Here is a 144179-nt window from a genome sequence, read left to right on the forward strand (position 1 = left end):
CATTAGATTGCTGCTAAAAATTTGTAAACAAAGCCATTAGGAAAATTATATATTCAAGCCTACATAAAAAATAAAAAACCACAAATAAGCATGTGTACATACAGAAATATACTTCTATATTATTTATCACTGAAGATATCAAGTTCAATTGGTATACAAATAATGAAAATATCAAAATTTATAAAAATGGCGGCAATCAAAATTAGTGTAAAAAATGTGAAAAAGAAATTTCATACGCCTATAAACTGAAGCACATTTGATTATTTAATGCATAAATATGTACAAATGTTTTAAGATAGTGTTAAGCTAACGGAAACTCATTTGTAAAACAGATACTTGAATTTCCTTTAAGGTTTCTAGTTTTGTGTGTATTCGTATGTGTGTATGAAAATAAGAAAAGGAGAGTATTAAGTATCAATGTACATTAAAATTAATATTAAGCATTTTTTCTTTCTTTTTTTAAAGAATATACAAATGCATATCGAAGTAAAAATTCAAATCACGGCAAAAGCAACTTCGAACTTAAAAATATATATTAAAATTAACAAATTTGTAAATACATACATATACAAGTACATACATACATATGTTGAAGTTAAGAAAGGTAAAGAAAATATGTAATAAATAATGATGCCTTTAAAAAGTTGCCTTATATATAAGAGACAAACAAAAAATCGGTTTGGTAAATCGTAAACCGCAAAACCCACAAGTAGATAAGTTTATTTGGATACAATTATCAGAAATGCAATAATTAAGCATTCATGTAGTATTGCAAGAGTTTGTGTAAAAAAGAATTAAATAAATAATTGATAATTTACATGCATACATACGTACATACATGCTCACATTTTCATTCTATGTTGCTCACAGTTATTTGTCGGTTTGCATCTAGGCTAAGAATACAATAGTTATTTATTGGTATATTTTATTTTTGCGGGGCTCACAAATATCGAGATAAGTGAATGAAACTGAACGAACGAAATAACTCTAGCTGAACCTTAAGGGGTTACGTGGGTTTCGTCGGGTAAAAAAAGGCATATTTTCAATATATTTTTTTTTTCTATGTAAAAAATTATTTATTTAATTCAAACTACATACATATTTAAAGAATAATTTCTGATATTTTCTAAAAAAAAAGTTAAAACTCCTCCATTGTGAAGTCATTTACGGTGACAGGATCATCTAAAATGAAAAAACAAAAATAAGTGCTTTAGTTAAGACCATAAACTCGTGCTTGAACGAAGGAAAGAAAAAAAAGTGAAAAATTGGAATTTTGGCAGACATTTTTCCAAAAAAATGAAAATTTCGGTCAAATTTGCTTAAATTTTGTTTTTTTAAGTAGTTGTAATTGCAAAAAAAAAAAAATCCTTCGTTCAAGCACGAGTAAATTGTATCTCGATCACCTGTGTAAAATTTGTAAAATTTCATCAAGATCGGTTGAGTAGTTTTCGAGAACATTTGACAACCGACTTTGAAAACACGGTTCCGAGAAAACGGCGCTTAAAGTTTTGAGTAACAATAAAAGTGGCTTGGAGCGCACACCTTCCAAAGGTTGTATCTCCGAAACTATTATTCGGATCGACTTAAAAATTTAGGATAATATTCTTGAGATATTGTAGAAATTAATAAGGCGAAAAAAATCGATTTTTTGAACCCACGAAACCCAATGCAAATAATAAACTGAACCATTGCTGATTTTTTCAATGCATCTAATACCTTTGTGGGCGCCGGTTAACACGAGAGAGAAAAGACTGGCGCGCTTTGTTGAATTCGGCCACAATTGCCAAAGTGGTCACCGCGCCAATTAAGAAGAGAAGAATAATATCTTTGTGAGAAATTGTTTTCCTTTGAAACTCACTACGCATGCGAGTATGTGTATGTACTCAAAATTTAATATCGCAGTAGCACTAGAACCACTCGGTTCAAGCTTTTAAGCCAGTGTTTAAGGGGCTAGGGGTAGTCAGAGGCCCGAAAAAATTACGATTTTCAATAATTTTTTTTTTTTACTAGTGAATTGCCTTATTTTACAAAAATAAAAACTTAGCATTAATACATCATGTTTCGACTTGACTGCAACAAACTAAAAAAAAAATTAATAATTGCAGAAGTTATCGCTGTTTATGTGGAGCCCGTTACTCCAGAAGTCCCTTGTGGTGATCATCACAAGTCTTTGCAGATTCAACTAAACTCAATCGGACAAGAGAAATTAGTTTTATTAATAGATAATATTGTGCCTGATCGCAGTTTTTTTTTTCAAAATTAACAATATGAAGACCTAAGAAAATATTTTCAGGATTTTCGAAAAAAAACCTATAATTAATTGTTTAAAAAAATTTTAAATTTAAAAAAAAAAACCTTCCATCAGGCGCGAGTTTTTTATGTTTTTCAAAAGCAGTATAAATTTTATTGAAATCTACCAAGCGATTTTTGAGTTACAGTGTTCACCAGTTCAAAAAACATAGTTTTGAGAAAAATGCATTTAAAATTTTGCTATCGAGTTATGTAGAGTTATACGAATTATTTAATTACTTACACTGTGTCATCTATTCCTGGGCCATATAATAGTTATTCAGCCGTCATAGCAGCTTTCAAAATATCGATTTGCTGTTGCCTACGTAGCATTCTATCTTCTCGAGTGTTATCGTTAGCGCGCTTATCTGCCACTTTCATACGCGCAGCCTCCATTTTTTCAGCATACGAACGCTCCGGAGCGCCCATTGTTAATTGCTGAATAACTGGAAAAGTATATTAAATATTTGTCGGATTCACTTCAAAGTTCCATACAATATTTTTAAGATATTATAACTACTTTAAGAAAATGCAAAAAAAATCCAGGTTTTTGAAAATCCGACTACCTTTAACCCCTTACAAACTAGCAATGTTTTTAACCGTTTGTGCTGCAGCTGCAATTTATGCTTCTAAAAATGTATCAGTTCGCAGTGCGAAGTACTTCAGCAGTGGGCAGCTTCGGCAGCTTTTCGTTTAACTGGCTGCATTTTTGGCGAATGCCGAAGATAAAGCAGCAGCATCATTTTTCTTCTGACCAATAAAGTAACTGCAGTTGCTGTTGATAGTTTTGTGATTATTCATTTTCCTTTCTGTTCAGCATTTCCCTTGCCTGTTCTAATTGGTTTCACTGCCTACAACAACAAAAGCATGAACAAAACTGTCGAGGCTGCCTGCTGACTGCCGAAGTACTTCGCAGTCTTTCAGCGATTGTTTTTTGTTTTTGTTTTTTGCTTTTACCTAGATCGTGACTGATAAATTCTACGAAACAAAAATTTACGCAGCAGTTCTTATTCGACTTATGAAAATTGCCCGCTGCGCAGTTAAGTCGTATTTTTATGACTTGTGCTAGTTTAACTGCAGCTGTTCAATCACTGTTTTAAAGGAGTAATGAGGGAGTGAATAAAAAAGTAAATAAATACATCACCTCCTTAACGAACAATGCGGGAGTAAACAACTATCGACTAACTCTCTCGATTTCTTCTTTTAAATGCATCATCTGCAATACATTTATGCTAATTTTTAAAAGAAAATTTACATTATTTTTATAAATAATTTTCAAAAGTTTTTATTCTCTCTTGATTAAGTGCAAAACACACAAAGCAAAATGAACTTGAAATGAAATTTTCTAAAGCGCACGTATACTCTATCGTTCGTCTCCTCTCCTTTTGTTTCACAACGGGTGCAAAAGAGCCCAAAACCAAAGAAATCTCTCCGAAACTGCTCCGAAATAATGTCACAGAGAGTGCTCTTTTATTTATCACTTCACAAGATCTTCAGAAAACTCGAAAAATCATAGATCTTACTTCTGGTTCTGCTGGTTTATTGCTAATTATAACATTTTTACCCAAAAAACTAAAAGAAATCCGTATACCATAAATTGAATAAGTACATATGTATAAAAAACAAAAAATCCAATGTGTAAAATATACTGTTAGGAGCTAATAAATATTACTACAATATAATAATAGGAGAGATTAGAAGGGGTAAATGAAATATATATCCAAATATATTGAGCTTGAACACTCAAACTGCTGTATTTGTATGTATGTATGTACATCTGCGTATAATCCGAATTGAATTACTATATACATCAATAAAATACTTAAATTATCGTGATTATTTTTCATATAAATCAATTAAGAACATATAAAAATATTGTAAATTATTTAGTATTAATTATAAAAGTAGTGCAAAGTAATAATAAAACTTTTCTAGCAAAGAATTAAGCTGAATATAACATATGGAAATTAGTTAAGAGTACGGAAGGTTAAGCATAAATTACAATACATATATACAATGGATGAAGATTGCAATTGTTAAGAAAAATATGTAAGTAAGACAATGCGTGTAGAAGAAAAATATTACTATATACTCGTATGATCAACAATTACAGAGAAGAAAAAATAACTAAAAAATGCATTTTCTATACAACTTTGTCGAGGTTTAGTTGGTGTGCCTTGATATTCCAGGAAACATAAACGGAATATGTTGAGATGCTTATTAAGTAGGTTAAGGTTAGGTTATGTTAGGTTGACCTGGCTGGCTGAAAGCCATCACATAGACCTATTGGTTCTTACTGGTACCAGATGGAGCTTGACCTTTACGTTTCTTTGTGGTATATATATATATATATATATATAATTGGCGCGTACACCCTTTTAGGGTGTTTGGCCGAGCTCCTCCTTTTATTCGTGGTGTGCGTCTTGATTTTGTTCCACAAATGGAGGGACCTACAGTTTTAAGCCGATTCCGAACGGCAGATATTTTTATGAGGAGCTTTTTCATGGCAGAAATACACTCGGAGGTTTGCCATTGCCTGCCGAGGGGCGACCACTATTAGAAAATTGTTTTCTTAATTTTGGTGTTTCCCCGAGATTCGAACCTACGTTCTCTCTGTGAATTCCGAATGGTAATCACGCACCAACCCATTCGGCTACGGCGGCTTTGTGGAAGACTTCTTCTACTTCGTTCAATAATGTGTGTGACTGACACATAGATGGCGGCACTAGTACTAAATCAATATTTTTTTCGAAAGTTGGCAACCCTTTTAGGCTTACTGTCAAAATCATATGTTAATCCGACCATTTGTTTACAAGTTACAGTGCTTTAAGTGACGCTACTTTTGAGTTTTTAAAAAAAATGAATTCAAAGCAATTCCGTGTGCTGATTTATCATTGTTTTTTAATGAAAAAAAATACTGTTCAATGCCAGGAATGGCTTGAAAAACATTATTCGGACTCTGCTCCATCAAAAAGAAGCATTTGTTATTGGTATGCCGAATTCAAACGTGGTCGTACAGACACCGATGACATTCCATCTACTGGAAGGCCAAATGACGCTGTTATTCCGGAAAACGTTGAAAAAACACTGAAAATCATTATGTCCGACCGTAAAGTGAAAGTGAGGGAGATTGCTGACATTCTAAAGATATCAGCAGACAGTGTACACACCATAATACACGAACATTTGGGTATGAAAAAGGTGTTTTCCAAATGGGTGCCGCGTTTGCTCACACCGGAGCAAAAACAACAAACAACGAATCGATGATTCAAAGAGCTGTTTGGACATGTTTACGCTCAATAAGTCGGAGTTTTTGCGTCGGTACATCACAATGGAAGAAACATGGATCCACCATTTCACTCCAGAGTCAAATCGGCAGTCGGCTGAGTGGCATGCAGCCGGTGAAAGCCGCCCAAAGCGACTAAAGACGCAGCAGTCGGCTGGCAAGATTATGGCGTCTGTATTTTGGGATGCGCATGGAATAATATTCATCGACTATCTCCAGAAGGGGCAGACCATCAACAGCGACTATTATATAGCGTTATTGGAGCGTTTGAAAGACGAAATCGCAAAGAAACGGCCTCATATGGCGAAGAAAAAAGTGTTGTTCCACCAAAACAATGCACCGTGTCACAAATCAATGAAAACGATGGCAAAATTGACCTAATTGAACTTCGAATTGCTCCCTCATCAACCGTATTCAGCAGATTTGGCCCCCAGCGACTACTGGCTCTTCGCAGACCTCAAAAAGATGCTCCGTGGTAAGAGATTTGGCTCAAATGATGAAGTAATCGCCGAAACTGAGGCCTATTTTGAAGGCAAAGAAAAATCGTTTTACAAAGGCGGTATCGAAAGATGGGAAAAGCATTGGAATGATTGTATCTCCCTAAAAGGGGACTATGTTGATGAATAAAAACGAATTTTGGCAAAAAAATGTGTTTTAATTAATTAGTCACACACATTATTGAACGAAGTTAAGGGAGGGGTCTAGGGTTTGACTTTCAAAAAATCAATTTTTTGGAAATAGCTTTTTCTTATAGTAAATCATCTCAAAATTGTCCCAAAATTTCAGCTCAATCGGAGCAAAACTTTTGGAGTTATAGACGTTTTTGTCCCCACTCCTCTGCGACAGCTGCGAGCGTTTGGAGCGGAGCGTTACGCGTTTTTCTCGAAACCACTTTTTCAAAGTCCGTGACTATTAGAACTTCAACAATATTTAACCGATCCTTTTCAAATTTGGTATACAACTTCTATATATAAAATACCTCCCCCCCACTGAGAGATTTTTCACTTTTTTGTTTTACATTAAGGGCGGTTTCCACTTATAGAGCGAAAAAATCAGTGAAAATCGCACTTTTTGCTTCAAAAACGCGCTGGCAACGTAAAAATGAAAAAAAAAATCGGAGCCAGTGGGGGGGAGGTTTTGGTGATAATTTAACCAAATAATTCTGTTTTTTTATTTCAGGTGATTCTACAACTAGATACGATAGTCACCGCAAATCACCTTTTGGAAAAGGCGTTTTCGGAAAAGTTACCTCACCGGCTTATTTCCCGATATTTTCTTACAAAAATTTAGTACAATATTGTTGAAATGATGCTTTATAATATACAAAAAGTTTAAATACATTTTCACTATTCATATCTCTAAAGCAAAGTCTCAAAAATTCATTAAAAAAAATGCTCAAACCCTAGACCCCTCCCTTAATAAGCCTGCGTCTTTTGCGAATCTAAATAAGCTCTGAAGCTCTAACCCCGAGAAACATTCTAACCTCTCATATTGTAGAGCTCCTAAACATTTCATTCGGGTTCTAGCTAATGCAGGGCAAGAACATAGAAGATGTTCAAGAGTTTCACTCTCTCTCCTATGAGGTAGGCAATTCAATATCCACAATATCGCTAGGAGTTTTAAAATCATTTCAGATTTTTCACTTTGTAATGATTTCTTAATGTTGCCAAGGCTTTTTAATGGGGCAACAAATTTTATAACTATTACTTCTTATTTTCGTTCGTAATTTTTACAACTTAATTTTGACTTTTTGACTCACGCTTTATAACGCTCCCATCATTCCCGTCCTATTGTATGGCGCAGATGCTTGGACGATGACAGCATCCGATGAAGCGATGCTTGGAGTGTTTGAGAGTAAAACTCTGCGGAAGATTTTTGAACCTTTGCACGTTGGTGGTGGCGAGTATCGCAGACGGTGGTAATGAATAATAACAGTAAATATTGATTTCATCATGTTCAAATGCAAACCTGGAGTTCAAAAAGGCAAGAAACGCTCTAAAAGTGAAAAAATAGTATGTAAAGTGTGAAAAGGCAGACACATTTTTCGGCTTTAATTTTAGTGCAATAACACCAAATACTGGAGAAAATTCATATGCTGCAGAAAGATGAGCATTAGAAAAGGTATAAATAGATGGAATCAGAATTAGGTAACATTTACTGATATTAAGCGGCAATTTGTTTCTGTTACTCCATTCGGATAAATTATTTAAATTAATTTGTAATAAAAAATATTCGAGAGGCAGGTAATTCCGCCGAAGATTGTCAAATCAACTGCCTAGTGCAGAAATTTGGCGTGGTTAAAAAGACACGAAAGCCATTAATAAAAAGCCCAAATAATGCACACCACAGGTGGCAACGAAAGCCAGTGTTTTCATTGTTAATTTGTTAAAATTGGTTGCACCCATAGGTACCGTTGGTCTCACCCAAGCACTAAATAAGAAGAAATGTCAACACTTTTTTCAAATTGAAATGCCACTTCTAAAACTGTTTTTCTTTATTTTATTTCAGCAAAGTACTATTTTAATTCATTTCATAGTATTGCAAAACTTGCAACTTTTGAAGTGAGAACTTCTTTAGAATTGTTGGGAGTGATTTGAGACTCGATGAAACGAAAAAGCGACACTAAAACGACACTATGTTGATATACGTATATGTGTGTGGCTGCGTACTGCTGAGCCACGCTAGTATAGTGAGTATTGTAGTATGCATACTACACTGCCTATAAGGGGGCGTCCATAAATTACGTGAGATGGGGTCGAGTCAAATCTCATCTAATCTTACGTTGGAGAGAGGGGGGGTGTCGGCAAATATCACGCAATTTTTTTTCTGATTGAAACAAAAAAAATTATACTATTTTGGTCCAAATTTTTATGCGTGCCTTTTTTTTCTAGTTTTTTAACGAGCACGAATGTCAACAAATTTTTATTAAGAGTTACAAAGGGAAATTGTTTTTAAATTTTTTTTAGGTTGTGAAATGCGATGACCAGAAGTGCTGCAGCCCACGCCGAAGTGATCTGCATATGATTCTTCACGACCGTTTTCTGCCACCTCCATACCCTATCACTCAGGTTGATGGACGTTTGACAATTGACGGAAAGTCATTTACTCCATTTCTAATACGCCTACCGATTCAACCGCTGAATGCTTTTATCAGCACGCCTTATGATCTCTATTGCCCAAGTATACGTGATGATTTAGAGAAAATATGCTACAGTACATGCGGTATTTACTTCGCATCTATCACAAGAGCTGCAGAGCACAGGCGAGCAGCTCACATTGCACCAGCTAAGCAAGCGCGTATGTACCGCAAAGTGCGACCCTCACGGATTGTCACAAGACGAGCTAATGAGTTACTGTGCGCAAGCGTCAACGGCTTAGTGTGGATAGATCAGAACGAAGTTGAAGGAGCAGATGATTTTACTGAAAATCATATGGACATGTTGGTCACAATAGTCTCTCTTGAAACCGCGCATGATTCTCCATGGACTAAATTAGAGTAGATATTTTTTTTTTTAATCGCAGTAGTTACGATTTAAGTCTTCTATTGTTAAATTTTTATTACACTTATAACTCTCAGCAATATTGATTACTAATCTTAACTAATTGTAAATAAAAGCACGAAGCAAATTTTTTTTTCTTTTTACAATAACAATCCAACGCATTTACATAAGAAACCCACATTTTGAAAAATCTCACGTGAGATTGGGGGATGGGGGAGGGGGTTGAATAAAATCTCACGACATCTCACTAGGGGGGGAGGGGGGTACAGAAAATTAAAAAAAACACCTCACGTAATTTATGGACGCCCCCTAACTTGCTTTGGTGTTTAGTTCAAGCGTCATACGTATGTATGCTAGTACGTATGTGTGCGCGCCTGCGTATTACAGAGCCACGGTGAGCGAGAAGGCATTATGTATACCTATACTACACTACCTAATACTTGCTTAGACCAAGCGTCCTACGAATGTTTGTGTGTATGTTAGTACGTCTGTGTAATATACGCGTTACGACGCTCATAATAGCAACCGCGTGTGCTGTATTGCGTCCGTATTTTTATATTCGTAAATATTTTAATTTTTATTTTTAATTTAATTTTTAATTGCAATATACCACAATCAAAATGACGGTGCTCGTATTGTAACTCCACAGATAGATCTGAATGCACAGCAACTAGAATCACTGTCTGTTCAGCTCTCTAAAGTGGGAGAAATATGTGCATGCGAAACCAGATTGAGCAATGGAAAAACAGTTTTAATTGTGGCAATTTATATTTCACCGAATCAATCAATAAATAGCATCACGGAATTCATTCACGAAAATTTAATAAAGTATACACCAGAAGTATCGCGGATACTTAGAAAAGATTACAATAAAGTTCCAATGATTTTAAATGGCGATTTTAACGTAAATTTTGCATTGGACACAGCGGTTCCTTCAATTGACGTTCTCAATACAACATTCAATTTAAAAATGTGTAACAATCGCACTGAATCGACAACACGATCAAAAACAACCATTGACGCGGTATTTCAAAGATATGTTGGCAACATCGAAACCAAAGCATTTGTATCATATTTTAGCTATCATAAGCCACTCGTATCATTTGTTGAAATTGAAAACATTGAGGATGAATAATAATAAAATGAAGAAAATTAAATATGAACTTTATAGCAATATTATAATGAACCTATAATTATCCCGCCCCTAATGCTGCTTTCGTCTCATTCTCTCTCAGTTTGTTTTACGGAAGGTTTCACTTCTATCGCGTCTAAAAGTTAGACTGGTATTTTTTTTCTAGAAAGTTTTCCACAAATTTAGATTCCTGGCTAATTAAATAAACGCATATTAATATATTCCGTGGTATCTTGAAAAAAAAGGTTTTGTTTTTGTCATTACAGTAGTGGCAGGCTCCAAAATAATTTCATTTGCAATATGGTTTCATTGGAATTTTTTCAAAGCTACAAAATTCACATATTCTTCGGACATCAACAAAAATTGGTCAATGAACGCCAAGATTTCACAATCTATGCTTTAGGAATGCATTCAAATTTGAATGAAATCCGATTCGGTGCAGCACTACTGTGACTAGACTACCGGGCGGACTTTCGCCTCAGATATTCGAGTGAGCTTGGGCGGCCGCCGTAGCCGAATGGGTTGGTGCGTGATTACCATTCGGAATTCACAGAGAGAACGTTGGTTCGAATCTCGGTGAAAGCAAAATTAATAAAAACATTTTTCTAATAGCGGTCGCCCCTCGGCAGGCAACGGCAAACCTCCGAGTGTATTTCTGACATGAGCTCCTCATAAAAATATCTGCCGTTCGGAGTCGGCTTGAAACTGTAGGTCCCTCCATTTGTGAAACAACGTCAAGACGCACACCACAAATAGGAGGAGGAGCTCGGCCAAACACCTAACAGAAGTGTACGCGCCAATTATTTATTTTTTTTATTCGAGTGAGCTTCTTCTAAATATTTGTGGTTAATTCAAAACGACTGTCTTCCTAGCTACTTGTGCTGTACATGTTCGTCTTCTAATAACCTTTGTTCTAGCCGAGTCCTTCTCCACCTGATCTTTCCAATGCACAGCAGACCTTGCTCCTCTTCTACTACCATCAGCTGGTACCGCATCGAATCCTTTCAGAACCAGAGCGTTTGTATTCATTCGGATGGTATGACCTAGCGAACGAAGCCGCTGGATCTTTATTCGCCGCGCTGTATCTATTTCGCCATGGAGCTCATTGTTCCATGGCCTCAATCATTGTCACACACTGAAAAAACAAAACTTGCATTCGCTAAGGCAAATTCAAAACGGAATTGGGCAAATATAATATTCACGCAAAAATCTTCCTTTTTGCGCGAATAGTTGCATATATCGGTCCTGGTGCAAAGCTGAAAATCGATGCTTAACAGTCCTCGATGCTTAACCCTTTCGCTACATCTTTTTATTGCGCCATCCAAAAAATCCAAATTTTTGTCTGAGTATTTATTTTAGGACCAATAACAATACAGTTAAATTTTTTTTTTATTTTTTTTGTTAAGTGCTTTTTTTTTAATGTTGCCATATGGCAACAAATGTTTTGTATTGGTTTCAATCGCAAATCGCCATATGGCAACAAGCTTAGTTTTAAAAATTAGCACAGCTTTTAAAGCTGCGAGAGAAAAAATATTTATATGCCAAATGACAGATTGAACATTTTTCATATACTTTATTTAAAAATTGTTGAAAACATTTGCCCAAAATGCCTCAAAAATCCAAAAATGCAAAATACAAATTTCAGAGTGAAGTGCTATATGCCAGAAGGCTTTCTTTAAAAATGTTGTATTACCGATATATAATGGGCGGTTATTATTTATTTTATTTCTGTTTAACCATTAAACTTCAATTTTTGAAAATATGTAACAAAAAAGTTGATATTTTTTACAAGAGAGCGTTGACGGCCTTTTAAAGTTTACTGTTGCCATATGGCAACAATATCGCGAAAGGGTTAACAGTTCAGGTTCATGTTTGGGACTGCTTCTCCGAAAGAGGATTGGCCGTTTACTTGTGTTGCGAAGATGTTTGAATAGATCGAACCTTGGGTTTTACATGGAGACAACGATCCCAAACATCGAAGCCGGAGGTAGGTAGAGTGGAATTGAAATGTTGAATTGACCTTCACAGTCACCTGTGGCCTACCCTGTTCACAATGCTTGAGCAATAGTTAAGCAAAAACTGAAAGGAACAAATATGGATGGCCAAACGTTTATCAAGACAAATTCGACTGATTTGGAGCCGATTAACTCCACATCTTGCGCAGAAATTAACACAGAGTATGACTCGACGATGTGATTCATACAGACTGTATTTATAATTAACAGTTCTATAAAAATAACGACATAAATCATTGAAGAAAGAAGAATTCTTCCACATTTTCGCAAAAACTGCTGTTTCTTTATAAGTTTCTATGACAAACATACAATGATTCTATACGTTAAAGAAGCCCCACATGCGAGACTTTTATTTTATTCCGAATTTGTTTATAAGGGTACATGATTCGCTCGTCGCGGTCCGAATTTTCTATCGACGGCCCTGATAGTACTCTCACGTTGAGACAACCTTCAGTTATTGTATGAAAATTATAACTATATTGTTTTATTGAATTCTTATAAAATTAACAACGTTAAATTATGCTTTATTTTATTTTCGCTTTTTGTTAATATTTTTGTGTCCAAGATTGCCTTTTTTCGAACGCTTTGTGTAAGATTTTGCATTTGAGTGCCTTTTCTCTTCCCATTTCATTTGCTTTGCAGATGATTTGTCCTTGTTGAATAGTGCATGTGTAGTGCCCTGACCCTTCGTTTTACCTGTTTCTTCTAGCAATTCAGCGAAATCGTCCGCAGCCGCAAATAGCGAACTCATATCTACAAATGATATTAAATCGGTTTAATCGGCCATATAATAAAATCATTTTATCATTTATCATTTTCTCTACTCACCATCGCTATGCTTAAGTTTCTTTGCAAAGCTTTTCTCATTCAAAGAAGAAACAGCTCGTTTTCGCGATACTTTAGAGCTCGAAGCTTCCAAGTCACTATCACCATCATCATCGTCATCGCTCATATCTTCAGAAAAGCTGTCTTGACTTGCATCCTTCAAACCAGCTGGAGCATCATCTGCATCTAGTGAACCAACATCATCCTCATCGTCATCGAAATTCTCATCAATCGAACCATCTTCATCGATCGAGCCATCTTCATCATCCGATGCATCACTATCAGCAGCGAAATCGCCTTCTTCTGCATCATCATCACCCCAGTCCGCATCAATGTCTGCTACACCCTCTTCGTCATCATCGTTCGATGTTTTCTTCTTTTTTATCTTGGTGTCTGGTTTTAATTCACCTCCCAATTCTTTGAGGAAGTCCATCTCTTCTTCGTCTTCAGCGTCAGCTGCCGCTTTAGCTTTCTTACCAAAGTAGCTGCCAAGATATTCTTCAAATTCATCGTCATCAACTTCGCCTTCTTTCAGCTGTTCATCCTCTTCATTGCTAATTTCTTCCTTCTTTTTAGTTTTGTTCGCCACTTGTTTTTGCCGTTTTTGCTCCAGGAAAGTAAAAATATACATTTCATCCTCAGTACAATTCGCTTTCGTTAAAGACTTAATCGGTTTTCCACGTGTACCAAAGGCCATATACCGTTTGTGCGCAATTACTGGTGTCTCCTCCTTTTGGTTATCCAACTTTTTAGGATTTTTGAAAGCGAACCGTTCAAGAAAGTGGGGTAAACCGAAATCGCGTAAGGGATCACCGAAGTAGTCGATTCTCTTTTCTGTATGCAAGTAAGCAAATTAATTAAAACATCATCAATAAAATTATATACTTACGTTGCAAAATATTATCAGCGAATACTTGAATTGTAGGATGATAATGCTCGCGTAAAAGCACCAATTCGTCACGCAATGCGAACTCAGCGCCAGCGAACGAGGGCACTCGGTGATAAGGATCATATTTGTTTGGTGCCATATCGCGTACTTTCGCTTCGGATGCATCGGACTTAACCTTTACGTGGTGCCACGAAGATATCGTTGAAGTGTTTAACTTAGATTCTTCCGACTCATTCGGATTCTCTTCAATATTCCCATCTTCGGTTCCCTTTTCATTTAATTTAGATTCGTCCGAGTCATTTGGATTCTCTTCAATATCCCCATTTCCGGTTCCATCTTCATCCCGTATATCTTCATACTTCTCCTCTCCGTCGCTATCAAATTTAGCCAACTCTATATCAGTTGGTTGTACCTTAAGAGCTATTGAGGTTTCGTTGGTTGCTCTTTCATCATTGCCATAAGGGCATATACCACCTGCCAGCTCTTTGCGGCTGCGCAACAATTTGTTTATCACTATTAGACAACCGGCGGCCATATTTGGAGACAAATACAGCGCACATTGCAGCAATCGCTTGATAAATGCCTGACCACGTTGCACATTCGTGTCTATATGAATGGCCCGATGGATGATATGAAGTAGTTGAGCTGCTGTTTTCACACCTATATTTACGATTTCCAAGTCGTGCATTTTCTTATATAGAGCATTGTAGAAACGATCCGATTTCTCAGTTTTCACAGTCATCAATTGCAAGAGTAAGCCAAGCGTTTGCACTGAAACGCGTATATCAGCCAAATGCACCAGACGGTATATTGTATCTTGCATATCCTTACTAAGAATTTCTGAAGAGCCTTCCTCTGGCTTAGCCTCAATAATGGCCTTTTGCAAACAACGTAAAATAGCTTGCATAGTGCGATTATTGACAGCACCTTTTTGCACAAGCACTTTAAATAAGGCAAAACAAATATTTACTAATTTCGTGCAAACTTCTGGCCGACCTGATGGTGCTATACTGGCTAGAAAACAAAGTGCAAAATGTTGCGCTCGCTCAGAGATGTTATTACGAAAAAGTAGCTTTTCCGATTCTGCCACAATGACTCCGCACATATTTGGATGGCGATGGGCAACTTCAGTAAGATGATGTAATGCCTTTGAAGCGACTTTTGCGGTCGGATCACCAAGTTTATTGACCAGCAACGTTAGAATCATTTGTTCTTTTTCGGGGGCAAAGGATAATAGTTGTGATGCCGCAACAATTGCTGTGTTTTTATTATGTTCCTGGCCCGTTTGAATGGCCTGCTGAAGATTCCTTAAAAATTCTGCAAATATGTATACATACAATAAAATTACTTTGAATTGTAAGATGAGGATATTTCGCTTTACCAAAATACTGGTCTTTCAACTCATTCTCAAAAAACCAGTACGCGTAAATACGTCGCTGTTTATCTTTGTTTAAAGCTGTATTTTTGCGGACCAACTTCCAGTCAGCACCACGCAATTGCAAAGAGAAGAGTTTTCGATGGGGAGGTAACAAAACTTTTTTCCACAAATCCACTAATATTGTAATGACATCGTTTGACGATTTATTCGATATCTTAGTAAAACCAATTAACGTGCTCAATGCATCCAAATTTCCCAGTGGATTGCTGGTAACAAGAAGCGCACCAGCATTAGCTCGATCCTTCGCAGTACCTTTACGCAGAGCTGTTTGCAACCAGCGCGCATCCGAAGAATCACCTGTTGAATATCACATTTTTAGATATAGTTATTAGTAACACATTAGGGAAAATTATTCGAGTGAAGAGAACTTACGTTTGGAGAAATTTGGTAGTTCGGCTTCAAATGAATTTTTGCAAATATTGTATAACTCCATTTGCTCCGACTCTTTCATGTCCAACACATCTTCTGATGATGGATACTCAGGATACTGTTTTGGAATTGAATTGAATATTAATTCGTTACCGTTATAAGCAGCTTACACAGAAAAATATTTAATCAAAAAACGTGACTATGTTCTTGACATTTCATAAGTACTTACCACATTGAACCACTTTTTATGTGAATTCGCATCATCGTTTTCCTCCATTTGTTGCTGGCGTTTTTTCTCTCGTTTGGCAAAGTAGTCATCCTCATCATCCTTTGTGTTACCTTCAAATTTAAAGTCTTCCTCTGATTGATCAGATTTATTTTTTTTCTTCTTTCCTTTTTTTGTGACTTCCAAAGCCTTTACATCTGTCTCAGCCAAAACCTCTCCGTCGTCTCCGAAAACAATCTTCTTATTTTTGGAATTCGTTGCGAAACTAATACCTGTTGTTGCCAAAAGTGACATTTTCAAATGAATATTGTAATTAATTTAAATTAAAACTATTCGAAAAACAGCGTTCAACTCAATAATCCAAAACAGAACATAATACACGTGCGATGGAGTGAAATGTCAAATGTCGGCGGTTCTATTACTTTCACAGGCGAATTCATACAAGGTGAGAGCAGTAGAATACAAGAATGATAGAAACAAGATTGTGTCTTCCGAAATCGCTGTGTTGTAGGAGCTCAGGAATAAAGAAATAAGGGATGAAAATTACTGGTTTGTGAAAAGAAAGAGTAGGTGAAAACAATAGAAACAACCAAACACATGAAATTATATGCACACACACATACTTTCAAGCCTTGGCGTCTTCTGCATTAAAACCCAAAGAACTATATTTAGCGGCTTTATATTAATTTGTGCTTTAACGAGTTAAAACGCGGCATTTCGTTTGCTTTAGTTTTAAACTCACAAATCACAATATTACCAAGCCATTCACTGAATTTTCACAAACATGCAATTTCTCCTACTTTTGTTTGTTTTGTATTGGTAAGAGCCTGACGTCGCGAAAAATAAAGTAAATGTGTTTTAATGGCGCCACCTAAGGCACACAACTCGGCTTGTAGCGAAGTTATTTTAAATGAATTCGCCTTTGATACGCTTGAATATTTCCTCCAAGAATAATTCGCTTTGATTTCCTCAATAATAAAGGTAGTATTTTTAGTCCATAAAAGTGTACCCCTGCAAAACCGCAAAAATGTTAGTATAACAACACAAAAGCGGAAAAATTTAGCTGCGTTTATATTTTCGTCGTTTTGAGGTGTTTGTTAATTAAAATTTGGATAGGAAGAATCCATTAAAGGTACTATAAAAAATCTTTGTTTGGTGATTGAAGTCAATAGGTGAAGATCTCTGAACTGTTTTCGAGTATTTAAAATCCCGGGGGTGGATTTAATTTTTAATAAAATGAATGAAGCAGCATTGGCTAGTATGATTTATAACGACCCTATAGGCATCTATGAACAGCCCAGGTACATAAATCTGTAGTAGCTGAAAAATTTGTATATAAATTATTAATTTTTATTTACAGGCCACGTTTTATTTTCAAAATGCCGCGCGTGGTGCCCGATCAAAAGGCAAAATTTGAGAGTGACGAATTATTTCGTAGATTAAGCCGCGAAAGCGAGATACGCTATACTGGCTACCGTGAGCGTGCTTTAGAGGAACGCCAAATGCGATTCCACAATGGTTGCCGGGAGGGTCATACCGAGATCTCGTTCGTGGCATCGGGAACCAATCTGCAGCTAGTTTTTAATGCAACCCAGAATCCGTACTTACACGATAAAGAATGCGACTTTGATAAGGAGCATGGTAAAGTGTACATAAAGTCATACTTCATAATGAATGGTGTATGTGTGCGCTTTCGAGGTTGGCTAGATTTGGAGCGCTTAGATGGTTCGGGCTGCCTAGAGTTCGATGAACGGCGAGCCATGCATGAAGATCAAATATTACGTGAACAGATCGAACGATACAATTTGCGTTTACGCGAGTTCGAAGATTCAAAACGTGCATATCGCGATAGCCGACCAGAGGTTGATATGGAAGCTGTACGGCGTGGTGTGCCATCAGGTGGCATTGGTGTAGGTGCTAGTATGTGGCGACGCTAAAAAGTGCTTTATCACGTTTAAGAAAACAGCAGTAGAATTATTGTGCAGCCATATATTGGACAATAGTTAAGACTTATGAAAAATAACCTAAATATAAAACAAACAAAATACTAAAATATCTATGCTAATGCTTTGATCAATTTTTTAAGGATAATAATGCATTAAGAAGTTCAGTTTTATCCTTATTTTTTACGATATTATATTATGATAATAATATAAATTCTTACTGCTTACATTTAAAATCTAGTATTATGAAGTGTAAAATATGCATCCATTATGTCGTATGTTTTATGGGAATTAAATGTCTTTTGTGAGTAAAAATGTTCATACTTATGTTGTATTTCTATGTTGTTTAAGTATAGATACGTTGCTTGCATGCAACTTTTTCTTTGTATTTCAACGTTATACATTCGAGATTCGATCTTCTTTTACACACATTGCTTCTTGTTTGGTCAGCTCCCCTCCCATTTTTCATATATATAAATTCGCCTTATCGCTTGTTACAGTAACAAATTTAAAACTGCATGTTAATTGCTGCTGAAGACTGGATGAGTTAGTAATAAGTTTGTTCGATTTCGTTGGCTGTCATAAGCAAAAATATCGGCTGATGTAGTTTAGAAACGTTTTTCCACAATTTTGTTTCCAAAGTTCAATAAGGCCAAATATTATTCTCAGAAGTTGAGCTGCGGCCATTATTGAATACCTAATATTAAAATATTATGAAGTATTAAACTTCCTTAATTGCAGTTAAATATACCTGCATTTGTATGTACTAGTTTGGTGGCATAATTGCCCTAGCGGTTAACTTGAAGGTATACTATGAAAAAATTGGGAGATTTTATTATATCCGAAAGCATATACTACATAGTTACAGTTATATCATGAATCTCTCACCAAAACATTTAAGTTCATGCATAAGTTTTTATAATAAAACTTGGTTTAGTGAGCAAAGGCACATACGCTCAATTCAACTCAACTCTATACTGAGTTCGATAAGGGAACTGGGCTTGGATGAAGTACTGTGATAAGTAGAGGGCGCAAAAGACCATGAGATCGAGGTGCAAACCTTACTCCTATATCTATCTATCTGCTCTAGTGAGCATATAATCTATTTCATATTTTTCATATTGCAAATTCAACTAAAAATGAGTAGCTAATGGAAAGAAAACAAGTGTTTTATTGTATTATTTATTTGTTTGATTATACCAATTTTAAGGGAATATCAAGAATAACATAAGATTCACGTAATTATATAATCGGCAAATACATATTCGCCTCTAGCTTGTAGTATATTTTTAAAATAATGAACTAAAATAATACAGTTCGTCTACAATTTTATTCCATTTAAAGCCACTTTTGGCAAGCTAACGATAAACACTATGTGACCATTGGTAACTTTTAGCGAAATTGCAAACTCGATATACGCAGACCAATACTATCCTTTCCGATTTGGCTCACTTCACAGACGGTGCAAATGTTGCCCTTAAATTGTGGATCAAAAGAGGCACCACAGAACGGACAAGTTATCTCTGGCTTCCCGCGGTATATGGGTTTATAGCTTATGCCACAAATATTAAATGGATTGAATTCTTCGTACTGCAATTGGTGCTCGTCAATGGGGTTAACTTCACACGCCTGCAGAATCTTGCGTACTTGTTGCGCCACTTCCGGACGTGGTCCCAACTCAAGCAGGCGTCGCGCAAATGATGCAGCTGTCTTATAGTTCTTTAGTTTAAAAAACATATTCAAGGCTGTGCGTAGGGTTAGGATTTGGTGAACAGGCTGTAGTTTGCAATGTGTGAAATAAGCAGCCATCTCACAAAGTCGCTTTTGCTCTTCTAATGTCGACTTTGGCATGCCCTTGCGTTCTGTTTCCATCTTCAAACCAAGTATATATTCAGAACAAATCTTCAATAATTGTTGGGTTTCTGCTATATCCTGCTTCGTTTCCACCACCAACAGTGGTATGTGTAGTAATATGGAATGGAATTTTTCGATAGCTTCAGTAAATTTACCAGCTGTGGTAAGTTGGTAACCAGCTTGCAGGCGTTGCACTAAATCATTTAGTTTTACGCCCAAAGCTGGTCGTTGATTCTTCGGATTCGTCTCGCCACTATTACGTAGGGGATATGCAGATAGTGATTGCAAATTGGGCATGGCTGTAAAACTCGTCCGCGCACATGTATAGTTCTGCAAAAATAGTGTTTTGAAAGGCTTAAAATTAACCACACCCAATTGGCTATTGAGAAGCCGGAATGCTGATTCAAATGATCCTGATTTAACGTGATCCAATACAAGTGGTGAATGGTTGGCCCAGTGTTGAGGAGCAGAGGTTCCTTTACTAGGGGCAGCATAAAAACCATTATCCAAAGCTGATGCTTTAATTTTCGAGGCGAGTTCTTCTGGAACTACCAAATCATCATCACCTACGTCCCAACCAGCTCCATCCTCTCCTACTCCCTCTGCACCAGGTTCGCTATCTAAAGCATCATGCATTTCGTCGTCACCATCTTCCTCAATACCTAAATCAGCATCTGCACCCCAGCCATCACCTGCACCGACATCATCCAAGACAGCCGCATCGGCATTGGCGTTCAATGCTTGCCTGGCCGTAGCGCTAGTGCCAGCACGTGTAATCATTGCCCCCTCAAAGAAGCCCTTCGATACTGTTAACAAAGGCCAATTGCTTTCTACTTGTTGAATAGGAACAGGAGGCTGAAGCAATGTTGCATTGGTATTGACCACAGGCAAGTCATTGCCTTCCTGTGTGATTAAAGTTTCCAACTGTTCTGCTTGTTCTTCGAAACCATGAGTTGCAGCAGTGAGATAAGCTAGCGAAAGCTGTCCGCAGTTTTTAAGGATGTTCACGCGTTCCTTGACATCACCCAAGAGAAGTGCACCCTGATACTGAGCTGACACATCCTTGCGAATTTCAGCAATCTTGTTCATTTTCTTAAGCTTTTCCAGATTTCCAGTTATTAAATAGAGGAAACTGAGCTTGTCAAAGTTCTTTGTGCGTTGGTAGCACATTTCGACAACTTGATGATTACCCTATCAAAACGACGAATTTATATTAAACATCATATTAAAAAGGTAATATAAGAAAAGAATATAGTTCCGGTGCTTACCTGCAGCAATGCAGCTTGCCCTAATCGATCCCAGCAGTCCTTATCATCGAGCGCCTTAGCAGCTTCCAAGGCGATTTCGATATTGCCACATTCTAGAGCCAATCCAAAACGTGTTTTCTCATCCTTGACAAAATGAAGAGCCACTTCAGGATATCCTTTCTGTTGTAGATATGCAATGATGCTCTGACCCACAAGGCGTGCATTGCGCACCATATGCAACACTTCATCGTATTTGCGATTAATTAGAGCCAATTTGAATTTATATTCTGTCGAATCAATATGAAGTACGCGAGTACGACACTCGCGATCCAGACAAAACACTTGATTTCCTTTAACTCGTGTCAAGTAAATGGGCAAATCAAGAGTGCGTATAATGCCGTGATCACCATTGGTAATAGCGTATTTAATGTGATTGCTAGTAGTGTAAATAAATACACCTGAATCATCCCATGCGCCAGACTTGACACGACAGTTCTCCTGGATTGTGCACAAATATTGCAAACGGCGGTCGCAAATAGTCACCGAGTGCTTGCAGAGTAAAGCTACCAAAGACATATCGGCAGACCAAACTACATAACGGCATTTAGCCAATTTGATACAGCCAACAGATACTAATCGCTGCACTTCATAAAGTGTAACATACTCGGGGTCTCGTATCAACAGCATTCCTGTGCCAGCATAAAAGATCTCTTCACAGAAAGTTGGAATTTTTTTGGTGACCTCATTTTTGAAGTTTTTAATGACCAACTGCTGATTTCGATCAAGAACAGCAAAGCGATTGCGAGCCACCCAGATGGCGGTAATACCCGATGACCGTTTTGATTCCGATTCACTTTGAGATTCAGAATCCTTTGGAATTTGGTATAAGTCATAGGTACTATTCTCAAGATTATTTGTGCGTGTACAAATGAGCACTGCATTCAACGCCGGATTATAAGACATGCTGTGTACTGGGGATTTACCACCTCCACGCAATTGCATTACTACTGTATCTTTAGTGGTTGTGAAGTCAAGTTTACGTAGAAATCGATCCTTTACATAATACAGCAAATTGCCATGTACAGCGTAAGCTGGACGTTCGCGTTCTAATTTAAATACAACCATACCTGATAACGAAAAATAGTTGAATTAGGATAAGTAAAATCAAATTGTGTGTACAATTTCTTACCGCCGTCATGTCCAGCGGCAAATAAGTTCAATGTCGGATGCGCAGCAAGTATCCAAAAACGCTCACCGTCACGCCGGAAAGTGTACAAACATTGACGCTTAGTCATATCCCAAACGCGTATACTACGATCTTCGCCATTGGAAAGAATTAAGTCTTGCCTAGGATGGAAAAGTACACAGGAGACATTGTTGTAGTGACCTCGGCATGTGTCCACTTCCCAAGCTTTGTACTCGTTCATACGCCACAATTTAACAAGGCGATCATCAGCACCTGATACGATAAGTGGTAAAGTAGGGTGAAAACTGGCCCAGTTAACACCACGATCGTGACCCTCTAACACATGCTTAACCACAGCATCAGCTTGACCGAAAAGATCTGTAGTGCCGGGATGTCCCTTCAAATGATCTTCTAATCCACCAGGTCCAGGTGCCACATTCTTTTTACGTAGCCCTGAAATGTCCCACACTCTCACAGTTTGGTCCAATGAAGCCGACACTATTTGATCTTCTGTTGGATGGAACTGAGCACTCATCACATAATGATTGTGGCCGGTAAGCACACAAATGCAATTTCGTGACTGCCAGTTCCAAATTCGAATAGTTTGATCATCTGAGGAACTCAAAATCCATGGATATTCATGATGAAATGCAACTGTGCGTACGTAATCCAAATGAGCTAAAAGAGTAAAGATGCAACGACGTAGTTTGTAATTCCATACTTTAATCTTGTAATCATCGCCTCCTGATACGAAGAGCGGCATTTGTTGATGGAAAGCGACACTACGAACTGGGCCATCATGCTCGTCGAATTTTTCAAGCAATGTATGCATACGGTAGTCCCATAACTGAATTACCCCAGTGTGTAAACTGGCGAGAATCCATGGTCGTTTCGGATGAAAAGATAAACCCTTGACACGCGCCGACTTCGATTCAAAATTGGTCAACATTTTAGAATATATTCGGTGCCTTTACTTGAACTCACTGCTAAAAAACTTTTTGTACCGCACCCACATCCAAAGTCGCGAGGATTGCTAATTTCAGATTTTCCTTTTTGTTTTGTCAATAGGCCCCTAGCTTTGAATGTTTTTGTTCCATATAATAATTCGGGAGCTTATTACTCAATTTCAACTGCTAAATTATAATAAAATAAATTAGAAAATTGTAAAATGAATCCGATAAGAAAATATACCTCCAGTATTCTGCAAAAGTGACACGTCAAGTTAAGTGGGAAATACACTAGTCAAGCCAAGGCGAATTTATATATCATATCATTTTGACGTACGCCATACCTACGGCGAAAAATTCAGCTGGGTGAATGCTGTCACACTAATAAATCCACCTTGAGTCAAGCTATTTGTCAAATCAGGCGAAAATTTCGGTTTGTCAAACAAATTTCAGTAGTGTATGGCGGTGTTTTCGGGTTGGACAAACTATTGACACTCGTTTGAAGAAAAATTAAAAATTTTGGATTTTCCGACCGCTATGTTAAAGTTGATCAATATGAGTATTTTTTTTATTGTTTTAAGTGCACCTTTAACAATTTGACAAATATGGTCGTGCTCATACGAACATATTTTTTAAAATCGTTTTTTGTATTGTCCCTTGCTTATATCACTCTTTGCTACAAATTGTATTTCTTTATTTTCACTCTTTTCTACGCTTTATTAATATAACGTGCGAAATTTATATATTTAACTTAAGAAATTACTACGACAACTACGACACTAAGCGCAAAGTAACTTACAACTACAAAATGTAATAATTTTAAAAACTAAGGAGCGGAAGTTAAAAGATTCAAAACAACTGCCCTGAAATAGAAAACTAAAGAAAGACGGTCTGTCTATAGCCAAATATTTCTTAAATTTTTTTTTTTTTGCAAAAACTGTTTTTTACAACTTTTAGTTTTTGTATAATAGCATTTTTTAAAACTGCTCCTTCATTGAGCGTGGCTAGTGAGTATTTGTTCACACTGTAAGTCAATTTCATACCAATTGATTGAGCCACTATCAAGGTAAAGCTTTTATTTTAATATTACAACAAAAAATTATTCAACTATGTGTATTAAATAAATATTACATGTACCTAAGTTTTGTAATTTTTGCAAACGTATATGTTATGAGTTTAAATGTATGAACCTTTTTTGATTTTTCATTAACAAAAAATACTGGATTTTTAAAAAGTCGTTGCTGGTTTCTTGTTTTGATCTCTGAAAGTAAAAATATTGTGTTTGAAGATGTCAGACTTGTGTAGTGTAAGGATAAATGAAATCAGAAGGTTTGATATGCTCCTTTAGTAGTCTTTTCGGCGCTTTATTTCTTTAATTCCTCTACGGTCATCTGCTAAAATTCCAAAGTGTCATATTCGAGCCGCAATGGGGTACTATCATCAATTTCGTTACTTTTGTGGTTTGTTAGTTTGTAGATTATTTCTTTTAGTTTGCTCGCACATATGGAATTATAGTAATTTCTTATCATATATAACTACAGTTTAAAACGAGAAACCAAAAATTCACATTCTGCGCCAAAAAATTGAAAATAAGACTCCACTTCTCATATGTTTAATTTTGTCGGGCTTCTGGTGTTTGCGAAATGGTTTATTTACTTTTTTCCTTCACTTTTTGATACATTAAACTAAAACTTCACACCGGATATATTAATTTTTTCCTTCTCTTTTTGATATATTAAACTTAAACTTCACGCCTGACTATAACAAGCCGTTTATAAAACAGCTGATTGTTATTTTACCAAATACCGATCAAGTGAAAACAAGTCAATAAAGAAATTTCAGAGAATTTGCCAGTGCGAAACTTATAAGTACATATGCAAGTTTTCAAGTCACGCAATTCAAAAAAGTAGAAAGTATAGTTGCACCTACTACAGATTTTTCAAATATATGCTTGTGAACAACTATTTTTCATGCTGTCAAATTCTTACATGAACAAATGTATCCAGTAAAATCTTGCAACTTCCCATCTGAATGTAATGTTGCGCTCTTAATTCACCTTATTTGCAAGTTTTTTCGGTAACTGACGGTATACAAAACTTAATTGTTAGTAGCAATTGATTGAAACTATCGCGTATGAGAACACTACTAATTTTGCCACCGGCAACTTATAAGCTAGGCAACTTTCTTGTTGGATTATTGAAGTCACCTTGTATGTATTCGCCTTGGTCCGGCCGATTTCGCCCAATTGCCGCTAATTGTCACAAGCATTTGTTTAAGTCAATAAACAAATTATTTGCATAGAAAAAATAAAATAAACAATAATGTTTGTAGGTTGTTTGTAATATTTTTACGCTATGACGTTAGCACACCGTGCACTTTTCACCTGGTTCATCGTGCTGGTCTTCCTAATTTTATTATGCCTACGCTTGGATCCACGAACCCACTGGAGTTGGTTTGTCACATTCATACCGCTTTGGGTGTTCGATGGTATATTAATTATTTATGTAGTAATTAAAATTATACGCAAATGGCGCAATTTAAAACGTCTAAAGGAGCTGCTGATCTATTACCAATGGTATATTTGTGGTGTACTACTAAAGATAGCATCACAGTTAATGATCTGTTTGCGCTTGGAATACCCGCAGTGGGAGATCTCAATATTTGTCACTATGGTACCGATATGGATTCTGCTTTCAGCGTCCATTATATACGTATTTGGTAGATTGAACAAAATTGAGTCTTGGTGATGTGTGTACAAATATAATAATATATAAAGCACTCATTTATGTTTTTCGTAGTTTATATTTAAATAAAAATATGCACTATGGTGAATATAAACAATTCAATGAAATCTTAAAAACCATATTTGCTCTGTGTTGCCCGCCGGGTTTGACGATTTGCGGACCACATTGCTTGCAGTTCAGCTTCGTTGGCTTTCGCTTTATGAGCCAGGTAAGTTATTTGATGTTTTCGCCGAGTGCCAGCTACCGGTTCTTCATCCACCAGAACACCAGTCGGTTGATAAGCAGTTGAGGAAGCCAGAGCTGTACGCATCCATTCCTCTCTACTTGGGAGTACTTCTGCACTAGAAATGTCCACCACTTCAATGTTTTCCTCTTTTCTTCTTCGTTTTGCTTTACTTCCAGCCAGCGCTTGCAACGCCGTTTGGTCTAATACAACTTGTTGATTTTCTGCCAAGAGTCGTTCGTTCTGTATTTCGACATCAGTTGGTTTATGTTCAACAACTTTGCTTAGGAACGGAGTAGCTGCATTAGCCATTTTAGCAGCGCGTTCCGCTACCATAGTATTGATTTCATTCATGCTAACCTCAGGCAGCTTATCCTCGGAATTAAGAGAAAAGAAGTCATCAGCTTCGTCACCACTTTCGTCACTATCGCTACAATCGACCAATGATGGTTTGGATTTACCCATTGTCTTGTTCGTTTTCTTAATTACTTTTTTCATACCATCCACGCCCTCTGTATTATGAGCAGGACGTTGGTTTTTCACTGTGTCTGGAATAAAACGATTAACTGTTGTAGGTTTCGGTCTCTCTGTAGCAGTAGTAGCTTTACTAAAGTTTTGCTCTGATTTTGCACGCGGCAACATGACCAGCAAACCAGATTTTTTTTGCTCATCAAGTAGAGGCTTCTTAACTTTGGCTGCTATATCCTTATCTACGTCACTAAATTCTTTTAATGAGGGTATAGTTATCTTAACAGGTCCTTTACTGGGCGGTACAAACAAAGGCTTCGTTGGCTTCACCTCTTCGACGGGTAAGATGGCTTTTTTATGGAGAAATTCGTCGTCCTCTTCAATAACTACACTTTTTTCTACTTTGTGTTTAGGTAATGGCAGTTTGGAGAATTTAGGCGTCACTTCAAATTTTTCGTCTGGGGTTTTTAAATCAATCGTATTTTTCGGTTTAGGTAGAGAAAGACTATGCGCTAGCAATTTAATAATCCCTGAATCTTTAATTGGATTAGGTATTTGCGTAAATTCTGTGGGCGCATAGTCGTCCTCATCGTCACTTATTGTGTCGTTGGTTATTTTAGAGCTGAGTGTAGTAGTCACCGGAGCAGCTTTTTCCTTGATTTTTGTACTTGAATCGAAATCTTCTTCATTGGTGTTGTCGGAGTCGTCATCACTACTGGCAGCATATGAAACTAAAGACATTTTTTAGACAATATTAAGCAAAAGTAAGTTGTTGAAGAATTTGTAAAGTTATAAAGATAAATAAGCTGTTTACAACGCTACAAATAGCCACAGCTGATTCTATTTCATTTAGGCAGACTTGCATTTGATGAATGCGTTTGCTAAATTTGGGTAAGGAAAATGTTGGTAGAATAAAATTAAGAAAGGCTTTCACCATACGTTTACTACTTTTCTGGAGTAAAAAATATGATTTAAAAACACAATGGCACATTGATCAAAAATGTTTAATATTTTAAAGGCTAAGTAATTGATTTGGGAAAGGTGAAGAAATACGCATTTTAGAAATAATATACATTTTTTTTTCATATATAAAAAAAAACAGATTAAAGAAACTAACGCAAGACTGAATCTTTTCGAGGCCCTATGCTCCCGAGAAGAGAGAACAAGGAAAAAAATGCTAAAAATGTGTAGAACCAACATTGAAAATAAGGCAGCGAATCTTGTCAAAACTTTTGATGACGTAATTTAAAAATTTTGCTTCCATCCGCCGAATCTTTTAATCTATCATTCTTGCCCATCTAATATTCTTTAATTTATGCATTAGAAAAAAAGTTTTCCATAAAATTTAAGAACTTTGTACATTTGCGAAGGCGCATACCGAAGCTGATGGGATATTAAATTTCTTGAGTTACATACATATTTACTACATAAACATCGAATGCCTCCGCTGGCTGGTTGTACAAAAGAATGATAGAATACAAGTTTACGTAGATAAAAGAGTGACTAATCTCGAATGGGTTGCTGCGTTACCCGGATTCGAAACCACGTGCATGAAATAGCAAATGATAGACCAATTTTTTTCTTATAGCGATCGCCCCACGCAGGTAATGGCAAACCTCTGAGCGTATTTCTGCCATGCAAAACTGCCCATCAAAAAGCATCTGCTTAAAACTGTAGGTGCTTCCATAAATATGAGAAGGAGCCTGGCCAAACATCCAACAAAGATTTTAAGCTCCAACTTCCTATATAAAGTCTACAAAAAAAGCTCCCTTTATATATATATATATGTATATGTTTTGCTGCTTGGCCGAGCTCCTCCTCCTATTTGTGATGTGCCTCCTAATGTTGCTCCACAAATGGAGGGACCTACAGTTTTTTTTATGAGGAGCTTTTTTATGGCAGAAATACACTCGGAGGTTTGCCATTGCCTGCCGAGGAGCAACCGCTATAAGAAAAAACTGTTTCTCTCATTTTAGTGTTTCATGCACGGAGATTCGAACCTACTCACTTCCGGATGGTAGTCATGCCGCGACCCATACGGTTACGGCTGCCGCTATCTGCATAATCTCGGGTTATATTTAAACGACTCCTGTGATTTTGCGACCGATCTCCAAAAAAAACTATTATACCTTCTTCTTGAATGCGATGTCACAGCGAGAAAAAGTAGTAAACAGCTTCATCCTACGTTTATTGGGGGTACTGGGCTTGGATGGGGCATTGTGAAGTGTAGTAGGCGCAAAAGACCTTGAGGTCGAAACCTCCATTTTTAATAATTCATTCATTCAATTTTGTGGTTAACTTTAAGTTTAGTTAGTTTAGTTAGCTTGGCTCGTGATTCTCTATTCTTTAATTTTTTTTTTCATTATTCTTCTTAATTGGCGCGATAACCGCTTACGCGATTTTGGCCGAGTTTTAAAAAGCGCGCCAGTCGTTTCGTTCGCATGCTAATCGGCACCAGTTGGGCACACCAAGTGAAGCCAAGTCCTTTTTCGCCTTCTTCCTTTGCTACCAGCGGCTGGTACCGCTGGTACCTTTCAGAGCCGGAGCCTTTGTATCCATTCGGACGACATGACTCAGTCAGCGAAGCCGCTGGATATTTATTCGCTGTGCTATGTCTATGACGTTGTAAAGCTCATACAGCTCATCTTTCCATTGCCTGCGATACTCGCTGTCGCCAACGCGCGAAGGTCCAAAAATCTTCCGCAGAATCTTTCTCTCAAACCCTCCAAGCGACGCTTCATGGGATATTAGTTTTTTTGACGTGATAACGTCTTATAACTCGATTTAGCCGGCTGCACGCACGAAAAAATGTGTCGTTACCTTGCTAATTTGTCGTTACCTTGCTAATTTGTCGTTACCTTGCTCATTTGTCGTTACCTTGCTCATTGCCGTTACCTTGAATGAACTCCAAGCGAAAGCGCGGAACGAACGACAAAGCAAACAAAGCAAACGAACGGCAACGTTCGACATCTTGCTCTCTCCTACTTAAGTGAGCGTATATATGTATGTATATGCGCATATGTACATATATAAATTCACGTATTTGTATTTGCATATGCCTTCTTATTGATTATTATTAATTTGATTTACTTGAAGAATTTAAAATAAAACCAAGTTTGTTAATAATACCTGTTGTTTTAATGTTATTATTATTAATTTTTTTATTATATATAATATATATGAAGGAAAAAATGTATGGTAATATATATTTACCACATACCCTATAAGATATGTTGTATACTAATATATGTATATAAACATGCATGTACATATACAATTTCGCGCAATTTTCAAAAAGAACAAATCTATATGTAAAGATGCATACAAGTCATATGGACATATCAAATATACGAATCTATTCCGTACGCAAGCAAATGTAAGCTAATGTGCTTGAACTGCAAGCGAGAGCGCGGAACGAACGACAAAGAGCACAATCGGCCCCCGCGTTCGGCAACGTTCGACATCTGGCTCTGTCCTACTTGAGTGAGCATATATATGTATGTATATGCGCATTTGTATATAAATTCACATACTTGTATTTGCATATGCCTTCTTCCCGTGTGCATGGTAATGAACCATTTCTCTGTTGAGAATAGGACGATGATAGAAAAAGTAGGAAATGAAAGGGAGTGTTTCTAGTGTAAAGTGTCTTGAAAAAGGCAAATCGATGATGATCCCTCTTATGAGGCCTCTGGTGACGATACAGCATGCTTGACTGCGCTTTGTATGTGTTAGTGCAGTCGGGTGGCGTCGTGTCACGCATACTTGTTGTCGGTAAAAATCAAAAATTTTAGATATTAGCGTCAAGCACCCGACACGCACACATATAAAGTTCTTGTCAAACAATGCTTGACCGTCACCAGAGGCCATTAGTGTTGTTGACTTATTAACGTCTGATGCAAAATCGAAATTGAACATATCTTTCATGAATTTGATAAATGTTTCGTCATTTTTCACGTTTATGTAAATGTAACTTGACCTATTCCATTGCAATTCCATTTACCTCCTCCTCTATATACATACAAAATATCTATCAAACATATAAAATTAAAATTTTGTTTTGAAAATTGCAACCATTCCATCAATATTTTCTTATGACGTTGTCACGTTAAACTATCGTCAGTAAACCGACTTTACAGACAACCTCTTTTTCATTACCTTCACTATTTATTTGCATTTCCTTACTAATTTAAAAGCTTTCCTGTGTTCACTAATAAAAGTCGGTTACTCATTTTTGACATCGATTTTCAGGATGCTGAACTTCGAAAATCTATATGACTTCGTTAAATCAGAAAAAACAAAAACAAAAAAAAAAATTAAACCACCACCACTGCGACTATCAACATCGCTAGCATTACTATCCACAGCCCTTCATCAGTGCCAAAAATTCACTTTGTTTCGTTACCAGCAATTTGCCACTTTGACGAGCTACCGACCGACCGACCGTTTCAGTCATTTTCGAACATGAGCGCCGTTGGTTTCATTAAAAATAAACGCACCGGTCCGGTTGTTGTCTGAATAATCAGAAAAAATTAATGAAATATGTACTTAAAATACAAAATAAAAAGAGCATATGAATTTTTTTGAACAAAATTTGTTCAACGATCAACACTAAAAATAGACCAAACGGCTGTATATTTATTACGTGTCTAAGGGATTTGCAGTGCGGCGTTTGTGTGGATAGCAACAACATTCAAACATATGTACATATAAGCATTAAGTGCTCATATCATTATACAAAAAATATATACTCGTATGTATATATATATGTATGTATATGAATGAATATATACACAGAATAATAAATGCTATGACACTCGTATTAAATAGTGAAATTGTGTTAAACTTGAAATATTAAAGTGGCTAAACAAACACGTTACTACAGAATCTATGTGAAGTTTCCTAAAAACAATTACAAAAACTAACTTCTCAAAATGCCTGCATCGAATACAATAGTTTTAAAAAGCCTTTCCATACTGCTTGGATTATTCTTCATTTTTGTCGGTTTACTTAAGTTGACGCCAGCCATCAGCAAGGATCTATTTAAGGATTTGGTAAGCAATAATTAAAAAGGATTGCATTAACTAGTATTTGCATACATACATACATACGTACATTTGTGCCTACACATACACATATAAGTATATATGCGCTTCGAGCCACCCCCTTTTCCTTAAGGAAAATCAATAATTCTGGATATATTCGCCTGTTAACATAAATATCTAAATCTGTATGTACATATGTAAGTATATACATAAGTATATGACCGAAGCATATGCATGTATGCATATTGGGCTTATTAACTCCAAAAAAGGATATGTATGCATGTATGTGTGCACTTAAGACATTTCAGAAAATACGGATATACTGGGCGACCCAATTTTTTCGTCGCTTAAAAGTTAATGTGCTACTTCTGTTGCAGCACACAGTGGCTGTCAAATAATATATGTATGTATATATACTTATGTATATGCACTTAGGTATACGGCACGGTTTTATGCGATAATAGAAACATTTCGCTGGTGAAAGCAATTATTAATCCTTTAAGGAGCAAAGAGCCGAAAATATTATATTAAAAATATAAATATTTAAGTTTTCCTTATGGACGGAGTGTAATTTTGCCATGAAACGTTTTTTTTGTTTTTAAACACCTTCGGTTAATGTCTCACACTGAGCTGAATTATAGTTGCTGTTGTTGTAGCAGCATTAACATTCACCGTAAATATACGTGGAATGCTACTGAAGTGACAGCTTATGTTAAGACTAAATTCGTGTCAGTTCGCCTGCTTTGATACCAAAAATTAATGCCAGCTTAAACCAAATTATACTAAAATGTGCGAGTGTATATAAAGACCAGTTCAGATCGAATTTAAGACTTCCTTACTTGGTACGAAAGGTAACGTCTTTAATTTTTAACCCTGGACGTGATTCGCTCATTTGATCCTGTCTGCTGGCGCTAACGACTAACACCAACTTTGAATTTGAATAAGAAACAAACAGCAGCTAAGGAGGAAAATTCGTTTGATAATGTTGAGTTTTTTATTTAATTTTTTAAACCCACTAACAAGCTATTAAAGATTCCATTTTACATAATATACTAGGTTGCTCAATAAGTTTTGCGGTTCGATGAGAAAACACCGTTTTATGGTTTGAACTACACTCTATTATTCAGTATGGTCTCCCTGAACATCAATACACTTATTCCAAGGCGATTCCAATTTGTGAACTTCATCCCTGAAGAAAGAATCTGTAAGGGCTGTAAAGTATACTTCCATAGCTATTAATCCTCATCATTTGTTGAAAAACGCTTTCCAGACATACATTTTCTTAGGTCTGGAAACAGATGGAAATCGTTAGGGGCCAAATCTGGGCAATACGGTGGATGCTTTAGCAATTCGAACTTTAATTCATGGATTTTAGCCATTGTCGAAATGCTCTTGTGATACGGTGCATTGTCCTGATGGAAACGAGTTTTTCTTTAGCAAACTGGGTCGTTTTTCATGAATTTTTTTCTGCAGCTGGTCTAAAAGGCTACAATAATATGCAGAATTTATTGTTTTACCAGTTCGCAAGTAATCCACAAACGAAATTTCTTCTGCATGTCAAAAAACTATTACTAACTCCTGCTTGGCAGGTTTCGGGACACGAACTCGCTTCGGAGCCGCAGAACCAGGTTCACACTCTAAATGTTGCTGAGAAAGTCGCATTCGAATGAGTTTTTATTCCATTGTTAGCGAATGCCATTGTGCACTCAGCTTTCTGAAACCCAATACTTTAGTGAAAATATTGCTTACACTGCCTAACAAGATGCCTAGGGCTTCTATTCAATCTCTTTCAGTCACTCGACGATTTCCAATACGATTTCTTGTATTTTTTTGTCCGATGTTTGCGGACGTACCTGACGTGGACCATCTTCAAGGCTTGTACGACCACGTTTAAATTCAGCAACCCATGTTTCTACTGCGCTAATTGATGGCGAAAAGTCCTTATACACTTTCAGCATTTATTCATAAATTTCCTTTGCTTTTAAACCTTCCAAAAATAAAAAATCAATCTCTGCAGGATACTGGATTTTTTCCATTGTAGAAAATACTATGACACGTCGATACTAAATGGCTTGTAAATAAAGAATGAATTGACAGTTTGAAATGAAACTTATTATACGTTCAGATGAAGAATGTAGTAGCAACAAAAAGAAAACGACTTACACTACTGAGAATTTAATTGTGACTCTTGTCAAGATGGAACCCTTTAAGTCATCAAAGGCCATTGCAGCTGACATCATCAACGTAGTAGGGCGTCGATAGTACAACATAAACCTACTAAGCAGAATAGCTCGTAAAGTTCCTCTTTTGAGACAAGCAAATTTAAGTGAGAGGAAAATCAGTCAAGGAAATGAGTCATACTTTGGGGCGATGAAACTAAAATAAATTTATTTGAAAATGATGCTGTGGGAAATGTCAGGTATCCTGAAGGGCAAGATTTCTCACCGCAGTTCCAAAAAAAAAAAAAGAAAGTCTAGCACGGTAGCGCCAACATAATGATTTGAGCAGGCTTCTCTTGGTAAGGAGTAGGAACTATTCACCGCATAACCGATAAAATGGATAAATGTAGCGCAGGGTTATCAATCGAATACAAAATTTGAAATCGAATACAAAAAATCATTGACAATCATGCAGGACGCAGTATCTTTGATTAAACTTCGATAATTTAAATATCCCTTTTAATAAAATAAAAAATTCTTTTTGTATCCTATCCATTTCTATTTTGTACCTATTTTAATGACCGCATGAATTTTTCCCGTTTGTTCCTATTGCCACTAGTTTAAGTTTTAAAAGATCGTTGAATTAATATTTATATTTGTTCCATTAATCTAAGAAATAAAAACCAAATATATTGTAATTAAATATCTGCTATTATTAATTTAAAAAACTTGCATATTCCATATGAACGTGTAGTGTACATATTTTAATGACCACATGTGTATATAGTATGCACGTACGTAAATGATACTAAATTTTATCAATTTCCAGCTGAGAATATATCTACTATATGTTTTATTATTTATTTATTTGGCAGAAGACACTTCAACACTTCTAAACACATTTTAGTAATCCTTTTACTTGTATATTGAAAGTAATTTATGTTATTAAGCTCATGAAGTGCTCATCATTGTTGTACTATTAATTGTATGTAAACAAATTTTTATTGAAACACTTCGACGTAGCGGCATGAAGCTTCACAAACAAACATTTCGCATTGAGAAATTTTCAAAAAATAGAAAACAAAAAAATATTGGGAGGGCAAATACGTGTGCGCGAAAGATAATTTGCAGTGAAGGTGAAAATCGAAATGAGTACTGCTGCCTTAGTTACATATGTACATACGAGTATGCATGTACGTATGATACATTCATGCAAATATATACATACATACACTTATTTATAATTTTTTTCTATTCGCATATACAGCTTTTTGTTTCCTAATGTGAATATAAATTTCATAAAATATATTTATTTATTTACATATTTTTTTGTTTGCTAATTATATATATATATAATTGACGCATACATCCTTTTTGTGTGTTTGGCCGAGCTCCTCCTCCTATTTGTGGTGGCGTCTTGATGTTGTTCCACAAATGGAGGGACCTACAGTTTCAAGTCGACTTCGAACGATAGATTTTTTTTTTTGCCATGGCCTGCCGAGGTGCGACCGCTATTAGAAAAAACATTTTCATCATTTACGTTCTCTCTGAAACTACGGCGACCGCCATTTAAGTTAGAGTTACATGGTATACATCCCCTATAAATAATAATAATAATTTGTCGAAAATATGTATGCTCACCCTATATGAATAAGAATATTAGAAGTACAACTTTGCTTCCGCCGTTTTTTGATGGATGGCTTTTAATACTGTGCTAGTCGATAGACACACAGTATGGCGTCTCTATACGTAACTAATAGAAATTCGGGCAGTTGCAATAACTGATTTAGCGCTGGGCATTTTGCACTACCTCTAAATTCCACTATCACTCGTTTTTTTAGTGATAGTTAAAGTAGGGGTTTTATCATCACTAAGTCCTCAATTTTTCAATGCTTTACCTATCCGCGTATTGCATTAATTACACAGGCCTGCGAAATTTAACTTTTTTCATTTTCTAGAATGGCTGTACTTGTTTCTTGTAGTTTTTTATGCGCTGAAAACGAATCTGACCTTCAAAATGCTCCATCACGTCAGGATTTTCGGTAAATGAAGCCTAAAAGGTCAAAAAATGACCATTTTAGCCATTTTTGATAATTTTTTTTGGGATAGAAATTTTTTTTTTCAATTTTCGACGAAAAGGTCGCATAGTACAACTCTTTAGCTTTAAAACCCATTTTGTAAAATTATTGTACGATTTTTTAAAAAAAAGTTATGACATTTTGAAATTAACAGTTTCAGTTACGCCAATAGACGTTATACCCAACGTATACGTAACTGAAACTGTTAATTTCAAAATATCATAACTTTTTTTTAAAAAATCGTACAATCGTACAAGGACTGTGTTATTTACTGCACTATGCCCAACCCTGAACTGGGTTTGTTGCTAAAAACAAGTTAAGGCATTAGTTGTTTGTTTTTGAACGAAAATGCTATACATTTATTAAAATATTCAATTAAAAAATCCATTTAGTTGTAGTTGTAAGTAGATAAAAGCAAACAAATTTTGAAAAAGGTTATTTTATTTTGAAATCATCGCTTATATTTTGTACTACTGTATACATTTTTTTCTTCAAAGAAATCAGAAAGTTTTTTCTGCTTTTTGTTATGCTCCATCAAATTCTGCATTGCTGCTTTACTAAGATCTTGAAGAAGGAGACCAGTTATATTTATTTAACTATGGAATACAATTAATTATATTCTTTCTACCTATGCACTTATAAGTAGGATCTATGAGTTTGTATATATGTAATTCACGACTAAGTTTCTCAATGTTGCTCCAGGAAATGATCGATGGGTATCTTTGAGTTCACGTAAGGTTCGCGCAATGGGTGCATTCGTAGTATAATTGAATTTGTTCAACTGCACATGAAACATGTCAAAATAACCCAAGCTCCCAATAGCTTACACTTCATAGCACATTTAATACAAAGGATCACGACAAAAGTGTTCTTCTTCTATGTGGTAATATTAAATTCAAAAGCTGACATTGGGAATCATATGAAGGCAATGGCTCTGAAAAGTTTAGCGGCCGTAACGCATATTTTATAAAAACCTTTTGTGAACGCTTAATTATTTCTATTTGAGTCATTTAGGATACCTGCATTTGTTTTCTTTCACCTAACTAAGTTGCTTAAACCACTTAGATCTTTTTATGAAGGTAACTAGTCCCTCCAGTGAGACATTTTGCAAATTTCCCAGTTCCTCAAAGAAATAATCGCCAAGATATTTGGCATGGCTTCTTTGAAGTGCACGACATTCACAGAGGAGGTGTTTATCGACTCAATGTCTCCTGCAGCTCCACAGCTTTTGCAGAAGTCATTATGAAGCCATTCTACTATCTAGGGTGCCAATAGTGCAGTGATCTGTTATAATACCTGTGAGGTCGCTGGTAGTTGATCTGTTGAATCCAATCAGACATTTTGTCTTTTTAGATTCAGTTTTGGCCAGAGCGCTTTGGAGACCCTGCAGTTAGTAGTCAAAGACCAGCTTCTATTGGTTTCCGTGATTATGTTCAGATCAATCGCAGTGTATAACTCGTTTAGAGTAATGCTTATGTCTTCTAACACTCGCTGAAGGTCCAGCTCAGAGTCTATCCTTGCACACTCATCCGCTCTTTCTTTTCCCTCCACTCCAGAGTGGCCAGGAACCCAACAAATTGTCTTGTTGGGTTTTTGGATGTGCGATCTCCTGCAATCTTTAACACATTTCGAGTTGATTCTCAACATGCATCACTGCCTCGATCACTGCCTGACTACCTACAAAAATGGTAAGTTTAGGTTTCAGAAATTTTAGGATAGTTGTTCCCGATTCAGTGACATTGTCCACATTGATAATATCGTCTGATATGACTCTGGTCTGCCAATTCTTTTTGTCGGGTATTCATATTCTATAATCTTTTTTCAGATCTCTCTTGGAAACTAGATAGTCTGCTTGCTGCTTTAATCCTAGAAGCAGATTTGGCCGTTATCTCTTTAACCTATATATTAATGGGTGCAATATGTAGGATCACTTCCAGCGCCGCCTGACGCGTTGATCGGAGCGCACCTGTTATTCCTACACAAGCTAATTGTTGGAATTTTATGAGATTCTTTAAGTAGGTGTTTGCACCGCCTCCGCTTATACGAAAGCTCCATAAGTCAAAATCGGTCCGATGATCTTATTGTATTCACAGTGGTTGATATACGGTTTCAGGCCCCATTTTTTGCCAAATGTCCTCTTACAAGCTTTCTTCATCTTTTCCTCGGTATTCCTTTTCCAAGTAAGCTTTGAGTTTAGAATTATGCCAAAGCATTTGCCTTCGTTCGATAGGGTTAGTGTTACTCCATCTATAGATGGTAACTGAAAACACGGCATCTTATATCTTCAAGTGGACAAACTGGATTAACCCACTTGGAGAGTTCCTTTAACGCTAATTGCATGAGCAAGCTGATAGTCGTGAGAAACTTCCCTGTCATCAGCATGACTGCGAGTTGACGAATACCCCTAGGTCTTTAATTTGGTCCATAGTTCTCAGTTTAGATCCCGGATTATGATCTATACCTATAATAATATAATATGGTATTTACTTTTCTTTAAAAAAAGCTACTTGAAAGTATTTGTCTGTATTCACATATATGTATGTCAAGAATTTTTTCGCACTAAAAATAAGTTCTGTCTAGGTCAGCTCGTAATGGAACTCAATCTTCAATATGCAATATGGCCGGAGAAATTATAAGATTATCAGCGTAGAGGAGAAATTTCGAAAACATAAATGTATGTACTTATATTAATTTGGGGGAAAACAAATCCATTATTTTCTCGGTAAATGGCTGCAATGATCGATATCGATCAAACCATTTAAAGTTTATGCGCGTTGTCAAGGTGACATTTCACACTAAAAAAAATATTTTGCTGGTTTTTGTTTATTCCATTCAGTTGTTGTATGGTGTTAACAATGGAAGTGAACAAAGATAAAATTCCTCCACTTTTACAGTTTTTCTTTGATAAAAGCGAAAATGCAAGCCAAGTCGCTGAAATTTTGATTGGTTTTTATGGTGCCGATACTGTAGCAGCTAATTACGTGCAATTTTGGTTTCGTCGATTCCGTTCAGGCATTTAATAATATTAATAAACTAATATTATTAATAAAAATTATAAAGAGCCGAACTGGACCGTGAATATTACCTTTAGGAACACTTAACGATGCCTGGAAAGGTCGAGAAGTTGTGATTTCTAGTGCAACTTTTCTATCTACTTAACTGCAATTTTCTTACCAGTTAAATTATCTTAAGCCCATTGACTGCAAGTGCCGAATGTTCCAAGAACAGCATAAGCCAAAATTTTCGACACACCCGGAGTGTTTCCAACAGTTGTTCCGTCTGCACTCTCAATTTCTACCGCTTGATCTTTTTTGAAATCATGCGAAATAAATATCCAATTTAAAAAAATACAGGTCAAGAGTATTTACTTTCTTACGTGGCGTTTACTGAGACAACAATGGATCATATTGGTGTGTTGTAAAGCAATAATCAAAGAGTTGCGTTCATCGAGGGTTGCGTTGAGCGAGGTCATACTGTATTTTACAGTAAGCTTAGACATCTAAGGATACATCCACCAAACGGCAAAACTACTTTAGTGAATTTGCGTTTCTTAATAAATTTATTGTTGCGAAATAATGTGTCGTTTTTAATGAAATAAGATGTCGTATGTGGTATACGTTTCGTTACATTATTAACTGTTCAATATATTATAAACCGAGTGGAACCATCACGGGTACAGCACAGGTATCGAAAGCAATTAATGTGTTTGGGATGAGCACTGAAGAAAGAACGACTACAGAATCACCACAAAGTTATCCTATTGCATGAAAAAAAAACGTCGTCATGGTGCTAAAGGGGTGGAATGGGAGGTCTTGCCTCATCTGCTGTACTCTCCAAACGTTGCTCTTTTTGACAATCATTTGTTTAATTTGCCTAATAAAAAGTAAAACTAGTAAAAACTAGCAAACTAACCAAGTTCAACATTTTATAGACAAACTAGATCAATTCCACAAACTTTTCATTCCAACTCCACGGTTTAATTAGAATTACACTTTTTTACAACAACACCTAAAATCTTGTGGCAAAAATGACGTAACGAAAGTTGTACACCTTCTAATAAAACACTGTATGTTTGGTCACTCACATATACATACACATATTTAAGTACATATGCATGTATGGTTCTAATGGTTCTAAAAACTATATGGAAGCAAAAAATATCAACATTTTCGGATTTTGGCAGCTGCCTCAGCTACGGACGCACAGATTTTGTGACGCTTTTTCATTCCGCATTTAAGTGAAATACTTGGTTGTTGAATAAGTTTTGCGGTTTGATGAAAAAAACACAAATTTATGGTTTGAAAGGCACTTTACACGAGATATATAGTATAGTAATTGGCGCGTACACCCTTTTTGGGCTTTTGGCCGAGTTCCTCCTCCTATTTGTGGTGTGCGTCTTGATGTTGTTCCACAAATGGAGAGACCTACAGTTTCAAGCCGACTCCGAATGGCAGATGTTTTCTATGAGGAGGTTTTTCATGGCAGAAATACACTCGGAGGTTTGCCATTGCCTGCCGAGGGGCGACCGCTATTAGAAAAAACATTTTCTTTATTTTGGTGTTTCACCGAGATTTTAACCTACGTTCTCTCTGAATCTACGGCGGCCACCAGTATAGTCAGTATAGTCTCACAAAATATCAATACAGTTTTTTCAACGAGATGCCAAGTTATTAATTCGCTGCCTGAAGTGAGAATCTGGAAGAGCTGCAAAATACGCATTTGATGAAAAACGCATTTTTTAAGTCTGGAAACAGATAGAAGTTACTAGGTAGTAAATCTGGTGAATACCATAGATGTTCCAACCATTCGAATTTTAATTCATGGATTTTCTTCTTCTTCTTAATTGGCGCGATAACCGCTTACGCGATTTTGGCCGAGTTTAACAAATCGCGCCAGTCGTTTCTTTCTCGTGCTAACCGGCGCCAGTTGGACACACCAAGTGAAGCCAAGCCCTTCTCCACCTGATCTTTCCAACGCAGAGGAGGCCTTCCTCTTCCTCTGCTACTACCAGCTGGTACCGCATCGAATACTTTTAAAGCCGGAGCGTTTGTATCCATTCGGACGACATGACCCAGCCAACGAAGCCGCTGGATCTTTATTCGCTGCGCTATGTCTATGTCGTCGTAAAGCTCATACAGCTTATCGTTCCATCGCCTGCGATATTCGCCATTGCCAACGTGCAAAGGTCCAAAAATCTTACGCAGAATCTTTCTTTCGAACACTCCAAGCGTCGCTTCATCGGATGTTGTCATCGTCCAAGCTTCTGCGCCATACGTTAGGACGGGCATGATGAGAGTCTTGTAGAGTGTTAGTTTTGTTCGTCGAGAGAGGACTTAACTGCTCAGTTGCCTACTTAGTCCAAAGTAGCACTTGTTGGCAAGAGAGATTCTACGTTAGATTTCAAGGCTGACATTGTTATCGGTGTTAATGCTGGTTCCTAAATAAACGAAGTCTTTTACAACCTCGAAATTATAACTGTCTACAGTGACGTGGGTGCCGATACGCGAGTGCGCCGACTGTTTGTTTGAAGACAGGAGGTACTTCGTTTTGTCCTCGTTCACCACCAATTCATGGATTTTAGCCATTGTCAAATTGCCTGATGAAAAATATTTTTTTCTTTTGCAAACTGGGTCCTTTTTTACGAATTTTTTGCTGCAGCTGGTCTAAAGGTTACAATAGTATTCAGAATTTATTGTTTTACCAGTTTGCAAGTAATCCACAAACAAACTTCCTTTCGTATCCCAAAATTCTGACGCTTACACCTTCTTGGCCGATTTCTTGTCACGAACTCGTTTCGGAGCCGAAGAACCAGGTTCACACCACTCTTTAGCCTCCCGCTTTGATTGAGGATCATGGTGATAGACCAAACTCTTATCCATAGTGATGAATTAAGGCACAAAATCCACTTTATCCTTTCGAAAATGCTCTAAATGTTGCTGAGAAAGTAGCATTTGAAAGTGTTTTTGTGCCATTGTTAGCGAACGCCATTGTGCACACAGCTTTTTGAAACTCAACACTTCAGTCAAAATATTGCTTACCCTGCCCATTGAGATGACTTGGGCTTCTGCTCAATCTCTTTCAGTCACTCGACGATTTTCCAACCCCGTATTTTTTGTACGATTTCTGGTGTTGTTTCTGTTTGTGGACGTCCTGGACTTGGATCGTCTTCAAGGCTTGTACCTATGTTCACGTTTAAATTTTTCTACTGTAGTAATTGATGGCGAGTCCTAATACACTTTCAGCATTCATTCATAAATTTCCTTTGCTTCTAAACCTTCCAAAAATAAAAATTGAATCACTGCACGACACTCGATTTTTCCATTGTAGAAAACACAGTGACACGTCGATACTAAATGACTTGTAAACAAAGAATAATTGAAAGATTGAAAAGAAAAATTACATACTTTCATATGAAGAGGGTAAGAACATAACAAACAGATTTAGGATAGTAGCAAAGCTCTCTCCTATCCAGCCACAAAACTTCTTGAACAACCTAGGATATACATATATACACATATGGAATGAAGTGCATGTACAGGGTTGGCCATATTAAACTGACCCATTGAGTAACCCTATAACTTTTTACTGTAATTTGAAATCTAAGGTTTACGTCAACAAGCCAAAGACACTAGGCGCACTTAAGGCCAATATCCGACGGGAAATAGCCGCCATATCGGCCGAGACGCTGGCCAAAACTATGGAAAACGCCGAAAAACGGGCACATTACGCTATACGAGCTAAGGGCGACCACTTGCGCGATATCATATTCAAAAAGTGATGTAAACGAATCTCCTTGAACTAAATTAAATGTTTTTCACAATGAAACACAAAAAAATGTTTCTTTTTCCATATTTTTTTAATAATCACATGGGTCAGTTTAATATGGCCAACCCTGTACATATGTATGTACATACATATATATTGTATATGTATGAATATAAGAAAATTTTGTCATTAAACAGTAGAAAAATGCGATTTTTTCTTAAAACATTTCATAGTATGTGTCTACGCGCAATTCGTATTAAAAGTGTTTTGTGTTTTCACATTGAGATCTAAAAGTTTTTGATTCCTAAGTGTGATGAATTTTCATTTTTTCAATTTGCTTTTCACTTTTGCATGTTATTTAAAAATCGCCGCGTTATTGCAAAAGCGGGGTCATTGGCGAGACTTTGTCTTCCCTGCTTCGCAAGATACCACACGTCCATATATTATAATTAAAAAAATCTTCCGAAAATTCTGTAACAAACAAAAGCTTTTATTGACTAGAAAACATACTCTCAAATTGATCTTAAAATATGTGAAAAATGATAGATATTCGTATAATTACTCATACATACATACATACATGCGTACATATGCACTAGCATACATGCATAAATATATGTACATATCTAAGTGTTTACATCGTATTTTCACATTCCAAATATATTTACATACATATGTATGTATGTACATAAAGCACATGTATTTATTTATAATATCAAAAATGCAATCATTTGTAAAATTGTTTGTGTGTGTTTAATAGAAATAGAATTTTGTTTTGAACTTGAATTTTGGTGGTCTTTCGCAATGCCGTCAGTTCTCTCGAACCAAACATTAATAAATTTTAGTATGAAATAAATATACTCGTGGTCATCAAAATACATTCATAAGTACAATCATACATACATAAATGTGTGTTCAGATATACCCTGCAGCAACTGAAACTAGTTTAGAACTAGTGCGAAACTATCCACCCAAGAGATGATATTGGTTGTCTCTCTATCCCTGCGAAATGCTTTCTATTTTTATGCCATGATGTCCTGCGAAGTTGCCTTCATTTTCAGCAGAACTTTGAAAGGCGTTTCGAACTGATTCAATTTTGCGCGTTTCATTGAACCGATTTTACTTTCAATATAAAATATACGAAAGTGAAAATAGATAGGCCATACAATGCGTAAAACTGCGTCTGAGATCAGCTGAATGTCTCTAGGCTGGAACTCGAAGGTTCTCGTCGAAGAGGACGGCCGAAAGAAACCTGAAGATGAAGCCTGTATGACGAATTCGCGACATCTGACGACTCGCTCATTTGGCCGCAGATAAAGTTAAAAGCTGCAAATCGACCCCATGGAATTTAATTGTGTCGACACTTTGCGCCCCTAGCCAGCGTGATAGCAAATAATATTGGTATGGGAATAAGTTTCCGTCCTTTCTTAGCCAAAGTTATGAATTATTTAAACAATTAATGAAGTACGTGCCATCGGGCGAATGCGTAAAGTATGGGGGAGTTTGCAAATCTCCAGGCGCACTAAACTACGAATATTCGGCTCATGCATGAATTCTGTATTGTTGTACGGAAACGAAACATGGCTGGTTTCTAACACCATCACACAGAGGCTGCAATACTTCATCAACAAATGCCTCCGCATCATCCGCAGAATATTCTGACCACACACCATCAGTATCGACGCACTGTCGAGATTAACGAACGAGGAACCCATCCTTAGGAAAATCCAACGCAGAAAGTGGCGATGGATAGCTTACACATTGAGAAAATCACCAGATAGCATCACGAGAATGACACTGGACTAGAAGCCGCAAGGGAGCAGAGGTCGCGGTCGACCAAAAATCACTTGGAGAAGGTCGACGCTGCGTAAACTAGCAGACGCTGACATCTCACAGGTCGGTGCAAAAACAACAGCTCAGAACCGTGCAGGATAGAAGAGTCTTGTCGAGGCCCTATGCTCCCGAGAGGTATGAAGAAGACAAAAAAAAATCTGCCATTGGAAGCTGCATCTTTACCCCATCTTTCGGATTCCTCTAACGAAAAATTCGAGTTCTTCTGACTTGATCCATTCATTGAGCCAGTTTGCGATGCTCTCGCAAGAGTGAACCGCTGTCCAATAAAGGCTGCCTACATTTATCGGAACAAATGGTAATGCGGAAGTGCAATGTCTGGGGAATACGGCAGATGGGGCAAGATTTCCCAATTAAGTATCTCTAAATATTTTCGGACCGATTTAGCAACGTGTGGCCTGGCGTTTTCATGCAGCAAAATCAGTTTGTCATGTCTACCGTCCCGTTCCGGCCACTTTTCCTTGAGAGCTCGGTTCAAACGCAATAGCTGCAGTCGGTAACGATCGCCAGTGATCGTTTGTGTTAGTTTAAGGAGTCCAAAATAGATGACACCCTTCTGATTCCACCATATGCACATGAACCACCAGATGATAATCTTTGAAGCATGAATATTTTTTTTCGCTGTGTTCGTCGACGGTTAGGGTTATCATAATAGATCCATTTTTCATCGGCAGTGACGATGCCATGCAGAAAATCTTTTCTTTTCTGCCGTTCAAGAAGTATCTCCCACGTCACCAAACGTCTCTCGATATCCCTCTTCGTCAATTGAAGTGGGACCCAGTTACCTGCTGTCTAGACCATTCCCATCGCGTGTAAACGGTTACCAACGGTTGATTTGTCAACATCCAACTCTCCAAACATATCATCAAGGGTTCAACATGCGTCTTCATCCAATAATTATTGTAGTTGAGTATCTTCCAATTTTTTAGGTGCCCCTTCGCGATCTTTATCACTCACGTCGAAATTGCCACTTTGGAAGCGTCGAAACCACTAATTACAAGTTGTATTTGATGGTGCGTGATTATCGGAGACCTTGATCTATATACGACACGTTTCAGCTGCACTTTTCTTTAAAAGGCAATAATGAAGTATGGCTTCCCGCAAATGCTGTTTTTTCAGGGCGAACGTAGACATTTTTGACGTCAGATAAAAAAAGGATCTTTACGCTTCAATCGAACGCTTGAGACCTCACATATACACCTTCAAATCACCAGTATACATATTATATAATTATTAATATTATATAATATTACTAGAGCAAAAACAAAAACGGTATAAGCAGCGATACCTCTTTGCGAGGGCGGAAACGTATTCCCATACCCAATAATAATAATAATAATACAATATACAGGTCTATGCAGTCTGGGGCAACGGACGCTAAAATACTCATATCTTCGTCAGTTTTGCTCCGATCTACTTGCAACTTTGACACAATATTCTTAAATTATATTCCACATTAATATTAACGTAATATAAACGTAACGTAAATAAAAACAAACGTAATATATATCCCCTTCAATTGAGGCCTTATTAATACCACCTTATCTCTAATATATAATATTATAAATAAATTATAAAAATTCATATGCCCTGTAAAAAATATTCCGTCAACTGGATGAGTAAAAGGAGGAAGTAGACAATTTTGCAGCTGCCTGGGGCGGCAAATTATCTTAAACTGCCCGTAAAGTGTGTTGAAAACCAATGACCTTCTTTTATCTTTCTAGCGAACGGAATACGTGAAATATGCAAAAGTTTTTCCTCTGGCCACAATATTTGGTCTCAAAGTACCCTCTAAGTGGTATCGTCGAACTGTTGGCATACTGGAGATAACCTGCGGACTAGCTATGGCACTCATTCCATATCGTAAGTTTTTGAAAAAAATGTACAAAACCAAAAAAAAAAAATAATTATTATTCTACTAAAGATAAAGTAAAAAATGCTGCCAATATAACACTGCTGCTGTTGATGATTTTGGGTGTCTATCAACACTGGATGGTTAATGATCCGTTTGAGCGATCTGGACCTGCGCTTGTATTCACATTTATGCTGGGTGGACGTTTGGTGGTGTGGTATCAGGTATACATATTGCATACATACATACCTACATATATATATCGATCAGGTAAAAAGTTCTGAGCCTAGTTTTCCTTTATTTCAACCTTTAAATTTACATAGTTAGGATTACGCGATATGGATCAAATGCGCACCGTTTTGTTCGTTAACTTTTGTCCAGTGGGAAGGAAATTAAATATTTTTGTAATTGAGAATTTCCTGGTCCCTATTGCTGAAAAATTGCATAAGCACACTTTGACAAGTTCGCCCTTGAGGCCCATTTTATACCACCAAGAAGGTAGTGCAGAGGCTTGAAAATTTGATAATCGCTTGGTATTGGGCCTAGATTAAACGGAGAATGCAATAAAATGGCGCCTGTGGTGCTTCAATATGATCAGTTTGTTCCAGTTGAATCCGTAATGAGAGTTCGGCCTGACGGCAGTAGCTCATAGTTGATGACTATTTCCCAGTTCCAGCAAACACTCAGCAAAATCATTTTGTCCATCATCGAACTTCCTTGGTTGTTGTTTTCTGACGCACACTGAGAAAAAACATAGGTAAAAAGAGCAGGGCTGACTTCTTTGAAAAATTGTGTAAGGGGCCCAAACAAGTAATCCAATCTATTAAAGTACTTATACAGGGTATACCTACCATCGAAAATAAAGTTCACTTTGGCTGAGAAAAACAGGAGGATGTTTTAACTAACGCCAGGTATTTACTTGTATATGAACTTCGAGAGCTTCATATGTATGTGTGTGTGTCAACAAGGTTTCTGCACCGTTTGCACTCTATTAGCAGAAACCAAGTTTAGTTAATTTATCAAAGTTATCTTACGCGGCATGTGTCAGCACCTAAAATAGTGTAATTCAACGAAGTCTTTACAAAACTAATCACACCTGTATTAATGTGAATTGTGTTAACACCAAGAAAGTTTTTAATTTAACAAAGTTTTCGATGTTAGCTTAGACGGATGTTTAGTTTAAGAAAATATTTGTACGATTTCCAATCAAGTAAAAGTACATTCACATATTCAGCCATTAGCAATAAATCCACAAAAATTAATCTATCCGTTCACATATGGCAGATTACCTGCAAAATTGACAATCAGCTGTCAAGTCTGTTTTGAGAGGTTTTTCTTAATAAAGGGTGTTTTTTTTAGAGGTTAGGTTTTCAAGATAAAATAAAACGTATATAATTTAATGTTATGGCCAAGAATTTAGCTTTATTATAAAGATAAGGGTTTGCCATTATGTTTTAAAAATGATTTCGGGCAAGTGGCCGCCGCGGCTGGCTCGAATAAATTCCAGCCGAGAGGCCCAATTTTCGACCACTTTTTGCAGCAATTGGGACCGTATGTCAGCAATAACGCGCCGAATATTCTCTTCCAAGGCGTCAATCGTCTCGGGCTTATCTGCGTAGACAAGCGACTTCACATAGCCCCACAAGAAATAGTCCAGCGGTGTTATATCGCACGATCTTGGAGGCCACGCCACAGGTCCACGGCGCGAGATAATGCGCTCACCAAAAGTTTCCTTCAATAAATCGATTGTTGCGTTGGCGGTATGGCATGTAGCGCCGTCTTGTTGGAACCAAAGGTCGTCCACATCAACATCGTCCAATTCAGGCACGAAAAAGTCATTAATCATGGCTCTATAGCGCTCTCCATTGACTGTAACATTATGGCCGGCTTCATTTTTAAAGAAATATGGACCAATGATTCCCTCTGCCCATAGAGTACATCAAACAGTGACTTTTTGAGGATGTAACGGCGTCTCCGCAATGGCTTGTGGATTATGTTCACTCCAAATGCGACAATTTTGCTTATTGACATACCCATTCAACCAAAAGTGAGCTTCATCGCTGAACAAATACCATTATTTTCGAACCGCGCGAACCGAACCATTATTTTCGTAATAAATTTGCACGATTTGCAAACGTTGTTCAGGTGTAAGTCTATTCATTATGAAATGGCAAACCAAACTGAGCATAAATCAAGTGACAGCTGTCAAAAAGACCATCTACGAAAAAAGTAGTGCCAACTTGAAAACCTAACCTCTAAAAAAACACCCTTTAGAAATTGGTTTGGTGGAATTTTTTTAGTGTTTTTGATTTGTTTAATTATTAGAAGAATACCTTCTCTGCGTTGGAAAGATCAGGCGGAGAAGGACTTTGTTAAACTCAGCCAAAATCGCGCAAGCGGTTATTGCGCCAATTAAGAAGAAGAAGAATTATTAACGATATGACGAAAAGGCAAAGGGAATCAATAATTAATTTAATTCCGCAATTTGTTGCTAGTAATAGACAGTTGGAGAGGTTGCCAAAAATGATGGCAGCAACGCGCATCCGAAATTCGATTTTACATTTTGTAATAATTAATAACACGCTAAAGCGCTAAGGACATACATACATACATATGTACGTAACACAATTTTTTTTAGAATCATGACTAAAAAACATCTTTTCTTTACCGGGATCCATTTTATTTAGTTTTTACTTTTACGTTTCTCCTCACATTTGTAATAAAAACTATCGATAACACAGAAAACACAGGGTTGTACGGGGAAAAGTATATTTGTAATCCAAGATTATTTTACAATTTCTCTTTTCGGGAGAGGAAGTTTGTGTGGGTAATCCCGCTTTTTAATTAATGATTGGGAGTTACGTTCGAAAAAGTAGGTAATATAGTTATATGTGAGGTTGGCGAATCCAGCTTTCGTTATCCTTTATTGAATTATACTATATAGTTATTGAAACTTATTATGAAAATTGTCGATGTTTAAGAACGCAAAGCTCGTAATTCTTTGGTGGTCGACAATTAACGGGTTGGAGAAAAAATGCCAAGAAACTGGTTATGTCGAGGATAGAAAAAGGACTGACAGACCAAAAACTGGACGTTCTGTTGAGAACATTTCTGCTGTAGCGCAAATTGTTTCTGAACAAGCTTCAACATCAAAATCTTGACGCTCTCAATTACGTTGGCCTGAATTGACTGTTTGGTGGCTTTTACCTGTAGACGTGCTATGGTGACATTTAAATAAATGCCATTTTTCAAATATAATTGTTCAGAGCCTACTTTGAAAAAAAATAGTGAAACCTGAAGGAATCTAAATTTTTACAAGCTTTATTTTAGAACAATATCTAGGTGCGTCTTTTGAAATACCCTTTACGATACACACCTGTTATTGGAAAAGCCTTTATATAGATACTTTGAATTGAATATCTCATTAATGCTTATTTGGATTTTAGACTGGGGTTTTGAAAAGCATATGATTGATAAAATTTGCCATTTCATTTTTTTTAAGACGAAAACAATATTCTGCAGAAGAACGAAATTTTGTTTCAAAGTTTGCTAGAACCGGATTGGTCAAATAGTTTCTAAGCTATGGTGATCACGCTTCTATGTTAGATATAAAACAGACGGTAAGTTATATAGCGTGAAATGATAAAGAAACCATAAGAAAAAAGCTGACAAAGATTTAGGTTACGATAAGCTTCTTTATATAAGCTTCTCTTTATGTATTCGTACGTTTCAGCAAAGAATATAAGGCGTAATTTGATCCAAAATCTAGGATCGGCCATGGTTATATAGATGGTTGTAAAATAGTCTCTGGCTATATACCTTATATGGTGTACATGATTTTATCGACATTTTAAACGATTGACCTACCACAGCGTGTTTCATCTTCGATATTCATTTACCAGAGCGGAATCGGGGCAGCCACTGCTTTGCTGTTGAAGTAAATATACAGTATTTGGGTCTATTATTATTTCCATTTTATTTATTTCAATAAAAGTTTTCCATACATTTCTATTTCTAGATATAAATCTCAGTTCATTAAACGATTTTCCAGTTTCATTGCGGATAGTCCTTTGCCAAGTCATCAATGGTCTGCCTCTTCTTCTCGATTCTTGCGGGTTCCAAGTCAAGGCGGCACGCGGTATTTCGTCATAAGGCTTTCGTAGAGTATGCGCTACCCATCCATATTTTTTTTTTCTTTATTTCACTGTTGATGCTATTTTGGTGTGTAATACTCCAGAGCTCCTCGTTTGTTATAACTATTGGCCACCTCATCTTAAGTATATTAAGCAGATGCTTGCAGCTTTGCGTTCGTTGCCGAAGTTACCAATCAAGTTTCGGACCTGTATGGCAGCACGGATTTAACGCAATCGTTAAAAATTTTAACCTTTGTGCAAGTTATGATGTTGTAGGAGCGCAATATATTATATTATATTTCGAAGCCTAGCGAATGCGTTACGTGCCTTATTTATTCGCTTGTAAATGTCACTTTTTGCACCACCGTCTATGGAGATCATACTTACCAAGTACCAAAAACTGTCAACGTCTGTAAAGGTTTCATCACCAATTGCAAACAACGCAGCGTTGATAGCTTTCATGCGCATAGATTCCGTCTTTTCAATATTAATTTTGAGTCCTGCTTTTGCGGACTCCTGCTGAAGCAAATTTAATTTCATCTGCATGTGTTGATGCGAATGCTAGAGTAAAACAGCGTCATCTGCACATTCCCGATCTTCGAGACTGGTGTTCATTTTCCAGGTAAATCCACGGTTTACCGAGTCTAATATTCCGCTACAACGATAAATAACAAAGGGGACAAGACACACCCTTGTGGCACTCCAGTAGTGTAGTTGAAAGCTTCACTGAACTTTCCATTGCGAAGAACTCTACAATTCGCACCATTGTAGCTAGTTCTAATAAGATTTATGATTTTCCTCGGCATACTCAACCTATTTAAGGCTTCCCATATGTATTCTATTTTGACATAGTCAAATACCTTTTCGTAAACAACGAATTACATTTACATATAATATATTCAATACATTGCTCAATTAGCTGGTGTTGATGACATCAATGCAGGAACGGTTTTCCGGGAATCCGGTTTGTTGTTTATATTAATATCGTTGATATTGTATGTCCTTTCAAAGTGGTCGCGCCACATTTTCAGTTGTTCTGCTTCTTCTCGGTCTATAAACGGCGGAAAACATTCAGAACTTTTTACTTCACCTGTATTTTCATGTGACCAATTAATATAAAAAGTAATTTTACATTGCATTTAATTACAGACAAGTCGAAAGGACGCTGAATTAGCTGCTACCGCACAACCGCAAACAAATGGAGTGAAGCAGGATTGAGTCAAAAACCAATAAAAAATAACGAAAATCAATAAAGAAATCCACAATCAATCAATTTTAATCATGTGTGTGAGAATAATTACGATAAAAAGAATTTTCTTGCGTATTACTACATAAGATTACGACGCAGTCTAGCATTTGCATAAATGCAATCAGCACAATTTCATACCTAGAGGGGTGTATATATGTGAATACATATGTATGTATGCACATATTTCGTCGTTCATATCATTCAAGCCATAAAGTAATCTCTCTCCAAATTGAAACTCAGCGCTCAAGCAGCAAAACAATATTTATCTTCGGTGCCAAATTATAATTTGTTTTTGTTTAATTTTAACAAAAACATCTTTAAATCCAAAATAATCGGTTTTCCTCAAATAGTGCTCAATGAAAATCCTGCAAAGAAATAATTAACATTATACCCCCGGATAATTATGAAAAGATTTTAATCGCTCGTTTCTAACGAGTACGACATAAAAAATGAACCCCCTTAAATGCAAATTAGTTTTTGGAATTTTATATATGTACCACCAGAAACATATTGGTTTCTTTTTTTAATACAATTCGCACGCAATTTTAATAAAACATTCAAATTAAAAACAAGTATTTTATTGAAAACATAAAATCTATTCTAAAGTAAGTATGCGAGAGAGGAGTGTTTTTCCACTCACCTGCAGTGGATGAAAGAAAAAAATTGTATGCTGACTTCTTCGCAGATATTTATGCTTTTAAGTTAATAATTATTTGACAAATAATGGTTCTTTCCATCAATAGTTAACATCGGTGGTAAATTAAAGCCAGTAAATGGTTCATAACTACATAAAAACAAAAACTTTATATATTGACTTCTCTGGCAACAGTTTAAACCTTAAAGGGTAATTTCTTATATTTTAATGCTAATATTCTTTCTAATGAAAAATTCAAGTTTGCACACTACTTTTAACGTTAATAAACTACAGCAAGAAATAAAAGAAAGTCCAATATGACAGGGAGTAGAGATAAAATAGAAAAAAGAGCAACAGTTTTCGTCGACGAAGATTACCCGTTAAGGTTTAAATGCGTTAAGGTCTGCGCAAATAGGCGCGATATGTAGCATTGTTGTCATGCGAAGAGTCATGGGTTCAAATTATCGGTACTCTACATCATTTTGTTACGCATTCCATTCTAAATTTATATTAATGTATTAACCTGATTCTTACTATGAACACCTGAAGTTCTGAGCATAATTTATTGATTTTAGCAGAGCTTTTTGTAATTCATCGTTCGCAATCGACATTTTACGCAAATGGAATTGTTGTAATTGATGCTTTCCATTTCAATTCAACCGGGCTATTCGGGACCAGTTCTTCGCTTTCGATGTAAATCAAATATGTTACTCTCTGGTCAAAATAATGAGACACGTATTTTTTTGTTCGCCCGAAAAAAACTTTTTTCAAGATTTATCGGCAATTTTGTTTTTGGGCTCAAAATCGATTTTTTTAATTACATAAATTTTTTTTTTTTAATTGCTCATAACTTAGTCAAAAATGAACTGATTTTAATGATTCTGGGTTCAAAATGATCTTCATTACTTGCACGAGTGTCTTCATGTACAAACAATACCAAAAAAGTAGTTGAAAATTTATTATTTTGCAAAAAACAAAAAGTGCGAAAAAGGTTTTTTATTCAAAAATTCATTACTCAAAAACAACCGATTTTAGCAACTGGCGTACAGCTCAATTGAAGTTTGAGGTGTCCTCTTGATTTGGAAAAAGTTAAAAAAAACAAAATACACTTTTTGAAATATTTAATTTCGAAAAAATTTCGCACTCCTGGTTTTTTTGCAAAATAAAAAAGTTTCAACTACTTTTCTGCTATTGTTTGTACATGAAGTCACTGGTGCAAGTAATGACGATCATTTTGAACCCAGAATCATTAAAATCAGTTCATTTTTGACTAAGTTATGAGCAATTAAACAAAAAAAAATTTTATATAATTAAAAAAATCGATTTTGAGCCCAAAAACAAAATTGCCGATAAATCTTGAAACAAGTTTTTTTCGGGCGAACAAAAAAATACGGGTCTCATTATTTTGACCAGAGAGTAACATATTTGATTTACATCGAAAGCGAAGAACTGGTCCCGAATAGCCCGGTTGAATTGAAATGGAAAGCATCAATTATTGTTAGGATGCCAACAACAGCATTTTTGACAACTTATACATACGCGTTGTACGAAAATACAAGTAAGAACACTCTTCTTCTTCCTAAGTTTTGATAGGCACCCTTAGTGTGCGTTTGATAGGCAGCCAATTGTGTAATGGTGTGAGTGCCTTGGTCTTTTTGCTTGAGCGTATTAAAATTTCATGATAATATTAAAAACAATAGAATGTCGACAAAAACTAATAGAAAATAATATCTTTGACTTGGAAAATTTACAATAACAAATATTTTTACTATTGTATATTTCTCAGTTATAATAATGCTTTTTGTTGAGAAATATCTCAGTTTTTATGTAATTTTTTAGACTTTTTGTTACGATTTTCTATGAAATTTAATCATTTATTTATGTAACCATGTTTCATAAAAGTGAGTTTTGGAATCAGGAGATTTTTAACCCCTTAGCCTACACGATATCTACCAATTGCGCGAGCTATAATACGCAAGAAATTCGTTCGCGCGCCGTGCCATTCAACTGTTCAGCCGTGTACCCGAACTGGCGCAAAGTGTATACTTTTCGTAACATATATATTTCAATGCAACGAAAGGAATTGTGAAATAATAAACAATGTTTAGGTACAAATAGTAATTTTAAGATGTCTAGGAAGTAATCATAATCAATTGATCACAAAGTCTTTACCACGAGTCAGACTCGTTGTTTTCGCTTATGGCACAAATTCTTTACCACGAGTCAGACTCGTGGCTATAGGCTAAAGGGTTAACAACTAATTGGGAGTGTTTTTAGTTATGGATCTGTACTTACACAATGTACATACATATCCTATATAGTCATGACATCCTTTCCAGTTGTAAACGCATAATTACTTAATCACTACTTAATCACTAAAAAATATAAAATCTATATAAACAAACGTATTATGAGCATTTTTGAATTCATGTTTTTCTAACTTTAAGACTTTTGTAAATACATTAATTGGCAAAACTCTAACTCTAAATTGGTATATTGCTTACAAATCTATACCGCAGCGTATCGCACAAGCATGACCGCCATGGATTTTGATTCCACATATCGTATGGGATTATTCTGACCTGTACCGCACCGGTCTAGTTTGTGCAGGCTTTTAAACTGCCAATTATATATGTATACATATGTTAATCATATATGTAAGTACGAGTATATATAAATACAAATAATTGGGGATGTATTTTAAGATCTATTTTTTAGTTTTGCAGGAAAATGTTTAAAAAATCTAAGAAAATTCCAAATTTTCCAGACCTTTTGCTTCCTCTTATAGCATACATACATATATTAGGAAATACTAATAAAAAATAGAAATATGAAACTTAAACAAAAACTTGTATACGATTGAGTCGTGGCGCTTAATCCTCCAGAGGAGGATTAATGTCAATGCGGTGCTTTTCTTCATCAGCGTTCGCTCCTGCAGCGCTAACAAATTCTTCTGCACCATTACCAACTTCTCCTGAATCTCCACCAATCTATTTATTTTTAAGTGTAAGTTTCTTTGGAAGTTAGAAACCGACTTTTTTGAATCAGTAACAATTTATAACCACTCGCACTTTTTCTCCAGTTGCGTTAGATTTATTTGAAAGTATTGACTCAATAACGTTGCAGTCGTCCACGCATGCAAAAGTAAAGTTTTGGAATAAATTCCATAAGTCCTGTTTTTAGGGAGGTCCAACAAATTTGCTTTAAGCACGTTTGCATCAACAGAATCGGTTGCTGGATTGTTTCAGCTACTGATACCTATTTTACAGGCATGTTGCCAGGTATGCGTAGACCCAACAGCTTAACTAAATGGTACGAAAGCACACAACACAAAGTATCTCATTTAAAGAACCCTGACTTCATTCTTGACTAACTTCCTAAGTTTCGTATACTCAGAGTATACATTGAAATCAAGGGCGGCTGGTAGGCTTAGCTGGTTTACTAACTAAACGGTGTTCTTGGAGAAAGTTAATTTGGTCATTTCCCGATACCATATCACGCACAGATATCCAATTTCAATCAACACGTGGTTCCAGTTCATCGTAATTTATGTGCAAAAATTCGCAGTACGAAGCCTTCGACGGTATTTAAATCTAAAGTAAAGTTAAATGTTAGGTACATTAAGTCATATTTGGAAAATCTTGGTAAACTGATTGCTCATAAAGCAAGACTTTTGATTTCAAATTCACGTAAAATATGTTATTGTTGTTGTTATAGCAGCATAAACATTCCACATACATACATGTATGGGGAATGCTGCTGAAGTGACAGTCCTTGGCCGGATATAAATCCGGGTCGTTCCGGTAACGTAGAACCGACTGTCGTGGGAAAAATATGTCTAGGAGAGTGCTGCTAGTATGCGTAACGTGCGTGAAAAATCCAAAATTTTGCTTTGCAAGTGAAAAGCTATCATCACTAAAAAAAGTCGCTTTTGAAATCGCCAAATATGATTATATTGCGCTGATAGTTTAAAAGTAAACAAAAGATTAATATGGAAATTAAAGAAGATTGAAAAAATGGTTAGTGAAATTAAAACAAATAACGATTTTTAAAATACCGACCTTTTGTAAACATCTCATTAAAACCAGTTCCAATAGACAATTGTCGGGTTCCGGATACAAATTTTGCCGGCAAATTAACAACAGCGATGTGATGTAAGGCGCAGCTACGACAATATTATTATTTCCAACAAAGTTGGACAAATTGGATATTACATATAAAATTATAATTATGGAATAGCAATAATACAATTATGAAACAATAATAACGATTATGATATAATAGTATTAAAGTACCTTGCACCTTCAATAAAGAAATAAAAGGCGTTGGAAGATTTCGGTTTTTAATACTTATAGGTAAATCTACCACAATTTGTAAGGCATTCCTAACTTTCAAACAATTTTTATAATCAGTGCACTGCGTGATGCGAAGCTGGAGTACCTAAGAAAGTGCGGTAATTAAATCATTTATGCGCATTTGCTTGTTTCATACATCCAAGTCAATAATTAACGTTTAAAAGCTTTGCAATATATTTCAGTTTACATATTATATCTCTTATTGCATCTAATATTAGTATAAATTTAAATTGTTAATAATTTTATGAGTGTTAATAGTTTTTCGTTAGTACATTCACCTCAACATTTAACTATCTTCGCCCGTAGTTAAAAGCTTCAATGCTTTTTGGAGATTATCTATAGCCGTTTTAACGTCGTCAAAGTTGAGAGCTGTGCCCGCGAATTTCGTGTATTTCTGCGCCTTCATTATTTGTTCAGGTGTGAGTTGTAAATCGGCAACTGGTGTTGGAGGCACATATATTCGATTAGGTTGCGCTTGCGGTACATATGGCTCGAAACCACCAGGTTTTTCTTCATCCACTGGTGGGCTTGGCAATTTGCTGGGATTGTTGAGCACTTCATCTGCAGTAGGTGGAGGGCTGTGCGGTGGTGACGGATCGGGAATTGATGTTGGGGCAGCATCTTCATCAGCTGGAGGATCTTGTGGTATGGCGGTGATTTCCGGATCACCTTCGCCATCAGCTGTGCCAGCGGCTTCGTCACCACCTTCATCATCATGCCCTTCGCTTTCATCAGGCAAAGGACCCGGCATCGGAGTTTCGCCGTTTTTAAGGCAATTGTGTATGTATGCTGCCTTCCATTTGGCATATTTGCGATTGTTTATAGACTCTTCAGATAGTTCGCCAAACGTCTGTAGTATATCGTAAATAACACCACTGGAGTAAAATGCTTTCACAACATTTCTGTGGAGTAAAGTAAAATTAAAGATTGTGCTTTGTACCATTTTTACTAGTAATACTAACTTTCCAAAATTTGATTCACGGTCCTGCTTATCTGCATACAGAAAGAGTTTTAAGGCATAATTTTCCAAATGTGCCTGTGCCGCCACTTCATTAGTAATAGATTCATTTTCTAATTGCGCCTTCTTCGTTGACTCCAACCAGTCCATAATTGCTGCAATCAAAACAAAAATGAGTCATGTTTTACGACATTACTTTTTTACCTCACACTTCACCGCTTTGCGTTTTTCACGTACCCAATAGTAGTTTGGTTTCATCTGGTTCCTGCTTTGAAATTTTTAATCCAATTTGAAGCGCATACAGCCGCGCCCAATACGCAACAACAATATCACGAGAATCATGTTCTTGTGCAATCTTCAAGAAATGCTGGATAAGCTTTAATGTTGGTGGACAAGGAGGAAATTCCATAGTCTTGCCGTTTCTAATATAACAATGTACCAAATTGGGCAAAACAAACGAAGCAGCGATGAAATCAGACAGAAATGTCAATGCAACGTCAAAGTGATTTGTGAAGCAGTGTTGCCGTAGGTTTGAAACTCCATTGAAAACAACTAGTTTGAGGGGTTTTATTTTAATTTTCAATTTTTCAAAATGTTGCTAATAACCTTTTGAATATAAGAAGCATAATTATGCAAAGAGATAAAATTATGTCAACTTATAGGTATTTTCTGTAGCCCAAGTTTGATCAGCGCGTGCTTAATTAGGTCGAATATCTGATCATCTTCATTTGCAATGAGCAATCTCATGCGAACTCTCAATTTCATCGCATCCGAAACAATTATTATAGCTGTCTAAACACCAAAGTTGCATTTAATTGCATGCGATAAAGTCCGAGATTTATCGCATGAGGACTACGATGAATGGTCTACATTTACGCTATTGTATGCAAATCATCTTGCATGCGATCTACGTGCGCATATCGTAGCACGGGTAAAGAAGAGAGGTGTTATGTGGCTAGAGTAAGAGTCTAATCATGATTAGAATTTGGCTAGGGTATGTCTCGTCAGTTTTATTACATCGGTCCCAATATACATATATATTATATAAATATTGGCGCAAACACTTCTGTTTGGTGCTTAGTCGAGCTCTTCTTCCTATTTGTAGTGTGCGTCTTCATGTTGTTCCACATATGGAGGGACCTACAGTTTTAAGTCGTTAAGTTTTTATGTGGAGCTTTTTCATGGTAGAAATAAACTCGCAGGTTTGCCATTGCCTGCCGAGGGCCGGCCGCTGTTAGAAAAAAACTTTTTCTGTTATTTGATGTTCATGCACGGAGATTCGAACCTTCGCACTACCGAATGATAGTCACGCACCAAACCATTCGGCTACGGTGGCCGCCGTAATATACTTATACATGGCGGGGGTGTTGATGGGAGACGAAATCGCTTTGGAAGATACTATATATTGTTCATTTCCTCCAGATAGCTTTGTGTTTGCTGCTTATGGCTGCAATGTATACGAAGGAGGGAAAATAGTCGTTACATAGTTCTTGTTGTTGTAACAGCATAAACAATCCCCATACATGTACTGGGAATGTTGCTGAAGTGAGTCATTGGCCGGATATAAATCCGGGTCGTTCCGGTTACGTAGAACCGACTGCCGTAGGAATGCATACATAGTCTCTCCGGATGATTAATGGCTGGATTCATCAAACTCCACGCTTAGCATCACTTCCAGTGTTCAAATGATAATTTGTGGGTCCGTGTAAAGCAATTCGATAGTCCCCCAAGTAGCCAAATGACTGTTTGTATTTAAATAAATATTCATACGATTTCCCCGTATGTATGTAGGTACATACCATATGCCCGCAATGAGAATAATTTTCTATAAAGCCGTTATTATCCCAAGCAGTTTGAAAAATTCCCACAAACAACTAACACAGCTGGCATAAAGCTTGAGAAATAACTCACAAATCTCAGAAGCACTTATTTTTAGTGTGGGAAATTTGAATATGTTACGGTTCTATTAGAAATAAAAAAAGTTGTGTTGAGATTTTTATTAATTTTCGAATGGTAGTGAAATATACAAACAACGGTGTAAAGATATCGTATGCGTATATACTCGTATTTGTATGAGCTCATATAACTATGTATAAAATATAATGGTAAAATTTCGTGTGATTACGAGACGACACAAGGTAAATTTTAGCAGCAATTGTAATTTGTGTAAATGGACGGATGTACATATATTTGAATAATACTTTGCAAAACATGAATTTGTATTTTTGAAAATATCTAATGGAATGTTAATTATTAATATACTAAATGTAAATCGTTTAACATTGCTGTATTGTTTACATACTACTGCTTCGAATATTTTTGTAGATTTGTACAATATTTTCTTCCTAAGGCACTACTATTTAGATGCACAAGATAATAAACAAAAATATTTAACAATGATATAATGTACCGTTAATGTGCGTCTTCAATGTTTCAACAATCTTTGTGTTGTAATTTTTTTTACAATAAACATGCAAATCTTGTGCTCATTCAACTGTTTTGTTTTAGTATTATTTCCTTATACATATGTATGCTTGTATTTACTTATGAATAGGTGGTGTGAATACAAAGCGAAAGTTTATGCAATTTTTGTAGCAGAAAATATGCATTCAATTTGCGTGTAGTTCATAATTAAATGCCTCTAGTTCGAGGTTTACTTATGCATATATACTATAGCTAACGATTTTACTTAAGGCACATTTTAATTGAATATTTTTCACAAAAGATTAAATGGACGGAGTTAGCTTTAGAGACAAAGTGGTGTAAACTAAGTCGTTTGAGATTCTTTAAATAATTTATGCATACATCAATTTAAGAAGTAACCCTTTAAAAGTGCACATAAATAGTGCTAACGATTCACAAACCAACACAAGCACCTGTGTGATGCTTAGAAAATACCAAAATAGCAGCAATATTTGTAATTAATTGTACACATTAACTAAAATGCCCACTTTTGCAGTTTTTATGCTTAGTATTACTTTTCAAAAATAATTGCTCAAGTATCTAATATATGCGTAAAGCGTGAGATTCTAATGAAAATTCGTTGTTGGACACAAATGCAATGGTTTTGCTTCAAGACAGTCTTAAATGACTACAAAAATGCTGTATGTCTATAAATATGTAAATGCATGTCATAAGTACCAACTGCGTTTCTTGGCATTTTTTGTGCTGAATTATGTGAATTCATTATGTATGTACAATGTATATGCATGTGATTTAACCCTTTTACGAAATTGCATAAACTTAAGGCAATTTTTCCCCCGCTTTCATGCTAGTAACATTCGGAGTTTATATAAAAAATCGTTATTACCACTTTTTAATTCTAAAACTGGTCGTTTACTTTAAGTTCGAATAGGCAAACTAAACTAAAAGTAGTTGTTTTTCAATTCTATGTCTATTTAAGCTTTATGCTTGAACACACTTGCTATTTATAGCACAGCGCCACTTTTGCACCGCTGCGCTTCTAACCCCAAATACTTTCTCTTGCGATTATATTTATGTTCCAGCAATGTGAGCTCTTCCGTCGAAAGGTCACGCCATAACTAGGCTTTACCTTGCATCAACTCAAAACGCGTTTGGGATTCCTTAAATTGCATGCGTTTTTTCGCTTGTACATTCTGCTCGGTCAAAAAGAGTATTGCCGTAACCAAAGAGAATACCGCTCCAACGCATGCTAGTACGAATGACCAACTGAACCAATTGTTGGCATGCTCCGGCATCCAGCCGTTACGATTACCAAAGCATGCAAAAACGATGACCGCTATAGCGGCGCACACCCCTGTACCCAACATTACATACCCTATTAATTTTATAAGTGTTACAAAGTATTTCTGGTCCGGTCCAGCGCAGAGGAAGAATACCAAAACTCCTACACACGATACTAGCGCTCCAATAAATGCGAGTGTATAGAAGAATTGTGTTGCAATCATGAATGCGGGCAGTAGAAAGCCTCGTATCTCGTCATAGCCCGTTGTGAAGGGATCATAAACCCATCGGCATCCGACGAAGAACCGACGTTGGCTATCGTCATTTACATCAGGCAAAGACCGAAAACAGTGCACCCACAGTCCCAGACGTTCCAATTTCGCACCCGTTATACGGTCATCACTTGCCAACCAATTGGGTGTGGCGAACGAGATGACAATTGCTGCGAACGCGATCACAAACACACCAACACCAAAGGTCCCAGCCAATGTACGTCGCTTCATTGTTGGAACAATTACTTTGTAATGAGTAGTTGGCAATCTTTCTTCCGAATCCTGGCGCACTATATGTGAGGATTTTTGCATACTTTGGATTGCGCACGAGAGAATTGTTTTGGTACAAGCACTGTTGGTATTTTTTTATTGGGAGTGGTGGATTGTTGCTATACACTGACACCTGTCAAACCGCGTTTGTATGGTTGCATTCGTGACGGTGATGCCATTCCGTTTGAAAGAGTTTTTACACAACTCAATATTTCATTTACATTGAGTTAATATTCGTGAATTAAAATCAGGCCTTTAACAGTGCTAATACAACTTTATTCGCATATCCCTTGATATCTGGTTTTTAAATATCCGTTCTCTTTAGCTCTGGATGATGCTATGACTATTAACATGCCGGTCAACTTCGGTTATTTCTTTGATTTTATCAACATTTTCGACGAGGGACCTATCAGTGCGACGGGCATCTTTAACATCAAAAATACCTGAAAGGAATCGATGAAACCAAAATTGCACGTAATTAGTTAATACAGTGTCGGCATCATAAACACCATCACAATTTCAGCCGCCTGGCTTGCATTTTGTCTATATCAAAGAATTGGAAAATGTACCGAATTTTCTCTTTGTTGACTTCGATTGTTAACACCCTGTAACTCACAACTGAATGGAATAAACAAAAACCAGCAAAGATATGTCACCTGGATAACGAGCATAAACTTTAATTTATCGATATTGTACGACATATGGATCACTAAGCCATCTACCGAGAAAAAAATGTATTTCTTTTTCCCCAAACTAATGTTTTAAGAAGTTTTGTTTATATTTATTTCCCAGCATAAAAATATTGAATGCAAATATAATTTATTTATGTGAATAAATAGAGTACACTCTAAGTAAATGTCTTTATATGTAATTATTTTTTTCGAAAATAAATTTATTTACGGTCCAGAAATTCTGTTTTAGTGTTAGTCAGTAAGTATGTACGATTACGCGTTTGAGCCACTGTATATGAAGACTTTTACATAAATAAATATATTCCAAAAATTTTGAACTCAAGTAAATTTAAACAAGTATACATTTTATAAAAACAGTTATTACTGTCAGTAATAAAGTTACTACCTTTATTAGGTATAATTCAGTAAATTTGCAGCTTAAAGCTTTTGCTGCCAAGCTTTTATTCTAGTAAGCACTCACATTTCTTGCGTTGCATCAAAGCAAATTGAACTTCCACGCAAAACGGAAGTTGTATGTAGATGGGCCTTAAGCAATATTTAAATATATCTTTTGCTGCTATGTTTCAAACAGTGCTGGCTAAAACATTGAGCAGAATAATAAACATTTATTGAAAAAAATTAATCTATTTACCTAAAAAGTTAACTATAATGTTTATCATTTGATTTTCTTTCTGTTGCTTTCAGCCTATGTTCACCCATGGTCGTAATATACAAATAGTTATGTATGTATATATAGTTTGAATCGAACGAGAATTCCGCCATTGTTGTATCAATTTAATCAAAGCTCACCGCGCAAGTGGTTCGTGTCTAGAGTAAATAAGATTCACATTTTACACCTTCAACTAACCGTATTTTACATGCATTTCTGTTTTGGTTTCACCTTATATTTTAACCTTTTCCTCAAGAATTTTCGAGTTTTTGGACAACATATTTCTTTTTGGCTTTTATTTATTTATTATAAATAGATATTTAGCCCTGCTATAAGTTTTGTTACAAGTTAAGTCCGTTATTATATAAAATTACAATACTTTTTTTAATGAAGTTAGTTTTATTTAAGGGGTTACATGGGTTTCGTGACCCCTCGAAAAAAGGTGCGTCCGCGTTGTCAGCATAACTCCTGACAGGATCATCTAAAATGAAAAAACAAAAATAAGTGCTTTAGTTAAGACCATAAACTCGTGCTTGAACGAAGGAAAGAAAAAAAAAGTAAAAATTGGAATTTTGGCAGACATTTTTGCAAAAAAATGAAAATTTCGGTCAAATTTGCTTGACATTTTTGTTTTTTAAATAGTTGTAATTGAAAAAAAAAAAACAAAATCCTTCGTTCAAGCTCGAGTAAATTGTATTTCGAACACCTGTGTAAAATTTCATCAAAATCGGTTGAGTAGTTTTCGAGAACATTTGACAACCAACTTTGAAAACACGGTTCCGAGAAAAAGGCGTTTAAAGTTTTGAGGAACAATAAAAGTGGCTTGCAGCGCACACATTCCAAAGGCTGTATTTCCGAATTTATTATTCGGATCGACTTTGGATAATATTCCTGAGAAGTTGTAGAAATTAATAAGCAAAAAAACAAAAACTAAATCGATTTTTTTAACCAACGAAACCCATGTAACCCCTTAATCACGTAAATATTAAAAAAAAAGTTTAATTTTCTTTCGAAATGGTCACAATTTGCTTTTATACAAGCTTTCAAACGCTTGGACCATTTAGCTATTTCAGCACGCATGGCTTCCATGGATATTGACGTCGCTGCTCGAACCAAAGATTGTTTCAGACTCTCCAAATTTCTGTGAGGTCTTCGACAGGCTTTGCTTTCCAATTCTGATCCCAAACTGTAGTCCAATGAGTTGAGATTTGGACTTCCAGACGCTCAATTTTCTCCGGCTATGAACCCTGGAATATTATTTTGAACCACTGATGGATGGTTTTTGCCTTATGGGTTGGAGCGGAATCTTGCTGGAAGATGTAACGCTGTCCACCTTCTTTATCAAACTTCCAAGACATCCTCCTGGTACACTTTTGTCCCGCCCTTAACATCCTTTACACGGCACTCCCCACCAAACCATTACGGATGGTGGCCACGCTGAGCCCTTGGAACACAATTTTTTGCGTCTTCATAGATTTTGTCGTTTTACTTATTAAAAACTTCTTCAACAGTGAAATTTGTCTCATCTGTGAAAATAATATTTTTACGGCCGTTGACCGCGTGCCACCGTAGAAGCTGCCTGCATCTGTCGACTCTAGTTTTCTCCAAGTGCGTTGACCAGTTGAGCGGTGGACGGCTTTTATGTGGAGATCATGTCTATTTAGTCTTCACATGGATCTGGGCGATACTTTAATACCTCGGGACATGATTTTCTGCTTTCTAAGGGGATTTCTGCGAATTATTTCTCGAACGGCTTTTATTACTGCACTGGTTCGAACCACGCGTAGACGACCATTCCTGTTTTAGTCTGCCACCTAACAGACGTAGTTTCACAAATTTATCATTAGCACCACTGGGTATTTTCAAACTGCCGATGAAATGTATCAGCATACGCAGTTGTGTAAATCGCTTCATTGTAATTGAATCTTCAAAAAGTGTAACACCAAAGATCAGGTCAAAAAAGCATAGAAAATGGCATACTACTCAAACTTGGATTTCCCACTTGGTACGATATTTAATATTGTAATTCCCAATTTTACCTTACCTCTAATTAACGAAGAACATCTCCCAATTTCATCCAGCGCAAAGTACTTAGGACTAATCTTTGACTCCCAACATAGTTGGAAACTGAGCATTGACGAACGGGTAAGGAAAGCAAAACGTATGCTTGGGAGAAGATGTGGTCTTCGACCTAAGCATACTTTATCGCTTTATAAGGCGGTTAATCGACCAATTTTATCGTACGGATTGGTAGTTTGGTGGAAAGGTCTTGGAAGGGATAACAAATTGGTGGATAAGTTCATAGCGTTTTTATATTTTCATTTACAACGATTTTTTTGTTGTTTGGAAAAGGGTAAGTATTCATTCGATAGAACTCTTTCTGCTCTACAAAGCCATGTTAATTGTATTTTTGAGGTATTCTATTTCTTGAGGCATCTGCTCTTCTTTGCGTTCCATCGAGGTTAAAAGGGTGCCGAAGCTGCCCGGGATATTAACGACGTGTATGGAGAAGGTTTCATAGGCACGGAAATGGTTGGCAAAGTTCAAAAATGGCGACTTCGACGTCGATGATATGTCCCGCAGCGGAAGGCCTTCTGAATTCGATAAAGAACATCTCATATTTGAAGGAGAACGGTCGCCAAACCAGTCATTAACACGTTCCCTGTCCGCTGAGCCACATATGGTTCAGTAAACGTGCGCCTGATATGCACTGATACGTTCCTGAGCCATATGTACGTCAGGGGGTATATGAACCAAATGTGTTTCATGAACGTGCAGAAGCAAAAATGTCCCTCTACGCTCATGGACCATATGTGTTAAAGGTAGAAATACCCTACATCCGTTTTTTTTTAAATTATTATTATTACGGGAACGTGTTAATTGGCGGGAAAAAATGAGCTGCGATCATAAAAAGATTCTGAATCCCCTTCGTTTGAAGGGATTTACCGAAAAATCGGGAGCCTAGGTGCCTCACGAGCTCAACGAAAAAACAAAGAAATTCGCCTTCAAATTCCTCCTCAGTATCTCGCCCGTCATCGAGCAAGACGCGATTATAAATAGCGCTTTTCGTATCGAATCGTCACGGGAGATAAGAAGTGGTGCCTCTAAATCAATATGAAGCAAAGAAAAGAGTGTGTGGCTCCAGGAGATACGTCAAAGCCGAGCGTCAAGCCGGATCTTCATTCAAAGAAGATCATTTCTTGTGTTTGGTGGGACTAGGAGGGCATTGTGCACTGGGAAATGCTCGAAAAGAATGTCGCGGTCAACAAGGAGGTCTACATTGCCCAGCTACTCGACTGAAAGCCAAACTCCTTTATGACAATGCCAGACCACATGTTGCATAAGTCGTCAAAGCCGCACTTCAAGAGCTCGAATGGGGGCTTGCACCCACCGATTACCTTTTTTTCCGCCACCTGTCAAACCATATGAGTGGCGTTACCTTCGATAACAAAGAGGTCTTCCTCCTGGCTCAAGAACTTTTGGTCTGGTGTCAAACCAGGCGATTTTAGGCGGAACGGCATTAACAAATTGGTCGAGATGTGGGAAGAGATTGTAAGCAGCAACGGCGAATATATAATTGTTTAACTTATTGTTTTTTGTTAAAAAAGGTCTGCGGAAGCGCTAGTTGGATTCTGGATGAATCACCAGTTGAAGCAACCAACCAATCAACTCGGATAAGAAGTTAAATGTGTACCAAATTTGATTGAAATGTATGTATGTGTATTGATTTTTACGCGGGTTATCGGGTGGATGGAAAGGCATGGCTCAATCGATGCCTTTCTCTGTTCTAACATTTTTATGTCTCTATCTATATTTATTGTTTATTGCTACACCGTCTAACAGTTATGTGAACAAAATTATAATACCCGCGGGCACAAGAGCGCGTGTATAAGCAGATGTTGATACGAACAACTTAATCGGAAGCTAATCAATTGCATACTAAAGTCTACTCGCACAGTTGGAACAATTCACTACAAATATTGCGCTTCATTTCAACTCGTAAATATTTACAACTTAGAAATATTGGAAACAAAAATAGCGCAACTGTGACGGATTTTGAATTTTCGCCATGTATTGCATACTAAACTATCGACTTTGCAGCTGATGGATGATCTTGTTTTGCTCCTAACGCGTATCATCGCTGTCACGTCTCACAAGGCTGCCTACCGCATTGTCGATAGCCCGCTGTCTGCGTAGATCCGCTGTTGCGGGTGGCATGCTTGTCAGATATTTATTAAGCGTAATCTGTTCGCAAAACACACCTTTTTTAGTACTTAAGCGGATTATGAAATTTATGTTCTCTACACCTGTTCTATCCAATATTTATGCAACGTATTAGATATTTGTCAAAAGTCCGCATTGAAAATCAGACAATTAAAAAATTAAGATGACTTTGATTAATGGCACGGTTCAAATTATACGAGTGTATGTATGTACATAAATTTTCGCATTTCAATATTAATAATGTAGTGTGGCGCTTCACGCCTTTACCGAGCTTCTTCATACGCTGTATCGCATATGGCTATTTTAAGGGGGGGGGGGGGGTAGGGTTTAGCGCTAACAAAAAAAAACACTTTTTTTTGAATTTTTTACAGAAATATGGCTTAAGATACTTTAATAAAATCAGTTGCATGTTATTGTATTATTATTATTACATCTTTTCAATAAGTTTTTAAAAAATATTAATAATAAAATATTGACAAATAAGCCCATGACAGAGTTTTTTTGGAGATATGTTTTTCGAGAGGTGCTCTGCGGTGCCAATCGGCATTCGTCGTAGAATCATCTGAAACTAAAAAAGTCGAATTTTTCAGTTAAAGTATGACGTAATGCTCCCCCCTACATTAATAATTTTTTTTTTTTTTCATTTTTGTAGTTTTGGTGGCAAAAAAACGTAAAACGAGCATTTTTGGCGAAAAATTTCGCCATATTTGTAAGTGAAAAACAACCTTAAAAAAAAAAAAAATGAAAAAAAAACAGTGTAGTGGGGAGGTATTTTTGATTTAGAAAACGTGTGCCAAATTTGAAAAGAATCGGTTGAATAGTTTCGGAGCTGTGATTGCCACCGACTTTTAAGAAGTCGTTTCGGGAAAAACGCGTTTGAAAAAATGACTCTGAGAAATTATCGATGCTCCGCATTCGAGGTAGAGTGCCTACAAAGGCTATAACTTTGAGAGTTCTGCTCCGATCCACTTAAAATTTTGACACAACATTCTTGAAATGATTTACTATAAGATGAGTGAAGAAAAAAATTTTCGATTTTTAAGAAGTCGTTTCGGGGAAAACGCGTTTGAAAAAATGACTCTGAGAAATTATCGATGCTCCGCATTCGAGGTAGAGTGCCTACAAAGGCTATAACTTTGAGAGTTCTGCTCCGATCCACTTAAAATTTTGACACAACATTCTTGAAATGATTTACTATAAGATGAGTGAAGAAAAAAAATTTCGATTTTGTGACCCTACCCCCCCCTTAAGATAAGAAGTTTTTTTGTAGCACAAAAGAAACCCTAAAATTCGCGCAAGGTTCGAATTTGGCGCTATTTGTGCGATTGGCCATAAAAAACGTTGCTTTGCAACTAACAGTTTAATTTTAGAACCACGCGTCAATTGTATATAAACAATAATAAAAATTCGTCAGTCACAGAAAATTGCAAATATCGTTCTAAATATGGTTTCCGATAGGTATAACTTAGTCAACCATGGGGAGAGTAACGGACACTACATGTGTGCTATAGTGCCGTTAAATAGTTCACCCACTCTTCGTTTTAGGTCGGGTAAAATACTATCAAGTAAGAAACAATGTGCGCATTCATATTATTTGTAACCGTCAAGTTTCGGTCCGATCCAGTTAGGATCAATCTTCTAGAAATTTTTGCTTGAGCGAGTTCGAGCTTGGAAAGAAATGGTCCCTAATTCAAATGGGTCCGTTGAGTTCATTACGGCAACAAATTTGACAGATAGCAAAATAGATTATGTGTATTTGAGACGAAGGCGCCACATATCTGTCGTATTTCATACTTAGTGGAGTGTCTGGAGCGTTAAAAACGTTAAAACCTAGGATGTCTTAGGGACTAGATGAAATTAAATTATCTTTGCGAAAATGTGTTGTGAATAACATAAATAATAATCTCTACCTATTTAAAAGTTGTGCATTTGATTTTTAAATAGCAAAAATTTATGATTGCAATAACTTATGTGCTATAATGCAAATAACGTTGTAGAATTTATTGTTTTTGTAACAGAAGTGGAAGCAAATGAAAAAATAAATAGATTATGGATAATTAAATGTTAAAAAAAAAGAAATATTATGTAAACTATTCGTTTATTTAAATAATTAGCATACAAAAAAAAAATAAAAAAATTGTTTTCTATTATTATAGCATAAAAGTAAAATCGAATTAATTATTAAAAACAAAAAAATTATGACTATTTAAAAGAAAAAAATGAATTAACAAAAAAATTTGTCTATTGAAAAATTTACATTTTTTTAAATATCCTCTTCAATTTCACTGATGTTAATCATAGGCGCTACATTTAGACAGCTGTCGTCGTTGCACTGTAGGCATGCTACACTGCAGTATAATCCACTTTTTCGGCATCCGCATGCAGCTCCACATCCTTTTTTGCAATTGCAAAATAACATTTTTAATAAATTTTCCGGAGCAGGTAATTGATTCGTAAATACTGGATGATAGGTATTATTGGAATAGTTCCATCCCCAATTTTCGATGATTAAATCATTCCCTAACCACATCTGGATTTGTAGGTAAGCCCGTTTTAAGTGTTCAAATGCTGCATCAGATGTGAGAGGTAACGAAGATAAAAGAACACATGTGTCTTTGGCAGTTGCTTTGATGAAGGAATTGAATCTGAATGTATTCAAATCTGTCATTTTTGCCGAAGCACCATACAGTCCCAAAATACATGTAATACCAGCTTGAAATATATTATTTGCATCTTCATGTACATTTTTAAATACTGCTGCTGAGTCATGTAGATCATTCCGCTTCTCAAAAGTTTTGATAAACTTAATTTTTCCTTTGTTGTAAAACGCAGAAGTAATATCACAGCCCGTGAAAGCATGTAAAAATAGAACATGTTCTTTACATGCTGGTAGAGATTTTTCTAATCTTTTCGATGAAAATATTTGTTGGTTAACTTTGCCTCGGGATGGTTTTAAAAAATATATTTCACGATCAGTAGGCGCCAATGCCGTTAACACAACCAAGACGTCAATGTCTTCAGAAATTACAACAATATTTTGAGATTCTAAACTAATTGCTCTATCAACAATTAATTTATCTGCATCGCTTTCCGCTTGGCATGTAAAAATATTGTTATCAGCTAATTTTATTCTTAACATTTCGATTAGGCGAGATTTATTTTTTTTTATTCGTTAGAAATTTATCTTGAGCGACGGCATATTTTCATCAAATTCAATATATGTACTTATATTTTTTAGTGCGCGACGATTCCTTTCAGCAGATTTAATACCGTCCTTCTTATATCCATCAAATACCACGTATGCGTTATTATAATTATTCCTCAAATATCTTACGGAATGTTCGCATATCATTTTGAATGTTTCATTTAATTGCCATTTGCAACGATATAACAACATGCCTCCATCAATAACATAATGAACATTTTCTAAGCTTTTCAAATTAATCTGAATTTCTGGGAATAATTCGTAGAAAGTTGATTTTTTTGTCTTTCGCATTTGGCCATCTTCAAACAGAGCAAGTGGATATGGTGCCAGTTCATAATTCATATAAGTTTTTAGTTCATCATCTGTTTTTTTCAACACACAAATACGTTGAAACAGCAACAATGGATCAACGGGAATAAAATTGTTATGAATTTTAATTTTATTATTTTAAGCCAATAGAGAATTTATTTTATCTTTCCTTAAAAACTTCAACTCGCGTACATTTTTCCCTTCGATTTTCTTCATAACTTTTAAACCTTCTTCAAAAGCATTGTAACAATTTATATTTTTATCACCGGTAATTCCAGTGGCAATTGACATAATTGCATCTGTATCAGGAAAAGGACTGTGTTCTTTGAAAAAGTCTACCAATCTTTTTACATCGATACCATCCCTTTCTATTCTAGCATCTGTAGAATCACTGTGTTGATGACTTTTATTGAAAGATATGTCACAAAAATTTTCTATGCTTTGAATAATATCTTTACTATAAATAACTCCTCTGATCCATTTATAAACTACACTGAAATGCATAAAAACTGGCAACTTTCTACTTTTGCCGTACGGCAAGTCCAGCAAAAATGACAACTGTTTAAAGAAGAAAAATTTTGTATCGCGGAAATTTTTATCGATGTTTTTTTACTATTGGGTTGGAGAATAAATTCATAGCGTTTTTATATTTTTTCTTGTATTTTTCAACGTTTTTTTTGCTATTTGGCAAAGGATAAACATTCATTCGATAGAACTCTTTCTGCTCTACAAAACTATGTTAATTGTATTTTTGAATTATTTAATTTTTGACGTGATAACGTCTTATAATTCGATTTAGCCGGCTGCATGCACGAAAAAATGTGTCGTTACCTTGCTCATTTGACGTTACCTTGCTCATTTGTCGTTACCTTGCTCACTGCCGTTACCTTGAATGAACTGCAAGCCAAAGCGCGGAACGAACAAAGCAAACGAACGGCAACGTTCGACATCTTGCTCTCTCCTACTTAAGTGAGCGTATATATGTATGTATATGCGCATATGTACATATATAAATTCACGTATAATATTTGTATTTGCATATGTCTTCTTATTGATTATTATTAATTTGATTTACTTGAAGAATTTAAAATAAAACCAAGTTTGTTAATAATACCTGTTGTTTTAATGTTATTATTATTAATTTTTTTATTATATTATATATGAAGGAAAAAATGTATGGTAATATTTAGCATATACCTTATAAGATATGTTGTATACTAATATATGTATATAAACATGCATATACATATACAATTTCGCGCAATTTTCAAAAAGAACAAATCTATATGTAAAGATACATACAAGTCATATGGACATATCAAATATACGAATCTATTCCGTACGCAAGCAAATGTAAGCTAATGTGCTTGAACTGCAAGCGAGAGCGCGGAACGAACGACAAAGAGCACAATCGGCCCCCGCGTTCGGCAACGTTCGACATCTGGCTCTGTCCTACTTGAGTGAGCATATATATGTATACATATGTATGTATATGCGCATTTGTATATAAATTCACATACTTGTATTTGCATATGCCTTCTTCCCGTGTGCATGGTAATGAACCATTTCTCTGTTGAGAATAGGACGATGATAGAAAAAGTAGGAAATGAAAGGGAGTGTTTCTAGTGAAAAGTGTCTTGAAACAGGCAAATCGATGATGATGCCTCTTAGTGTTGTTGACTTATTAACGTCTGATGTACAATCGAAATTGAAGATATCTTTCATGAATTTGATAAATGTTTCGTAATTTTTCACGTTCGTGTTAATGTAACTTGACCTATTCCATTGCAATTCCATTTACCTCCTCCTCTATATCCGTACAAAATATCTATCAAACAAATAAAATTAAAATTTTGTTTTGAAAATTGCAACCATTCCATCAATATTTTCTTATGACGTTGTCACGTTAAACTATCATCAGTAAACCGACTTTACAGACAACCTCTTTTTTATTAGTTTTGAGGCTTAGAAATGGAATACCCAGGAAGCAAAAATCAACATTTTCGACACCTGCTCTTCTTTGCTTTTCATCGAGGCCAAAAAGCTGCCGAAGCAGCCCTTCGGGACATTTGCTACGTGTATGGAGAAGTTCAAAAATGGTGACTTTGAATTGGCGGAATAAATTAATTCCGAACATAAAACGATTTGGAGCTTTTTGAATTCTAAATTCATAAATTCAAAAAGCTCCAAGTTCTCTGTAACCAGTATAAAAATACAAGTAAAAACACTCTTCTTCTTCCCCTTTTGTGGCAGGCACCAGTGGTATGAGTTTGACTGACTGTCATTAAGGGGGTCTTCTGGTCTCGAGGCCCTGAAATGAAGGGTTTTTTGGGGATTGATTGTGACAAATCCTGTGAATATTTAAAAAAAAAAATTTTTTTATTTTAAAGGTACATGTCTTGGCTTTTAAAAAATGGTTTTGACTTTGAAAAAAATTAACACCCGCGACCTTGAAATGGCGCTGAAGACGTCCACCTCCAAACGAAACAGGTCTCCATTTTGGTCACGGTTTTTCCACCTGGGTAATCAGAAAGCAAAAATTAGATATGCGTTGTCTTCAGAGTTGCCCTGGCTAAGTTTTCCCGTGACAGATTTTTTTTTTTTAAGTTTTTTCAAAAGTTATGCAACAATTTGCAAAAAAAATTTTTTTTGCTCATTTTTTGAACTTTAAAAGGTTATAAAAATGGAATGAAAAAAATTTCAAAAATCGTACACGGGGAAACTTAGCGGTAAGTTTTCCGAACCTTTTAAGACCAAAACCATTGAAATCGGAGTATAACTACTATGAAAAGTGTGACCAAAATGCTTAAAAAACACGATTTTCGGGGAAACGCGTTTAAAGATAAAGTTTATGATAAAACGGCCGGAGGAGGGTACACTTCGGTGCCCAGAAAAATGTGAAAAAATGCGATTTTCAAAAAATCCTTTCTGTGGCGTATTCTTGCATACACATACAACAAAATTATGCAAAAACAAAAAAATCGATTTTTTTTTCGCTGGAGACCAGAAGACCCCCTTAAATTCATGAATTTACGTCCTCTGCTGGTTACGCATCTAAGGATGTAGTAACATACATACAACTGGGTGCACCAAACTCAAAACTGTCCAATAACTTTTTTTGAAGTGCCTTGCATTCTTTGAATCGCTGTATTGTAATATCGGATTCATAGTGAGATTGTGCTTACTAAAGACATCTGCGCTGTAGAGGGGGGAAAATACGTCAACTGAACAGGCGAACTTGTAAAATAAATTAAAAAGTAAAACTACTTATGCCGATTGAAATTTTTTTGCATAATTTTGGACACATATGAAAATATAATAATGATGGTCAGCTGCGTTTATAGCGGTGGGAAGACCGTCAGCCGAAGCAAGAATGTATCATTGCGTTCAGCTGACGTATTTTTCCCCCTCTACGGCGCAGCTGACTATTTTTTTTTATTCTACTAAATGTCAACAATACATGAAAAAAATTTCAGCCGCTATAAAATGAGTTGGTAGAAGTTTTTTTCGAGACGTTTCGTACCCTCCTACAATCACACCCACCGCGGGTGCGCCAGCTGACGTTCACTTTCATTATTCATGAAAGCTAAATGACAAGTATAGTTAAGAATTTAACGGTATAAAAACGAAGTCCAAAATCGACCCCTGGTTCCCGGACTAGTAGTCGTAACATCGCCGAGGAGCTAAAGATCGACCATAAAACAGTTTTAAATCATTTGCTATACAATTTTATACAAATATAATGCATTCATTTTTCCTCAAACTAATGTATTCTTTGAAAATTTAGCTTTTTTTTAAACGAGCAACAGTTTGTCAAGAATGAGTTTTGACATAAAAAATAATTTAAATTTTTTTTATTAATTCCCTTCAATGCTGTGACTAAATATGAATTAGTACAAAGAATAAGGCAAAGATTAAAAAAGAATGCTACTTTTTGCTAATGAAGTGGAAAAATCTAATTTATTTTCTAAGTCAAAAGACATTCTTGACAAACTGTATATTTAAGTTTTTAGTGACATTCAGATGAACGGCATGGTCCAACTTGGTTACTCAACCTGTCAATATTTCTGTATTCGATTGCTTTCTTTTGGGTATTTGAAATATTTGATAAACCTGATACACATACATATAATATTTATTATTGTATTCGTACACACACACTACATGGGTATTGCTAATCTTTTGTTAAATCCCATAATCTAGAAGCTTCTTAAGTGCCACATTTGTATAGCCGCACTTACTCAAACATGTGACCTAAAATAAATTAGTAAAACTTGAATCCCATTCACAGCAGGTTGACCATCTTTTCTGCATTTGAAATAGTTTCGGATGTTTTTTTTTTTATTAAGTCTACCTGTTCCATCAAAGTGCTAAGCAAAATAATACACTCGCTTTCAACTTTTGTATAAATAGGCTTGAAACAAGTTACTATGTAAATTTTTATTTGATTTAAATTCAAATAAAATGTTCAGTAGTTTTCGAATACATTTTATTAGCCACCAAGATCGAACTAAATATGGTTGTAGCAAGAGTGGGATAAAGGATAGAATGCTGAAAAGAAGAGAAAGCAAAGTCATGAGCCGATGTGAATGACCCTCTTCGCATTTTTTGGGCATTGAACTCCATACTTTAAAGGTCATGGAAATTCTGCATTTCAGACTTCCTTTTATTTTGATCATCTATGATAGATATGTATCTGGCTACATATGTCGCTCACTCCCTATTTGATACAGATACGATTTTTTTGTAAAGTGTTGTATATTTCACAATATTTTGGGTAAATGGAAAAATAGAGTATGCAGATATTTTATTTAGTTTTTTTTATTTCATCTCTCAATATGAAATAAAAAAGTCCACTCATTTCATTGTAATTAAAAAAACATACAGAGAACTCACGCCGCAGCTTTAATGATACACAGGGTCCGGCACTTGAAGTGCAGCCAATTAAAAAGGAGTTTTGAAAATCACTTTTATTAAGTTCAAAGTGAAAAAGGTGTGAAAATATTACAAAATTAAGAATCAATTTACTTTTGCTCGATATGACCACCTTTTGCCTTGACCTTGCCCTTGAGACGGTCCAGAAATAAATTGCAAGCTGCCCGAATGTGACTTGCAGGTACAGGGTGGCTAATGAAAGCCGCTACCAAAAAAAATTGAATAACTTTTTTTCTTTTTAAGTTATCTGTTCCATTTTTGTTTTAATTTGCAGATTGATCTTTTAAATTTATTAAAATGGATAACTGGGACACGCAAACAAGAATTTGGATAGTCCGCCGCTATCACGCACTGGAGTCCGTAGTTTTGGTACAGAGAGAGTACAGGCGGATGTTTGGCGGCGATCCCCCGAGCAGATGGACCATAATGAGACTGGTGAATAATTTTGCTGAGCAAGGAACAGTCGCAAGAAGGCCTTATCATCGAAACCCACCAGTTCGGACGGAGGAAACGATCGCTGCTGTAGCTGCAGCTATACAAAGCAATCCAAGGGTTTCAACAAGAAGCTTATCTGCTCAACTTGGTGTCAGCCGACAGTCTTTGCAAACAATAATGCACAAAGATTTAGACTTATTTCCCTACAAAATTCAAATGGTTAACAAACTGAATGCAGCAGACTTGCCGATTCGCTTGGAATTTTGCCAGAAGATCCTGCAAATGGTGGAAGAAGACCAAAACATGTTAAACTGCCTTTTCATGTCTGATGAGACCCATTTCGATTTAAACGGCAATGTGAACAAACAAAATTGCCGAATATGGAGTACTTCTAACCCACAGATACTCCACGAGACGGAATTGCATCCTCTTCGCGTGACAGTGTGGTGTGCGGTTTCTTCACGCTGTATTGTCGGGCCTTATTTTTTTGAAGAAAATGGTCACACCGTTACGGTTACTGGAGACCGTTATTTGAAAATGCTGAAAGAATTTTTCTATCCAGAACTACGCCGAAAGAGAATTCCTTTCAACTCTGTGTGGTTTCAACAAGATGGGGCAACGTCTCACATAGCCCAGACTGTTATGACAGAGTTGCGACGAAAATTTCCCAATAAACTGATTTCAAGAAACTCCGAATTTCGTTGGCCCCCCAGGTCGCCTGACCTTACTGCACCTGACTTTTTCTTGTGGGGTTTATGTAAACAAGAAGTTTATAAAACAAAGCCAACAAATTTGGATGAACTAAAACAATCCATTCGGGCAACAATTGCGGCTATTCCTGTCGCAACTCTCAAAGCAGCAATGAACAACTTTTTACTAAGATGCCGCACTTGTGTCAACGAGTTTCAATTATTTTTAAAACTAGTTAAGCAACATTTAATAAAATTTAATGACCTTCAACTAGAAAAAAAAAAATAAATGAATTCCATACACTAAAAAAAAAGTTATTTGAGTTTCTTAATGTAGCAAAATTCATCAGCCACCCTGTATTTTGACTCACTCGCGGACAATGACTTTTTTCAGCGCGTCCAGGCTGGTGAATCTTTTAGTTCGGACGTCGCTCTTCAAAATGGTCCAAAGAGAATTATCTATCCGATTTGCGTCTGCTGAATTTGAGAGCCATTGTGTGGACGTTATAAAGTTCGGAACGTTATTTTTTAGCCATTCTTGGTTCACTCGAGCTTTGTGAGACGGAGCCGAGTCCTGTTGAAACGTCCATGGTGTGCCACTGAAATGTTTGTCTGCCCACGGCTTCAAAGCAACCTCCAGAATACTTTCCCGATAATATTTCGCATTTACCATGAATTTGTCAAACTCTCCAAAATACGCCTCTGTTTCGGGTTGACTTCCTCGTATGAACTACATTTTTTTTACCGCGAAATTTTGAAAAATTTCAAAAAATTATCATCAAATTTTCAACCTTTAATCGGAATCTTTAGAGAACTTTTAGCTATGCCCATTGCCTTGATTTTTGAGATTTTTTTTGCATACGATGTTGAGCATTTTCTTTCATATAAATGACTTCCGAGCATATGAATTCTTTACTTGTTTTAATGAAAAATCAGAACAGTCTATATTTTGGCACGAATTCGCAAAATCGCCAAGAAAAAAAAAATTATTTTTTCAATGGAATTTTGGTTTTATGTGATTTTACAAATGAGTTTTTTTATTGAGCTTCATTTTCATGTTGCAAAATCATTGAAAAATTGTTTCTCAACATTTTTTAATAAATTAATGATAAATAATTATAAATTCTCAGGTTACGTATGTTGTGATCAAGAGACAAAATGTTATAAGTACAAAAGACTTGGGCTCAATTCGCCGCAAATAATTGGAACCCACAATTATTTTATCAATATTTTGTATCTATTCTAGCGCATAGGCTGAAACACACTAACCCGTATATGGCACTAGTTTTGTTGCATTTCTTTTTCAGTTAGTTCGTTAGTTGTTGTGCTAAGAGTGACGCTACTTTTTTTATTTTCGAAACAATGAATCAAAAAATCACTGCTTCTCGATGGGAAAAACACCGTTCAAGCTAAGCAAAAATTCCGATCCATTAGAACCAACAATAAAACGATGGTTTGCTGACTTCAAACTTGGTCGAAGAGACACCGATGATGCCCAACGCAATGGACGTATAAATGAGGCGGTAACACTAGAACCCACCAAACAAATTCACAAAATCTTTTTGAATGATCAAAAAGTGAAGTTGCTTGAGTTAGCTGATATTGTAAAGATATCAAAAGAAGTGGCGGCTTTATATGTTGCACGATCATTTGACTATGAGAAAGCTCTATTCAAAGTGGCTGCCGCGTTTGCTCACTGTTGACCAAAAACAAGAACGTGTTGATGATTTTGATCAGTGTTTGGCCGTGTTTAAACGTAATAAAACGAAATTTTGCGTTGATATGTGACAATGGATGAAACATGAAACATCCATTACTTCACTCCGGAATCAAAATGATTGTCATCCGAGTGGACAGAAACTGGTGAACCTCATCCAAAGCGACCGAAAGCACAACAATCGGCTGGAAAGGTTATGGTCACGGTATTCTGAAGCATTTGAAGGCCGAAATTGCAAAGAAATCTTCGCATATGGCAATGAAAAAATGTGTTTCAGCAAGACAACGATGCGTTCATAAATCAATCAAAACAACGGCAAAACTATTGGGAAAGTAATTTCGTTTTTTCCCGACAGAGGATTTAATTGTATTTTATCACAGTTAACTTTACACTTAAGTCGCATTGTCATTATATATTTTGACCGCTGCACAGTGCGGCCGATTCCCGAAAAGCTGGCCAAAACTCAAAAAGTTAAGTAATTGATTCAAAATTTCTTACTCGGGGGTTGTCGGGGTCGCTGATTACGAATTTGATCTTAAAATTTTGAAATTCCACCCCTATTGGCCACCCCCTCACGTGAAATAGCGTATATTCAAGAACATAATCAAGATGCATGTAAATTTATATGTTTTCGGGGTCGCAAGGTAGCAAGAGGTAGCAGCTGAATCTTGTTTTATTCAGTAACCATTACTTTTTTGAGTAACCTTTAAGAGGTTTCAAAGCAGCATATGACGGCGTTGTATTACTATACAGTTTGAAAACTCCAATTTTATAAAAAAAATTGTAAAAAATGTATCTACGTATTGCTGCAGCTAAAAATTTTGTGTCGAGGTATTGATATGTACTAAAGATTTCTCGTATTTTACTAACCTTGCGAATATGATTCCATTTGGTTTTGTTCAATTTACTCCATTACAAAATCTTTCAAATGTGTACAACTTTCACTATTCATCGACAGTAATACGATGCTCAAACGAAGGCCACGTTGCGACTGAAAATACAGAGGATACTTAGGGTACAGGACGTTGCTATGAACGGTTTTCACTACTCAAGGCATTACTGTAGCCAACCCAAAGACAAAAAAACTCTATCTAGAAACTTTTTTTTCGACTTTTGGCCAGCTTTTTGGGAATCGGCCGCACTGTGACTTTTTTACTATAGAAAAGGTAAAAATGCTGTTCAAGTTGGTGTTGACAATACGCCAGTGCCAGAACTGGCTTGCAAAATTTCGATCCAACAATTTTGATGTCGAAGATGCAGCACGTTCTGGAAGGCCGGTGGAAGCTGATAAAGACGCGCTAAAGGCATTAGTTGATGCAAACCAGTGAATAACAACATGTGAGATCGGTGAGCGGTTAAATTTATCGAATTCAACTGTTTATGACCACCTGAAAAGCCTTGGCTTAACCTCGAAGCTGGATATATTTACAAAAAAAACGAAATTACTTTCCGAACAACCCAATAAATTAATGGAACTTCGAATTTCTCCACATCCGCCGTATTTGCTAGATTTAGCTCCCAGCGACTACTGGCTGTTCGCAGACCTAAAAAAATGCTCATTAGCGTGAAATGCTTCCGCTCGAATGAAGAGGTTATCGCTGAAACTGAGGAATTTTTTTGAGGCAAAAGATAAATCGTTCTACAAAAGTGTTATTGCAATGTTAGAGCCGCTCTGGGATGGTTCCGTTGTTGTTGATGGAAATTACGTTGATGAATAAATCTAATTTCGAACAAAAACAAAACTGTTCTCTTTGCTAAGGCCGGGACTTTTCAGTCCATGTGTTTTTAATGCTTTCAATAAGCGTCTTCAATTTGTTTTACACTTTTTTTTATTAGCTAATCACTTTCATGGTGGTCTTTAGAAAAAAGGTGTTGGCAAATATTCGCAAGGCTTTGACACCGTTACACCCTGAAGAGAGATGTCGTCATTCAGGACAAGAGTAGCTGACTGGTTACCGCAAAAGCATTTGAGGGCGGAGACAGAAATTTGTTTCACTATTTGGAGTTTTCTCAGCGGGATATGCATTTACTAATCACAAAACATCGCACATACGCACATTTACAAAATGAAGTAATCAAATCAACGGCGTCTTCTAATCTTAATTTTAAGTTTGTAGTGGTGTGAGTGAGATAATCTACATATATAATTACAGAATTATGCTTCAATGAACATCTATTTTTTCGTTTTCGTTTTCGATTTTTTTTACATTACGTTTGTCGGCTTATTTATGAGTAATTATTGAAATTAAGTTATTGGCACAAGAGTTGGCATAACTAACGTGGTAATTATCGCACTTTGATGCTTTTCGTAATGGATATTAGCGTCGCCTCCACATGTGCATGTAATTAAATTGATATTTTAATTATTTTACGCACCTTTTTCGGTTCAACGTTTGTGCTAATCAAGAAATGAGTAAACCCATTCGAAATATTTTTTTGCCATTTCAATCTTAAGTTTATTAAGAGAGCTGGATTTAGATGAGGTGCTATTGTTTTTTTTTGTGTTGCTGTTTTTTTGGTGGGTGAGGTAGGGTTCAAAATGCCTTCGTACTTACAGCGACCGTCATCTACAGCGTCGAGTGGTGAGGCCACTAATACAATCCCTCCTATCCTTCTGGGAGACACCCTTCACCGAGCTACGTTTGGTCTTACTTCCGGAGGGCCAAGAACGACATCCATGAAGGACCAATTCTATTCAACCACATCTGGGTCCACCATATTTGTAGCCAGCTTTCATGCAATTGGCTCGTCTTCTTGTGTCTCTGTCTATGAGGCTACGCTTTGTTATACTGCGTCGAGGTCTATCTTTTTTTTCGTAGTACGTTCTCGATGTATTTCTTCACCGCGTTCCAGCTGTCTTCGCGTTCGAACATTTTGCTGATTATGTTGCTCGGCGTGATGTCGCCAATCTACTTCCTCAGAGCATCTCTTTACGCGAGTTCAGCGGCATCGCTCGGATGAGGTACTGTGATGACTAGAGGACACAAGAGACCGTGCGATTGAAGTGCAAACCTCATTTTCATTCACTCAGCATCACACTCTCAAATTCACTGTTTTTAAGAATCTCACCTTCGCGATGTTTTATAATTGGACATTGGATCGCACAATTTGACGTAAATATTACGAGAGCGCATAATAGTGCAAATAGGGGTGCACCTCTCAATAATATTTTGCCCTGATTAATTGCTTTGCAGACGACTAGATCGTCATAATTTCAGGAGGATGTCTAAAATTGATGAGCGAAATAATCGAGGGACACTAAAGGAAATATTCAACTAGGCAAAAAGGTGGAACTGAATGTGAATCCAAACACGAGTATCTTATACTCTAAAGGTTTTCCAATAAGAGGTGTTATTTTGATTTTCACACAAAAATGCTATTTTTCAAGGACAATATCCTTTTCATGAAATTTTCCATGACCGATTTGCAAAGTGGCTGCCCTATGTCCTCGATAGTCTCACGAATTCCATCTTCGAGGTCTTGAATCGATCCTGGGCTGTTGGCGTAGACCTTCTCTTTCACGTGACCCCAAAAAAAAAGTCACAAGGTGTTAAATCACAAGATCTCGCTGTCGAATTGTGATCATCTCTTCGAGAGATAACACGGTCCGGAATCTTTTCCCGTAAAAAATCAATGGTTTCGTGGCACGTAGAGCCGTCTGGTTGAAAATAAACGTTGTTCAGATCAATACCATCCAATTCTGGCTATAAAAAATTGTTAGCCATCGCTTCTGTTTAACACCCAATACCTGTTATTGGAAAACCCTTTATTAAGAAAATTTCTTATTCGCTTACAGGGAAACGTTCAAGAAAGCATGTGAGTTTTCGATTGACATTTCGGTTTCATTACCATAACTTCAACTTCTTCGCAAATGGCTGCTCAAGCTGTTGCCTGAACACAAAGGAATAGACGGAAATAAGGAACTCGAGGGCCGATGTGCTGACCGCGGTGCAAGCCTATCAAAGGTCAACGGTGCATATATCCAAATCTTTTTCAGGATGCTCCACTAGTTACGGAACTCTCAAAATTATATCTCGCTCAGACAACGTAAAAAGCGCCAATAGATTTCCAGCGCTCTTAAAGTTATATTTAAGATAAGGAGTTGCGATACCAACGGGTCAGTTCTATAAATCATCTACTGTGAAAAACTACGACTAACGGCATTTAACGAATTCTAAGGGTACTTTGGATATTCTTCTGTGTCACTGTAGATCGCGACTTCGCTGTCTTGAATGTCGAATGCAATAATGAAGCGTCACTAACTTCTTGGACGACCTCGAATGACCTCTTAGAATACCTACTTTTTATTTCACAGCTATAAAAAAAGTACTATAAATCTTATATAAACAAAAAAAGCAAGGTTGGAACTACTGAACCAACTTGTGCATTTTGTTTTGAGCGTCATTGCTTGAAATGAAGTTAGCAATTCGGAAAGTGTTGTCATAAAAGTCGCGCTTTTAATAGTCTCGTTCGATTTTGTGCATTTGAACCGCATACATTTTTCATATCATCTTCATTTAGGTTTTCGTATCAAAATTTTGGAGCTAACTTGAAATTTTAAAATACTCTTAATTATATAGTAAAATTCTTCTACTTCTCGATTGGCGCGATAACTGATTAAGAGATTTTGGCCGAGTTTTACAATTCGCGCCAGTCGTTTCTTCCTCGTGCTAACCGGCGCCAATTGGGAGCTCTAAGTGAGGCCAATTCCTTCTTCACCTGATCTTTACAACGCAGAGGAGGCCTTTTTCGAACGAGATATCCCAGCCAACGATGTCGCTGGATCTCTATTCGTAAAGGTCCGAAAATCTTCCGCAGAATCTTCAGAAAAATTGCATGTATACACTTTATAATTGGAGCTTACACCCTTTTAGGGCATTTGGCCGGGCTCCACTCCCTATTTGTTCGATATTTTCCTCAAACGGAGGGAGGTATAGTTTTACGCCAGATGATTTTTTGTGAGGAGTTTTGGCAGATATACAAGGTGGCGCAAAAGTAACCTTGCGATGTTTTTGGTTGTTTAAAAAAAAAAAATGAAAAACTTTGATTCTTCTTGTGGATTATTTTTATTTGGTCTTTTAATTTTTTTTACATCAAGTCGAGAATATGATGCCATGTAAATGGCCGCCGCCACAGTTGATTGCCATTTGAGCCCTTTTTATGGCATTTTCCATCACTTTGGCCAAAACTTCCGGCGATAGGTCCTCACATTCTTGACGGATATTGCCTTTAAGAGCTGCAAGAGTCTGAGGCTTGCTGACATAAACCCGCGACTTCAAAAAGCCCCACAAAAAGAAGTCTGGAGCGGTCAAATTAGCCGATCTTGCTGGCCAGTGCAAATCGCCAAAACGGTAGATTAGGCGCCCGGGAAATGCATCCTTCAGCATATCGGTTGTGTCACGTGCAGTGTGTGCCGTTGCACCGTCCTGTTAGAACCCCATGTTTTCCAATCCCAATTCATCAAGTTGCGGCAAAAAAATCTCGTTGATCATTGCTCTGTAGCGCTCACCATTCACAGTAACCGTTTGGCCCGCGACGTCTTCGAAAAAAAAGGTCCGATGACTCCTCCAGCGAAAACAGCACACCATACAGTGACTTTGAGCGGGTGTAATGGCTCTTCGTGGGTTACACGCGGATTTTCATTGCCCCAGAAGCGTAAATTTTGCTTATTTACGTACCCGCTAAGATGGAAATGGGCCTCATCCCTCATGATTATTTTTGATGAAAAATCATCTTCCTCTTGGTGGTGATTAAGGATGGCTTGAGCGTATGTTAGACGCGATTGGCGGTCAGCAGCTAACAGCTGATGCACCATCTGGACTTTGTACGGAAACATCTTCAAATCTAGTACCAAAATTCGCTGTAAAGACCGTCGACTGATACCCATTTGCGTGGCACGTCGTCTGGCCGATGTGGACGGCGCTTCCATGACATCCTCGGCTACAGCAGCAATATTCTCTACAGAACGGCTACTCCGGGGTCTGCCGGGTCTGCATATCGTTTTGTGCCAGTCTCTTCGAGGCGAGCGGCTAAACGTCGCAGTGTTTCAGCAGTAGGCGTTGGACGGCGAGGAAATCTGCGACGAAATTCACGTTGTGCCAAAGTCACCGACCGATTATTGGTCAAATAAATAGTCAGCAATATTCCGCGTTCTGGAGTAGTGTAGCGTACTCGTAACATTGTTTATTAACGTGTATTTCGCATGTGCTTACTACACAAATGTCAAAACAGAACTGACATTAGGGGCCAATCGCAAAATTTATAGCATTTTCTGATAGGAGGATTACTTTAGCGCCACCTGTTACGGCTGGTCATGGTAATGGTCGGCTACGGCGCACAGTGCTTCGACTTCATATAAAAATAGAAGGAGTGGTCGGTCGGACTTTATTGAAACCTTAGCGTATTCAGATATGCTAGACTAATTTTTAGATTTTGGGAATATAATTATGAATGTGTTTAATTCATTTTCTACTACGTCTTTGCATCCGTTTGAGTCATAATTAGTGTGAAATTACCCTATTATTAAAGAAATTTTTCTCAAATATTATTTTATTTATTTGAATTCGTTGGAGCTCGTTTGATAGGTTAAGTGCGAATGACATCACTTGTTAATCGTTCTCAAATGTGACCATACCGAGCTATGATGTGAAGCATACGTTCACTCATATTACAATTTGGAAACTTTACTTTTACGTCATAGACAATACGATCACGTACGTTATGATTTGAGCGCTTTTTGCGGCTTTATTTTGCATGAGTAATATATTTTTGTTACAGTTCCGTTATGGAAAAATATACCCACACATTTTCAAAAAGAAACCCAAGGAATTCAAGTCCACCATGAATGAGTGAAACCGATCAGTGGAAAGTTTTACTACTTCATCCTATGCCCTATCCTAGCAGCAATTGCAACTTATGCAGTGCATCTTTGTATTTGGAGCGTATACGGAAATAGGGCACTACCTGTTGACCTCTATTCTACTTTGGATATTCTTCTGTGTCACTGTAGATCGCGACTTCGCTGTCTTGAATGTCGAATGCAATAATGAAGCGTCACTAACTTCTTGGACGACCTCGAATGACCTCTTAGAATACCTACTTTTTATTTCACAGCTATAAAAAAAGTACTATAAATCTTATATAAACAAAAAAAGCAAGGTTGGAACTACTGAACCAACTTGTGCATTTTGTTTTGAGCGTCATTGCTTGAAATGAAGTTAGCAATTCGGAAAGTGTTGTCATAAAAGTCGCGCTTTTAATAGTCTCGTTCGATTTTGTGCATTTGAACCGCATACATTTTTCATATCATCTTCATTTAGGTTTTCGTATCAAAATTTTGGAGCTAACTTGAAATTTTAAAATACTCTTAATTATATAGTAAAATTCTTCTACTTCTCGATTGGCGCGATAACTGATTAAGAGATTTTGGCCGAGTTTTACAATTCGCGCCAGTCGTTTCTTCCTCGTGCTAACCGGCGCCAATTGGGAGCTCTAAGTGAGGCCAATTCCTTCTTCACCTGATCTTTACAACGCAGAGGAGGCCTTTTTCGAACGAGATATCCCAGCCAACGATGTCGCTGGATCTCTATTCGTAAAGGTCCGAAAATCTTCCGCAGAATCTTCAGAAAAATTGCATGTATACACTTTATAATTGGAGCTTACACCCTTTTAGGGCATTTGGCCGGGCTCCACTCCCTATTTGTTCGATATTTTCCTCAAACGGAGGGAGGTATAGTTTTACGCCAGATGATTTTTTGTGAGGAGTTTTGGCAGATATACAAGGTGGCGCAAAAGTAACCTTGCGATGTTTTTGGTTGTTTAAAAAAAAAAAATGAAAAACTTTGATTCTTCTTGTGGATTATTTTTATTTGGTCTTTTAATTTTTTTTACATCAAGTCGAGAATATGATGTCATGTAAATGGCCGCCGCCACAGTTGATTGCCATTTGAGCCCTTTTTATGGCATTTTCCATCACTTTGGCCAAAACTTCCGGCGATAGGTCCTCACATTCTTGACGGATATTGCCTTTAAGAGCTGCAAGAGTCTGAGGCTTGCTGACATAAACCCGCGACTTCAAAAAGCCCCACAAAAAGAAGTCTGGAGCGGTCAAATTAGCCGATCTTGCTGGCCAGTGCAAATCGCCAAAACGGTAGATTAGGCGCCCGGGAAATGCATCCTTCAGCATATCGGTTGTGTCACGTGCAGTGTGTGCCGTTGCACCGTCCTGTTAGAACCCCATGTTTTCCAATCCCAATTCATCAAGTTGCGGCAAAAAAATCTCGTTGATCATTGCTCTGTAGCGCTCACCATTCACAGTAACCGTTTGGCCCGCGACGTCTTCGAAAAAAAAGGTCCGATGACTCCTCCAGCGAAAACAGCACACCATACAGTGACTTTGAGCGGGTGTAATGGCTCTTCGTGGGTTACACGCGGATTTTCATTGCCCCAGAAGCGTAAATTTTGCTTATTTACGTACCCGCTAAGATGGAAATGGGCCTCATCCCTCATGATTATTTTTGATGAAAAATCATCTTCCTCTTGGTGGTGATTAAGGATGGCTTGAGCGTATGTTAGACGCGATTGGCGGTCAGCAGCTAACAGCTGATGCACCATCTGGACTTTGTACGGAAACATCTTCAAATCTAGTACCAAAATTCGCTGTAAAGACCGTCGACTGATACCCATTTGCGTGGCACGTCGTCTGGCCGATGTGGACGGCGCTTCCATGACATCCTCGGCTACAGCAGCAATATTCTCTACAGAACGGCTACTCCGGGGTCTGCCGGGTCTGCATCTCGTTTTGTGCCAGTCTCTTCGAGGCGAGCGGCTAAACGTCGCAGTGTTTCAGCAGTAGGCGTTGGACGGCGAGGAAATCTGCGACGAAATTCACGTTGTGCCAAAGTCACCGACCGATTATTGGTCAAATAAATAGTCAGCAATATTCCGCGTTCTGGAGTAGTGTAGCGTACTCGTAACATTGTTTATTAACGTGTATTTCGCATGTGCTTACTACACAAATGTCAAAACAGAACTGACATTAGGGGCCAATCGCAAAATTTATAGCATTTTCTGATAGGAGGATTACTTTAGCGCCACCTGTTACGGCTGGTCATGGTAATGGTCGGCTACGGCGCACAGTGCTTCGACTTCATATAAAAATAGAAGGAGTGGTCGGTCGGACTTTATTGAAACCTTAGCGTATTCAGATATGCTAGACTAATTTTTAGATTTTGGGAATATAATTATGAATTTGTTTAATTCATTTTCTACTACGTCTTTGCATCCGTTTGAGTCATAATTAGTGTGAAATTACCCTATTATTAAAGAAATTTTTCTCAAATATTATTTTATTTATTTGAATTCGTTGGAGCTCGTTTGATAGGTTAAGTGCGAATGACATCACTTGTTAATCGTTCTCAAATGTGACCATACCGAGCTATGATGTGAAGCATACGTTCACTCATATTACAATTTGGAAACTTTACTTTTACGTCATAGACAATACGATCACGTACGTTATGATTTGAGCGCTTTTTGCGGCTTTATTTTGCATGAGTAATATATTTTTGTTACAGTTCCGTTATGGAAAAATATACCCACACATTTTCAAAAAGAAACCCAAGGAATTCAAGTCCACCATGAATGAGTGAAACCGATCAGTGGAAAGTTTTACTACTTCATCCTATGCCCTATCCTAGCAGCAATTGCAACTTATGCAGTGCATCTTTGTATTTGGAGCGTATACGGAAATAGGGCACTACCTGTTGACCTCTATTCTAACATATCTTCTCTAACATTTCCATATAAAAGTACCTACAAGTCTCTCAATTGATTTATTTTAATATAACACATGGCCTGAAAAGTCCCGGACCTAACCCATAGATAGTATTAGTTTTATTGCACTCATCTCTTTCTTCTTTTCATCGTTAGTACTAACCTTAAAAAGACAGCTGTTAAATTTCATGATATTCTATTTATTACTTCGTGAGTTATTAAGCTAAGAGTGAAGCTGGTTTTGTTATTTTCAAAGCAAAGGATTAGAAAGAATTTCGTACTTCACTGTTTTACAATGCTTCTTGATGGGGAAAAATACCGTTCAAGCGAGGCAATGCCTTCAAGATTGTTATGGATAACACGATGGTTTGCTGACTTCAAACGTACTCATAGAGACACCGATGATGCATAACCTAGTGGACTTCTAAATGAGGCGGTAACACTAGTAAATAACAAACAAATCCTTTTGAATGATCGAAAAGAGAAGTTGCGTGAGTTAGTTAACATTGTAAAGTGGTGGTTTTATAAAGCACAATTACATATTTGACTATGAGAAAGCTCTGCTCAAAGTGGTGAAAGGTTTTGGCCTCGGTATTTTGGAGTATTTGAAGGCCGAAATTGCAAAGAAATGTTCGCATGAGGCAAAGAAAAAAATATGTTTTATGAAGACAACGGCAAAACTACATGAATTGAACTTCGAATTGCTCCCACATCCGCCATATTCGCCAGATTTAGCTCCCAGCGAATACTGGCTGTCCGCAGATCTAAAAAAAATCGTATCAGCATGAAATGCTTTCGCTCGAATGAAAAGGTTATCGCTGAAACTGAGTCCTAAGATAAATCGTTTCACTGCGCTGGAATGATTGCGTTGTTCTTGATGAAAATTACGTTGATGAATAAAACTAATTTTGAGCAAAAATTGGGTCCTGGACTTTTCAGCCCATGTGTTGCACAATTTAAATGTTTGATATGGAAAAGAAATCAAATCACACAAAATTTAAAAATATTATCTGATTTTGCTTTGCTTTATTGCTTTATTTTGCACTTGTTATATATGAATGAATGTAGGTATATGTATGTATATGTATGTCTACATACTATCTACCAACTTCATCCGTCAATATAACTTGCGTCAAAGCAATGACAAATGATTTGGCGGTCGCTATGCAACTGATTTCATCTTCAGCCAATTCATAGATGTTGGTACAATTTTGAAGGAGATTTTTCTCAAACGAAACGTGCAGAAATGAAATTATCATTATGTGAAATCTATGCCATTTGCCATTTGGCCAGCACAAAATAAATATAAATAATTATAAAAATGAAGTGATCCAAAATAATGAAAGGAAAAGGGTGCTTGCAAAAATATATAAAGACTTAAATACTTATATACTCCAGTGACAAGCAGAAAGGAATCCAGCTTATTTTGATGACGGACAAATATGAGGCATTCCGCAAATACATACATACTATACATGCATTCGTTTTCACAAAGTAATATAAGATGAGTTAATACCAACGAATGACAAAGATTTGACGTGGATATAAATTGTTTTATTTAGATGTGGTTTTCGGTATAAATGAAAGAAAATTTTATATTGTTCAATTTAAATACAAAACGTGCGGTATTTCCGGCGCAATTCATATTCTAAAGAGCCAAAATATAGAGCAAATCAAATTAATATTTCTCAATTTGCCAAGCTTCTCTGGTTAAAAATGAGGACACATTGTTTTTATAATTACCTACTGTTCATCGATACCGCAAATACATTTTTAAACAGTATAAAAATTTCATGGTTATATTCGTACACAGCTAAGTATACGTACATACATATTAAATATGAGTACATATTAAAGTCCACCTCGCCGTAGCCGGGTGGATTGGTGCGTGACTGCATCCTTACTGATAGCCAGGGAGCAATAAAGGCTATCAGCTCTTACCAGGTTATATTAGAAGTGATGCTGTCTTGAAGTTATTTAAAAGTGAATGTCTTGATAAGCTGAACATTTTTGGCAAAAACAACCAGCTACGCATCCTATGGGTTCCAGGCCACCTATGAATTAATGGGAGCGAAATGGCTGATAAATTAACTAGGAAAGGTACGGCCTCACCGTTTATAGGGCCAGAGGCATTTTGTGGCCTAGGAAAAAGTAACTTGTCCTCTCTTATTTAGGAAGTAAATAGATGAAAGACAAAGAAAATCATCCTGTAACAATCGACCACATTTATCGCAATCAAAATAAATGATAGGTAGAAACTGATTTATAGTTCGTTTAGAATTAAGTCAGAATAATTTTTGAATCATCACAGGATTTCTAACAGGCATTTTATAGATTGAATTATGATCTTACTAACCCGTGAATATTTTTATTTTTATTAGGCACTAGGCTAGTAGGCTACTTAGGTCGCGTTCGGCCAAGAGAGTGCTCTAGAAATGAAAAACAAATCGATTTTTTTCAATATTTCGAAAGTATAGTAGATATTTTAAGAACATACTGTGAAATTTTCATGCGGAAATTCCCAATATTATAGCTTCTACAATCCATTAAGTAGGTAGAGAGCGGTCCACGCGCTCCTTTACCTCAAAGTTTAAATTCATTTATCTCGAATCTAATTTTTTCGACACGGCGTGCATGCAAACAAAAAAAAAATTGAACCGAATCATTTGAAATTTTAATACGATCTTCACAACATGTATGGCTATCGCCGAAACTCGAATCATAAAAATATCCGAGTTTACGAACTTTTTTTCAAAAGCGCGCCATTTTGTCAATTTTTAATTTTTTGGACTTGCTGTAGTTCCCACCATAACTGCACTCTTTCTGATTAAGAATATTCTTGAATTTTGAGTTCCAGACGAGTAGAAGTCTCGAAATCGCCTACGCCATCCGATTTTTCGCGAGAGTAATTTTCAGCGCCATTTTTATAATAATAAATATTGTTTTTAAAGTATATTAAATAAGCATTTTTTCTGCATGCTGAATAGATGTAACAATAATCACGAAAAGTTGAAATATCGTTTTTCTAATTTTTAATGAAAAAAAAAAAAAAATGTAGAAATGTGAAATTTTCATGTTCTAGACCACCGTGTTCCTTTAAGAGAGAATAATTTGTTTCGAAAACTTAGGTGTAGCAAAAAGTATCCGCCCAAGGGAGATATCCGACTAATAGAGGTGTCCGTTAGGAGAGATTTCACTGTATATATATTTTGAAGTCAACAATTAATTATTAAGCAACCATAATCAAGCTTATTCTCTTAAATTCTTTTATAAGCAACGGCTTATGTAATCAAAACCAATGAAGAGTTGTTAATTAAAAAAAAACATACGTTAAAATAACTTAGTATACCTATTCAAAAGTTATTTGCATGTTTTAGCAACTAAAAATAATCATGCTGCCGTGGCAAGTGGAAGTGGAAGTTTGTATAGAAAAATTAAGAAAAACTTCGCGCTCATTTGCATTATGTACGTACGTACAAATACTATCCGTATATAAATATTTATTAGGATTCGTCGATGTGCTTTGTGTTTTTTTAATATACACTTTGGTTTTTATTGATTTTCCTACTTGTTTCATCAACCTGTTCTGAACTAATTGTAAATTTTAACCAATTATATTTTACGTTTGACAGCCAAAACAAAACTAAAAGCAAAACATCGCAGACAAAAGATGCTGTCATCGTCATTTCAAAATGAAACCAAAAGTTTGAAAACAGAAACTCTTTAAATACACAAACTTTTTTATTGCTTAACACAAATTTAAAATTTCAACTTTGTGTCTATTCAACTTTACTTTCGCCTCGCAAACGAAGGTTGCTGCTCCGAAAGTTCGTTCTCATTTGAGGAGTTTCAAATACTTTTACATACATACATATGTATATACATATATACATATGGACATTTTCACGGTAACGAACGCGACATTTGTACGCTTTTAAGTGCGTCCAAAACAATGAAGACAAAGTAAAAGTTTATATATATTGATATTGTTTTAAGGGGGTCTTCTGGTCTCGAGGCCCTGAAATGAAGGGTTTTTTTGGGGATTGATTGTGACAAATCCTGTGAATATTTAAAAAAATTTTTTTTTTTATTTTAAAGGTACATGTCTTGGCTTTTAAAAAATGGTTTTGACTTTGAAAAAAATTAACACCCGCGACCTTGAAATGGCGCTGAAGACGTCCACCTCCAAACGAAACAGGTCTCCATTTTGGTCACGGTTTTTCCACCTGGGTAATCAGAAAGCAAAAATTAGATATGCGTTGTCTTCAGAGTTGCCCTGGTTAAGGTTTCCCGTGACAGATTTTTTTTTTTTAATTTTTTTCAAAAGTTATGCAACAATTTGCAAAAAAAAATTTTTTTTGCTCATTTTTTGAACTTTAAAAGGTTATAAAAATGGAATGAAAAAAAATTTCAAAAATCGTACACGGGGAAACTTAGCGGTAAGTTTTCCGAACCTTTTAAGACCAAAACCATTGAAATCGGAGTATAACTACTATGAAAAGTGTGACCAAAATGCTTAAAAAGCACGATTTTCGGGGAAACGCGTTTAAAGATAAAGTTTATGATAAAACGGCCGGAGGAGGGTACACTTCGGTGCCCAGAAAAATGTGAAAAAATGCGATTTTCAAAAAATCCTTTCTGTGGCGTATTCTCGCATACACATACAACAAAATTATGCAAAAAAAAAAATCGATTTTTTTTTCGCTGGAGACCAGAAGACCCCCTTAAAGGGCTGACGGAGTGCTAGATTTTAATATATATGGGAAAGATCTTTTACAAATAAGTACGTAGTTATAAGCAATTATAAAGTGATACGGACGCGAAAAAAAATAGAAGTTTTTTTGAGGCGCATTCAGAAATATACAAAATTCAGCAAATTAAGGATTTTTATATATATACAATATATATGTTAATAAATGCGAACAGATGACTGTTATTCGTAGGTTTATGAAATATGATAATTTTCTCTTCGTTTTTTTTTAATTGAGTATAGAAGAAATACGGACGCGACAAAATTTTCCATGAGCTAGGAAATAGAATTTTTTTCATTATAACACTTCAATTTTATTGAAAATAAAAACTCAAGTAATATTACAGTAAAAACGACTTACAAAATTAAGAAGAAAGTTATTAGTTTTTAGGATGGTCTATTTTAATTATTTTCTTTAATGAATAGACCGTCCGAGCAACTTCAATACATTTACTGTCGAAATATGAAAACCAATGCATACTTATAACTCCTTTGATATTTGGAACATTTTGCCATAACTCTGACAGTTGATTAGAAAAACTATCAATTTGTGTTCCAGAGATGTACACAATTTTAACTCCATCAATGTTGTTCTTAGCACATTCATAGAAGCATAAGGCATCACCGAGAATGATATTTCTTGCTTTAACGATTTGCCAGACTTTTCGTGTAACTACGGCACCTATTCTGTCTACAGCACCTTTGCCATGTGAAGTGGCGAAAAAATTCCACTCTAAGATTCCGCAATGAAATTCAGCTGCAAGTCTTGGAATACTAGAAACAGTAAATTTATTTTTGAATTGGAAGTGCTTCCATCAGAGAAAATATAAATGCTGGTAACTCCTTTGTACTGGTTTTGTAAGATATTGATAATTTTGGAAATAAAGCAGTAAACGTCGAATTTACTGTGAGTCAATCTATCACTGATAACAGCATAGGACTTGGTTTCACCAAGAACCCAAGCTACGCACGTAAACACTGTTACTTGGTTATAACTAAAGTGGGCATCTTGGATTTCGTTTTGGCATGTCAAGCGATAATTTTCAGCAAAATCAACTTGAATAACAATTTCATTAGCTGCTAAATTTTTCTTTTTAATTTCAAAGTAATTTTGTTGGTGACGTTTAATAAAACAATGCATTTTAAAAGCTGGTAGCTGAATCTCTACATCATGAATTAAGTCGCTTAAAGGACCAATAGTGTAGTTTAAAGTTATGCGATCGTCTATTTTTCTCCACTGTTTCCATTTGATTTGCGTATCAAATTGATTAATAAACTGTATTGGAACTAGATCGTCTTTAATATCGCGTACACAGTTGTCACAAGTATTAGCCATGCACTTTTCATTCATAACGTCGCAGCAAACTGAGAACTAATGAGAACAATAAATGCTATTTTTCGGTAACGGACGCGACATACGAATATAAGAAGAAGTAATAAAAAAAAAAAAACAAACTACCGTTATTCGATCTCCACTAAGTCTCTCTGCTTGTTAAACATTATGTTACTATCAGTAGACGATTTTTAAATTATAAAAACATCATAGTATTGCTTTGAATAACGGAATATTACAAGGAAAAAAGTTGGTATATAATACAGTAGGTTCTGTTTTTATGCGGCTTTTTTTTATGCGGTTTTGAAATAGTGCGGTTTTTTTTTAAATTACAAAATGCATGTCGACCTATGGGGAATTGTACATATAAACAAGATTCTAAACCAGCTAAGCAAAAACTCATCACAGATTGCATCAGAAATGCTAACCCTACAAGTATGGAAGATATATAAAGATATAATTTTCAAAGATACAATATTTTGTTTATGCGATTTTATTTAATTATTTCAGATTCATGCGGTCTATGGAACGTATCTATAGTAATAATATGGGACTAGTGCCCTTTTTTATGCGATTATTTCAGATTTATGCGGTTTTAGCATTTGAAACGTATCTATAGTTTTACTATAGAACTAGTAGCTTTTTTTATGCTGTTTTTTCTTTATGCTGTTTCTTGCGGAACGTATCTACCGCATAAAAACAGAACCTACTGTATTTGGTCAAAAGAGTTAGATTTTTTTAAATTTTATATATTCGTTGTATATTTCGGCTCAAAATTAAAAGAAAAGAAAAATTCTTTTATATTTATAAAGTAAACACATTTGAGATTTATTATTCCTCAACAAAAAGTTTTCAGGAACAGTTTGAGTTTTGCACTCGTGGTTGACCTTTTTGTGAAAATGCCCATATATTATATAATTGGCGCGTACACCCTTTTTTTGGGTGTTTGGCCGAGCTCCTCCTCCTATTTGTGGTGTGCGTCTTGATGTTATTCCACAAATGGAGGAACCTACAGTTTCAAGCCGACTCCGAACGGCAGATATTTTTATGAGGAGCTTTTTCATGGCAGAAATACACTCGGAGGTTTGCCATTGCCTGCTGAGGGGCGACCGCTATTAGAAAAATGTTTTTTTTTATTAATTTTGGTTTCACCCAGATGCGAACCAACGTTCTCTCTGTGAATTCCGAATGGTAATCACGCACCAACCCATTCGGCTACGGCGGCCGCCATACATACCTATGTACATACTTTTAAATTATTTATTTGGGTTTTCCCTTTTTACGGCAAATGTGGAGTTTGTGTTGGGAATATTTAATTTGAAACAATATATTCTAACTTTAAAAATAATATTATGCCTGCTGTTTACCCTATTTACTGAAAGTATACTCCTGTATACTTTTTTCCTTTGTGGTCGTTTTTCGATTTTTTTTCATGATTTCGGCGAAACAGAAAGTAAATAATCTAAGTATTAGAAAATATCATCTTACCTTCCACTTTTTCGTGTTGGTATATATTTTCGCTATAAAACACTAGGAAAAGTAACGGTAAACGGTATAAAATTAAAAAATTACTCAACCCGCGGGCCATCTAAAGAGATCAGTTTCAATATTAGCCAAATATGATATAAACAAACTGCAAACCAACTCCCACTCAACGCTATTAAAATCACATCATTAAAGTATTGAAAGTACCTACAACAACATAAGAATCTGATGGTATTCTTAAAATGGAAATTCAATGCTGAAATGTGTCAGATGACATACCACTTCTCGTTGTAAATATATAAAACATTTTCGAGGCTGCTCTAAATGCAAATATATATATGTAGTACGAATGGCTACAGGGTAGTACCGATGCAAATACTTTTTTGGCATGTAAGGAAGTAAGACAATGCTTTACGATGGATGTGTGACTACCGTTCGGAAATGCGTAGGTTCGAATCTCCGTGCATGAACCACCAAGATGATAGAAAAAGTAGCGGTCGGCCCTAGGCAGGCAATGGCAAGCCTCGGAGTGTACTTCTGCCATGAAAAATTTTTTCATAAAAATATCTGCGTTCGGATTCAGCTTATAATAAAATTGTTGGTCCCATCATTTGGGAAACAATAGCAAGACGCCCACCACAAATAGGAGAAGGAGCTTGGTCAGACCTCTTTTGTCATCTTTGACATTTTTAACAATTTTAACTCTGGATACTTACACGATAGAACAAGGCGTTAAAATTATTGAAACTTATTATGAAAATGGGAATTACGAGTATTTGATGGAAGTAGGTATTCATCCGAATTAGTTGACAATCCAAATGTTGATCAACCAGTTTGGTTCTGTCGAAGATAGAAAAAGGATTGGCAGACCAAAAACTGCACTTTATTTTGAGAATATTGCGGCTGTAGCGCAAAGTGTTGCTGAACAACGTGAATATTATGGTTAGGCTCTTTTACTATAGCTACGTTTTCCATTATAAATACATTTGCGGACTTCTGTTGCTATTTCAGCGACTTCGTTTAAAATCTGGCCCTTTGTGATTGACATTGGGAGTGGTTTATTGGCATTGACATCAGCACTCATTTACATCAATCGAGTGGGATAACATTTTTCCCAAAATTTGCACAGTAGCACCATAATATGGCAATGTTGATGGAACTCGGGTGATCGTAGTGGTCATCAGTAAGCATTGCCATAGAAATATTATGCAAAGAGGCCGTCGGCTCAAACAACGCAATTTACATTTCCTTCTCCAGGTTTTTGATGTACCAAATAATTGAGTGATGTAATAGAGACTTTTCTGTTTAGTTACGAATTAAACCCAGTCAAATCCAATTGGGAGTTTTGCTGCATTTTTACAATAACATACACAAATGATTTGGATATTTCTAACTGTTGTGTATGGCATCTCCAACGTAGGTAAGGTTAGAGTGAAAATAGAGTGAAATATTTTCCCAAAAACTTTGCTCTACTCCTATCTACGGCTGGAAAATTATAGAGGAAGTGTTCTACTGTTTCTTCCTTGTCTCTACAACTTCTACAGTATTCATACGAAAATACTCCTAGCATAGAAGAGTGCCTACTGACCGGTGACACAAGCCACGACCTTTTATGAGATGCTCTCTCTTGAGAGGTTAAGCAACTCTCCTGATTTTCTCTTATCTATGGCGGCCGCCGTAGCCGAATGGGTTGGTGCGTTTGTTGGTTAGAATCTCGGTGAAACTCCAAAATTAAGAAAAACATTTTTCAAATAGCGGTCGCCCCTCGGCAGTCAATGGCAAACCTATGAATGTATTTCTGTCATGAAAAAGCTCCTCGTAACAATATCTGTCGTTCGGAGTCGGCTTGAAACTGTAGGTCCCTCCATTTGTGGAATAACATCAAGGCGCACACCACAAATAGGAGGAGGAGCTCGGCTAAACACCCAAAAAGGGTGTACGCGTCAATTATATGTATATATATATATTAGGCCGGGTCGATTTGTGGGGAGGCAAAAAAATCGCCCATTGCTCTGTGAAAATCATATTCTAGGGATCAAAATAAGAAACTTTGCCGAAGGAACCATACCTCTAAAACGAATTCTGATGTCCCCCAATTTGGGTCGAACTTTTTAGTTTCTTTTCTATAACTCACTTAAATTAATTTTTTCATTTACATATGTTCTGACTAAATAAATTTCTTAAGACAAAAAATGGATATTATTATAAATAAATAAAAAACATAGGTATTTAGCTGATTTTTTCATGCAAAGGCCAAAAATGGTGATATTTTGAAATTGGGGGACATCAGAATTCATTTTAGAGTTATGGTTCCTTCGGCAAAGTTTCTTATTTTGATCCCTAGAATACGATTTTCACAGAGCAATGAGCGATTTTTAAATCGACCCGTCCTAATATATATATTTGCGTCCAAATTAGCTTGGTTGTATCATAAGTGTTTTCTTTTCTCCATGACCTATTGACCTTTTGCAGTATATTATATTTAATCTTTAATTTGCAAATTGCCATAGGAATTCCAATATTGCCTCTGTTTTCAAGAAGTGGAAGATTAGTACCCTTTCTGGTTAGCTCATCGGCCCTACAATTTCCTTCAATATATTTATGTCCCGCAACCTATATAAGACTGACCTTGAAGACGGTGCTAATATAATTTAGAGCTACCAGGCATTCCTGAGTAACCTTTCATATTAGTATAACTGCCTCCATTGATTTGATGGTCGCCTGGCTGTGCGAGGACATACATATTTAGCGCAGTTTTTGTTATGGCGTGTTTGTTAAGACCCACAGTTACCTTCTTTATGGCTAAGACTTCTGCCTTGTATACACTACAGTTGTCCGGAAGTCGGACTAATCGTAATTTTTTTGAGAAAACTCCATAGCCTACTTTACTTTCTAGGTTGAATTCATCCATTCTAATCAATCAGCATTTACGACTGTGAAATATCAAATGACAAGAACCATTCAAACTGAGAAGAATAAAGGCTACAAGAGGTTGCCCGCAAAGGGGAGTACTCCTGCTCTTCTGGGGACACTAGTAATAGACGAACTTCTCCACAAACTGAACAATCTAGGATTTCACACTCAGGATTACGCTGACGAGCCGGTAGTATACATAGTGGGCTGGCATGAAGAGACCACCTGTAACCGCATGCAAAAAGCCCACAATAAACAAATAGTGCACCGACTAAGGGCTCTCTATTAACCCATCTAAAACTGCGCTAGTGCCGTTCGCTAGGAAAAGGGCCATCATTATCAAATGTTCTGTCTTAAACGAATCGACCTTCAACTCTCCACAGAAGCGAACTACCTTGGTATCAACCTTGACAAAACGCTCACTTGGAACTCTCATCTTGAAAAAGTTACTGCAAAAGCCACGAGGGCATTCTATGCCTGCACAAGGCTTTTTGGGAAAAACATGGGGACGCAGCCTCAGAATTACTTATCCAGCATTCACTACAGTTGTTAAATCTATGCTTCCACACCAAGATGGTCCAAAGTTAAGCAACGAAAGACGGTAAATGATCTCAACAAATTGTACCGCCTCATCTGCGTCCGTATAACAGGAGCAATGAAAACATACCCAACTGACGCATTAGGTGTGCTCCTATGCATATCACCGCTTCTCATTTTAATTGGAAAAGAAACTCGTTTGAGCGGCTTAAGACTAAAAGGCAACTCCGATTTATAGGGTGGATGCATTATCTGCCAAACCCATTCTCTTCAGGAACTTCCAAGTTGTCATTAATGAACGTACAGCCTGGAAAAATAATTCTATCACCTTCAAAGCCGGATCCCAGATATGGTAAAAGATGGTAGTCGTGGGGCGGGAATCAATCACCCCAAATTCAAAAATCGATTGCAATGGGTCTCTACTCAACTATCTTCCGGGCAGAACTACATGCCATTGAGATATGTGTGACGGAATGTCTCCGTAGAAAAATGAGAGGAACTCACATTTACATGCTTTCAGATAGTCAGGCGGCTTTGAAAGCCCTTCTATAAACTAAAATCACCTCAAAAATGGTATATGACTGTCTGAATCTTCTTAATATGCCAGGGAACTTCAACACATTATCATTGGGTTAGGTTCCTGGACACGAAGGGCACGAGGGAAATGCAATGGCAAACCATTTAGCATAAAAAGGGGCAAACATGTCCCTAATTGGTCCGGAACCTTTCTGTGAGCTTACAAAGGGTCACACCACCGAATTTCTCAGGAGATGGGAGGTGAAGAAGTTCGTTGAATACTGGCGAAACTCTATCGGTCAGCGACAAGCCAAACAATTCCTAACGCCGGATAGAGGAATTTCTGATAAGCTACTTTCACTTAGCAGAGTAGATTTGAGACTTTTAACTGGTTATCTTACAAGCCCTCTGTAGCCTGAGATATCACTTAAACAAAATTGACCTCTCTGAGACCATCATCTGCCGATTCTATGAAATGGACACTGAAAATTCAGCATACATCCTTTGTAAATGTGCTGCACTAGGCAGAAAATGGTTGCAGCACCTTTGTGGTACTGCTGTGCCTCCATATAAACTATGGAGCAATAAGCCACAGAATGTGCTAACATTTTTAAAAAACCTTTAAATATAGGGTATCTCAGCAGGCTTTGCTAATAATAATAACCAATCAAACCACAATTGCGTTCAAAAAACCGACTTGGAACATAAAACACACCCTGTAATATCATGCGTGTATGCGTGTATGTAAAGCCATAGCAGGTATCAAATTCATTACCAATTTAGTAAACAGTTAATTATTAATTTTAAAAGCTTTTAAATGCTTTTAAATATTAAAATTTATTTTTTTTCATCCATTTCCCACTTAAGATGCTAATAAATTACTGTCCGACGAAACTCTTTATATTGGACATATCAAGTTCTTAATAGAAATATATATAAGTAAGTTCGTACTCCAATGAGGTGCTAAGAATGAACTCATAGTCTTTAAATGAAGAAATTGTGTACGATAAAAGTTGCCGTGAAATAATCGTCTATGAATTTCTGTACATTCTAATTGCTGTGACTCAACAAAAAATCATTTTAATACCATATTTTAGCATTAACTAAAAGTTGTGCTTGCTTGTACGAAGTGAAATAATCTGATAGATTGCTAGATTACACAAATTTAATTTTAATCTCGCTTTAGATAGTTCTTCGAATCATAGCAAATCGTTCGTTTTGTTTTTTGAGAAACATTATTTATCGTCAAAACATGCTCGCTTAACGTTCACTGCTTAATTTATACATCAGATAAACGACTGCTAAGCGTTTGACCACTCACAATCTTAATGAACACAAAAAGCGGCAATCCAGTTTTTGTTGTAAATTCACAGTATAAATATTAAACATAAGTTTGTATGCTCATACATATAAATTTTCTAAATTTTATGTTCTTATTCTAATTGGAATTGTAGCAGCTAATAAACAGATAAAAAATGAAGATTAATATAGAATAAACCTTTATATGTACGAGTATATGCAAACGCATAACCTTGATGAAGGTGAACGAACATCGTCCACATTAGGTTTTACTCTAAAAGTATATATGCACATATATTATTGTATATAAAAACAACAAAGCATAAAAAAGGGGAAGAGTTTTTCGTTGTTAAAACAACAAGAAATTCATCTACGTTATGTAACTAAAATGTTCAAATTTATATCGCAAGGGTCTCTCAAGCCCGAGATTCTTTGTGAGCAGCATTTCGGTTTGACACCTGTTGTATTTTTATGGTATTTCTTCTGTTCTCGAAATCGGAATACAAAAAATCATTGGAAAATTTAAGTCGACTAGCACCAGTGGACGTATGTACAAGGTGGCGCAAAAGTAACCTTGCGATGTTTTTTGGCTGTAATTAAAAAAAAAATGAAAAACTTTGATTCTTCTTGTGGATTATTTTTATTTGGTCTTTTAATTTTTTTACATCAAGTCGAGAATATGATGTCATGTAAATGGCCGCCGCCACAGTTGATTGCCATTTGAGCCCTTTTTATGGCATTTTCCATCACTTTGGCCAAAACTTCCGGCGATAGGTCCTCACATTCTTGACGAATATTGTCTTTAAGAGCTGCAAGAGTCTGAGGCTTGTTGACATAAACCCGCGACTTCAAAAAGCCCCACAAAAAGAAGTCTGGAGGGGTCAAATCAGGCGGTCTTGCTGGCCAGTGCATCGTTCAGCATATCGGTTGTGGCACGTGCAGTGTGTGCCGTCGCACCGTCCTCTTGGAACCACATGTTTTCCAATCCCAATTCATCAACTCGTTGATCATTGCTCTGTAGTGCTCACCATTCACAGTAACCGTTTTGCCCGCGACGTCTTCGAAGAAAAAAGGTCCGATGACTCCTCCAGCGAAAACAGCACACCATACAGTGACTTTGAGCGGGTTTAATGGCTCTTCGTGGGCTAAACGCGGATTTTCAGTGCCCCAGAAGCGTAAATTTTGCTTATTTACGTACCCGCTAAGATGGAAATGGGCCTCATCATTCATAATTATTTTTGATGAAAAATCATCTTCCTTTTGGTGGTGAGTAAGGATGGATTGAGCGTATGTTAGACGCGATTGGCGGTCAGCAGCTAACAGCTGATGCACCGTCTGGACTTTGTACGGAAACATCTTCAAATCTAGTACCAAAATTCGCTGTAAAGACCGTCGACTGATACCCATTTGCGTGGCACGTCGTCTGGTCGATGTCGACGGCGCTTCCATGACATCCTCGGCTACAGCAGCAATATTCTCTGCAGTACGGCTACTCCGGGGTCTGCCACGCCTGGCAGCATCTCGTGTTGTGCCAGTCTCCTCGAGGCGAGCGGCTAAACGTCGCAGTGTTTCACCAGTAGGCGTTGGACGGCGAGGAAATCTGCGACGAAATTCACGTTGTGCCAAAGTCACCGACCGATTATTGGTCAAATAAATAGTCAGCAATATTCCGCGTTCTGGAGCAGTGTAGCGTACTCGTAACATTGTTTATTAACGTGTATTTCGCATGTATTTACTACACAAATGTCAAGACAGATGTCAGTTCTGGGGCCAATCGCAAAATGTATAGCATTTTCTGATAGGAGGATTACTTTAGCGCCACCTGTTACATATCACGGACAACATCGCGCATTCCCAAAGAGGTGCAAAAATCAGCGACTTCTATTATTGCTAAAACCGGGAAAGTAGCCTGATCAGATATCGTCATACAGACCTCTGTGCATGGTTGGTTGGTTGGTTAGAGTGTGATTCATCCAGAATCCAACTAGCGCTTCCCGCACCATTTTGTTGCCACATCCTCGTTACCAACTTGTTTACCAGTTATTTACGGCATGACTATATCCAGTCTGTGCGGTTTAAGAACCTTATTAGGTGATTGACATCTAAGCCAGACAGTTGTTCGAGACTCTCGAATAGCGGTTTGCCCAGAGTTAACATTTTGCCCTTCCATAGGGCAGGGCATTCACAGAGGAAGTGAAAAATTATTTGCTTTTTCCCTGGTTGTGTACAACTGTGACAGTATGTGTTGTGAGGGATGCCCATTTTGGCTGCTTGTTCTCCGACAGACCAAAAGCCAGTTATGACTGCCGTTAGTCTCCAGGCGTCCTGTCGTTTCATGTTTATCACTGTTAACGGTTGCTTAAGGTTGTAGGTGGGCCACAACATTCTGCTAATTTTGCCTTTCGTCTGGTCTCTCCCTCTACAATCCGCGGATCGGAGGTATTTTAGAGAATTTGTTCTCTTAACTACACTTAATGTTATGAATATCGATTCAGCAAGATGCCCCTCTTGCCAGTTTAACTGCTTTTTCGTTACCTTCAATGTTGCGATGGCCCGGGACCCAGATTAAGGTAACTTTATGGTTTTCACTCAGGTGGTTGCCAGGCGATATGTCAGACAAACAGCTTGGTTGATTTGGCAAAAAAAGCTGTTGATAAACTCAATGGCATCATAGCAGCGAAAAAATGTGTAGTCAGTAGAAATAAAAACGCATTTAATACGGCCATTTGGGCAAATATTTCGAATGCACTCAGCAGCTTCTCGGTGCCAAAGTACCTTATTAGAATCATCCGCAGCTACTTAATCCGGAGACTACTGCAATATGATACGGAGGAGGACCCAAAGAGGTACTGCCTGTCAGGTGGTATTCCGCAAGGATCTGTTCTTGGACCAATCTTATGGAACGCTATGTACAATGGTGTTCTTATAATCGAAAAATTCCGACGATATCGCACTCGTAATGATTGTAAACTTATCGATATACTGCAACCTGTATGTAATGATGCTATAACAAGAACACAATAGTGTGGGAGAATAACGCCAGCTTTGAACTCGCTGCCCAAAAAACAGAACTGGTGCTGATCAATAGGAGCACGCAGATATAAGTTGGTGGCCAAGATATAGAATCCCAGAAGTCTATAAAATGAAGGCGACAAAGGTTAACAGCTCGCTTATCGGCATGCTACCGAACATTGGAGAACCACAGGGCCAGGAGAAAAATTATGTCCACTGTGACGGACTCTATAATGCTGTACGCCTCTTCAATCTGGGCTGAAGCAAAAAAGGGGCATTTTAAAGAAGTACTGCAGGTCAGTAGAACAAGTGCGTTGAGGACCACACGTGCCTATGGAACGGTGCGGTACGATGCAATCTGCGTCATAGCTAGCAAAAAGGCCTATAAACATCCAAAACAACAAACGTGCAGAAGAAATTGTACTACTCGCAAGGTACCAAGCTGACAGGGGAACTCAAACAAGCAGAACGATCTACCTCGATAGCTAAATGGGAATCAAAATGGGACTACTCATCAAAAGACTAGTGGACGCATAGGTTGATCCTACGGATTAATATATGGATCTGTTGAAAAACACGGAGACGTTGTTTTCTTCCTGACACAACTATTAAGCGAACCCTGATGCTTCTAAAAATATCTGCATCTATTAGACTTGGCTGGTAGTTCTTATTATATTGCCCGGAATGCTTGGACGAAGAAGAAACGGTCGACCATGTGCCCTTTTATTGCATCGCTAAGGAACGCGATGAGTTAGTAAACAAAACTGAGGGCGGTGAAAAGTAGAGGGCGGTAGAAGCTTTTGCAATGCGAATTATCGTGGAACTTCGCAACATTGATTGGAGGCGAAGGAATGATGCTAGACTAACGCACCAGCGAGAATAACAACGCCCAAGGTTGATAGATTACAAGGTTTGGCCATCCGACGGAAAATTGTGAGAGTAACATTGGCTGCCACGTCATCGGTGATTCGGAAGCAAAATTTTTATTTCCCACGATTTCACTCACTCGTCTAATCGTTCCATGTTCAGACCGCAACGAAGTAATATGAGCGAAGGCTGTGGTTTTTCGTAAAAAACACCGGATAAAATTTTTGAGGACATCATTTTCGGAGAAGTAGCACATTTCCATCGGAACGGTACTTAAGGCGTTAGGTGTGGTCACAGGCCCGAAAAAATGATGATTTTCAATGATTTTTTGGTGGCTGGCCAATTGCTTTATTAAAAAAAAAAAAAAAATAAAATACAAATTAATACATTCTGTATAAAGTGTCGACTAGACTTTAGCAAAATTTCAAAAAAAAAAAAAAAAAAAAATAAATAATAATAATAATAATAATTGTAAAAGTTATCGCTGTTTGTGTGGAGCCCGTTTCTGCGGAAGTCCCTTGCGGTGATCATAACAAGTCCTTGGAGATTCATCTAAAATCAATCGGACAAGAGAATCTAGTTTTATTAGTAGATAATCTTGTGCCTGATCGAAGTATTTTTTTTTTCAAAATTAATAGTATGGCGGCCTCAGGAAATATTTTTCTGATTTTCGAGAAAAAAAATCGACAATTAATTGTTTAAAAAAATCGAAATTTTTGAAAAAAATCCTTCGATCAGGCATGAGATTTTTATGTTTTTCAAAAGGAGTATACACTTTATTGAAATCTACCAAGCGGTTTTTAAGTTACAGTGATCACCAGTTCAAATAACATCCCTAGTTTTGAGAAAAACGCATTTAAAGTTTTGCGAACGCTCCGGAGCGCCCGAGAGCCCTTTGTTAATTGTTGAATAACTCGAAAAGTATTTGTTGCATTCACTTAAAATTTTCACACAATATTTTGAAGATATTATACTTTTAGAAAATGCAAAACACATTTTTTTTAATTCTGACTACCCCTAACCGCTTAAACAAATAAACTTGGCGTATTTACATATGTATTGGTAAATCCACGGCAATATGTTGAGAGATCTCTGGTGTTACAGTTTAGTGCGCATTATTGTCTGGAGTTGTCATTCGGTAATTTTTCTACGTAGGTTTAGCTGAAAATGCGCTTTTCTTTATAACCACTTAAGCGATTTTGGCTAAGTTCAACAAAGCTACACCAGTCGTTTCTTTCTCGCGCTAACCGATGCCAGTTGGACACATCAAGTGAGACCAAGTTTTTTTCACCTGATCATTCCAAAGGAACCTTGGAAACAGTTGTGCAAAAAATGTATTAATATGTATATTCACACTTTTTTATTAATACTTTTTTACTAATGTCTATGATTTTTCCAAGACAGTAAATTTGGGAAATGATATTACTGAAATGGCCAATTTGGCAACGTTTCGTTGTAATTTGCGAAAGAAAACAAAACCTCAGCACAAAAGAGTGTGCAATTCTGAGAAATCTAAGAGTTTTCGGTAAGGGCTATTAATATACTATATTATTATAATTTACACTTCACTCAAATGTAAACCAATAACAAATTGAAGCCATAGCAAGCAATTTGTACGAAACGACACTAATGGCGGTTTTATGCAAAAAGTGAATGCCCTTTCTGCATCTGTGTTACACAAACAATTTTTCTCCTTTTTGATGGCTGATACATATTTTCTTCATAGCACTGTCTGGCGTAAACCCAAGAAAAGGAGGCCTTCCTCTGCTACCAACAGCAGCTACCGCATGGAATGCTTTTAGTGCTCTACTGCATGTAAGAATAATAATGATAATGAATTTCCATTAAAATTGGTGCTTAATTTGAATTGAAAAATAAACATGAACCTGAAAGACCCGTTTTCACATACATATTTACATACACATATGTGTGTGAAATTATAAGTGGAGAGGAGATAAAAAGTTTGAAGAGTGATGGAGAAATGACGATAGAAGATATTTATGTACATGTATGGGAAGTTCTGCCAAACGACGCAAAAATATTTTTGCGTTTAATTTTAATAATTTATCTACAAAACTTCATTCATTTAATGTTCTTTTCAAAACTTTTTATTTAAGTGAAAACAGCGATTAATCAAAGAGCCCATAGAGTTTTAACGCCATCTAAAATAATAATTGTAAAACGTAAGTGGAATTGAATTGGCCATACGCTACGCAACCCACCCGACAAAATCGCTAGACGAGCTATTACATGGAACCCACAAGGCAGCAGATGTAGAGGAATACCAACTAGAAATCGAAATGGAGAACCTCCAGCTAAGTTGAAACGGTTTCAAAACTCTTGTAAATGGCAGAACAGCTTGGAAAAAATTTGCTATGGTCCTTTGCTCCTTAACGGAACGGTAGGAACTTATATGTATACACAAGGTGAAGTCCAAAATAAACAAGACTGAGCTAAAATAGAAACGACAGGAGCTTTGTTCTGATAACTCGATACACTTCTGATGAATCGATACACTTCTGGTCTCGATACACTATTTTGCGCGATCTCAAACCTTTTCGAAAGAGTGTTTCAGGTCAATGACCGGAATCCGCAATGTCCTTCAGGATGTCAGTGCAATTATTTTGGACGGCCTTTACGGACACAAAATGTTTTCCTTTCATGGCCAAAGCAATTTTCCGAATAGGTAGAAGTCACAGGGAGCCATATGAGGTGAATACGGTGAGTGATTAATGGTTTAAATGCGATTTCTAGTCAAAAAATCAGTCATAAGAGTGGGTCGATGAGATGGTGCATTATCATGCAATAAGCGTCAGCTCTCTTCTTCGCGGTATTCAGGGCGAATTCGACTAATGCGATGCAATAAACACTTCAAAATGCCAAGATAGAAAATTGCATTGACGGTTTGGCCCGTTGGCACGAACTTCTTGTGGACAATTCCCTTGGAATCGTAAAAACAAAGGAGCATTGACTTGATTTTTGACTTCTCCAAACGCGATATTTTGGGTGGTGGCTTGACTGGGGCCTTTCATTCGTCTCTTTGACGCTTAGTGGCAGGTTCATGTTGGAACACCACGTTTCATTACAAGTTGCAATGTTGTAAAGGAAGTTCTCGTCTTTTCTCGCTTCTTTAATGAGGTCTTTTGAATGATGAATTCTGAGCAATTTTTGGTCCTCAGTTAACATGTGCGAAATGATACGTGCACAGACTTTTTGTAGGCCAAAATTATCGGTTAAAATGCGATAAATCTTTGTTTTGGAGATATTCAACTTCGATTCCATGAATTTCAACTATGCTTTGGGTTCATTTTTGATAAATTTACGAATAATTTCGATGGGGTTTTCGGTGATTACTGATATTGGACAGCGCGGATGTTCATTGTCATTTATGTCCTCACAACCATCTCAAAATTTGATGTTAGCTCTTTGTTCGAAACTCATTTTTGTACCGAGTACACAAACATACTGACACTTTAGACCCAATAACTTCGCTGACACTGAACCGAATGTCACCAAGCTTTCACTGGAAGTCAGCTAGGGATGTAACTTTCAACGCATAATTTATTCATAATTCAAAAGATGGCGCCATCAAACATATTTTTATGACACCAGCCTTGTTTATTTTAGACTTCACCTAGGGTTATTCAATAGGTGCGCTTCAACTTTTTTCCGATAGGGAGGGCGAACGACGCAATATTTTTTATTTTTCGCTTGTCATTTGTAAACTTCATTAGTATACATTTCATCATGGAACGCTACACACTTGAGCAACGATTGCAAATCGTGCAAATTTTTTATGAAAATAATCGTTCTGTTGCTGCTACTTTAAGAGTATTACGGCCATTTTACGGTCCATTTAACAAGTAGTTAAAAAAGTTCAAAAGTTGAAGCGCTCTTACTGAAAAACCCTATATATGCTAGGCATTTTACTAGCCTGGCCGAGAAAATCCTCCAAGTTCGTCATATGTTATTTATCTTTGCAGCTGCGACAAAACTCTCATTAGATTGTATTCCGTAGCTAAACCGATCACTGAAGTCAAGTAAGATCAAAGATTTGGATAATTTTCCATTGAGCTTTGGCTAGATCTCTCATGTGCCCCATTTTTATTTAGCGTCATTAGGGAAGAATAAATAATCTTCGCACCTTTTTTCGAACTCCCCGCGTCTGCGGGCCTGAAATTTGTACATACATTTGTAAGAAATTTGAAATAGTTGCACCAATTCAGATATTTAATTCAGATTTCTTGAAACTTGTTTTTTTATACTGCATTAATTTGAAATATATATGCACATACGTACATAATTTCGTGTTAACATTCGAATAGTCAACATAACTTTGTGTCTAAATATGTATGTACAAATAACACTACTTAACCAGAAAACTGTTGCAATTAATTACAAATAGTTGCACATCGGTGATGAAATCTTGCCCTGAGACGTGGCACTTTTAAAAATTATTTTTAAAAATTTACATATGTACATATTTATTTACGCTGTTATGCACACATACACTTCCCCACATACGAGTACTCACATCCATTAGTTGCTTATGTCATAGCAAGACAAATTCAAGGAGGTCGTTGTACTTTAGTCCAAGATTATTAATGGGATGTTTACAGCTAAGTAAATACATTAAAACTGATGACCACCGCAACAGTGTGTATGTGATAAACGGCATTACTTCCTGCATTCGATCTCCACTTTAGGCTTGACACACTAAAACACTAAAAAAAAATTTGTCTTTTAATAGTGTTTGCCTTCGGTGGGCAAACATTCGAGTTCATGTCATGAAAAGGTTTCTCAATATAAACCACCTACTTGAATTTGTAGAACAACATCACACGCCCACTACTAATCGAAGGCGAAACCTTGTCTGGACATCTACGAGTATTTATGTTAAGATGTATAAACCATACTCTTATCATTAAAATGATTAACCTTAAAGTAATTAAGCATTAAATATTCCATGGTACAAAAAATGTATTTATTTTTATGCTGCCTAAAAATTTATTGAAAAAAAAAGATTAATAATTATTTTCAAATCTTATTAAATACCCTGTATAAAGCCTATAGGAGGCGAATAAAGCGTAAGATAAATTGATCGGAGCGTTAAGTAGTCGTGTGCTATGCCAAATTTGCTACAGCTACAGAAGATTATTGTAGTTACTATTGTTACTAGTTGCTATTGATTTAGTAATTTGTACTTTTCATTTTTTAGTTTTAGTTTTATTTTTATTTTTTAATAAATTAACGACGCATATGCTTTCAACTGATGATTGAATATCAAGCCCGCTTATCTTCAACCGCAGAGAATTAAAGAACACTAAAAAATGGCAAGCAATCACTACGAGTTCTTATGAAGTCGGCAACAAACATAGTTTTTCAATGTCAACTTCTCATTGCGATTTCCTGCCCCGACAAGAATTATGTTATGGGTGTTTCACTAAAGACGCGCATTTTTCATGTTTCAAATAATTTTAAATAATTTTCATTAACCCAGCATTACAAAGTGGCTATTTCCGTTTTTCTATAAGCTGACCCAAGTGCAGGTATCTTTTTGAATCATATCAATCACATCAATCAGGTCAGTCCATAAGTTCGTTTGTATTTTACCCATAATTTCACTTTTGTACGATTTTTGTATACAAAAAATTATTCACGGAATAGAACGGAACTATTTAGCGATTTTATCGCGGATAGAAGCACGTGTTGTTAAAAAATAAAATGGAATCTTCGAACGCATAGAAGAGGCATTATTTGTATTTTTTATAAAAGTGGTAAAAATTCAACAACTGCTGCTGCAGAAAGAAACACTGTTCACGGAGAGAATACCGTGAGTGTAAGGACTGCGCAAAATTGGTTTTCAAAATTCCGAAGTGGTAACTGCGACGTGGAGGATGCCCCGCGCGCTGGTCGTCCTGAAGTCTTTAACTCCGACACCTTGCTCAAAGTCGAGGAAGCTGAGCCAAATTTGACAGTCGATATGATAGCTCAGAGGTTAAATTCATCGCATGGAACAGCTCACAGGCACCTGGTTCAGTTGGGAAAGTTTTCAAAGCTGAGAAAATGGGTTCCGCATAGACTTTCCGTCGCCAACCTTCAGCAGAGAGTGAATGTGTGTTCTCAGCTGCTGCAACGGCTTGAAAATGAAAGTTTTTTGAAGCGCATCGTTACGGGTGATAAAAAATGGGTCCTTTACAATAATCCTGTTCGCAAACGCCAATGGTTAGATAAAGATGAAACACCAGAACCGACCCCTAGAGATGGCCTTCACTCCAAGAAGATTCTCCTGTCTATTTGGTAGGATATGGCAGGTACTGTTTATTATGAACTTCTGAAACCAAACCAGACGAGAACTGCTGATTATTATTCCCGTCAACTATCAAACCTGAATGAGGCGCTTAAAAAAATCGAGCGTCTTTAGTGAATAGGCACAAAGTTTTGTTTCACTACGACAACGCAAGACCTCATACCGCAAGGCAAACATTAGGAAAGCTGAACGAGCTCGGATGGGAGCTAGTGCCGCATCCACCATACTCTCCGGATATTGCATATTACCTTGTGATTATCACCTTTTCCGTGGACTTCAATCCCATATGAGTAATAAGAACTAATCCTCAAAAGAAGCTATAAAAAGGGATATCGAGGCGTATTTTGGCATCAAGGACAAACAATTTTTTGAGCAGGGAATTAAAAATTTGCCAAAACGTTGGGAAGACATTGTAAATAATGCAGGAAAATATATTATTAATTAATAAATACTTTAAACATCTTTTTTTATTAATTTTAAAACACCTTTAAAAAACGCACGAACTTATGGACTGACCTGATATTATTTTGACACTGATATAGGTACATATTTTTCACGCTAAAAATTTTGGGTGAATATTTCAAACTCATTCGAGCTACTCCCATATAACGGTAACTAAAAAAAGAAGAAACGCTGATAACTTTCTTATAAGTTAAGCTTGGAGTAACTTTGCTTAATTTATAACAAAGTTATCAGCGTTTTTTCTTTTTTTCGCTGCAAATGATTGACTAAAAAAATCGGTAGTAGTGCCTCGTTTACTTGACTTGATGCCTGCACTCACCAACGTTATCGTACTATTCTTCTAAGTTTATTCTGAAAATGATTTCGAAGTCTATTGTTTGGCAAGGTGAGAGAGGTGAGGTGAGAGAGCAATCTGCTGACACGTTTTTACGGAAAAATCCAAAATTTTTGAATTAGCCACGTACACGATCTACGATACTACGGAATGGAACGGTGGTGGTGTCAGCTGGCGCGGAACGTACATTTACATGTGTGAGTGTGACTTAATGAAAATCGCTGAAATTGGGTACACATGCTGCAAACCCTATTCCGGAATAGTGGTAATTTTTCCAACCTAAAACTGGCGGATGGTACATTAAACCAGAATTCTTCTTCTTCTTGATTCACGCAATAACCGCTTAAGCGATTTTGGCCGAGTTCTACAAAGCTCGCCAATTGTTTCTTTCTCGTGCTAACCGGAACCAGTTGGATACATCAAGTGAAGCCAAGACCTTTTTCACTTGATCTTTCCAATGCAGCGGAGACCTTCCTCTTAAATTAAACCGTTCAAACCAGAATCTACATACTATCATTAGCCACATCGAATACTTTCAGAGCCGGAACGACCCAGCCAACATAGCCGTTGGATCTTTATTCGCTGTCTTATTATTATTATGTCTATGTCGTACAGCTCATTGTTCCATCGCCTGCGATATTCGCCGTGGCCAACGTGCAAAGCTCCAAAAGTCTTCCGCAAAATCTTTCTCTCAAACACTCCAAGGGATGCCTCATCGGATTTAGTCATCGCCCAAGCTTCTGCGAATACGATAGGACGGGCATGATGACAGCCTTATAAAGTGTTAGTTTTGTTGGTCGAAAGAGGATTCAATTGCCTAGTAAAGTAGCACTTGTTGGCAAGAGAGATTCTACGTTGGATTTCAAGGCTGACGTTATAATCGGTGTTAATGCCGGTTCCTAAATAAACAAAATCTCTTAAAACATCGAAATCATAACTGTCAATACTGTCCTCGCTTTGCTTCTTTATCCAGTTTGGAAAAGGCAGAACTAACAGCGCGGTTGTCAATATCATTGGCAGACGCCAAGAATTGTACGCTCTTATAAAATATTGTGACTGAACAATTAGGTTCTGCGGCTCGCACGATCTTTTCCAACATCAGGTTAAAGAAGTCACACGACAGCGAGTCATTCTCATTTGGTATCAAACGGCTCCGAGAAGTCCTTCTCAGTTCTGACGGCGCTGCTGGTATTGAGCAACGTCATCTGGCATAACCGTATTAGTTTTGCGGGGATACCAAATTCAGATATCGTGGCACATAGGCAACTCCTTTTCGTGCTGTCGAATGCAGCTTTGAAATCGACAAAAAGATGGTGTGTATCGATTCTCTTTTCATGGATCTTTTCCAAGACTTGGAAACCCGAATTCACACAATCTAATTATTACGAGATTTGCAGAAAAAGATTTGAAAACTGTTCTTTATATTTAAGTTTAGTTTATTTCTACGACACCCAGCAAATATGTACAAAAACATTCTAACAGGATGGTCTAAATACGAGTTTCGCTTTAAGAATAAAATAAAATGAACAAAAATTACCTTTTTCGGTAGTTAATCGACAACTAAACTTTACACGAAAAAAATTGATTTTTTTAATTGGATTGCATGGTTTTTTGCTAAAATCATCAACTGATGCGTAGACTTTATTGGTAGTAACGCAAAAAGTTCGTAATCATGGCTCTCTCGTGCTCACTGTTGCTGGAAACGGTGTTTCTAGTGACACTTTCGGGGAAATGTAACCCAAGAATCCTGTTCCTGGACGTACATCATGATAATAAGACCAATGGTGACATATGGAGCGGTCGCTTGGGAATCGAGAGTCACTCTCTCAACAGTGTGGTTAGCACTAACTAAGCTTCAGCGCTTGGCATGTGTGTGCATCATGGGAGCGATACGGACCTGTCATATAGCTGCGATGGAGGTGACATCGCTCCATATAGTCATTCAGCTGTTTAATATTACCAGGGAAGGCTTCGGGAGAAGAAAAGTGATGCCATCTAACAAGATGGAAGCGCTAAAGCTGCAGCTCCCACTCACCCAGCTACCCAGAGATGATATCACTAAAGTTAGCAGATTCGAAAAGAAGTTCAGATAAGTTGAACTGGAGTATACATGCATTTGAAAGGAAGCTCCAGTAGTGTACTCTGCCCTGGTACGCAGATGGCTCGAAGTCCCCAGAAGGCATAGGCGCTGGATTTTACGCCAGAAGATAAACTTGAACAGGAATGTCTGGAATGAGCGAATTGCCATTCTGAGTGACACTTAGGCGGCACTCATGGCCCTATCGTCCTGTAAGATCAAATCCTCACTGGATTGCATCCGGTTAATTTGGGAACGAAGTAGCGGGCGCATTGACGAGAGTAGCTGCGGCCACGCCTTAAACATAACCCGAGCTCTTCCAACACACCATCAATGAGTCTGTGATGAGTAGAGGACACAAAAGACCATGAGGTCGAAATGTAAATTTCATTACTATATCCATATATGGCTGCTTTCCATTGTTGAGCCAATTTCTGGCGAATAGTTTCTATAAAATTCTTGTGCGTCAAGTAAGTGAAATGATTATTTGTAGCTGAATCTTTTATACAGCAGTTGTGATTTACACACATCATTTTGATAAGTATCTTACTTACTTTTAGCGGAAGTTGGACAGTAGGGTTGGAGGAGGAGTATTCTGCAAAGAGCTCCCCATCAAACTCAAATTCAGGTTACCGGATCACTGCAGTGTGTGCCAAGCAGAGGTGGTCGCAATCAAAGAAGCAGCTGACTGTCTACTTACTTGCGTAATAACTGTTAAGAAGGTTAATATTTACTCCGACAGCCAAGCGGCAATTAGGGCCCTAGGCTCTATTATGGTACATTCGAAACTGGTCAGGGAATGCCTGGTTTCTCTTTTGATTGCTTCAGAATTCTTCGACATAAGGATAATCTGGGTACCTGGCCATAGTTACATTGCTGGAAATTGTGAAGCCGACGAGCTGACCAGACAAGGAAACTATGAGGTAGTGTGCCCGCGAAAGGAGAGGATCGGGTTTCCCTTGACAACCTGCGCTCTACTTTTGGAAGGATGGGCTTTGCACCACCTCAGCGAGCACTGGGCAAGTACACGAACGTGTAAGATCACGAAGTCCTTCTGGCCAGGTTTGGAAAGGAGGCGTTTGAGGGATATTCAAAATCTCAGCTCTCAAATTTTGTGGGCATCCTCACCTTGCACTATCCGCGGGGTATACATGCCGTAAGACTCGGAATTACTTCGAGGCCTTTTTGCGTCAGCTGTATGAAGGATGAGGTGGAATCATCTCAGCACCTGCTCCTTAGCTGCACCGCTCTCGCGGAGCTAAGATTTAAGCATCTTGGTTCTTACTTTTTTTCTGCGCCTGCTGATATAGCAGGTCTTGATATAAAAAATCTGATGAACTTCATCAGCAGCATAAAACGGCTAACACAACCGCAAATTAGTCACTGTTCATAGTCCACAAATACTCAACCCTCCCCACCCCTCTCCTTTTCGTCCTATCGTTTTTCCCTTCACCGCTTTGCCCCTCTTGCAATGGCTTCACAAAGGATGAGCCAAACTTCTTTCGTCCAAATGGGCTCACTCTTTGGGCAACCATTACAACCTAACCTAACCTATTTACTTTTAATAAACAATAATGTTCACTTTTGTTCAAGCGTAAAGCGATTCATTTGCGAAATGTTATTGATGACGGCAGTTTGAATGAATGATGCATTAGGCATTTTAAACCCCCTCATCCGCAAAAAAAAAACAACCAAAAAAAAAAAAAATTGACTGACCATCCATGATTTTGGGCAGGAAAGAATTATCTGTGTCAATGATTCGAAAACTAACTTATACTTGTATCGCCTTGTATTTTCAAAACCACCAAACGACATTTGCTGTTCTTCTAACAGACTTCAAATGACTTTTTTACCTTTTACCTTGGCCGTTTCATTCCGAAACACGTAAAATATGTATAATTTTTCTTATCGCCATATTTGGCGTTTTCTTAAATTATCTTACAAAGATTTGACAACATGAGTCAATCTAGCACCTTTTTCAATCAAACTTTTAATTCGAGTTTCGTGCCAATAAATGCCAAGAAGAGAATATTAATAATAAATAACAATATTAAATTTTTAATAAAACAAGCTTAATGAATCATCTGAAAGCAATTTGTATGTGTGCGAGTACATATGTATGTATGTATGGTCATACAAATATTTGACATTGGAATCAGTTTCCAATTCGGTTAAATTGCAAATGAGTGCTTCATGTTATATAAATACATTCAAGGCGTAACGTACATACACATAAGTACTTGTGTAGGTATTTGTTAATTTCATATTTTCTGCTATTCATGCATTCAAAAAATTAATTGACGACTAAGTATTACAGAGGCATATTTCTTGACGAATGATTGCTATTGATTTTGGACATTTAAACGGAAATGTTCGAAGTATTTGGGAAGGCAGAACTGAGGAATAAGGAGGTTCTATTAAACAGAAGGTAAGTAAATAATAAAGCATATTTATGAAATAATAATAAATAATTTTTAATATTAATTGAACAAGTCATGAATGTTTCTCGCTTCAGGACATACCACACGGCAATTTAAAGGTGTCTTTACATTCGGGCCGCCACGGTAGCCGAATGGCTGGGTGCGTAATTACCATTTGATATTGCACGAGCTCGAAACGCCAGTCACGAAACATCAAATGATAGATAAAGTTTTTTCTACAATAAAAGCAAACATGTAATGAAAAACATAAAGTCGCACGCCACAAATAGGAGGAGAAGCGCGGCCAAACATCCGATAAAGGGTGTAAGCGCAAATTGTATTATACAGGGTCCGGCAATCGAAGTGTAACCAATTAAAAAGACCATAAATTTAGTTTGGGAAATTACTTTTATTCAATTCAAAATAAAAAATGTGTGAAAATAATACAAAATTAAGAATCAATTTACTTTTGCTGGATATGCCCACCTTTTGCCTTGACCTTGCCCTTGAGACGGTCCAGAAATAAATTGCAAGCTGCCCGAATGTGACTTGCAGATATTTTGGCCCACTCGCGAACAATGGCTTTTTTCAGCGCCTCGCGTCTGTTGAATTTGGGAGCTATTGTGTGGACGTTATGAATATCGGAACGGTGTTTTTTAGCCATTCTTGGTTCACTCGAGCTTTGTGAGACGATGCCGAGACCTGCTGAAACGTCCATGGTCTGCCACCGAAATGTTCGTTTGCGCACGCCTTTAAAATCAATCTCCAGAATACTTTCTCGATAATATTTCGGATTTAGTTTAACGCCAGGCTCGATGAAAATGATTGGAGAGCGTCAATCTACGGTTACAGCGGCCCAAACCATTACCTGTGGCGAGTGCTGCTTCCTGGTGGCCAATCGATGGCTAAAATTCTCGTATGAACGGTCGGTCAAATAATCCCTATCGTTTTTGGATTTTACGAAGTGCTCAATTTGAAAATTTTTCTCCTCAGAAAACACAATATTCGAAAATTTACAGCTTTCGGCCAAGCGAAGGAACTCCTTCGCTCTCTTAAGTCTGACTTGTTGCTGCTTTGGTGTGAGATCAAGCGTCTTTCGATCTTGTAAGGCTTGACTTTGAGATCATTTTTCAGTATGCGGCGGGTGCTATGGTTAGATATTTTCAATTTTTTTTGCCATTTGATTGGCACTTCGTCGGGGATTTCGCTCAAGTCGCTTCTTCACTTTATGAACAATTTCACGTGACGTTGTAGTCTTTTGATGACCACCTCCATGACCATGACGTTTCGCGATGCTACCAGTATCGTTGTAACGAGTAATGGTGGAATTTTTGACATTTTCTTTAACATCAAAAATGCCTGAATGGAATCGACGAAACCAAAATTGCACGTAATTAGCTATTACAGTGTGGGCATCATAAACACCATTCCAAATTTCAGCGGTCTGGCTTGCATTTTCGCTTTTATCAAAGAAAAACTGTAAAATATGCCGAATTTTCTCATTTTTACTTCCATTGTTAACACCCTTTAACAACAGAATCGAACAAACGAAAAACAGTAAACAAATTTGTTTTAGTATTAAATTTCACTTTGACAACAAGCATAAACTTTAAATTATTTGATCGATATCGATCACTGCAGCCACTGCAGAGAAAATAATTGTTTTCTTTCCCCCCTAATAAAATAATATATGGGTTGAAAAGTATCGGGGCTAACACATATGTAGATGGCTACCCAGAAGCTGATTTTGCCCAGCTCCATGCTTGTCGCCATCAAATCTCCGCTGCTACGCTGTGGAAGCAAAAATATGTTTATATTATCTTTTGCTGGGCATTCAATTTGAAGCCATTCACTCCTAAGCCGCAGTTTATGTTACCATTGATCCACGGCGCTTGGATGAGGGCTACATCATGTCCAACGGCAGTCAAGCGGACAGGAAAGTTCACAGACGCGAGCCTAGAATGATGGAGGCTTATTTGGATCAGTTTTATTTGAATCTGTTCGTCTGGCCTCTTCTATGGTGACGTCGACGTCTTTTTCAGTGATCTTCTCAAACTTGGTGTCGTCAGCAAGAAAACCATTTTCGTTAAACAACTGTCCCACATCGGTAAGCCACCTCTGACTCGGTCGAGTACTGGCTGCTGGGCTCTGTCGCTCTCCTCACCAAGTTCTAGAGTTGGCTTGTCACTTCGGAAAATGCGAACAGTTGCGACAACGAACCCAAATCCTAATTATCTTCCAACTTTTTTTCGCCAGTGGGGCGAGTGTTTCGGCGTTGAGAAGAAACAATATTCATCACCTTCCAATTATGTGTTGACAGGTCACCGTTGCATGATCTAAATATCTGTTCCATTTTTTCCGGCTACGCCAGCTTGGCCGGGATCCATACTTGAGTTTTTGGTCTGCTTGGAATTTCTTCCTTGCTGACTGCTTCGAGTTTGGCTCCCGGCCAAATCTCATCGACTTTACTTACGGCCAACCTGTAGAGTGAGTTGACCTGTTGTCCTCAGAAGCGATGAGTTTCGCGTTAGCTTGGTAACAGCTGTTATCGGTATATAATATTATACTTAAAAAAAATTTCTGTCATTCTGTGTTTAGCGTAGCCATTTGTGTTTTATGGAGGTAAAAAAAAGAAAATTTGATCCAATTTTTGTTAGCACTAGGATTAAGGTGGAAACTCGAGGCAGGTTATCGAATAAATGTGTGTTGTTTAATTACCTAATAACGGGTGATCAATTAAGAGGAGTTTTTTTCATTTGCGTTTTTTTACAGTTCGCGCGCGAGTTGTGGCAAACTGTCATCGTGGATTTGTTGAACAGCGTTTGGCATTTCATCATGGAAAGACTCACACCGCAACAACGTCTACAAATTGTTCAACTGTATTATGAAAATCAGCGTTCTGTGACAAATGTTTTTCGTGCGCTTAGACCGCATTATGGTCAACATAATCGGCCTGCCTTAAACACTATTCGACATACCATCAACAAATTTGAATCCGAATATTCATTGGTGGATAATTCTCGACCGAATAGACCACGTCCAGCAAGAAGCATTGAGAATATAGCGGCAGTAGCAGAGAGTGTACGTGAAAACCGAGATGAATCGATTCGGCACCGTTCTCAGCAACTTAGACTGTCGTATGGAACAACTTGGTCAATTTTACGGAAGGATCTTCATTTAAAAACATACAAAATACAGCTCGTACAAGAACTAAAGCCAAATGACCTTCCTGCACGTCACCGTTTTGCTGATTGGGCTCTTGAAAAGATTGAAGAAGATCCGCTGTTTTTGAGCAAAATTTTGTTCAGCGATGAGGCGCATTTCTGGCTCAATGGTTACGTCAATAAGCAAAATTGCCGTATTTGGGATGAAGAGCAACCAGAACAGGTTCTAGAGCTACCTTTACACCCAGAGAAAACAACGGTCTGGTGTGGTTTATGGGCTGGTGGAATCATCGGTCCATATTTTTTCAAAAATGATGATGGCCGCAACGTAACTGTGAATGGTGCTCGCTACCGTACCATGATATCGGACTTTTTGCTACCTGAAATTGAATCTAATGATCTCTACGACATTTGGTTTCAACAAGACGGAGCCACTTGCCATACAGCTCGTAAAACAATGACTTTATTGAGAAGTCATTTCGGAGAGCAGCTGATTTCACGTTTAGGACCTGTGAGTTGGCCACCAAGATCTTGTGATATCACACCTTTGGACTTTTTTCTTTGGGGATTCGTGAAGTCCAAGGTCTATGCTGATAAATCAGCTACGATTGAAGCTCTGGAAGCCAACATTACGCGTGTTATTCACGACATACCAGTCGAAATGCTCGAACGAGTGATTGAAAATTGGACCTTCAGAATGGACCACCTTAAGCGTAGTTGCGGCCAACATTTGAATGAAGTCATATTCAAAAAGTAAATGTCAAAGAATGTCCTTTCAAATGATAAATAAAGGTTTTGAACATAATTTACATTTTTGTTTTTTTTTAACTATTGAAAAAAGCACCTCATGATTGATCACCCGTTACAGTATCGAACGCAATAGCAAAGCGGTAATTCCAACTTTGTATTCCTTTCTTCCGCGTTCGGGATAAGTTGGAATATGCAGGCTTTATATGGATGTAATGTCATGATTGCCGTGTTAAAAGGCTACAAAGCACTTAATAGACCTTTGTTCGTTTTGCTACTAGATCTTTTAAGTTTGAGGACCCAATTCTTTCCTATAATGCTAGGTGCTTACTAATATTGTATATTTAAAGTCGTTACATAGTGGAGGGATTATTCTTTCACTCTCTGTTTTGCTTGAGCTATGGAGCTACTGACTTACCCTTTCTTCCCCTTTCATTATAGCGAACGGTGGTGACTATACATTTTGTTGAATATATTACGTTAGGCTAGGCTAGGTTTGACCTCACAGGCGGCAAGCCATCACCTAGACCTATTGGTTCTTAGTGGTAGACTTCTTGCAATAGGCCCGCGTCTTTTGTGAATTTAAGTAAGCCCTGAAGCTCAGACCCTGAGAGACATTTGAACTTCTCATATTGAAGAGTTGCTAAGTATTTCAGTCGGGTTGTAGCTAATGCAGGGCAAGAACATAGAAGGTGCTCTAGAGTTCGCTTTCTTCCAGTGCTTTGCAAAATCTGCAGTTATCGTTGTTTGCGATTCCTAAATTGTAACCTGTCAACATACCTACAATAATTGTGCTTCCCTTTAGACGGGGGTAGTAAGAATCTGGCATATTTATCTGCCTTTCGTGTAGACATGACTTTCGCGGTTTTGTAAGTTTTTAGATTGTACCAACAATGCCATTGTAAGTATATCGTATTTAAGAACTTCAGTTGTCATTTTTAGTTTTTCTCATCTACAATTTTGTGTCCTGCAATGCCTTTATGTCCGTGTACCCAATAGATGCGCGGCCGTCTGACTGCGGTCAGTCCCTATGACTTCTTTGCTCTTAAGAATGTTTTAAAATGAAATTTCTTATGAGTTTATTGTCTTTATCACCGCTTGGCGATCAACGTATAATTAGTATTACCATAAATTCTGTTACAAATTAAGTCCGCTATAGCTATCACGTTGTAATACTTTTTTAAATGAAGTTAGTTTTATTTAATTATGTAACTATTAAAAAAAAAATTTAATATTCATCCGAAATGGTCATGATTTACTTTTACACAAGCCTTCAAACGATTATGCCATTCTGCTATTGCAGCTCGCACGGTTTCCATGGATATTGACGTCGCTGCTCGAACCAAAGATTGTTTCAGACTCTCCAGATTTCTGTGAGATCTTCGACAGGCTTTGTTTTCCAGACAACCAATCTTCTGTGGCTATGAACTCAGGAAATTGGTTTTTTAGTCTCTGCTGTGTGGTTTTTGCCTTATGGGCTGGAGCGGAAGCTTGTGGGAATATCTAACGCCCCCCACCTGCTTCATCAAGCTTTCTAAGCCAATCTTCTGATACACTTTTACCCCGGTCTTAACCTCTTTTTCGCAGGAATGAAGAGATGTAACGCTTTTACACGACACTCCCCACCAAACCATTACCGAGGCTGGATGGTGGCCACGCCGAGCCTTTAGAACAACACTTTTTGTGTCTTTAAAAGTTTTAGCTTAGATTTTGTTGTTTTGCTGATTGAAAACTTCTTCAACAGTAAACATTTTCTTATCTGTGAAAAGAATATTTTCATGGCCGTTCCGATGCGTGTCATCGAGGAAGCTGCTTGCATCTGTCGAGTCCAGTTTTCTTCAAGCGCGTTATCAAACGATGACCAGTTGAGCGACGCAAGGTTTTCATGTGGAGATCATTTCTAATCAGTCTTGACATGGATCTGGTCGATGCATGATCTGGACATGATTTTCTGCTTTCTTAGGAGATTTCTAAGAATTATTTCTCGAACGGCTTTTATGGTTGCACCGGTTCGAACCACGCGAGGACGGCCACTTCTTTTTCTGTCTGTCTGTTTCAGACGGTTGGAAAAAACGATTAGTATTAAGTTGTTTTCAGCAAATCGTAAATCTCCCTAGCTCCCCACTCTTTTGTTAAAAAGCGAAATTTGTCACGAAAGTGCATATAATTTATGAGTAGACAATACATACGAACAAAAGCAAAAATAACGGAACTTTTCTCTGAAAAAAATTTGTCACAGAATTTATGGCAAGACTAAGTATTTATTTTGGAGTTGCTCGATGTCTTTGCGAATGCTACTTCTGCAGCCTTTCCTACAGCAACGACGTCGGCTTGAAAAACACTGCAGTGGTCAGGGAGCTTAAACGGCCATTTGATGGCTAGCCTTGCGCAATAAATCCCATTTGCGAGCGGTCAGTAAATATATGAAATATATTAGAGCTAAGTTTCATGCCTCCTTTCCGTGTTGAATATGTTGAGTATCATAAATATAATATTGCAAGCGAATTGGTTAAATAGTTTCTAAGTTATGGTGACCACGTTTCTATTAGACAGACTGCAAATTCATATTAAAAAACCATCTCACTTTCGAAGGCGTTAGGGTATCCATTTCATTGAAAAAAGGCACCACCATTTGGATAAAATTGTTGACCCAAAAATAATTTAAGAATTTATACTCAGAAACGTCAGTCTTTTAAATCAATCAATGAAAGTAAAATTTATTATAAAATTTTGCACGCTTCTTTGCTTGCTTATTGAATATGTATTCTTCATGACTTTCTAAAGCAAAAAAAGAAACTGATGCAAACACTACACATACATACATATATACACAAGTTATTACTTACTTCTCCCTATGCATGATTTGCCGAATTAATACTTTGTTTTTGCTCATCGCTAGCTTGAAAGCAAATGTCTAGTCACATCACTTGGATGAAAAGCAAAAGCGGTGGAATTTATAAGAAAAAACCCAAAAGACGATAAAACTTGTTACTGAAGTTGTCACACAAATAGCTGCATAAAAGAGTCTAGTCAAAAATAAAGCGCCAGAAAATGTTTAAACCATTTTAGACTTTAACTATCTACAAGTTCCAATCAAACCCGTTCAAAGAATTTTTCTACTGTTTCTACTGACGTCATTGCTCCTCAGTTTTAGTCGTAGTTGGCGATGCTGCACTGCCTTCGCTTGTCTTTGCTGCTGCTTGGCAGAGCTCTTTTGTTGTTGATAAAATCAGCTATAAACAGTTTTAATTTTTATGAGCACCTCTGTAAATATGTATTTACTATATGTATATGCATGCATAGTAACACAATGGTCGCATACATATACATATACATAAATATATTTTTACTTCTATATAAATTTGTACAGATTCGTCAACCAGTTGTGAGGAAGTGGAGGTCTAACCAAAGAGCAAAACTCAAATTAATACTTGACTCTATTTGTCGCCCCAAAATTGTGGAGTGAATAATTGCAATTTGCTGCTTAAGTCATTCTTTTTTTCTGACTGAAGTTTGTATTCTTTATTTTCGGTTGCTTTATGCAACTTTAAATGGTAATAAAACTTCGCTCATTTATTTTTTATTATTGCACAAACACATACAAACATACGTATGTACGCATTGGTTTATTGCTTCTGTTTAACAGTTAGAATGCTTTTAACGTATTGTTGTTAAATAAAACTCTCGCCTTCTAAAAAATATAATATTAATTAGAAAGATATAATTCATTTCAACTTGAATGCTATTGAGCGTTATTTGTCTCTCTAATAATTATCAAAGTCACAAATCAGCTTTCGAGAAAAATCACTTGATATACTTATCTGTAAATCCTTCGTAAAATGATAGGAATTTCGCTTAAATAATATCATAGTAAATAAATTATGGGTTAGCCTTTGCAGCAGCGTATCTATGCAACCAAATTCTTTCCTAAGGGGTTAGGCCACTGCAGACATCTCAAGCATTTATTTTTGGTTTTGTTTTTCTTGCTTCAAATATGCACTCATACTTTAAAAATTTCAATACTAAAAAGATTAAGTTTTGAAAAATATCTAAATATACTTATTTCGAATTTTGGTGCAGCCACTCTCAGTCTGATGCAAGCGTGTTTTGTGATCACTATGGCGCATCACCTCGCGAGAAATAGGTATGAATGTTCTAAAAGAGGTATGTCAAGCACTCCAAATAAAAGTAAAACTCTTTGCATTGAAGATCAATGAAAGCAAAACGAAATTCCTCGCAAGACTTAACACTTTGAGAAAAGCGCCAGACGTTACAATTTGTGATCATAAATTTGAAAGCGTGGATCAAATTAAATATCTAGGTTGGTTGGATGGTTAGAGTGGTGATTCATCCAGAAGTCAACTAGCGCTTCCTCATCATTTTGTTGCCACATCCTCGTTACCAACTTGTTTACCAGTTATTTTCAGCATGACTATATCCAGTCTGTGCGGTTTAAGAACCTTATTAGGTTGTTGACATCTAAGCCAGACAGTTGCTCGCGACTCTCAAACAGCGGTTTGCCCAGGGTTAACATTCCGTCCTCCCATAGGGCAGGGCATTCACAAAGGAAGTGAAAGATTGTTTCCTTTTTCCCTGGTTGTTTACAACTGTGACAGTATGTATTGTGAGGGGTGTGTACTCATTTTGGCTGCTTGTTCTCCGATAGACCAAAAGCCAGTTATGACTGCCGTTAGTCTCCAGGCGTCCCATCGTTTCATGCATATTAATGCCGACGATTGCTTGAGGTTGTAAGGGGGCCATAACGTTATGCTAATTTTGCATTTTGTCTGGTCTTTCCATCTACAATCCGCGATTCGGAGGTTTTGTGGGGAAATTATATTCTTGATTGCACCTAATGATGTGAATACCGATTCTGCAAGAGCGTTATTCATGGCAGATGCCCTTCTTGCCAGTTCATCTGATTTTTCATTACCTTCAATGCTCCGATGTCCCGGGACCCAGATTAAGGTAACTTTATGGTTTTCACTCAAGGTGGAAAGGCTATACCTGCTTTGTTTCACCAGTTTAGAGGTTGTTATCGCCGAATCCAGTGCCTGGATTGCAGCTTGGCTATCCAAAAGAATAGCGATATTGCTTTAAAAGAGAGATCTGCGATTAGTGTCCTTCAAGCTTCGCCAATTGCCACTACTTCCGCCAGAAAGACGCTGCAAGCATTAGGGAGACATACAGATTTTCCAGTTTTAAGCCTATGCGAATAGTCGTATATACAAGCTCCAATACCAAAATCCATTTTACTGTCATCTGTATAGACTGTAGGGTCGAAGTTGTTTAGTGAGAATCCCTTATTCCATTCCTTTCTGGATGGAAAGAGAGTGGCAAAATTCCTATTGAATGTTACCGTCGGGGCGACGTAGTCAGTCCTCTGGGTTTGTCGCAGTAATAAACTTGCATGTCTATGAGTTTTTTCCTTCCAGCGACCCGCTTCAATTAACCTAAATGCACTAATAGTTGCCATCTTCTTGATATATAGATCTACCGGAATAACGTGTGTCAGTGCGTTCAGAGCCTCCCGAAGACATGGTCAGATTGCACCGACTGTTATTGCACAGGCTGATCTTTGTATTCTTTCAAGTAATTTGATGTTGTATTTTCTCTCTATAGCTTTCCACCAAATCACCGAGCCATACGCTAAAATTGTTCGTATAACCGCCTTATACAACCGTAATGTATACTTGGGTTGAAGACCCCATCTTCTTCCTAACATACGTTTACAGGTATAAAGCGATTTCTGCTTTCTTTAGCCGTTATTCAATGTTTAACGTCCAGCTAAGTTTGGAGTCCAGAATTGCCCCTAAGTACTTTGCAATGGTTGAAACTAAGAGATTAAAAAATATCAAGGACTTCGGACTTGAAAATCCGTTACTACTCGAACAGCTAGAAGAAGGCTCCTGGAAGTAGGTTTAAAAGGATGCAAAGCGTCAAAAAAGCCGTGACTTTCAAAAAAAGATCGGAAAAAGCGTTTGGAGTGAACTCTCCGATACCAACGTTTTAGGGAGGAAGATTGGTTAAATGTTCTGTGGTCTGACGAGCCGAACTTCGAGGAAGGCTTAGTTTACATCATTTTACAATACCAACAACTATAGCTCGTACCCTAGTTCAATTTCAAGGAAATAATACAAATCTTATGAATCTATTTTTTTGCTTTCCTACAAATAATTGGAACACCTGGTGTGATGTTCGTGAAGCGACGGACTGCCGAGGAATACCAATCAGATTGCGTGGTACCCACTGTTAAGCATGGGGGAGCCAGCATTATGATCTGGAGCTGTGCGAGGGTGGTTCAATAAGTGCCCGTGTTTGATGACAGAGGGCGTTCCTGAGGAAAGTTGGTGTCAGCATTGTGTGGTGCCATCTATGCAACGAAAGCACAAGAAATTTCAGACTGATAGTTTGGATTTGCCAGCTATTCGATTAAGACGTGTTTCGTGATTTTCGCTAAGATGGAAAAAGAGCAGTGTCGTTCGGTAATTAGCCTTTTGTTTTTGGAGGGAAAAATGCGAGGAGATAAAAGCAAAATTGAATGTTGTCTATTGGGACGCTTCACCATCTATGAGCACAGTTAGATTTTGGTTCAATGAATGTAAATGTGGGCGAATATCCGTTTTTAATGAGGAGCGACCAGGACGACGGGCAGACATGATTACCGAGGAAATAATTCAAAAAATCCACGACATGAGTGGAAGTAATAAAGACCGAAGTAATAAAGACCGAAGTAATAAAGACCATAGGTATGTCGACATGAGCGGCAATTAATCTTTTACATGAAAAGTTGGCGATGAAAAAACGGCCCGTTGGGTGCCGCGATTGCTCTCAAGCGGATGTGGCTGTTAACTTTGAAGTAGTATTTGGATCAATTAAGCTAAATCCGAAGGAATTTTTGCGTCGAGTTGTCACCGTTGATGAAACCTGGATTCATCACTACACACCAGAAACTAACCAACAATCAAAACAATGGATTTCCCCCGGTGAATCTGATTCAAAGAAGGTGAAGACTGTGCCATCGGTCGGAAAGGTCATGGCGACAGTTTTTTGGGATGCGAACGGCGTAATCTTCATAGATTTTTTAGAAAAAAAGAAGAACGATCACTGGACAATACTACAGTGAGTTATTTGACCGCTTTCACAAAAAAATTGAAGGGGAAACGGCCGCATTTGCCGAAAAAGAAGGGCTATTGCACCACGATAACGCATCCGGGGCTGTCGCCGCCAAACGGCATGAGTTGCGTTATGAATTGCTGCCGCACCCCCCGTATTCAGCCGATCTGGCTCCCTGCGAGAAGGTATCTGTCTAAAAGGGGACTATGTTGAAAAAGAAAAAAATTGTGAAAAAATGGTGTCTTCATTTCTAACACGGGTACTTATTGAACCCCCCTGTGAATGGGTGCTGATGGTGTCGGCGAAATGTTCATTTGCAAGTCGAATGGGCAGTCCAAAGTACATTAAAGTATTAGAAACTGTACTTTAGCCTTCGTTAACGCGCTTCTCGGCAGCACTAATTTGGATAGAGTTCGATGCCAACAAGACAATGCTCCTTGTCATAAATCAGTGACTACGTTGCGTTGGTTTAGAGGGTGATTGGCCAACACAGTCTCTAGATCTAGAGCACATATGGGTTATTTTAAAACATAAGATAAAGGAACACAGAAAAACATCGTAAGCAGCCCTGCAAAATGCTTTAGTTCACGAGTGGAACGCCATAAGTACAGCCGAATGTGCAAAGCTTGTGCGCAGCATGTCCCACAGGATGGCTGCTGTTATCAAAGCAAAGGATGCACCTACTAAGTATGTATGTTTTTATCACTAATCCCTTTTATTTGTGCTGATTTATTAGTCATTACTTGACTTTTTAAAACGAAAAAATCAGTATTTAAATGGAACGTAGGTTCGAATCTCGGTAAAACACCAAAATTGAGAAAAACATTTTTCTAATAGCGGTCGCCCCTTGGCAGGCAATGGCAAACCTCCGAGTGTATTTCTGCCATGAAAAAGCTCCTCATAAAAGTAGGTATCTGCCGTTCGGAGTCGGCTTGAAACTGTAGGTCCCTCCATTTGTGGAACAATATCAAGACGCACACCACAAATAGGAGGAGGAGCTCGGCCAAACATCCAAAAAGGGTGTACGCGCCAATTATATATATATATATATAATACTTTTGGCCATGGCTGTTTTTTTTTTTCGCTGCAAATGAAAAAGTCGGGCAACTAAATATGTAAATGACCACGAAAACCGTTCTAGGAAAGGTAACTACTCTATGTAGTGGAACTCATGTTTGGATTAGATTGACGTGCAGTTTGCCTGGCAAGGGTTTAGAATTATTGCCACACTCCACGCCGACACTGGGGACGTGAAAAATATTAATAAGCAATTTAATGATTGTATACAACCTAAAATATAAATTATTTTGCTAAATACAGAAAAATCAATAAAAAAAGAAATTTAGTAGCATATATAATACATAAGAAATGGGCAAAAGTCATTGTAAGTTACTTCCGTTTCTAACCTTTAAGACACCATTCAGTTTGTTGGAAAAGTGCTTAGGCTCATTTCGAGTGATGTTTTTTGTGATTATTTTAAATTATTTTTTTATCTTGCAAAAAATAATTACAAGCTAATGCGTTTTTAATAAGTGACATCACACACTTTTAAAACAGATCAGCTTACATTAAGCGTCCTCCATTTCTTCATTTTTGCAATTTTGTTAAATGACGTAAATGCTAAAATAATTTATTTTTTGCTTACCTAATAAAAAAGTTCATACAAGAGTTTATGATGGAGTACAGTTCATTAAATATACAGAAAAATACGAAGGCACGTACGTGCAGCTATTAATGAAATTAAAAATATGCCTCAAACATACACACGCACATACATACGAGTATATTTAAGTGGCAGTATCAAGTTCACTGCCACAGGCAAGCTTCTTGGTTGGTTAATAATTTCGTAGCCGGGTAATCACAATGGATTGCTTTTTGGCAGTAATTTGGTTAATTTAATTCTCGTAATATGTAGGTAGCATGTGGTAATCTAAAAATATTGATATATTAATTAAGAAATATGATTTCGTAATTTTACTTTCTATAAGCGTATCCGCGTTTTGACTAATATCTGGCACTTATAAGAACTTCTTCCATCAAGAGTATATTTAAGACTAGCAAACCCGGCCCCCTTCGCTGGGCACACTAAAATAGAATAGATATGGTTTAGAACAGAAAATATATGGTTTTCATATTATTTATTTCTTTATTCTTTATTCAAGCGCTTTGGCATAAACAATATTTTTTGTTTTTTTTTTGTTTTTGAGTAAATATAAAATATAAATTGAAAATCAGGAAAAAAGAAGATTGTTTTTAAATTTCAAATCAACGCATATGAATAACTAAGAAACAATCGTCTTTTTTCCTGATCATCCATGAATTTTTCGTTTCAATTTATATGTTTTATTAAGCATTGGAGCTTTTTTAACCATTATCCATTTATATTTTTCAAAAAAAAAAAAACGAAAAAAATTGTTTTTTCCACGAACACATAATTTCATTCGGATTTCACATTAAATTCTCAAATTTCTTAAGAAATTATTCACTGTTCCAAAATCCACTCCAAAAAATGCACAAACAATTTTTACATGTTGCACTTACGTTTTTTCCAATTTGACAGTTCAGTTCCGCCCCAAGCGTTAAAAAAGTAAGCGACATTATGGCTGGTTCAAAAGAACGCTGTACCCGTTGCCAGTGCTCCGAATTACAACCAAACTTTACCAAACCCATTTTCAATACTTACTTAACAATGTGCATAAGTTTGGTTTAATTCGGTGCAAAGACACGGCGGGTCCACGTTTTGGCATATATTTCGAGACCCTAGTCATCAATAGGTATGAAAATTACCCCGTATTAAAGCACTTATCAACAGCTTTCATTTGATACCCATATTGTACATACACAACCAAAGGTTACCCGGGTCCACATTTTGACCTATATCTCGAGACCCCAGTCACGGAGCGACATGAAAAATACTCTGTACTAAAGCATTCACCAACAGCTTCAATTTGATATCCATGTTGTACAAACACATTCTAGGATCCACATTTTGGTCTCTATCTCGAGACCCTAGTCACGGAGCGGCATGAAAGATACTCTGGACTAAAGCATTCACCAACAGCTTCCATTTGATACCCATATTGTACATACACATCCGAAGGTTACCCGGGTCCACGTTTTGACCTATATCTCGAGCCCTATTTCCAAAATAAAATATGATCCATGTTACTCGTGGATGATGTAGCTTTCGAATGGTGAAAGAATTTTTAAAATCGGTCCAGTAGTTTTTGAGCCTATTCGTTACAAACAAACAAACAAAGTTTTCCTCTTTATAATATTAAGTATAGACATGGAAAAACTTGTTTATAAGCTTGGAAATGTGTATTTAATTTATGAATAGATGTTTTAAATGCTAGACGGAAATTAATAATATTTTTTGTTTTCACCTTAAAGAGGGGATTATTTGCAAAAATTGATGGTCTGAAACGAACTGAATTATATTTTAATGACCACGGAACGAATCATGACGGAGCTTATGGTCGATCACCCTAATTTAGCCAAGAACAGTTTACCAACTTCCGAACGAGCAAGGTAACGACGAATGGGAGGAGCTCTCTACGCGGCTAAATACTGAAAAGCCATCTGCAAAAAGGTGCCAAGTTGTGGAGGAGGAGTTCTATATTAAAATAGAAAATTTGTATGTATGGAATTGTTCTAGGCTTTCACTGATCAAAAGTATCAGGCGAAGCAGACTTTTTCCTTCAGGGAGGCTTCTAAGTAGCAGGCAGACTGGACGAGGGCCATATAACGAGCAGCTCATAACTGTCACCAAGAGGTTGTTGGTGAAGGGCGCCAAGCTTGCAAACATATTCCTAAAAATATAGATAAGTAGATTGGTGGATTGGTGAAAGTTCAGGAGAACCAGATTGGTTGAAGTTCAGGAGAAGCTGTTAACGGTCCAGGGGAGTTTGTTAGCGGTGAAGAAGCGAGCTCTGATTTCAAAGAAGAAAAACACCGCATTCAACAATCCTCCCGAGAAATAGACTAGGAGATAAAGAAACTACAGATAGAAACTTTAAGTTCAAGGAAAAGGAGTGGGCTAGGTTGAAGCGGTTGTCCTGTGGTACACACTCAGGCTCATAGCCCATTGTGATGTCGCGTGGGGAGCTTTACCTACTTCTCCTAAAACCAGTGTGTGCTTTTCAAAATTTTTTGAATATCTCCTATTTTTGTAGAACTAAGATCTTCCAATTCATTAAAAAATTGTCTACATACAGTAATAAACCTACGTCTGGTTAGAGCAGGACAGTGGCACAGTAGTTGCGAGATTGTCTCTTCCTCCTTCTCACCTAGACAACTTCTACAGAAGTTATGTGTTTGCACACCCATCCTTTAAGCGCGTCTACCTATTAGATAGAGCCCCATTGTGACTGAAATCAGTGTGATAAGACTATGCTTATTTTGGCTTGGCAGAGATTCTGTGCATTTAGCATTGAGAGTCGGCCAAAGTTGACGGGCGATTTTGCTTTATTACGCCATCTTTCGTTAGCTTTCCTTACGATTTGTTCAAGGATAAGTAGCTTACATGTTTGTAAGGGTATGCCTATGTCATTGTCTATGTACTCATCGGGCAACTTGGTGCCGAGCCTCGCCAGTTCATCGGCTCTACAGTTACCCCAATGTTGCGATGGCCAGGAATCTATGATACCTTTAGGTGAGATGAGTCAGCCATATTGTTAAGAGATACGTAGCATTTCATGACTACCTTGGAGGTTATCGACTGTCTTCTGAGGGATTTTATCGCCACCTGGCTGAAAATGTAGAAGTCATTTCCAGAGATCGCATCACACTGTACTAATGTCGGGGCTTTCATTATTGCCATCAGTTCAGCCTGAAAGACACTACAGTAGTCGCGAGTACATACCTCCGCCCACCCTGCCCTCGAGCTTTGAGATATCTGTGTATACATGGATAGACCCGCCCTATCTTACATTATCCCATTCCCACTCTTCCCTTGAGGGTAGGAAGGTTGTGAACGTTGTAATTTCAAGTGTAGTTGAAAGTGCATAGTCCACCAATCCGGGAAGCTCCGAAGTGCCAGCCAGGAGTGTTAGAGTGTTCAACCTTATTGCCGCACTGCGCGCGATATATTTTACATGCAGATTTATCGGCAGGAAGTTTAATGTCGCTATAACGCTTTCGATGGTGTGGTTAACATCACGTTCAAGAAAAAGAAGAAGAATTACAAGAAAAATGTTAAGCACTTTATGCTGTTTCTTTGTATGTATCTAAAATTGCTTTAAAGCTGTAATGAAAAGATCACTTATATATTTAAATTTAATAACCTTGGCCGAGTTCTCGTGCTAACCGGCGCCAGCTGGACACACCAAGTGAAGCCAAGTCCTTCTCCACCTGATCTTTTCAACGCAAAACGGACATTCCTCTTCCTCTGCTGGTAGTTGGTACCACATCAAATACTTTCAGAGCCGGAGCGTTTGTATCCATTCGGACGACATGACCCAGCCAACGTAGCCGCTTGATCTTTATTCGCTGCGCTATGTCTATGTCATCGTAAAGCTCATACAGCTCATTGTTCCATCGCCTGCGATATTCGCCGTCGTCAACGTACAAAAATCCAAAAATCTTCCTCAGAATCTTTCTCTCAAACACTCTCAAACACACTGCTCAGTTGCCTACTTAGTCCAAAGTAGCACTTGTTGGCAAGAGAGACTCTGCGTTGGATTGCAAGGCTGACATTGTTATCGGTGTTAATGCTGGTTGCTAAATACACGAAGTCTTTTACATCCTCAAAATTATAACTGTCAACAGTGACGTGGGTGCGATGCGTGGGTGGGCCGACTGTTTGTTCGTATGTATTTTTTTACACGAATTTTGTTTTTTTTTTGCCAGCTTTTCTAAGGAACATATAAAAAAAGAGTTGAGTGTAACATTAAATGGGCCAAATTGACACAAGTCCTTTTGATAGAGTATACCACCCGTCCGTATAAATTTTGCAGGAATATCGAAATTTTATAAACAGCTTTTTTCAAGCTATCAAAAGAGTATTTGATGAAGCGACGTTGTCAGGACTCTCATGCATGGTTGATTTCAAAAATTTAAAACAAAAAACTTGGCTGATTACAGGATTCGGTCTTTCTTTCTTTTCCAATGAATTCCGTTTAAAAATAGCTTCATATACCATACCAACTTTTAACCACCAGTCTTGGCAAAATTAAATCTGTACACAATTTTATAAGTAAAGGGTGGTTAAATTTCAAGGGCCGATGTTAAATGTGAACCACACCTAAACGTCAAGTTTTTTTCTGTATTTTATTTGACATTTTTCAATTTCAGGCTAACTTAATTTGAACCATGGAAAGATACACAATCGAACACCGCGTTACAGTTATCCAGGCTCATTATGAAAACGGAGGTTCAAATCAAAATGCATTTCGAAGAAGATTTCAGAGATCAGGCACATTTTCACCTCAGTGTATTCGTCAATAAGAAGAATTGCCGCATTTGGGCCAATGATAATCCCAGAGTGATTGCCGAAAAACCAATGCACCCGCAAAGAGTGACTGTTTGGTGCGGTTTATGGGCCGGCGGCATCATTGGGCCGTATTTTATGACCCGAATTGGAAGATATGAATGTGGACGATATGTGGTTTCAAGAGGACGATGCCACTTGTCACACAGCTAACGAAACAATGGCTCTTTTGCGCGAAAAATTTGATGGCCGAATAATCTCACGTCACGCCAAGTTCATGTGATTTGACACCGTTGGACTTCTTTCTTTGGGGTTATTTGAAAGAAAAGGTGTACGTCGATAAGCCAGCAACAACTCAAGAGCTGAGGGATGCGATAATTCGGCACATTAACGGCATAGAACCTCAATTATGCCTCAGCGTCATTGAAAATTTGGACCATCGGATGGAGGTGTGCCGCCGAGGCTGCGGCGGCCATTTGGCCGATATTTTGTTCCACACGTAAGTGAGCCACACCAATATTATCATAATAAAGAGAAATGATAATAATTTCTTAAAGAAATTGTATTTGATTCAAAGCCAACACCGGCCCTTGAAACTTAACCACCCTTTATGTATATACTCCTTTTCTGGATATTCCCAACAAATACTTATAGTTCCTGTTCAAAGAAAAGTTGAATACAGAACTACTTGTACGTATTTATGCGAAATTTGTTGGTAGAATTAAAGTATATTCTACAGTGGCCTCAAAAAGTGATGTGTCATGTAATCAATTCTACCTGTAATGTAAATGCAAGTCTATGTGGGGCATATAAGCGTATTTGTACTATGAAAATGCATATGTGTTATATGCAGGTATGCTGCGTTGCACATACACTTATACATTGTACATGCATACACATTAGGGCGGGTCGATTTAAAAAGTAGTAACCCTACCTCTAAATCGAATTCTGATGTCCCCCAATTTGGGTCGAACGAAAAATCCCATTTTGACCCATTTAGAGTGCTCCAATCGAGTCCAAATGTATGACCGACCCCCACTAACTTTGGACGGCCGATCCACCCATGCCAGTGGCACACCTCCTGGAACTCCTCTGGGGGGTTCCCCATACAATCATTTCAAAATATCACCATTTTTGTCCTTTACATGAGAAAAGAAACTAAAAAGTTCGACCCAAATTGGGGGACATCAGAATTCGTTTTAGAGGTATGGTTCCTTCGGCAAAGTTTCTTATTTTGATCCCTAGAATATGATTTTCACAGAGCAATGGGCGATTTTTTTGCCTCCCTACAAATCGACCCGGCCTAATACACATACTACATATATGCCCCTTTAGGCCAAATGTATATCTCCTTACCGTATGAGTCACCTTGCAGTTCAATTAACTTTATCGGAGTGAAGCGCCGCATATTTTTTAATCTCAACTCGAGCGCTGAAATGAAAGCAGGAAGACGGCATAAAAGAGAAACACGAACTGGCCTTGAAATTGTAACACAATGCCACATGCAACACAGCGGGTCTTAACTACATATACCTATTCCCTGTGCGGCACAATCAACATAATCAACATCATTTATTTGTACAACATCTCCAGCACTTCTTGGCGTTTCTGCAGCTGCATATTTATTTATTTTTTGCTTAATATCCGTCCAATCGGTTTTTTATGCTGTCGCTTTTGGCAATTAAGCCGATGTCCTTAAGCAGTGCAATCAACTTAACATAAATCTTCCGTTGCTTTCTTGCCACACGTAACGTCTGTCGACTCATCGCTTCTACGAGTATTTTTAAAAATCTCCTTTACGTGCATTCACACGTTACTGCACTTCCGCTGCTTATTGGATTTAAAATGTGCTAAAAGCTTTTCTAAAATTTGGTTTTGTATTATTTTCATATTTATCGCCGCATTTCATTCACTTTTAATATTTTTTTATTTGAATAACTTTACCGCTACAACTGACAATGAGCTGATTAATACTTGCGGTCGAATACACTAAGCTCAGAAGCTGGCCTCTATTTATGACAAAGCCTCGCCAGTAAAATAATTAATGTAAGTGATAGCCAGTTGAGTAGATTGAATGGATTAAAATCAACACTTATTTTCTTAAAGTTCCAAGTCAGTTATAGGAATGTTGATATGCATTTTTAATTGCTTAACAGGCATGTCGTGTGTCACAACTACTTCGAAGAATTTTTAAACACCTCATGTAATAACGAAAAGGCTTATATATACCTTATATATATACCTAGGCCTATTGACGGATATTTTCTTTACCGATGGGTCCAAGAATGAAATTGGGTCTGGAGCCGGATGGTACTTAAACGATAGTAATAAGTATGACTATGCTATGGAGGAAGTGTCAACTGTTTTCCAAACAGAAGTTTTTGCCATTCTGAAAGTAGCCGAATGGATAATCGAGAGGAGATGGAGCGGGAAACAGATTGGAGTCTTCAGTGACAGTCCGGCCCTGGAGAACGGGAAGCAAACCTCAAAGATTTTTTCAAGAATGTAAGAAGAAGCTTAATTCTGTCGCAAGACAAAACCGGCTTGTACTTACAAATATGGGTTCCGGGACACTCCGGTGTTCAAGAAAACGAAATTGCCGACGAATTGGCCAACCGTGGATCAGCGGTGACCCCAAAAGGGCCAGAGCCAATAATTGGAATCAGTTCCGCAGGAATCAAGAATTGGATCAGCGATTATGTAGGCAATCTACATAAAGAGCGATGGTCCGGTCTAGAACGCTGCAGAACTGCAAAGTGTTTTGTGACAAGTCCGAACAGAAAACTGTCAAACATTCTACTAAAACTTATTATAGAAGGAAAGACATTCGGTTGATGGTCGGCATCATTACAGGTCACAACCCATGGGGTCAGCATATGATCACCATTGAAATCATCGAGGACCGGGTATGCCTGTCATGCTTGGAGGAGGCGGAAAGCACTGAGCACTTTATGTGTGAGTGTCCTGCCTTTGCTAGAGCACGGCTTGGGTTCCAATGTCATGAGAATGAGTAACATTCGATTTGCCAAAGAATCTGGAAAATTCTCACAGGACTAACTATCTATCTCTCTGTCTCTATTCTTTCCTATCTCTTTCTCTGATACTTTTCTCTTTCCCTCCTTGACTAACTACCCCTTTTCCAGAGCTTTAAATAGCCTGAGTGTTTTAGGAGCCACCAAATCTCCTGGTGCTCCTTGACTCGACTTTTCAAATTTCAAATTTCAGGCCTATGTGTACATAATTGGCGAGTACACTCTTTTTGGGAGTTTGGCCGAGCTCCTCTTCCCATTTGTGGCGTGCGTCTTGATGTTGTTCCGCAAATGCAGAGACCTACAGTTTCAAGCCGACTCCGAACGACAGATATTTCTTAAGAGGAGCTTTTTCATGGCAGAAATACACTCGGAGGTTTGCCATTGCCTGCCCAAGGGCGAACGCTATTAGAAAAATGTTTTTATGAATTTTGGTGTTTCACCGAGATTCGAACCTACGTTCTCTCTGAATTCCGAATGGTAGTCACGCACCAACTCAATCGGCTACGCGGCCGAAAAGGCTAAAATGGATATAGGTAAATATCAACCAGTAGGTTAGGTTAGGTAGTGTTGGTTGATCTGTAAAAAGATCTCACTTATACCCGCAAAGTCCCTTGTGTTGTCAATGCTATGTATCTGGAGTCGAAGATATTATTTTATGTAATTCTTAATGCACGTCTTTGCGAGTTTTAACAAGCCGTTCAACCGTTTGTTAGCAATATTCTTCTACGATTAGAAATATCTTGATTCTAGGCATATTTGTAGAGTTCTGCAAAGAGCAGGGCAGTGGCAAAGTAGCTGTTCCAAAGTACTCCCAGCATTCGCTTCCTCGCTTGTGCTACACGCATCGCTTTGGACTAATCCCATTTTGGTTGCATGACATGGGCTGAGATAGTGTCCCGTCAGTGCTCTAACCAATATTTTGAAGTATTTTCTAGGCAGTGATAAAATAAAGTTCGTAGTGTTCCTATTTAAAGTTCTTAGCATAATTTTGGCAGTTTTGTACGAGCATATCAAAGTTGGTAATTGGCAAAATTTTAGGTATTGGTCCCAACCGAAAAAGCCACAGAAGAAGAATCACATTCTGAAGGTTAATAATACAAGGAGGCAAACAAATTAATCATCCAATTTTATTTTTAAATAATTTTTTAATAAATAAAAAAATATTTTTTAGTGATGGAAATCTTTAATTTGACCTTTATGCGCCCCATTGTTTATATACTACAACTTCACAAGTGTCAAATATGATTGACTTAAGTCGCCATAGGCAAAAATGATACATCTTCCGATATGGTGATTATTTTTGCGCCATCTCGTATATATAAAACTCTGTAAATATTTAAATTATCAAGATGGAGTTAATTCCGAGATACTTGTCTTTCTAATCTTCCCTTGTATATGTGGTTTTTTCTGCCAGCTCTTCGGAGCTCTTTTTTTATTACAACTTGTTCAGCGTTAGGGGGGGTGCGGAAAGCGAGAAAAGCGGCTATCTTGAATGGATTCAAGCATCAAAGTTCATTTTTCTATTACTACACCAGAAATATAAATAGCAACCAACGTAACATACCCTATGATCAAAAAGTACCGGGTTGACTGTTTTCTTCGATTGCCAAGTCGTAGTGCATCATGAGTACCTTCCATTGGGTCAGACAGTTAATAAATAATATTATTTATCCATTTTGAAGCGTACGAGAGATGTTGTACGTCGAAAACGGCCGGAAATGTAGGCAATTTGCATGATGATAACGCGTCATCGCACCGAACACAAATTGTGCTGGATTATTTCACCAAACACCAAGTAAATACCATCGTGCAAGCACTGTATTCACCTGATATGGCCTCGTGCGACTTCTTTTTGTTTCCCAAGCTGCAGTTACCACTTCGTGGAAGGAGATTTCAGTCGATAGAGGAGATCAACGAGAATGCGACGAAGGAGCTGATGGCCATCCCATCGTCGGCCTAACAGGGGTGCCTGGAGGACTGGGTTAAATGTTGGCACATGTGTGTTGCTTCAGGCGTGTCATATTTTAAAGGAGATACAATAAATCTGCCTGAAATTTAACTCTGCTTTGTTTTATTTAAACATTCCCGGTACTTTCTTATCATAGGGTTTGCCACGGAGCATCAAATACGATTGACGCCGATTAAAAATAGACAACTTGTCAAATCTGTTACTGAATATTATAATATATGTTTCTCTTATATTATGCCTATTCATATTTAGTAAGCATTAATAATTCAATATTAAAGACTATTATCTTATGTTAAGTGATCATTTAATCTAAACTTTTTTTAAAGATATATCAATCAATTAAATTCATGATTCCAGTTACGAATATTTCTCGTCATATTAAAATTAAAACGCACAATTTGGCATTACTGCTGCCCATCTATTCAGCAACTCAAAAACGCCTGAAAGCATTAAGCTGCACATCATTCAGCCGGCCAGGCTCTCAGCCTGTCATTCAACTATTCCGGCAGCATTTCAGTAACGCTTGTCAATATAATTTTCTACAACAAATTCGAGCTGCAGCATGCTTGATGGAATTTCAGAAGCTTTAGTCAAATTGTATAATGAAGCAAAATGAATGCATATTTCATGCCTATGTAGAGGTGAACAAATTATGATATTAGGTGGGCATGCTTTTACAACCCAGCATATCGAGTTTCCATACTCATCTGCATGTTTGAGAGGTTGCTTAGCTCAGCATATGCGTAGTTCACCACGTATGTACATATGTATGTATGTTTATTATACCTGAGTGCACTTGTGCACAAAGGTTTTTAGTTTACTGACGTAACGGTTGCATGTAACAGTATAAAGGAATGGAGCTAGATATAGACGCTCAGAATGATGAGAGGAATTGCTTTATGGTCCGTTGGATGAAACTAATTAGAGCCCCTCATACGGGTGGGCCATATAGCGTTTGCTTTTTGAACCACCTATTTTTTTTAGAGTGGTAACCCAAATGACATGTCAAGTGTGTTCATAATTTACTTAAAGGTTTGAAATTTACGAAATGGGACGCTTGAACAAAAGTGGGAAATATTGAAAACTTATTTCCAAAGTGGTGAGTCTTCTTCTTCTTCCGCGGTTACAGTAAATGGCGAGCGTTACCGTGACATGCTCAACGAGTTTTTATTTCCAAAAATTGAATAGGATGACATGGACGACATTTGGTTTCAACAGGACGGTGCAACTTGTCACACTGCCAAAGTTAGACTCGAACTTTTGGCCACCGTTTTTGAATTCCGAATAATCCGTCGAAATTCCGATATCAATTGGCCGCCTCGGAGCTGTGATTTAAGCCCGTTGGACTATTTTTTGTGGGGAGCCGTTAAGGACAAATGCTATGCGAGACGATCCAGAGACGATTGATGATTTAAAACACGAAATCGAAGTTGCCATTCATGAAATTGGAGCCCAAACAATCGAAAATGTGCTTAAAAATTGGGTTGATCGAATGGCCTACTGTAAAGCCAGTCGTGGCAGTCATTTAAACGATATTATTTTTCATTCATAAATGACAATGTTCAATCTTCAAAATAAAAAAAAAAGTTTGAAAAAATATTGATTCGTTTTTTTTTTTTATAGCCGATTCAAAAAGCATATTTTACATGGCCCCCCTATATATAGAGTGGTCACACAATTTATTCGTATACTCACAGTTTATATACAGATACACCTGATACTTAGCACGATTTATACAAAAGATATATAGGAGAGGATATATTCCTAAAAAATAACAAAAACTTCCAAGTTCATTTTTGGAATTCGAGAACTTAAGGCACAATTTCACGCAAAAATATTAATCGTACATAGTCATATAAAGAATATTTTATTAAAAAAATAATAGAAAAAACGAGTATTCTGTACGTTGTTGGGTCGGCTTTAGCTTTGATAACTGCTTCCAAACGTCGATGCATACTTTTTACCAATACCTTGGTTTCATTAGCTGCAATTTTCTGCCACTCAACACTTTAAGCTGTCTTTAATGACGCCTTTGGTGTTATTTTGTGCTTTCTGATTCTCCTTTCTAAGAGCTCCCAGACATGCTCAATTGGGTTCTAGTCCGGTGATTGAGACGGAGTTTAAAGCTGCTTACAGTGGTAAAGGAGCCAATCTTTCACGAGATAAGATGAGTGTTTTGGGTCATTGTCTTGTTGAAACAAGAACCCTTTAGCATCCAGTCCAAGTTTAAAGGCATTATCATGCAAATTATTCTTCAAAATCTTTAAATACAGATGTTTGTCGATTTTATCATCAATAAAAACCATTTTTTATACGCAGCTGCTATGCACCCCCAAAACATAGCAATCCCCCTCCATGCTTAACTGTAGGAATAAGATTTTTTTCTTTCTGTTCTGTATTTTTTTGCGCCGAACTTTTGGAGGGTCATCTGATCCGGAAACATTAAATTTCGACTCATCATTAAATATGACGTTTTCCCCGAAAAGAATCTGGCTCTATTATATAGCATTTGGCGAACTCCAATCTCTTCTTTCTGTTAATATCTGAAATGTAGGGCTTGGGCGTGCCACTCTGCTGTGATAACCGGCGTTAGGAAGACAATTACGGACTGTTTGTGGGCTTATTTTTTTATGCAAAGACTCTTGAATATTTCGGCATAGTATCGTGGAGTCTAATGCATAGAACCTTAAAATATGTGGATACTTGGGCCAAAACATGTGGTTTGAGCCTGAATGCGGCCAAAACGGAACTAGTGTTGTTTACAAGGAAATATAAAATTCCCGACTGTCGGCCTCTGACACTCAACGGAACTCTTTTGCTGGTCGGTGAAAAGGCCAGGTACTTAGGTTTAACCCTTGACAGGAAACTTTCATGGAAGCTGAATGTTCAGGAAAGAATAAAGAAGGCTGCTACGGCGCTTTATTCCTGTAAGAGAACTGTAGGCTTAAAATGGGGATTAGCCCCCAAAATAGTTCACTGGCTATATACGGCCATTGTCAGACCAATTATGACCTACGGAGTCCTGGTCAGGTGGCCATCCCTTGATAAGAAAACTTCCATTAAGAAACTAGATAGTATTCAGAGGGCGGCAAGCCTCAGTATTACTGGGGCGCTCAAAACAACGCCAACTTCGGCTCTAAGCGTTATGTTGCATCTATTACCAATTGACCTATATTGTAGACAACTGGCCGCCAAAGCGGCTCTAAGATTGAGGGAATCATCGATGCTCAAGACAAACAAATGGGGACACTCGCGCATACTTGGGATGTTTCCAGGTATTCCTAATACCACCGACTTTTGTGACTCGGTGAATACATACAGGCCTTATACAGTCCATTTTCCATCCAGAGAGGAATGGGTGAATGGGTTAACAAACAACGAAAACGGGGTTAGTATATATACGGACGGCTCAAAACTCAATGATCAAGTGGGAGGTGGTGTATATTCGGAAACTATTTTCGCCAATTTATCCTTTCGCTTACCTGATCATTGTAGCGTATTCCAGGCCGAAATCCTGGCAATCTCAGAAAGCCTTTTAATGCTAAATAAAAGCGTAGTCACTGTTAGAGATATCTTCATTTATTCCGATAGTCAAGCAGCTCTGAAATCGCTTCTATCAAGCAAACACTCGTCTAAGACAGTAAAGGAGTGTTACAAATTATTAACAACACTTGCACAGTACTTTTCTATTAATCTACTCTGGGTGCCAGGACACAGTAACATTATAGGTAACTGTAAGGCAGATGAGTTAGCTAGATTAGGCTCCTCGCTCCAAATTAGTCAGGACAGGCTTGACATACCTATGCCCTTGGCAACATGTAAACTTTTGATTGACATATACACCATTAGTGCTGCTAACTCCAACTGGAGGCAGTTAAACACCTGCGCTATAAGTAGGCTAGCGTGGCCCGAATGGAACATGGGTCGCACTAAGAGTCTACTTAAGTTAGGCAGGAGGGATCTAAGGATTGTAGTAGGTGTCCTATCTGGGCACTGTCTAATAGGAAGACATGCCAGTAGATTAGGGGCACCATCTAATGACTACTGTAGAAGCTGTCAAGATATAGAGGAGGTAGAGACAATCGAATACCTTCTATGCGGGTGCATGGCTCTGTGTAGAAGGCGGTGGAGATTGCTCGGTTTCGCTTTTCTGGACAGCATTGCAGATGTTGCAAATCTCAAACTATCTAGTATAGCTAGCTTTTTAAAGGCCACACAATGGTTTAGAGAGGACCAAGTTGAGTAGGATAGGACAGTTCCGGTGGCATCACAAGGGGCCTCTAACTGGCCTAGGTGCGTCGTAGGACAGCCACTTCACCTAACCTAACCTATCGTGGAGGTTATTTTGGGATATTGCGCGACTAATGCTACTTCGCTGCGTTCCGCACGTGAAGTCAATATGTTTCGCCTTCCGGCTTGGTGGCGATTAGCTTCCAATTTACCAGTATTAACATAATTAGCAGTAACGCTTTGCACCGTAAAATGTGATTTGCCAATTTTTTTGCCGATTTTGCGCAGATACTTGTTTTCCAAATACAATTTAATAACAATTTCACGCATTTCTAATGGTAAGTCTCCACTTCATCCCATTTTGTCACTTTCAATCGAGATATGACGCGCAACTGAAACTGAATCGGCGATAAAAGCTAAGAAAAACCAATCTTATTTCGTTTTCAGCAATATTAGTAAAATCACAAACAATTTTTACCTTTACTTTCGCAGCTACAATATCATGAGCTGAAAGTGTACGAATAAATGTTTTGCAGCATTTTGTTACATCTGCCTGCTTTCCTTGGAACCCTTCAGTATGAGTTGAAATAACGGGAGTTTCGTTTGCGGCAATTCATTAGGAATGTAACATTCTTACAGT

General features: G+C 37.3%; 8 protein-coding genes across 9 annotated transcripts; 3 read left to right on the forward strand and 5 right to left on the reverse strand.

Moving 5' to 3' along the window:
• Window positions 1-12676: 12676 nt before the first annotated feature.
• On the reverse strand, window positions 12677-16365 carry LOC129241558 (CCAAT/enhancer-binding protein zeta). The gene is made up of 6 exons (XM_054877955.1): window positions 15973-16365; window positions 15747-15861; window positions 15318-15671; window positions 13937-15253; window positions 13051-13881; window positions 12677-12975 (listed from the first exon to the last, which is right to left on the reverse strand). Exons 1-6 carry the CDS (start codon window positions 16261-16263, stop codon window positions 12752-12754), a joined length of 3132 nt encoding a protein of 1043 aa, XP_054733930.1. The 5' UTR covers window positions 16264-16365; the 3' UTR covers window positions 12677-12751.
• Window positions 16366-16997: 632 nt separating this feature from the next.
• LOC129240895 (protein big brother) lies at window positions 16998-18227 on the forward strand. Its single transcript, XM_054876964.1, has 2 exons — window positions 16998-17270; window positions 17330-18227. The coding sequence occupies exons 1-2, from the start codon at window positions 17206-17208 to the stop codon at window positions 17904-17906; spliced, it is 642 nt and encodes a 213-aa protein (XP_054732939.1). The 5' UTR covers window positions 16998-17205; the 3' UTR covers window positions 17907-18227.
• Window positions 18228-19078: 851 nt separating this feature from the next.
• LOC129240641 (coatomer subunit alpha) lies at window positions 19079-23475 on the reverse strand. Of its 2 annotated transcripts, none has more exons than XM_054876566.1 (4): window positions 23391-23475; window positions 22203-23332; window positions 21035-22140; window positions 19079-20957 (listed from the first exon to the last, which is right to left on the reverse strand). In XM_054876566.1, the coding sequence occupies exons 2-4, from the start codon at window positions 23146-23148 to the stop codon at window positions 19305-19307; spliced, it is 3705 nt and encodes a 1234-aa protein (XP_054732541.1). In that variant the 5' UTR covers window positions 23149-23332; window positions 23391-23475; the 3' UTR covers window positions 19079-19304. The 2 variants fall into 2 exon arrangements, with proteins under 2 accessions (XP_054732541.1, XP_054732542.1); XM_054876567.1 differs by having other exon boundaries at window positions 22203-23329; window positions 23391-23471.
• A 1909-nt stretch (window positions 23476-25384) lies between these two features.
• On the forward strand, window positions 25385-25924 carry LOC129242436 (transmembrane protein 60). The gene has a single exon (XM_054879067.1). It carries the CDS (start codon window positions 25501-25503, stop codon window positions 25891-25893), a length of 393 nt encoding a protein of 130 aa, XP_054735042.1. The 5' UTR covers window positions 25385-25500; the 3' UTR covers window positions 25894-25924.
• A 4-nt stretch (window positions 25925-25928) lies between these two features.
• Window positions 25929-27467, reverse strand: LOC129242435 (uncharacterized). Its single transcript, XM_054879065.1, has one exon. It carries the CDS (start codon window positions 27320-27322, stop codon window positions 26000-26002), a length of 1323 nt encoding a protein of 440 aa, XP_054735040.1. The 5' UTR covers window positions 27323-27467; the 3' UTR covers window positions 25929-25999.
• Window positions 27468-31343: 3876 nt separating this feature from the next.
• On the forward strand, window positions 31344-52276 carry LOC129242663 (novel acetylcholine receptor chaperone). The gene is made up of 4 exons (XM_054879442.1): window positions 31344-31635; window positions 46204-46342; window positions 46404-46555; window positions 51614-52276. The coding sequence occupies exons 1-4, from the start codon at window positions 31516-31518 to the stop codon at window positions 51680-51682; spliced, it is 480 nt and encodes a 159-aa protein (XP_054735417.1). The 5' UTR covers window positions 31344-31515; the 3' UTR covers window positions 51683-52276.
• A 4576-nt stretch (window positions 52277-56852) lies between these two features.
• LOC129242629 (vacuolar protein sorting-associated protein VTA1 homolog) lies at window positions 56853-58149 on the reverse strand. The gene is made up of 3 exons (XM_054879382.1): window positions 57898-58149; window positions 57665-57815; window positions 56853-57604 (listed from the first exon to the last, which is right to left on the reverse strand). Exons 1-3 carry the CDS (start codon window positions 58067-58069, stop codon window positions 56989-56991), a joined length of 939 nt encoding a protein of 312 aa, XP_054735357.1. The 5' UTR covers window positions 58070-58149; the 3' UTR covers window positions 56853-56988.
• Window positions 58150-59642: 1493 nt separating this feature from the next.
• On the reverse strand, window positions 59643-62036 carry LOC129241712 (uncharacterized). The gene has a single exon (XM_054878190.1). The coding sequence runs from the start codon at window positions 61947-61949 to the stop codon at window positions 61203-61205; it is 747 nt and encodes a 248-aa protein (XP_054734165.1). The 5' UTR covers window positions 61950-62036; the 3' UTR covers window positions 59643-61202.
• Between the last annotated feature and the right edge of the window lie 82143 nt (window positions 62037-144179).

Source organism: Anastrepha obliqua, chromosome 3 (assembly GCF_027943255.1).
Source record: "Anastrepha obliqua isolate idAnaObli1 chromosome 3, idAnaObli1_1.0, whole genome shotgun sequence".
NCBI lineage: Eukaryota > Metazoa > Arthropoda > Insecta > Diptera > Tephritidae > Anastrepha > Anastrepha obliqua.

What these genes read in the sequence shown, in the direction of transcription:
- LOC129241558 (XM_054877955.1), bottom strand. Translation starts at nt 16,263, where the DNA reads ATGTCACTTTTGGCAACAACAGGTATTAGTTTCGCAACGAATTCCAAA. An exon ending in ATAAAAAGTGGTTCAATGTG is followed by an intron (nt 15,862 to 15,972) that starts GTAAGTACTTAT and finishes ATTCCAAAACAG; the next exon opens with TATCCTGAGTATCCATCATC. An exon ending in GAAACTTAAGCATAGCGATG is followed by an intron (nt 12,976 to 13,050) that starts GTGAGTAGAGAA and finishes TATCATTTGTAG; the next exon opens with ATATGAGTTCGCTATTTGCG.
- LOC129240895 (XM_054876964.1), top strand. Translation starts at nt 17,206, where the DNA reads ATGAATGAAGCAGCATTGGCTAGTATGATTTATAACGACCCTATAGGC. An exon ending in GGCATCTATGAACAGCCCAG is followed by an intron (nt 17,271 to 17,329) that starts GTACATAAATCT and finishes TTTTATTTACAG; the next exon opens with GCCACGTTTTATTTTCAAAA.
- LOC129240641 (XM_054876566.1), bottom strand. Translation starts at nt 23,148, where the DNA reads ATGTTGACCAATTTTGAATCGAAGTCGGCGCGTGTCAAGGGTTTATCT. An exon ending in TGCCGCTGGACATGACGGCG is followed by an intron (nt 22,141 to 22,202) that starts GTAAGAAATTGT and finishes TTTCGTTATCAG; the next exon opens with GTATGGTTGTATTTAAATTA. An exon ending in GGCAAGCTGCATTGCTGCAG is followed by an intron (nt 20,958 to 21,034) that starts GTAAGCACCGGA and finishes TCGTTTTGATAG; the next exon opens with GGTAATCATCAAGTTGTCGA.
- LOC129242436 (XM_054879067.1), top strand. Translation starts at nt 25,501, where the DNA reads ATGACGTTAGCACACCGTGCACTTTTCACCTGGTTCATCGTGCTGGTC.
- LOC129242435 (XM_054879065.1), bottom strand. Translation starts at nt 27,322, where the DNA reads ATGTCTTTAGTTTCATATGCTGCCAGTAGTGATGACGACTCCGACAAC.
- LOC129242663 (XM_054879442.1), top strand. Translation starts at nt 31,516, where the DNA reads ATGCCTGCATCGAATACAATAGTTTTAAAAAGCCTTTCCATACTGCTT. An exon ending in TATGGCACTCATTCCATATC is followed by an intron (nt 46,343 to 46,403) that starts GTAAGTTTTTGA and finishes ATTCTACTAAAG; the next exon opens with ATAAAGTAAAAAATGCTGCC. An exon ending in GTTTGGTGGTGTGGTATCAG is followed by an intron (nt 46,556 to 51,613) that starts GTATACATATTG and finishes ATTTAATTACAG; the next exon opens with ACAAGTCGAAAGGACGCTGA.
- LOC129242629 (XM_054879382.1), bottom strand. Translation starts at nt 58,069, where the DNA reads ATGGAATTTCCTCCTTGTCCACCAACATTAAAGCTTATCCAGCATTTC. An exon ending in TGAAACCAAACTACTATTGG is followed by an intron (nt 57,816 to 57,897) that starts GTACGTGAAAAA and finishes TTTTGATTGCAG; the next exon opens with CAATTATGGACTGGTTGGAG. An exon ending in CGTGAATCAAATTTTGGAAA is followed by an intron (nt 57,605 to 57,664) that starts GTTAGTATTACT and finishes TTTACTCCACAG; the next exon opens with AAATGTTGTGAAAGCATTTT.
- LOC129241712 (XM_054878190.1), bottom strand. Translation starts at nt 61,949, where the DNA reads ATGCAAAAATCCTCACATATAGTGCGCCAGGATTCGGAAGAAAGATTG.